General features: G+C 40.9%; 2 protein-coding genes across 2 annotated transcripts; one reads left to right on the top strand and one right to left on the bottom strand.

Moving 5' to 3' along the window:
- The first annotated feature begins 27,286 nt into the window (after positions 1-27,286).
- On the top strand, positions 27,287-33,455 carry LSM8 (LSM8 homolog, U6 small nuclear RNA associated). The gene is made up of 4 exons (XM_082498575.1): positions 27,287-27,409; positions 28,771-28,811; positions 30,267-30,394; positions 33,207-33,455. The coding sequence occupies exons 1-4, from the start codon at positions 27,379-27,381 to the stop codon at positions 33,295-33,297; spliced, it is 291 nt and encodes a 96-aa protein (XP_082354701.1). The 5' UTR covers positions 27,287-27,378; the 3' UTR covers positions 33,298-33,455.
- Positions 33,456-44,878: 11,423 nt separating this feature from the next.
- ANKRD26 (ankyrin repeat domain containing 26) lies at positions 44,879-107,373 on the bottom strand. Its single transcript, XM_082498613.1, has 35 exons — positions 107,134-107,373; positions 103,038-103,152; positions 102,601-102,774; positions 102,383-102,489; positions 101,676-101,813; positions 100,766-100,914; positions 94,711-94,744; positions 94,559-94,631; positions 93,230-93,290; positions 91,825-92,861; positions 90,972-91,122; positions 89,283-89,367; positions 86,433-86,461; positions 80,838-80,923; positions 78,165-79,160; positions 77,063-77,301; positions 76,067-76,216; positions 73,593-73,626; positions 73,226-73,364; positions 71,591-71,804; positions 69,243-69,426; positions 68,620-68,766; positions 66,483-67,436; positions 64,403-64,555; positions 63,251-63,426; positions 62,966-63,059; positions 61,302-61,379; positions 60,491-60,625; positions 59,336-59,448; positions 58,781-58,922; positions 56,688-56,969; positions 55,763-55,998; positions 54,752-54,998; positions 46,926-46,971; positions 44,879-46,477 (listed from the first exon to the last, which is right to left on the bottom strand). The coding sequence occupies exons 1-35, from the start codon at positions 107,334-107,336 to the stop codon at positions 46,329-46,331; spliced, it is 7,350 nt and encodes a 2,449-aa protein (XP_082354739.1). The 5' UTR covers positions 107,337-107,373; the 3' UTR covers positions 44,879-46,328.
- Between the last annotated feature and the right edge of the window lie 36,806 nt (positions 107,374-144,179).

Below are 144,179 nucleotides of genomic sequence, written 5' to 3'. Positions count from 1 at the left end.
AAATTAAAATATACCAAACCTATAAGGATGTACTGTTCATTAGTATCAGTGTCCTGGGCAATATTCAGAGAAATCAAAATACTTTGCTCCAGAATATTCAGAAAGTACCAAGGGGTTCCTCTGTAGAGGTGTTTCAGGAGCTGGAACTGGAAAAGTGTATTCTCAAGAGCAGCTTTATCCATCCAACTCTTCTCTTGTACAGATGTTTTCTGGGGAGAGAACTGGAGCCTTGTGGGTTCAGGAGGATGCCTAAAAGTAATCCACTTCCAGGGCTTGTAGGGAGATTGGTGGGATGAGCTGCAAGTCTGTTGTAGGGACACTCAACCTTTGGCAACTTGATGGGGACTGAGGAGTGACATTAGAGATTTGCAGCACCTAACTTTAGCTCACTTTAGGTGATTTGTCATTCCAATAGAGGATTTCAGCATTTAGACGCACTGCAGAATTGTTACTGCTTTTCAGTATAAAGTCATTAAGGCTCTCTCTCTCTCCTTTTTAAGGGTGGACCTTCTACATCTGCCTGGAATAGATGGCAAAGGAATAATACAAGGCAGCTTGAGCAGTCACTGCTAGCGTTCATAGAATCAGCATGGTTTGGGTTGGAAGGGACCATAAAGATCATCTAGTTCCAATCCCCCTACTGTGGGCAGGGACACTTTCCACCAGACCAGGTTACTCAAGCCCCATCCAGCCTGGCCTTGAACGTTTCCTGGGATGGAATGTTGTACCCATCCAACAGATAAATACAGAGTGACAGTCTCCAGATTGGTCAGTTTGGTAACTTTGAAAAGCATTTCAATCACTGACAAAAATTCCAGTTAAACAGCATTCTTCAGAAATCTTGCATCATGGTGAACAGTTAGTACTAAAATCAGACTCCCTGCTGCCTTCCAATGTAAAAATAACTCAGTACTTCTGAGTACGCTACAGAAGATGAAGCACCCTAACAGTTTTTTAGAGTTAATGAGGCAATTACTGGATGCCAGATAAAGATGTGTTTCTAACAGTGTATTTAAAGGATAAGCCACGGTATGGATGTGTACCTGTTCCACATTTTTTGTTTCACAAGAACTATTTTTAAAAATTACATGGACCTAATTGATATCCATGTAAGTTCCTTCTTGTCTCACAAATTAAACAGATACATCTTAAACAAACAAACCAACCACCATTTAAAATCTACAATTAAATAATCAGAAATATATTTCATTAAGATTTTATAGTGGGTACTGTATTATCACAAAGTCTGAAAGATTTTTTCTATGCTTTCTACCTTCTTACTTGCAAGAGTTTAAGTAAAAAGGGATTGTTCCATCCTGGTTATGTTGGGGAAAACTTTGGAGACCCATTACTGATTCAAATGCAACAAGAAGCATCTTTGAAGAATACTGTCAGGACAGCAGCATTTTGAAGTCATTCTCATGTACAGAGATTGTCCTTGCTCAGAATACTTCCTCTAGATAAACCAGACACAGGAAAAGAGAACAACACTATTTGCACAGAGATTTGCTAAGGTCACTGAGGAAGACCTGGGAACAAGACTTCATTAGTTGTTACACCATCCTTCCTCTCTGATTACAAGTCTCTGCTGATAAATGCTGGCTCTAAATTGAATTATGAGTTAATTAGCTTTCAGAAAGCTGACTCAAAAGGCTCAGAAGCTGTAGCCCACCAATTTGAAATAGAGCTCTTAGACATAGCATATTAATTGTAATAGAGAAAGAAAGAAAAAGAAAAAGCAGATTATTTTAACTCTCATTTTTGAAAGAATAGTCATTTAAAAATCAAGACATGTAACTAGTTTCCAAAGCAACAGTAACCAAGAGAAACCAGTCGTGGTTTTTCTATGCTGTTTGACAACAGGGTTAATAAATGGAGGCAAGAAATACCCTATCCAAACCCATAGCATGATTGTAATGATTGATAATTAACTATTTTATATTACAAAGGGAATTGCAAGAATATAATTAGCATAAGAAAATGTAAAGAACATAATGCAAAACACTTCTGGAAGCAAGTGTTACAAAAAGATAATGTACACTTTACTTTGTAGCAGATGTAAATGGTGAATTTGAGGACAATTATATTTTAATATTGACAGTAGTATCTTGGTAATGAAGTGTAAATAGCTTCTTATTAACTAACAGAGAGATTAGCCAAAAGGAAAATTAAGCGCTTGAAGCAGATCTCCCAGGCATTGCCCGGGGGGAAGAGCTTTCAGTGGAGTTTGAGGGACTGACATCTTGCATAAACACAAACTTCTCCTGGACCTGACTTGTATCTTTAGTATATATGCAAATGTCTAAGAATCCATACTTGTTTTTACAATTTAGAGCAGAGCACTATATTCAATCAGCAGGGGGTTTTATGCTTTTAACAGCTTGCTGAAAATATTCCTAGTGAAGCAGTCTTTTTACAGAAAATTAGGGCTTTGGTTAATTTTCCAAGGTCTGCTTCTCATGCTCCATTTGATTTTTCTGTGAAATATGAGAACCTGAAAGACAAAACATTTTCTCTGAATGTCAAAGTTTGGAAATGCCAGCAGCTGTCCTGTGAGTTTCATTATCTCCCCATCTCCATCATCTTCTTGGGTTGCTTTCTTAATGACATCTTCCCTGGTGCACTGTTGTCAGGATCTCCAGTGATGGTCCTATTTAGCAAGAAGTAGATCATCAGATACAGGATAAATGAAGAAAATGGACCAAAAAGAGAATTAACTATTACTTGTAAAATAAAATAATAAAAAAGTCACTGAAAAGCTTTCACAGAATATTTGTGTGCGTGTGTCTGCGTATAGGTATTGGTCTTCATCTTTTTTTGAAAAATGCAACTGGCTATACTTTTCCCAACTAGCTATAATATTCATCATTAGTTACTACTATCTTACATAGCCACCTACTGTACCGGGCACGTAGCTATTAAAATATGCATGATTAATAGTGCTAATCAAAACTTTTATACAGAATAAAAGTCGAGGTGGGCACATGCAAACCTTGTGAAATTCAACAAGGCTAAGTGAAAGGTCCTGCAGGTGGGCCGGGGCAATCCCAAGCACAAATACAGGCTGGGCAGAGAATGGATTAATAAGAGCCCTGAGGAGAAGGACTTGGGGGTGTTGGTTGATGAGAAGCTCAACATGAGCCAACAATGTGTACTCACAGCCCAGAAAGCCAACCGCATCCTGGACTGCATCAAAAGAAGTGTGGGTAGCAAGTCAAGGGAGGTGGGGTGCTCTCGTGAGACTCCACCTGGAGTACTGCGCCCAGCTCAGGGGCCCGCAGCATAACAAGGACATGGACCTGTTGGAGTGGGTCCAGAGGAGGACCACAAAGATGGTCAGAGGGCTGGAGCACCTCTCCTATGAGGAGAGGCTGAGAGAATTGGGGTTGTTCACCCTGGAGAAGAGAAGGCTCCAGGGAGACCTTATAGCAGTCTTTCAGCACTTAAAAAGGGCCTATAGAAAAGGTGGAAGGAGAGTCTTTATCAGGGAATGTAGTGATAGGACAAGGGGTAACAGTTTTAAACTGAAAGAGGATAGATTTACATTAGCTATTAGGAAGAAATTTTTTACAATGAGGGGGGTGAGACACCGGAACAGGTTGCCCAGAGAAGTTGTGGATGCCCCATCTCTGGAGGTGTTCAAGGCCAGGTTGGATTGGGCTTTGAGCAACCTGGTCTAGTAGAAGGTGTCCCTGCCCATGGCAGGGGGGTTGGAACTAGACGATCTTTAAGGTCTCTTCCAAGTCTAACCATTCTATGATTCTATGATAATACTTCAAAATCACAGAAACTAAAGAAACGTTTTTCCCCAAATCACTTGGGAAATTTCATTAGCTACAGAGTCAAGCCATATAACTGCACCATACCCTGCCCATTACAGATCTGGCTCCTTAGAAAAATATTAGCTGAGCAACTATCCATCAAATAAATGACTCGGTCCTGCAGAAGCCTACCAAAATCAATGAGCTCATCTGTGTTTTGTGCTAGCTTATAAGAGCTGTCTGGTCTCAAACACCAGCATTAACCCATGGGGCACTGCAACCACCACAGGCAGGATTTCATCAGTAACTGAGGGTCTCTCATTATTTCACAAACAGGAGTCTCTTGAGTGGGAATCCCCCTTCTCCCTCTTGGACCACAAGCACGATGCTCCCCTCTGCATCCCTTACCTGTGCCTCTGATGGCTCCACTGTTACCAGCAGATGGATTAGCTCAGGGACCGACAGCAAGAGAAAAGACAAACAGGACAAATAACATCTCCACAGCCCACCTTATCCTAAAAGAAAGTGTCTGACTTTTCACCCCCACTTAAACCGCCCATCATTACATTTTTCCCAAGCCCCTGGGATGTCACTTCAATATAAATGGGGCCTCACGAAACCCCCCTGGGAGGTGGTGTCACTATGTCTGTGCTGTGCAGGAGCTGGCTGGCCCTGAAGGCTCAGTCCTGGAGCTCCTCTGAGACCTAAATCATGCAGAGGAGGGACAGCCCTCTTAGCTGGGTTTGTGGCCAACAGGATCTGCCCCCAAGGACCTGTCAGACACAAAACTCTACAGCTTTTGGGTCTGACACAGCAGGCTGGGGATTTGAAAGTGTTGGTGTAGGGAAAGGCATGACTTACAGGTGTGCCCTGCCATGCAAGAAGAGCTCAAAGCTTTAGGATGTTTCACTGAGATGAAGCCTCTAAGACTTGTGTTAAAAATCAGATTTCCTCTCCATGGACATCTTTAGTAATATATGTTAATGTTGATCTGATCCGGGAGAGTATACCAGGACCTCACCAGTCTCGGAAAGTACATGCTTGGACTTGCTCCAAGGTGCAAGTTGAGCTGCATTTTTCCTCCAGGCCCAAGAGTTGGCTCCCCCTTGTCCTGGTGTTCCCAGGTCAATCCTGAAGCACATTCATGTGAAGACATGGCAAACCTGCACTCTCAACAGGCTGGATAAGTTCAGCTTGATTTCAACAGCCAACACACTGGGGCCTTTCCCCTTCGCTGTGTTAACAGGGTCCTATTTTTCCAAGGCTTAATGCCCCCTTCTTGCAGGCAGAAAACTCTTTAACGTATCAACATGCTGTGTGCCTGATGAAGTGTGTTTAGGGACTTGCAAAGCAAAGAATACTGAAAATGCAACAAAAAGTGCTATCACAGCTATGTGCACTTGTGGGACAAAATTAAAGGGAAACGGTTCCAGGTTGAGGCTGCAGTAACTTGGTAATTGAAATGTTATCCACAGCATCCTTTAAACAATGAGCCAAATGCTGAAGACCTTATTTCAAAAACTGCTTATTATTTCCTTTGAAGCCTTATGCAAGTAATGTTTAGAATAAAAAATGAGCTGGTAATTTAGGATCTTTCCCACTGTTTGTATACAATTTTCTTTTTAAAATATAAGGACAAAAGGAAACAAAGGTTTCACGATGAGAACAAACTGAAATACAAGAACTTCTGTGGGAGACTGAAATAGCAGCAGGATTAAAAGCAGAAAATACACGCATCCCACAGGCTCCTTTCTTGCCTCTGAGGCCTCTCATTCAAGTACTGACCAGGACCACTGTAGCTTTGTTTATGGCATCTGACAAGCTCAAAGCCTCTGGCTGTAGCACTGCATTAGGTATTTTTTAAAGCACTTTTTTTTAAGCTCTAGGGAACAATAAAACAGTATGAGGAATCAAATTCAGCTCTTCCACATTTGCTCAGCACTCCATCTATATTGTTAATGCAGAGGTAAATCTGTGTGTATGTGTAGGCGTGGACATATGTGTATATGTATGTTGAAATATTTCATTTAACTGTCACAGAATTTGTAAGATCTGTTGTTTATATTGGGGAACTCCAGACAATTTCAGAAAGACATGTGATGTGATACTTGTATCTTCTAGTTTTATAAAAATGATTTACAACATATATATATTGTTAATTATATTTAACAATTATTCATAGCATGTTACCTTAAATTAATTAGCTTCTTTTTCATATTAAGGATTTGGGGGAATTTTTTAAGTATTTGTGGAAGAGAGGATTTTTAAAGCATGTTTCAACACCACTGGTGTCAAAAATTTCTCATCAACCCCAACATCTCCAAGACTGAAGTCCCAAAATTCAAATAGCTTGCAGCTGTCATCTTGCCCTCTAGTGGTATTTCTTTAAAGCCACGACTGCATAAAAACCAGATGGACTAGAGTATTTTAAATTTATGAAAAATATAAATTGACTTATGTTGCAGCTGGAGAAGCAAATAGGTTTTAAAAATGCCCAATTATTCTAATTTACCCTAGCACAGCAGACAACATAAGGCTATTGCGAAAGTTCTGAAAAATTCACAGGAAGGTTTGCAATTGAAGGTCAGACAACTCATGTAGCTTGATCTATTTTGTTGGTAAAAGATACCCCATTTTTTTTCAATTTCTTCTCCAGCATTTCAACGTCCTTCATCCCTGATAAGAATATACTAATGTTTTGACATTCCATGCCTGTGCAGGGGCTAAACTTGATGGATCACCAAATATCACCCAGTTGTGCAAGGACTGGGACCAAAGATTAAAAAGCCATCATGACTGCAGGAATTGCTGCCTGTGATTTTCTGCAGTTGTCTGTCTTGTTTATAGGATGCAGAGAGACAATGCTGAGATTCAAAACTTCCAGGAGAGTGAAAATGACAGAAGTCTTCTCATGATCATAGGGTAAACAAGGTCAGATACTGTCAAAGCAGTTCTAGGCAGGCTGTGTTGAAGCAGACTAAAGGGATGCTGCCTTAATCTCATCCATTTCATATTCCATATTCTCATCCATTTCATATGACACTTGTGCAGTATGTTACATGCTTCTTATCTTACAAAATATTTCGGTATCTACTTGCACTGTTCTGTGGGTAAAAACTAAAGAGGCTGGGGGCAAGTCAAAGGAAAGACAAGTTATTCTTCTTAGGCAGAAAAGACACTGAAAATTAAGGGAAAAACCCTATAGCAACCTAGGACTTAAGTCTCTTTCTTAATCCTTGTCACTTGTTTCTAACTAATTTTTTACTGGAATAGCACCATCAGGCAGAAGTTTGGGGAGCTGATCTAGCTGAAACCCAACGCAGCACAAGAGGAGGTGATCTATTTTCATCTAGATCAGCTCTCCTATCCAGTTCACCAGGTAAATCCCAAGACTGGATCAGGAGAGGGAAGAGCTTCCCAGGAAACCTGGACTTTGATCAGCTTCCTCTGCAAAGGTGGTGACTAATAAATCCGGCTGAGATTCGGGGCAGAAACAAAGAGAAGGCACAAGAGCACCGCTGTACAGGAGCTCTGTGTGGGTCATCCAAGTCTTTTATGCATCACAGAGATTCATGGAGAAGAATTGCCTAATCTCTTAAGAGTCAAAACCAGTATTCTCCATGGAATCATTTTTGGCCAATTCTGTTTGCGAGAAAATTCAAGGTGTAGCCTCCACCAGTTTTCCACCCACTTATATCCACAGGAGAGGCAATCTGAGGCTCAGGCTTTTATGTTTCAGCATTTTTAAGCAGTCCATGGAAGAAGACTCTGTCAGAGGTACCTCACAGAAAATGCATGATGAGGAACACACTGCTTCCCTGGCAAAGTAAATGATATCAGACCTGGGGCTACATTTGTCCCAAAGTTTTTCACTTCTACATAGCACAAGCAGGACTGCAACATTCACACTTAAGAAACTTCATAAAGACAATTCATGCTATCACTATTATGGTCTGGGAGGAAGTTACATTGGCTCTTATCTTAAGGATCACGGCCACTGGAAAAGCCTGTTTGCAAACATTTCTAAAAGCAATTTAAAAAGTACCTTTTCAATAAGGTTTTTCTTTTTGTTTTGTTGCAAAAGAGTTTCTATTTCATTCTGGAGAAGTTACACTATTATGATAAGTATCTTTCTAAGTTTTCTTCTGGGCCTAATCCTGAAGTCCTTAGTTGATATTTAATCACTCTTGAGTCTGGTAAGAGCTCTTTTGCTTTGAGGGAACAAGTACAAAGTTTCATAGCAGTAAGAACATTTATTGCTTCACTAGGAATTTTGCTGTGCCATGCTTTCTTTGATCATCCATAACAAAGAAAAAACTTTACTAGAGATGATCATGAGCCACAGAATCTTGATCTGTAAGTAAAATTGGTTTTAAATACATATTTTGGTTCATTCTGCTGTGGAGATGGTCTGGCTAAGAGTTCATAACCTGAAGAAATGCAAAGCAACTTTAAAGTATACTGATCACTACACAGAGGTTTGGGTTCAGGCTCCTCTCCAGTCCTTCACTGTGACATCATAATTTACCTGAGTTGACTTCCTTCGTAGTGACTCCACCACTGATGTCAGCATTGTCTTGCATACTAAAATTCATACGCTCTTTTTCTGAAAGCAAACTGTTATTTTGTTTTTATATAAAATAAAAATAATTCTAAATGCAAGCTTTCAGAGAAACATTTGAAACATTCAAAATGTTCAAACTTCAAGCACCTAGATTAAACAGCTTGTCTTCTTTATTTCCCTTTATAGTTCATTGACATTGGTTATTTATTCTGAAGGTTTCTTGGATCAAATACCTTTGACTCTCACCTGGACTCAATCTTTGGCAAAGTCTATTGCTTTATAGGCAATAGATTATATGCCCATAAAGCTCTGATGAAGCTCAGCGAGATAAGCCTTCTCATAAACCACCTTCATCAGATGTTCTTTTTACCAAGCAGTAGCTGTAAAGGTAGAGATACTGAATACAAAAACCTACAATGCTTTGGTCAGTACATTAACGCACCTAATTGTCTTTAAAAGCCAGGTGAAACAAATCAGTGACTGCATTTTCAGCCTGAATCTTGATTGTGATTATTATTGTAAAGATAGTGTATGAATCTAGAAAGGTGCATTTGGACAGTTTGGGTATTGGAACATCTATTCTGCCCTGACCCTACTAAGAAAAATCCCACTGATGCTGGACAGTTACATGCAGGGCAGACTGGACAGAAAAACTTTCCTTTAAGTGAGAAATAAGTTATTTGGTTGGTTAAGTTGTTCAAAGGTTAATAAAAGCAGATGGGAATCAGTCAAGCTGCTGAACTGGTAGATGATTTATTCAATGTGAAACTTAACCACTGTTTATCTGTCCCTGACTCAGGAAATAAAAGCTTTGATATAATATTTGATCAAACAGATAATATTCTTAAAATTTCCAATGAACTTGCTATGTCCTACCTAACTTAACAGATATTCACTTCAGAATGCAAGTTTAAATAGCTTATGTTTTCAGAATTAAAATCTGAGACCAAAACTTGCTAGGATATTTCCATTTTTACAGACTGAACTCAAGAGAGTTAAACAGTCTGATCTTTACAGTGTACTACGCATGCATGCATAACATGTATAAAGGCTTGCAACTTAAATCATGAACCACTCCTTAAAATCTTTTGAAAATTTTGTTCCAGACCACAACTGAAGTACATTATTATTGGAGGCAATGCTGGTGTATGCAGTTTATATATGTGTATGTGTATATATATATACTTATTTTATATAAAAGTCATATATGTACATATTATATATGAACTTTTTTATATATAAATTAAAATTTCTCCATTCAAAGACATGTCCAAATACCACTCCTGCAGGAAGTTGGGACTAGTAGTATAAAAGGAGAAAAATAATAGTCCCGAGCATAAGCATTTTACCCCTAGCACTCTAGCCATTGACTTGACCACAAGGTTTCTTGCTCATACTCTGATATAACCTATGCAGCACTAGTACTAATCACAGGAAGCTATTATGCAGTTATCCATAGGCTCCGGATAATAAATATTCTTGGACAAACGAGTGTGGACACAATTTTATATGAACATAGAGAGAAAAGAAAGGAATAGGAGTGCTATGCCTAACATGGGAGAGGCAAAAAGGGGATCTTTAAAAGGCTGTGGTTATGCACAATTGACTTCAAGAGGCACCTTCCTGATGGATGTGTCTTCTAAAAGCTCTGCAATTAGATGAGTTTCATTGAAAGCACTTAACATGTTTCCTTTACCCTGCACTGGTTCTTTAGGACTACCTCAATTCCAGTATGACCCTGGCAAAGTCCCTGCGGTCAGATGGAGCTAAAAGCTCCATGGTGAGTCCTGTGGCTCTAAAGTTGAAAGCCTACACAAAAAGGAAGTAACGGTCTTGCTTAGCCTGAGCTGTAGGACAGAAAGGGCAGCTGACTTTCTTGCTTACCACCAGCCTTTGGCTTTGTTTAAAGCTGAGAAGACACCACCAGTCAGTCTCTCATGTCCTGGCCTGAGAGGAGGAGACAGACTTAACCTTTGGCAAATCGAAGCCTTTAGGGACCTTTGTTTCAGTTTTGTGGGCTGTGTTTCTATGAGCAGAGGAAGCCACTACATAGCACAGAAATATAGGACAAGTGATTACCGTGTGCCAGATCTGTGGAGAGAGGGTGGGAAGTGTTCATCTGCATATGCTATAACAGTTCATTAAACACAGTAAACTGCCTGCAAAATCTGCATAGTGGAAAGAGGGCATTTCATTTTTCCTTCTCTGACTGAGAGAGACAAAGATCACTGAATATATCTCAGTAGTCATCATCTTAAGAAGATTCTCTTCACTACAGGGGAAGTACCTGGTAACACTTCAGTGGGGCTAGGCTTTTGCCTTGTGCTCATCAGCTGCCCTCAGGCTCTTAATTCCAGAGATCAAAAAAATATATACCTAGAATAGAAGAAAATTTCCTTCAACATTTTGTGCAGCAAATCTTCACTGCTATGTTGGCTCAATAAAAGTTAAACATCTGTAGAGTCATGTAAGTGCAAGAGAAAAATATCAGAACAGAGACCTTCAACGTAGCTATGAAAGAAATGTTTTAATTCAATTGTCAAGATGCAGGATTTCATTGTCAGACAGTATCATACAACAAAGCTTTGCCATCTAGTTTGGGTGATCCTAGGTTATCCGTCATTTAACATTTAAACTATGTCAGAAAACTGTCAGACATTCATATTTCCACTAAGTTACTTCTTCCAAGAGAGTCCTTAAGTGACTTGCCTTCCCTTGCAAGTATTTGCAGTATATAGTTATTTTAAAGCAGAAAGAACACTATGCCTCTGTACATCTCCTTTTGACAGTAGTCGTCTTGGATTTCAGTAGAAATTACTCAGATTGAAAGGGATTTGTTCTTGTAATTGACTCCTATTTATATGCCCCAAAATACCATTCGCTGTGGGTGGCGGGGGAACCTCCACCAACATGCTGATTTGTTCTGTTACTACATGTTCTTTGAGATTATCAACAGCCTGAAAAAATGAATCTGCCATATGTCTATACTCAGCCATTCTCCATTTGGTTGAATGTGCGATTCCTATTTTATAGAGCTCTGGATTTTACTCTCTTGAATCATGCTGAATGGAGAGACTTAGCACCCAGGTAAATCCAATGTTCTAAAGCCAAGCAGGACAGTTACGATCATCCATCTGACCTTCTGCACCACACATAATTCTATCTAGTCAAATCCCAATCAATTTGTGGTTGAAGCAGGCTATCTATTTTAGGAAGATATCCACTGTTTTAGTCAGCTGCAGAGAGACTGAAAGCATGGTGCAGAGCATCAAACATTTATCTAAAGAAAATGGAATCAAGCGGCAGACAGAGCTGTGCAATCTCACCCATAGAAAATTACACTTTTGGGAATGATGAGATAAATCAGTTTTTGCAGTGGTGCACTGGGTTTGGACTATATCCTTAGATACTGTGCAACATTGTTGGAGAATTTCAGGTTCTCTGTGTATCCTTTTCTCTCCCCTGTAGTCACACGAAGACATAACATTTTCTATAATGTAAAGAAAATTACGAGTACAAGGAAAGTGTGGCACGTCAACTAGTGTGGCATGTCAACTGAGGGCAGTGAGATCAGCTGCCTGCAGGAATATTTCTGGTCCATTCACTAATTTGTTGGCTAGCAGAATCCCTATAGTCAGGGCAAACACCTTTTCCGGTTTGATATATTACATCAAAGCACAAATACAAATGTGACTTTGTTATCAACAACTACAGGATACATCCCATTAAGTCTATTTCCTACCAGATAAGAAAAGCTGTAGCCAAGGACAATTTGACCGGATCTTAAACACCATCATGGTGGGAAGTCCAGGTTCTGGTACTATTTCTCAAGTTCTGGTGCTGTTCTTTGATGACATGAGCTAGGAACCTCCTTTTCCATTGTTTTTTCTGTTTTCTTGTACCCCATCACTACATGCTATGCAGAATTAGTTTCTTCTATCAAATCAGGACTTTATCACTGTCTGCCACAGACAACTGTTGTCACTTTGCAATCCCTGCTGCTTGCTATGGTGTTCAGAACTGCCTCCCTCCATATTATAACTAGACCGTTTTGAAGGCAAATAATATTTTTTGTTACATCACCTGCTCTTCGGTTCCCCGCTCATGAACTTCCTTAGCCTTCAATACTACCCGAACAACAATGCCTGCCCTTGATCCTATAAAGTGCTTTTGTAACACACAATGTGCTGCAAAACCTTTCATGAATCTCCACCTACAGCAACAGACACGTGGACCAAAGGCTGCACCTTGATATGGGCCATGGTCTACGAGAACAGTGTCTGCTATTTACTGGTGCAAACCCTACCTTCAATTTTCTCCTTGCTCACTCTACAAGAGTGAGCCAACTAGAAGACACAAAGCAGCTTACACCAGCCCCACCAGCAGAGCTTCCACTTCACTGCCCAGTAATGAGGTGAGGGGAGCCAGGAGCAGGGGAAGAGAGAGGTGACTCCCCTGGGGAATGCCAATGTGCACACCCAGCACAGAGCAGGGCTCTGCAGGGGGGCAATGGCACCTGGAGGACAGGGAACCTGTGGGAGGAGGACTGCGGGTGCAAAGAGCCTGTCAGGCAGTGACAGACATAAGCAAGTGAAAGCCGGATATAGGATTTTGGAGGGGAAAAGTTAGACATTCCACACCTGGATTGACTAGAATGGAAGTAATTTTTGAGGGGCAGAGGGAGAGGAGGCATTTTGGCAGAGAGGTGGAAGACAGAGAATGAAGGCTTAGTGCAGGCCAAGGCATATGTCCGTCTAAACTATCACAGCAAGGCAGGAGTGAGCCCAATCTAAGGACACTTGGGAACAGCTAGATTAGTGAAATGACCACAGAGTAAAGACTGAGCTCTAATCTTGGCTTAAATATTGATTCAACATATTGCCTTGGGCAAAGAATCAGTTAGATGGGATTAATTATGTCTATCTACCTATTTCAGAGGGCTGCTGCAAGGATTAATTAGTCATTGTTTGTAGATTTCTTTGAAGATGAAAATGTAGAACTGTATAATTAAATGAAGTCATTAGACATAAGGTTATGGGACTTTGATGTTTTAAAAAAAATGCATAAATTAATACTGTAACATCTACTTCCATTTTATTCTTAGGCATATTTGTAACCCTGGATAAGGAATTAAGAGTGCCTGTAAAACATTCCTACACGGTGGTTACATGAATTAAATCCATTTTATAAATAAAGGTATATTAAAAATATAAAGATTAAAGCAATAAAACTTAGGTTTATATATCAAGCTTTCTTGTTGAAATTCAAAGACTTAGTGAATCTGAGATAGACCACTGCTGTTTTAAAGTATCGCTTTATCTACAGAAACCAAATTTCTGGTTGCTTTCCAACACTTAGGAATTATAGTCGATGTTCCTCACAGCAGCAGTGAAACTCCACTAGAGGGAAAGGAATTACCAATGTACACCTGATAAGGATTGCACTAGAGCTGTGCCTGCTGGGGCGATGTGGTAGCCAATGTGCATGCATTTTGCTGTCTTCTCCAGGACAGGCTTGGGCCAGAATACATGGGAAGGGTGATGGATCTTACCCATCTCCTGTTTAAATGAACTGAAAGACAGTGATATTTTAGTTGGCACACATTTCAGAAAACATAAACTGTCAAAGGCACACTAAATCAAAAGACAATATACAATTTTATGTTATCATTCAGGCCAAATGGCTTAACATCTAGGACAGAATCAGACCTTTGAAGTTCAGTGTTTTTTTGTTTCTGCACACATAGTCACACGAGTGTAACAGAGGTTCCTGTGTGTTTTTTCACCATGATATACTTGATAACATGAGTTACACTGAGTAACTTTATACCTATGGCAGGAACAGTTTTCTGGTGATAATGTAGACTGTCATCATAAATGACTGAAACCATCACGGAAAGCTGCTGGGGAAAGTTTCTTGATTAGACTTGCTACCAAAGGGTTTTTTTCTCTTTTTTAAATGGAACGCTATTAAATGTTTCTGAAAGGACACAACAGCTCCACCACCACACAGTTTGGTTCTTTGTAGGTGTTGCTTAACATTCATATAATTACAACACAAATTGAGTTTTGTTTTGAATTGGTTGTTTTCCAAATAGCTTTTGTGCACTTATTTATTGAACTTGGAGGCAAGGGGGGAGTGAGAGGGAATGTTAATATCCTTTAGGGTCCAATCATCCCACTTAATTTTTCTTAGTTCCTAAGATCCATACCACCCCCTGGTCAGACCCATCTGCTGGTAGGAAATAGTGCCCAGGGCACTATATTTCTCACTTAAAGTTCCTGAATAGGAACAGAATGTTAGCAAAATGGCTGAACAGAAATAAAAGTTGAATTTGTTTGTATTTACCTATCTTTAGATCACATGCAGAAAGCTTCCTATACTCTAGTATGTCAAACCAGTGCCTTGACCATGGAGATCAGAATGCGGTCCTTAAGCAAGTCCATCATATCCTGTGGAAACAAACCTAAAGACGACCTCAGCCAGGGAACACACACTTTCTCCCTCCGTTACCATTTGTTTGGGTTAATTCTCCTGTTCCCCATCAAGACTTATTGATTCTTAATTCATTTTGGAGACAATGTCAATACACACTCCCCCAAAATTTTCACTGCTTTCACCTCCTCAAACAGCTGCTACGCCTGTTGAGGCCAGGTGCAGGCATCCCTCTCCTTCCTGCAAGCAGCGCCTGTTAGTAAGGGCCACTCCCCAGATTTCACTAAATGTTAAAAAAATCATTAGCCCACACTAAGGCAAAATGTTCTCTCTCACATGGTAAGTGACTGTTCAAATCTCATCATGAAGCCTTACCATATGTTGAAACTTGTATTATGTACAAGCATATACATCTGCCTGCATGCTTTGCTGCACCTCACATAAATACACCCATGCATTACTGGCTCTTGCTTGAGACTGGACTTGGCAGCAATTAATCATGTGGAAGTGGTAGGGTTTGACATGACAGAACCCTGAAGCAATCTTTGAGGGACACTGTGACAGATGTGTTGCAAGACATGTCAATAGGCAGCACATATTTCACACAACTCTTTACGAAGGGGGTTTTCCTCAAGAGCATGGTGAAGAAACCAGTCAGTACTTCCTTGCCTCATCCAGACTGCTTAATTACCATTCACACACCTGTCTGCCTAACCCAGTGCATTACAGACACTCTCAGTCCAGAGATTTCTTGGGTAAACAACTACACCAAGTGAACTGGATGCAGAACAGAGGTCTGTTTTATGGAAAAGATATAGAAAAGGGGTGCTAAGCATTCCATAAACAAAGGGTCCAGTTTTCTATGACTCTTTACCTGTGTAGAGTGAGAACAAATGGCTGTAAAAAGCAGAAAGATCAAAATTCTCTACCTACTTGCACATCATGTGCAATCTCTGCATCTTGCTCCCTGCACGGTCACTACAAATACAGAGCACAGAAACACGTCTCTATGGAGGCTGAGAAGAAAGGAGTAAATTGAAACATTCTGATTTGGTAAGATGAATAGATGTAAATTGCCAAGAAAAATGTAAAGAATTAGCTTTAGCTGCCTCCAGTACCTGGGCTTAGACACTCAGTCCCTACAGTAGCTGGCCCTGGGTCTTCACTTGCCTCATGCATGGGCACATCCCCACACCCCTGATCTCTCAGTCAGCCCCAGACCTTACAGCCTCTCTGCCACGTGGCTGGGACCCCCACTCCTCCCTCCCACAGCCAGTTGTCTCACTCTAAGACATATGCGCATACCTGGCTCCCAGGTCACTCCAGCTACTTTGGAAGCCCAGGCTGATATTCAGCAGCGGTCACATGCTGACTTACATATCCCCACCCACTCCCGTTGCTAACACCACAGACAGGTGCCCCTGTGATCCCATCATCCCACTCCAGTTGCTGGCCTCTCAGACCTCCATACACACAGAAGAGAGCCGGGCACCCAGGGGAACAAAAATGGAGTTTAATGGGAAGACAGGACAGACTGTGCTGACCAAGCGCAGGGCATGGCCAGCCAAGCCTACTGACCACCCACCTGTTTACATACGACTGCCCCCTTTTAGCCCCTCATCCCTCTGTTTTCCCAAGATTTTTCCTCCCCAACCACCTCTATCCCTCCCCTTCCCTGCTTGTGGTTCCTCCCCTAAATTTCCTATGATAAGTTTGCGCAATCCCCAAATGCTCTTCCCCTGCAACCCATAATGTGTCCCGTACTCCCAGGCAGTGTCCCCCCTCAACCTGCGAGGTGCTACAGAGACACACTCTCATCTTGCAGACAACACTTTCTCTCTGTGTAACACAGCAGACCTGGATCCTGACAAAACTCAGCAGGAAATGGAAGCCTCTGACCCTTGCAGATTCCTCTGCCAGTATAGCATCATTCTGACACCCAAGATGCTGTATCCATGTTTTCAGCTGCTCTAGCGCTCTTAGATCTCGCTTGCATCTGACACACAGTGATAGCTTGATTTGCATTCCTTGGTAACCATGTGGAGGGAAAAAAGGTAAAGACCTGCATGAGAAAAAAGTACCCAATATCAAACAATACACCAGGGTTGTAACCCACCCATCCCCTAAATCCAATGCACTAGCATTGTTCAAAATCTGTTTGTTAGAGCATTAGCTGGCATAATCTTGTTGCCAACTTCCTCCACGCTCTTTTTATTTCTATGTTCAAACATTTGCCTTTGGAATCCTCGCACTGCATAGAGGCCCTTTGCTGGACAATGTCTAAACCCAGAGCAGCAACTGTACCCTTCTGAACCGAGGCTTTGTTCAGCTGGAACATTGCTGATTAATCATCAATTTGGCACAACAATGCTTTAAACTAAAAAATAGACCTGCTTCAGAAAACCTGGCATTATACTTGGCATTGTGTGTTCTGATACATACACACATGGTGCCGTGACGCACAATTTTTAAAGCTGAGCATTTTCCTGGCAAGATTGTAACCCTGTGATGTGAGGGATGCATGTTTCAGGTGTCTTTCCTACCTGGAGACAACTTTCAGCTAGATATGTATATCCTGGACACAATACCTTCTGTAAAAACAACTTCTCTCTGTGCAAGAGTGGTGCAGTTGATAAAACCAGCCTGCATTCAATAAGTGTCTAAACAAATTTGCTAGCAGTGACTGGAGATAAGTTACCAGCTCTGCTTCATCTGGAAACTGAAGATAATTATGTGTCCCTCACCAAACACATTTTCATAATACAACCATGTCACGCTTGTATTTCAAGATTTTCAGAAAGTATTGAAATGTATTTCAAAAATCACTACCAGGCAAACTCTTTGAAAGGAATTTTCTTCACCAAGGGCAATGTGCTGCTTTATCATAATAAATGCATTTTGGATATTAACAATATGATGAATTTGTATAAAAAGATCTCCATTATTTACAATAGTTGCTATTCAAGTGACATTGCTCATTTCGTCTAAGTAATCACAGCTCTTAGGCTGAAATTGGGGAGCAATAGTATACAGCAGCTAAAAAAGAAATAGATGAGACTATATATATGTAAGAGCTTTCCAATTTAACATTGCACTTGCATTTCTAACACAATGATAATGGTCCCTAGGTACAGACTGAAAATCAGACTTAAATCACCATGGGTTTGTACATGAACATAATGAACACTGGGTATATTCTTTGAAAAATAATCATAACACCCTCTTGCCAAAAAATAGCAACACTTTTTAAAATTATTTCCGCTACAGCACAGCCCCTTTTCCATGTGCAGAACAGATCACCTCCTGTTTAAATACCACAATCGTGACTACAAAATGCCAGAGTCAGCCAATACTAAAAACATTTCTGTGCTGTATATGTTCATAATAAAGAACAAAAATATGAAAGCACTTGCGAAAACAGATTGTGCACATTAGCTTCAGGGCAGCAGAGACTTGCACAATGACAGTCTTACCTTGATACTGTGCTTCAATTTGCAGTGGCCTGTTTTGCCCAGGAGACATAATACCTGCCTCATCACTTATCTGACATAAAAGAAGACAGACCATTTTTTTAAAGATAAATAAACATGTCATGTCAGTGTCATCAGGAATGGCAATGAATATTATTTCCATTCTAATGATCTTTTTTCAGATGTATTTAATTCTCTATTTTTCTCTCTCTCTTTTTTTTTTTTTTTTAATTAAAAGACAGACAAGCAGGTGAGGCAGATGATAATAGTACTTTACCTCATGTGTAGCAATACTGCAGTCCATATCCCACTCTGGAACTTCTCCTCCTGAGGCTGAAAGAGAATTAAGGTGATCAGCAAAGTACTGGAATCTCTGGAAGGGGGAAGAGAAGGGGCAAGATGGGGAGTGCTCATTCATGCTCTGTATCAAACTACATGCTGAGGTGGGAAGCAGAGGAACCTTCCTCAAGAACCAAAAGGGTGTTGTAAAATAATCTATGAAAAATTGCCTAGAATATAGTTCAGAAATCTGAATTTGTTTTCTACTGGTGGTACACAGCAGTCTTAGGCAAAGCACTTTTCTTTGCATCCTGTCTGTAAGATGGAGACTTTAATACCTCTTTCCTTCTGCACTTGGCTATTCACTGTGTAAATTCCTTGTAGCCAAGACATTTCGTCTCTCTTCACATGCTTATGTAGAGAGTTTAGCACAATTGGGCCCTAATATTGACTGATGCCTTCTGGTGTCATTGTAATACCAATATTTAAAAATTAACTAACTTCTATTTACAGTTCTACCACTGACTTCAAAAGAGATTCTGCTATTTCAGTGAATGTCTATGTGATTCAACTTACAGATTTAGTAAGTAATTAGAATAATATTTACCAATAATTCTGAGATATGGTAATGCTTAACCAAGACGTACAGAATACTTTTAGTCCCTACAATGAGTGAAGCATGCAAGTCTCCAGAACATAAGTAGTAGCAGCAGCATATCTAACACAAGTTGAGTAAAATATATAAATATAGCATTATATTAGGAAACTTGATGCCTTCAGGATGGTTTCAATATTCAACGACATACATCCTTTTGCCAATGACTGTAAAGTGCTCATGAATGACATTTCACTCATTCCCCTTGCAATTCAATTAGATGTGGCTGATATGTTAAGTGGTTTTCAGTAAGAACATAAGGGACCAGCAGGAATGGCTTTCAACAGCATTAATCAATAAAGCAATAGCACAGGGGTTGATAATGAAAAGGCAGTAGTTGCTAATGGTTAGCACTGAGCTCTCTGAGACACTGCTCTTTCTCATGTGAGACATTGTGGAGTGGTGGTAACCCTTCCACACCATAGCCAGGTAAGCACACGCTCCAATAGAAGGACATATCTCAAAGCCTTTCATCCTTTCCCTCCCAACTACTAGAGCACTATAGAGTTACAAAACTAACTTGCAATTTTAAGCATTAGATGCACCCACCCAAATAGCCCAGAAATTTCAGGGCTCTGTGTTTCTCTGTGCCGTTGATCACTCCAGAGTGACAACTAGGCCTTGGACACATGGTCTGTTAATCCAAGGAGAATAAATTTTGTCTGAGATTAAAGGGAAAAAAAAAAACCTGTGAGCACAACACAACTTCTTGCTGTGAAGCAGATCTTCCTCAGACAAAAAGCTTTACCCATGGGGATACCTCTTCAAACATGGAATACATCTTGTCATGACCCAAAGCTCTGTTTTTTTTTTCTTTACAAAGGCATTCCCCAATTTAGACCAACAGTGCCAACAGTAAGTCAACAGAAAGACTTTCTTCTGCTGCCAACCATTCTTACCCCAATTAATCTCTGTAATGGCAATCCCTCCTTTCCCTGCAGACACCCTTGGGCTGGCTGCAGCCCAGACTCCAGGGTGCAGCATACACCGTTGCCTTCTTCATGCCAAAAGCCTCATAACTGAGCCCAGCACTGGTGCCACTGCCTGCCTGAGTGAACCACGAGCTACCACAGCTGGGACAGGCAAGCTCATCAAAGCTATTTCTTCTCTTCATAACTTGACTGACCTCAGTATCAGAACACTGACAGCTAAAAAGGCTCATCGCTAAAAGGAATCTCAAATGCCAGCAGAAACATGAACCAGAAGATGCGAAGGGAGTACCTGAAACTACCAAGTGAAAGAGCTAGCACATACTCTGGCAGCGAACAAAGATGCCAACTGCAATTGCCAAGGAGATTCTGGGGGGTGTAAGAGAAAATATCCAGTTGGAGTGGTAGCTTGCAAAATCCTAGGCTAGAAATAACGACAAAACAGGCAGCCCTCTTCAAGGCTGTGAAGAAAGCATAGCATCTGTCATCCTCACGTGCCCCCTCTCTTCATTGCCATTGGTGCGATTCTGTTTGCTTGTGCTTCAAATTTTGCCTTCCACCGCACAGCCTATTGATAAAACAAATGGCCTCCTCCCTGCTGCCCTTTGGTCTTATGCCTTTTATTAGACAAACACAAATCAGCGCCTGTTAAAGGAAAGGCAGATTCTCCTATTTATCTTCCTCTCCTGTTGATCGTTTTTCATTGACATGTTTCTAACAAGAAGGATTTCGGCACCTGTTCCAGGCAGGACCAAACTTACAGTATATTATTCCTGTGCTTCCATAATTGGTTTAAAGGTCCTGATGCCAAAGGACTGCTCTGTGGTACAATGAATAAGCTACTTCACAAAATAATGATGCCATATAAGTTACAAAGCAGAATTATATTGATTTTTTAGTGCAATCTACATTATTTCTGGCAGCCGGCAGTGTGTAAGTCACCTCTGAACAGAGCCCTTTGACCATGTGCTATTCCTTTTACATGGTGATCGTGTGCTGCAGAGCAAATGAAACAAGAAGGGGAATGGGGTCAAACGGGCATCCCTGCAGAGAGTATTAAGATAAAGGACCTTATATTTAAAACTGGAAGATCTAGTCATCTTAACACAGGCTAAAGATTAGGATCAGTGCTTTTACAGGATGATGAATTATACTTTGAGAAGTAGGGAATCTATCTGAACAAAAAGCCTGCTTCATGAGAGCAATTTAGCAATTGTGATTTCAGCTATTACTGTAAAAAATTATGAACCTGACAAGCTAGTAAATGTCAGTTACTTGAAGCTTATTATTCACTTTATGTACAACAGAAATGTCTTAACACTCTGCTTTGAGCAGCTGAAAACAAGAATCCATTTGCTTTGTAATTCTGTAGTTGTAGGTACACGACCCATTAGCAATGGAATTTTCCTACCAATAGTTCATAACATCCCCTAAAATTATTATCTAAAAGCATAATGGCACTAAACTTCAACAGCTGTTTTCAGTTTCTCCTGGTAAAAAAAAAAAAAAAAAAAAAGAAATGGAAAACAGTTTGTTTTCCTGCAAACAGAAACATGCAGAGTTATTTTTTACACTAACACTTAAAGTAGGGATGTAGTAATTAAGATCACTATCATATTTTGCATATTTTAGCAAAAATTGCTGGAAAAAATACACACTTTCTCATATAAAGGAGCTCTCTGAGTAAATTATTTTTTTTTTGTAATTTTTCCCATGATAGCAGAAGTTGCTATCATAACAAACAAAATTTAGATCAGGTGTTTGTTAACACTGAGTTTCTAAAGATAAATAAAAAGCACTTTGGGACTACTCAAGCTACAGTTTTGTTTCTAATGCATTGTAACTTATATTCAGAGTCTACCAGCAATTTTCAGACTGTTAACCTTTTATAATATTTTCCAGTTGTTTCATTGCAACCCCCTGTCATTTGATATAATAAGATACTACATGAAACACATCTCAACTTAGGTTGCAGGTAGTCATGCATGAGGTGAGCAAGATCTTTCTACTTTTCTCCAGTTACCAGCTAAAATCTGTGTCCTTGCATTGCTGACAATAGATCTCCTAGAGTCTCTACAGACTCAGAGGAACAAAGCAGAGGTGAAGAGATGTTTCTGTTTTTCCTGAACACATAAACAGAAATCAATCATGTTTAGCTAGCTTGGGTGTGTATAAACTAAAGACGAGCTAACATGCCAGGCTCTTTTTATGGAGTGACATTCTGGGAATGTAGGTAAAAATCAGAGAGATCTTTGAGGCCAGAAAGTATGAGAAAGGCTGTTAGAAGGATTAAGTAAATGAAATGTGTAGGATTTGGGGGTGCTTAGTTCTCTTCTGGAGTATGCACTGTCTGATTCTTCTTCTTCATTATGTATCACTCCATTATTCCGTACCTCAGATGCTATTTTTTCTTGAGCAGCAACGAGGGGATGCAATTCTTGTTGAGCTGGCTGACAGATGTTACCAACTTGGGGGATTTTGTTACAAGAAATTTCTTATAGCGCCTGTTCGAACAGTCAGGTGATTATATTAGAGTTTCAGTTTCCAAGGACGCCTGAGGAGTAGGCCTTGCACTTTTCTCCATCTGATCTGACAGGGACATGGCCTGACGTACCATGGCACAGCAGTAGTGGTCAGGCCTCTCTCTCCTCATGCGAGAACTCCACAAAGCCATTTCACCCGTCAGCACGGCTGGGTCTATAAAACCTGGCTACTTCTTAATAACCAAGGAAAGCAAACCCACCAGAAGCTAGCGTGTTTGGGGACATGTAAAACTGATAAGCAATATACAGAGACAGCAGCAACAGACCATTCGCTCATCCTTTCCACCAGCCCTGGGCTAGATAACAAGTTTACACCCAGTAACTCCTTGCACATACACCCGACAACTACCACTGCAGGGTTTCCTTCCTGCCCTGGCAGACAATAAGGAAGCAGGAAAGTGTGCAGAGACACTCCAGGGCAAGATCAGCGGTTATATATTCTGCAGAAAGCATAACATCACTTGCCACAGCAACCTTAATGTATGGAGAATCAATTGCAGAAATAAACGGATTTTAATTACAGGAGTACATGTCATTAGCAAGTAAGCTATCTCTAGACAATGTAAGAGAAAGGGAAAGCCTTTTTACAAAGGTGGTTTTTTTCTTCAATTAATTGAGAGCTTCATGGGCATTATGCTCATATTCAGTTATATAGTGTATGCTCACATTGTTATTTAGTGTGTCCTTGAGCTGCTCTGTGGCAACCGAAGGGAAGAAACAGGCCAAAGGGTACCCAGCTGCAGGTTTCTGATCCTAAAACCAATGTTATATTGGCAACTATGGTCACCAGGAATAAAACTTGTTTGGCCTAATACAAGTGTGAACCCGTGAAATGCCCGTGTATGAGTTAGTCATCCTTAGGCTCACCTTATAGGTCTTGGACAAATGCAAACATCTTTAGAGGAAAATGCATCTCAACCTATGGTAGAAAACTAATTATTTTTCTCTGTGAAGAAGACCAGGGTGACATGCTCAGACTTAGATACTGAATTGAATTTCTACGTCTAAAGTTAGGACTCAAATGATCTTAACCAGCTACAGAGAACAGGTGCTCAAGGATGCTTATTCATTTCATCCAAAATGCCACTGGATTTCTGTACTGAAAGACTGCTTGTAATAGCAACCAGAAGCTAAGATTTCCCCCTACTGGACAAGTAGTTTAACCACAGTTTTAGACTCTTGGTGCTCTCTCTCAAGCCTAAAGAATCCATGTTTTCTCTGCATGTGCTTCAACAAAAGGGCAAATTATGGCCCCAGGTTACAACTTAGTGTACCAAACGTTGCTACTGAGAGGGAGAGGCAAGCAATATCTATATTTTTATTTTTTTCTCAAAAAAATGCAGGGATTAAATTCGAGTTTTCTACTTCCTATGTGGAGGTTTAATAGGTAAGAGGAGAATAATAGGAGTGGTGGCTTCAAACAGAAGCCTGGATTAGAACTGTGAGAATACAGGGACAGCTGCTTGCCTTCAGGAAAATGCAGAGGGAGGATGCGTAGATGAAGCCAGAAATTCTCTTTTCAGTGTTCTGAGAGTGCTAACATCTTTTAAGCACTGAGTTTGGAAAAGCCTGGATGCCCGCCTTCAGGACCCCAGACCTAAGCCTTATCCTTTGGATCTTAGTCCTTCTTTATTAAATAAGAAAAATAGTCCTTTGCTGCTTTTCAGGGACACTGTTAAAATAAACAGGAAGAGCAGAGATTCTCAGGGGATCAGATATTGAGGTAATGTCACCATGCAAGTATTTTAAGATTTTGTCTTACATCCTTGTATCCTAATGATTTCATATTCTTGGCCTTTGAAAATGTCTATCTTTATAAGGAGAAGGAAGAGCATGAAAAGGGAAAGGTCAAACCACCACCCCCCCCCCAAAAAAAAAAAATAATCTTCAGCCTCTTACATGGCATATACAATAATTATTTCCAATCCTGGTAGAAATTTTAGTGGCAGTTAAGCTTTTTATAATAAGATCTAAAGAGGATAGGCATTATGTAATGCCCAATTCTGAAAGTGTATGTTCTCTGATATCTTTTGTCATGTTTTTTATAAAAGCTGAGCCATCAGACAAATTCCCAAGAGACTACTTTACTGTAGTTACTTTCAGAGGTGCCAGGAAATGTCTATCCATTTTTTCTGGCTAATTTGCCTTAAAAAACTTCACTTTGCTTTCTCTGGAGTTGTGATGGCTACAATGTGAAAGGAAACAATTGGCACACTGGAAGGGGATGAAACAGCAGCATTCTGCTGCCCAGAAATGTTATTCCCCGCAGGAATTAAACCATGGGCTGGACACCGAGTTCCAGTTTGCACCTCTTCCCAATTTGTCCCTGGAGTCTTTACTGAAATAAAAGGAAGTTGGATTAGTACTGACAGGGATGATCTTAACTCTTAAGTAGCATCTATATAGTAAAATAAAAAAAAAAAGACCACAAAATATTTTTACAGTTGAAAGGCAGACATGCGGAAGACAGGGAAGGTGGAACTGAGATGTTTTACACATCAGTTTGGCCTCATTCGTGCCTTTATCTTTTGCTACATGATCTGAGACTTCTTTTTACGGGATTCCATCAGTTAAGGAAAAGAAAGGCTGGTACTCATCCGTGTTGAGTTATTCAGTGTTTCTTCTACAAAACTGGGAGTTGACAACTTTGAATTTTCAGTTTTTATTAAACACCTGATTCTACCTTCTAGTTATTAAAAATGCATTCTCTGAAGATTTAAGAAATTTAAAGGTGAAAGCCCTAGAAATCAAGCTAATAAAAAAATATCTCAAAGTTAATTTCCTCACATTTTTTCCAAAGTATTATTTGTGAGAGCTTTCTCCTATGAATGTCTTCTCAGTGCTTCAGCAAACCTTATCTCCTGATTATGCACAGACCTAATTTTATTTCAGACCATTTTATGAAGCCCATCACAACAACTTTTTTTCACTGAGACTGGAAAACTTTCCAGAGATTAGATTTTCTCAGTGCCATCCAAAAACTGTCAGAAAGGAGAATTCCATATTCTAAGTCCTAAGCTAATTTTCTGTCTACTGAAGGTCATGAATTTACAGTATTTTTTAAATCCAGAATTTATGTAACATTTCATTTTACAATATGCTGGACTGGAAGCGCCTGTTTATTTTCATATTTTGAAAGAGTACTTCCCACACAGTGTTACATCTGAAAAGGTTGGCATCCAGTGCAATAAACAGCCAATACTGTAAAAAAAAAGTAGGTGGAAGAAAATTTATTTTAATGTGACTTCATGAAGACTATTTCAGCAGGGGTGCTGAAACAAAAGCATTGAGCCCACGCTTTGAGAAGGTTGGTAGATGGACTGTTGTAAGAGGTCATACGTGTGTTTAGGCATCACCAACAGACTGCTACATGACTAAATACCATTAGAGGGATGCATTTATGACTTTGAATGTATTGCGACGCAGAGGATGCCTGTATGTGCAACATATTGCAGTATGCTTCTGAAAGCCTGTTGCATACTATCTCCCACAAAGATGGCTAAAGCACCAGGCTTAATTTAGTAGCTCAATGTGGTTCTATTACTGAATGTCTGAACTTAATTTCCTCGAGATATTTCTTCTTGTGAGAAGTACATCTGGTGCCCTACATTCCTGAAAATTGGCTTCCAGTGAATCCAGCAGATTTCATACACTCCATCTCACAGGACTCTGAGACTGAGGAACCACTGCGTGCATCACGTGGACTAACCAGAAAGTATGGAAGACAGTAATAATCAGGGATGCATCAGAAGAATTAACGGGCCACCAGAAGGGAAAGGGAAGAATGCTTGTAACAGATAAAGGTATACAAAATTGAAAAGCAGGAGTTCTTCAGGACATCCCTATTTGCCATTCCCACATTTACAGATTATGGCAAAAAGAGATTCCTGCAAACTTAAAATCCAAACTTCTGCTTAAGAATCACCACTTACTTGACACTGCACATCTTTTTAAAAAGGTGAATAGTTTTGCTTGGATTGCATTTCCCTTGAAAGAAGTGGCACAGCTCTCCACTTCTAGACCACAGCCAGGACCCAAGCAGGTGGCTTGGCACTCATCTGTGTGGGATCTGGGTGCAAAAAAAGAACACCCTCCCCCAGCCATACCCAGGCACCCACCATTTCCTACAGAAAGCGCCTCTACATGGGACTTCAATAAAGACTGCAAGTCTGTCCCCGGGTACCCATCCCACAGGCCTGCCGCGAGGCTCTGCGCTTCCAGTCAGTGCGGAGGAGCAGCAGCCAGGCCTCCTTCCTACCCACCTCACACCGGCGGCCCGCCGGGAACCAAAGGAGGTATACACGCCTCCCGTATTAGCAAGAGGTACGCTACGCCCCCCCAACTCCCCTCCAAACACCCGGGGGAGTCCTGTGAAGGACGACGACGGCTCACACTGCGCCTGCGCCTCCTGCCCCCGCCCACCCAGCGGATGGTTCCATGTGCCGCGGGAGAGGGGGAGCAGCGTAACTCCCCCCCGCGGAACCCTCGGCCATCACTACTTGGTACAGCCTACCCGCACCTCCTTGCCGACGCCTGCCTTTCTGCGCATGCGCACATGCTGCCGCGCCCGCGCCGTTCGAAACCTGCCTCCCCCCCCGCCGGACCTGTGCGCCTGCGCGTCGGAGTCGCGCGTCAGCGGCGTGCGCCGGAGGTGGCGGCGGCGGGAGTCTCGTCGCCGCCGTCTCGCGGGAGGTGGCTGCCGGCGCCGGAGTGAGGCGAAGTGAAGCGCGGGAGCCGTCGCCATGACCTCCGCTTTGGAGAACTACATCAACCGTATCCTTCCGGCGGGCGGAAATGTTTCGAGGCGGCCCCAGGGGCGGCGGGAGCGGGCCTTCCCTCTGCTTGGCGCCCGCGGGCGTGAGGGGAGGCCGGGTGCGGGGTGTCCTGCGGCCTGGCGGCGCTGAGGGCCGGGCGGCGCCTGGCCCCGGGGTCTGGTAGCTGCAGCACGGCGCGAGGTTGGGCGCCGGAGCTGCTGCGGGGATCGCGTACCTCCGGGCCCGGCAAGGTGTGGGCTGCCGGGAGATTCCCAGCCCTAGGCAGGGTGCTGAAGGGCCTGTGAAAGCGTGTCGGCCGGGGCCTCTGGCCTCCTGCATCCCGCTCCCGCGGGCGGCCGTGTTGCTTGGGGCCTTCCCTGCTTGGCTGTGTCGGTTTCTCTTTACATATGACTGGCTCGGCAGGTATAACGGAGGTTACAGGAGACCCAAAGAATAGGGTCCCCTGCAGCCTCCGGTGCTGCAAACCTGGTCCTTGCTTGGTCTGTGATGAGATTCACAATGGGCCTGGCCTCTTAAAGGGCTCTTAACACGTGTTACCAGCTTTACGTCATTTGCTCTAAAGCTGTGAGTTAGTGTTCTTAGAATCATAGAATCATCTATTCTAGGTTGGAGAGGACCTTTAAGATCATCAAGTCCAACCATCAACCTAACACTGCCAACACCACAACTAAACCATGTCCCTAAGCACCACATCTACCTGTCTTTTAAATAGTTCCAGGGATGGCAATTCCACCACTTCCCTGGGCAGCCTGTTCCAATGTTTCATAACCCTTTCAGTGAATAAATTTTTCCTAATGTCCAGTTTAAACCTTCCGTGATGTAACTTAAGGCCGTTTCTTCTTGGAATCCTTTTCTTGCTAGTTTTTTGTACCCCTAATAGCCAATAGGCATTTTCAATTTTATTAACAAACAGTAAGATACTAACCCCAAATCATTCAGGATGATGGATATACGATCATAAAATTGGGATAGGATGCCAGATTCGGGATCCCCACTGGTAAGCTGTTTTTACGGACTTACCTTGAAGTATTTATAAACCTGTTTATGCTATTTCAATTTTAAGGTAGTGCAGTTAGTAATAGGAAGAGAGGTGAACTCAAATCTTTGGTCTGCTTTTAATGGTGTTCATGTCTTTTTACTCGATGGTTGGGTAAAGTGAAACTTTAAACAGGTGGTCATAAAAAATACTATGTTGTCAAATGTTGCTATCAGCTGTTGTTTTTATTTTTAAAAAAAAGAAATCCTGATAGGCTTTTCTGGCTCTTAAAGGCTCTTAAAACTTGTATTACACATGGATGTTTCAGAAAATGTTAATGGTTCTATTTCAGATATCTAAACATTTCCTTAATGAACTATCAGGTACTGTTGCAGTAATTACTTCTGATGGAAGAATGATTGTGGTGAGACTTGTTTTTTTTTTTATTTATTTATTTATTTATTTTTTATTTTATTTGCCCCCATGAAGACTTTCCATCATGGCAATAAAGAAACTGTGCTATGATACTATCGCTTATATGTTCACACCTTTACAAACTTTTTATTTTTAAAGCTTTGTGGCCATTATTTTATGCTGTATGATTTAAACACGTGCTGATTCTTGCCTGTCAGCTTTGTCCATTGATAAACTTGTGCGTGCAAATGCTTTGACGTTTTGTCAAATGGCCTTTTCCATAGGAATGCACAGGAAAATGTATTTCTTTTTCTGTTCAGTGATTTGGTTTCCATCTAGAATGTCGTCTTTGTTCTGTAAGCTCTTCAACTTTCATGCTAAAACCATTTCTTCCCTGTGCTTTTAAAAGAACATCAGCTGATAATTGCTGAAGAATTTTTCTGGGGTTCTGTTTAAGCCTGAAAAGCTGAGGATTGGCAAACTTATATATTGAGTGTATAGTGTTCTGGTTTTCTTGCTTCTGTGTTGTTGTTTGTTTTTTTTTTTTTCTTGTATTGCCCCCCATCTCTAATTCTTCTGTGTTTTGAGTTTAACTTAATGGTATGGTCATTGCACAAGGTTTATATCTTTCTGTCTACTTAGCTTTGTGTGGCCTCTGGAAAGAGAAAGCAGTACTTTTAGCAGGAAAATACTAACAGCACCAAGTCTTCTGCCTGGTTGGAGTTAGTCTGGTAAACTTTGTGTTGTGATACAAGATACATTCAAATCTTTTTGGTAGAAAGTAATTGGTATACATGACTCATTGTTACATGGTTAAATGATATAAATGATTATTACCGCTGTTTGAATGATGGTGTTTTACAGGAGTTTAAATTTCTTAATCAATTACTGGTGGTAAACTACACAAATCAATTACATTATCATTTTTCCAAACGCTTATAGAAGTGGCACAGAAATTCTTTTTGTGTGTTTTTTATTTTTTTTTTTAATAATTTTGTGGAACCAAGCTAATCTTCTTCAAAGAGATACCACTTAAAATTGTACATTAAGAATGATTTCAATATCGTTGACTACAAAACTCTATTTTTTCTGTTCTTTGTTTTAATTAATTATTTATTTGATTTCTGGAAACTTCCAATACAAGGAAGACTAAAATAGTGTAGAAATAGTAAAATTAGCTGTCTAGAGGGCCATCATTGGTAAAAGGGAAACTTTACTTCTTTTAATGCTAAAGGTTACTGTAGCTTTTAGCGTGAACACTCTGTAATAAATATAAATACTTTTTAAAATTGATTATTGCTTTTAAAGTTTCATTCTCCAGCTGTTTGTGTTTAACAATAAAACCTAAGTAGAGCATCTGTTCTGTAGTACCTTAGTATTGCTACCTTGTTTAAGATATCCTTGAGAGCAAAGATGATAAATTTAAAAGGTGATTGGAGTCCTTTATTTTTGTGTGTTTTTTCAGGGAACCCTTAAAGGTTTTGATCAGACCATTAACTTGATTTTGGATGAAAGCCATGAACGAGTGTTCAGTTCATCACAAGGAGTTGAGCAAGTAGTGCTAGGATTATACATTGTAAGAGGTGATAACGTGTAAGTATAGCATATTCTTGTTTAAACCAATTAATAAAAAATTTTATGTGTGTGTATATATACAATGTATCTGTATACATCTTGATAGCCCCAGGCATCTTGTGTCATTGTATCTGTGGGTAGCGCTGATAGTACTGTCAAAGCTGAGGCATATGAAATAGCAAATATCTATGCTGCTGTTACAGAATTGGTTACATTGTAATGTGAAGATATTGTTAGTCTAGATTTGCTGAGCTGTAAATTAACCAGCCCATGTACTGATAGCAACCTAGGAAAAGTCAGTCTAAAACTCAGCATTTTCCTTTCTTGAGTTGAGAGGCATTGTGTAGATGTTCTTTATTCTAGTCTGTGAAAGGCAGGATCCATTGACCAACATGTGAGCCTGGATAGCAATTTTAATCTTCTAATTCTAATGGATATTTCTGTACAAAGAAATGTCCAGATGTAGATTTATGTTTAGGTGTGTTTATCTAACATCATTGAGAAAGTGGATCATATTGGAAGGATTTCATCACTTTTGATTCAAGCTTTTAAACAAAAATAAATAAATTGATAAATGTACAAAGCTAGGGCTAAGCATCCTACTCTACCAGTAACTTTTCATTCAAATAGTACGAATGTGTATAAAAAGCCAAATAATTGTTTACTATTTCACTTTTTCACCATACCAGGCTGCCACATTACTCAAATATACTTGAATTATTATTTCATAGAAATTATTCTATTTTTTGTAGCCTCAACAAACTCGGAACTATATTAGAAGGAATAATTCTGTATTAATGCAACTCAACATACTGAAATTCAGCATCCTTATAGGAAGAAGAAAAAAGAAACAACAGTGAAGTAGCGGTAACTTCAAAATAGGCGAATGTCAGAAAATAGAGAAGCTATTGAAAAATAAAATAAAAGAAACAGTCATGGGATAAAATGCTTCCAGGCATTCCATTGTGCATCACTAGAAGCTTGCTGTGAATATGCAGCATCAATCAGAAAAACTCGATATGGTTCAAAAGCAAGTAAAGGTTGTTAGAAGGAAAAAGACAACTTTGGTTTTAGAGGTATATGATGAATTAGGAAAACCAGAAAAGATATGAGTACTAGAAAGTTATGTGTAAAACTGTAATAAAATTATGAAGAAAAGCTCGTTAAAAATCCCAAACCTCTTAAATACACGTGTGTTTGTTTTGTTGTGTGAGAAGCAGAAAGCCTATGAAAGAGACATCAGGAGTAGCAGATATTGTTTGCTCCTTTTACATCGAGGAGAATGAGATCTCTGATGAAAAAGCTGTACTTCTAAATGTGAACTAGAGAGAAAGTTATGTTTTGGTATCTTATAGACAGTTTTTAACCTAATGAAGTGTTTTAAATTGAAGTGTCGCTTTGGAAAAAGCTAATAGCAATGAGCATCCAGGATCAAGTTCTTTTTACGCAAGAATTCTGAAGGCGTTCAAATTTGAAATGAGGTTTCATGCTGGTCAGTACTTGAATATTCAATTGGCATAAGCAGTTTACATTTGTGTTGTCTAAGCTCCTAACACAGTGAAGATCTAGGCAGTGATGGAACTGAACAAGCTACTCAGCTGGCTGGATTTCTGTTTTGAGGCAAGCTGAATTCCTCTTTAGTTTCCACTGACTGTCACGGGAACCTAGACAGCTGTATTGGGATGTCTTACTCTTAAGCTCAGTCTCACCCTGGTCTCTGGCAATTTTTTTTTTTATACCAATTCACTGGGAAGAAAGAATATTAGGAAGAAAACTAAAACGGCAGACATTGTCATGTCATTGCATAAACACGTATGCCACCATCTTTAGAGAGGTGCAGTATGAAAATGCATGAAGAGCGTAAGTGAGAATAACTAGGCCTATGAAATGTTTTCTATCAAGGAAAGGCTGAATAGGCGAGGGCTCTTCAGTTTGGAAAAGGCATAGCTATAGTGGTTATTGGTTGCTGTGAAATCAGGAGTAGTGGAAGGAGATTGGAAGATAATTGCTTTATTTAAATTCCTCTTTTTTTCTGTTGTTGAAAATGGAAGATAATCCAACAAGTTATGTATAAAGGTATTTCATTGCACACAGTAAAACTTAATTGTGGAACTCACTGCTGCAGGATGTAGAAAAAAAACCCGAAATAGAAATGTGTTCAGAAAGCTATTGAACGGATTAATATAGCATAGTCAGTTCATTTTGTGGATACAGCCACTAGCTCATAAATCTCTGAAGTGGTGAATAGAAGGGTATGCCAGAACAATTAGACTCTTTGTTCTTATGCTCCTCTGAGTTAGTTCCCACCCTGAGCTACTATGACTTCTATTATCTTAACCTTCTTTTCTCTTTAAAGCAATTTTACCAGGTCCCCTAGCATTTTAGTCTAGGTAAGTCTTACAATAGCATAGGTTAAATGCTATGTATTTTCCCTTGGATAAATTAATAACATTTTACTAGTCTGTGTTAAAGGAAATTGTCTTGCTTATCTGATGCCATATGTACTTAAAAATTGCTACAGTTAGACATTACTCTTGAAAAGGTCTTTTGTCTGAAAGGTTTCTAGTTCTTGTTTCAGAGGCTAACCTACTGCATAAAACAGATCAGTAGTATTTGGTTCTGATAACCTATATCTTAAAAAAAACAAACAAACAAACAAAAAACCCCAAACCCCACCAAAACTTCCCTTAGACTTTACTTATAGCCATCAAAATTTGAAGTTCAAAGTTCTACAATTAAAAAAAAAAGTTTTCACTAGCAAGTTAATTTTGTAGCTTTCTAGATTTGTACCAAGGAATTTCAACAAATGATAACCTGTTTTTTATTGCAGTGCTGTCATTGGTGAAATTGATGAAGAGACAGATTCAGCTCTTGACTTGGGGAATATTCGAGCAGAACCTTTAAACTCAGTTGTGCATTGAAAAGGTGGAAATGCACAGGGACTTTGTAAATCTTTGGTTGTACAGACCTATTTAACAATGTCGACGATTTTTACAAATTGTGTTTAATTTGTTTAGTCACCAGTTTTTTAATATGAATATGTTGTAGTTTTGCATGTAAATTAAAGTTTCTACATTTTACTAAAGATGCTTTCATTGAATTTCCTTTGGGTTTCATGCTGCATTATGTCACTATAAAATACTTACTGGGAAATGCAAGCAATATCAGTGATAGTCCTGATATTGTGTATATATATATATACACCTCATTTTTAAAATAAGATCTGATTCCTAAAGATAAATCAAAGTTTTCTGTGTTAACTCAGGATTATATGGAGGTAGATTGTGTAATAGTCAATTTAACCATCTCTAAACGTAGTTCTGGCTGTAAGTAGAAAACTGGTTTTTGTGATTTTTGATTTTTTTTTTTTTTTAATGTGTGTGTAGTGTCGAAAGCAGGAATGTTGAAATCTTTCACAGTCAAATTAATAACTTATACATGTATAATAGGGTTTTTTGTTGTTTATCAAACATTGTTCTCTAGTCCCCAAGACTCTACGGGAGGTGCAGGAGTTCTTAGTGCCTTAGCGCTTCCAGACAAATTAAATTGGAGTAAGACTTTTGAGCAGAAACATAGAACCTAAACCAAATATACACATTTATTTGAAGCCCATTAAATTCCAGACCAACTAATTCTCTAGCTTCACCTAGCAGCTGTCGTGTTGCTCAAAATTTGGGTAAGGTCTATAGAAAGAGAATTGTGTGTTTGCTAATACGTTGCCATTGTTTTGCTAGAGTGCCATTTAGAAGATATAGGAGTACTTTAGATATAGAAATTATTTCTTTTGAATGAAATTTGCCTTACTGTTGAATGTAAAGATTACACATAATCATAACTGACCTCCTCTTATACATCAACAGCCAAGTTAAGTGGGACAAACTATGTGCAGTATAGTGTGTTTTAGGCCACGTGCTGTTCACTACCCAGCAGAAATACTGGTGTGGTGGCAGCAAGAGGAAGTCAGTACTGTTGGACAGAGCTGTTTTCCTTGTCCTCTAGTGTGCCAGCAGGCTCCATATATAAGTGTGCTGTTGGGGGGGGGGGAAATAAAGTGCATATTTGGGTTTTTTATATTTAATATTTAGTGGGATTTGGTATTTTTCATTCCAAGTACACTGTTTGTAAACAAAATGCATTGAACTGAAGAAATTTGTTCCCATGAAATCTGGGTCTCAATTCTTGTAGCTTCCAGCTTGTTTTCTGGGACTGTTCTTGGTGGAGCATGTGAAGCCCAGCCAACCTTTTTCACCTTTATCCACCTTGTGACCTAGTAAAATGATCTCTTGGAGTTTTCTGTCCACAATTCTGCAGGGAAGTGCTGAGCAGACATTGAATAAAGCAAATCAGGGCTTTTGTGTGATTACTGAAAGTCAGTCAAGTCTGGCTCTAATTCATTATGTCAAAAGAATCGATCAGTTTCATTAAACAGTCAACAAATTGTGTATAATGGAAATCCTTTTTGCTACTGAAACACTTGATACCGGCGCAAGAGAAGAGAAAATACAGAAAATGAATTGTATTGATAAAAGGCAAATGAAGCAGATAACGTAAATACTTTAGGGCTCAGCAGAAAAAAATGCAGAGGCAAAGAGCAGAATCAAGATGAGATGGTTTTAAATGCACTAGTTAGCCTTGGATGTGTTAGGAGAGTTATGGTTTAAATACATAGGTTGAATACTTGTAGAAGCACTGGAACGATGAAGGAAATCGGTTACTTTATAGCTGACGAATTACATTTGAAGCTGAGTTATGGAATTAACGTTAATGCATATGGAGACCATCTGCTTCGAGCACATCGTTTGCAATGCAGTTCCTTGGTCTTTTGTTTGGTTGAGGTCTTAAAATATTATGAACTACTGATGTTAGTTGAAACTGTTTTCCCTGTCCTTGAAGTGATGATTTCAGATGCAAAGCTGGAACCAAGGTGGTGAAGCTGATCAGTAAAATCCAGGAACTGGCCAGGTGAGAATTCTGAGTAGTCCAGGAATTGCTGAAGCAGGAAAAACATGATCTGGAAAATAGCTTTACACAGGTAGGTGTTTAAAACACAGATTGCAAACCCTCTCGTCTTCCCTTCAGGTGAGTGACCTCTTGCATGCACTTTTTCTGGCCCTGTGAACTCGTGTACAGGGTGTGGGGGGGCTACAGCTTAAAGAAATTGAGAAGTGTCTCCACTCACAGGCCAACCTAAACTTAGGGTGTTTTCCAAGGGATTGAGAAAGAGTGTTTAAACTCCCTTTCAGAAAGGGATCCTAACAAAAATTGGCTGCACAAAGCCCAATTGGGTTGATATGCAGGACATTGCCTATCTCAATGCAGAAGAACGAATTTGACAAAGGATGGCCAGCTCGCAGGTCTGACTGGAACTGCGGGCAGTAATTCAGCACTGCTGAGACAGAGCCTCAGATGCTGAGGAGGTATGAAAGAGAACTGGAATGGAAAAAGAGGACCACGGGTCATTATTTTGTGTTGAGCAGGGCTATGCCGGTTGGTGTGTGCCAGCTGGCTCGGGAAACGTTCTCCCTGCTGTTTTCTCACTGCTTGTAGAGATGTAGCAAAGCAAATGTCTCCTAGGAGATGAGGAGTAGCATTGTCTGCAAAAAGCCTCTGTGTTACTCTTACTGGAGGGAAAAGTACTCTCAACAAAAGAAGATTAATTCCCTTTTCAGACTTGAAGGTGTGCCCAGTGAGTATGACTGTCAGGTGGTTTCTTGGGGTACATGAAGAGCCCTGCTGAGATGATAGGAAAAGGGGGTCGTAGTCCATAGTGTTCTTGGAAACGGTCTTTTCCTGTTAACCACCTAGATTAAAGATCCAATAAATAACAGGTGATGTTTAGTAAAATCCATCGAGTCCTTGCAGAGTAATAAACCAAATTTTACAAAGCTGAGCAGGGCAGAGAAAGGTGATGCTAAGGACAAAAGGAAGTAACGCTGAATTGGAGGTAATCGTCATATTCCATTAAGTTTCCTGCATTGCCCTAGGTTGGTCACTTCCTCCTTTTGTTTGTTGAATAGAGATCTTGGAGTGAAAGGACAAGTCTTGGCTAGTACTGGAAAAGGATGACTCCAGTGAAATCACTGAGCTGGCTTATGAAAAGATTAATTGTATTCATTTGGTGTGCATGAAGCAACGCAGAAGCCATCTTCTGTGATCCAAGGGCAACTTCCCTGGTTGCAATCTACATGAAGTATCTCCGTGTCCACTTCACATATTTGCAATCAAAGTTCTTCAAGTATTACATGGGCCATGGGCAGGTTACTGGATTGAAAGAACAGGGATTCTGTTTTGAGGACTTATTCCGACACTGGAGAATTTCTGTACAACTCAACCTTTGCCATCAACTATAGCCTGTTATCTGTAGTCCCTGGAGTTAGTGTTTATTCTTCAATCCATTTTATAAGTAAAGCAGCTGAGAGACATTTCAAATACACTGTGCTAGAGCTGAAGATAAAATACGGGTGGTTTGTATGATAGATTTATCTCCTGGTCACTGCCATGCGACTTTCATAGCAAACGTACCCGATCTGTCTGCGTGAGTGGGTGCTTTGTGCCTGTGATAGTATAATTCCACCTCTTAGTCTCTGCTGCATGAAGCTGCACTCTGCTAAGAATTTTGTTCTGCAGATTCACGCAGAAATGATCCTAAGTAGCAGCATTGTGTTCTCCATGCATTGGTAATGAAAGGATTTAATTTATTCCATGGTCGACGTGACAAATACCAAGCCATGAGCTGTTGTTCCTTTAGGAATTAAATGACAACGACTGTAAAGGCACTTCTCAAGAAGGTAGAAGCCTCAGTTTGAAGAGACTTGGAAACTACAAACGTGAGTCATGCCAGTGAAACATCAGGATGGTTAGTGCTTGCTAGTTGTATTTGGTCTATGGTACATTTTGGCACCTGTGTATGCAACTCTACTAATTTTTAACAATTGTGTTCTTATTTCTGATTTCCAGAAAGGAAAACTTAAGGGTAAACTGCAGTTTATTGATGAGAATAATGAAAATGAGTCTGTGGATTTTCTTTTTTTTTTTTTTTGAAGTGGAAGCATTCTTCAGTCGCAGTAAAGATCCAGAACAGCTGTGTCATATCAGTCTTTGCCTCATTATTTAAGCAACAGAGAAGCTTACTTCATGTATCAGGTGTTCACAGACAAAAAACCACAAAACCCAGCTTCGCCCAAAGGTGATATCTGTACAGACCAAGCCTTGAGGTCAGGGAGGGAAGACTTGTACCAGGCTTAGGTTAAAAACATATGACAGAAGATAGTCAAGAGCCAAACATTTGTCCTGGCAGTCCTGTTCCCAATAGCCTCTTCCAGTGTGCTATATTCTGTCTTAGGGCCCTTTTCAGGGGCCCTCTTTTATTTTTTTTTTACAGTAATTTTTACAGTAATGGCAGAAATGCTGACATTTCTTCCAGTAGCAGCATCTTCACTGAAGAAAATAAAAGCTCTGCCGACGAAGGTGGAAATCAAAGCTGAAGATACAATAGCATTCAGGCTTTTGCCAAGAGCTACTTGCCAGCACTAAAAGCCTGACCTTATCTAGGCGGTAATATCTTCCTTCCTGGAGCCTTGCAGCACGTTCCAGGAACTCTGGAACTTGCGTTGAACGACGTGCTGCTGCTGTTCAGCCTTACATCAGTAGCGGTGCCACCAAATGCCAAGAAATGTCACTCAATGCTGAACTTCTTGCCTGCTACTTGCACTTTTAGGTAAAAGGTGTTTTGTTACTCAAGGGAGCACAAGGGCACGTGTGTGTGTAGCGACTTTGTCCACAAAAACATCTTGAATTGTCCTGCCAGCTACTTTTTGGTTTATACTCTAGATTTATCTTATCTTTTACTTAGCGTCGATGTTTCCAGCAGTGATGATTACAGTGCTCTGCAGAGAAATGAGTGGAAATTATACAGGAGGAGAAATCGAAGGAGCTGGATTTGAAGTAGTGAAACCCATAAAAAAATAGAAGTAAGCAGGTGAGAAAACTGTTGGACGTGGACAAAGTTAGCTTTCACAGCAGTGCTCATTATAGCAAAGTTCTCTTTAACACAGATATCGTTATTGTGCATATTGTTCATATTATGAGAAATACTGAGAAATTGTGAGAAAACATTCTCTACTCAGAAATACTGTAAGGCACTAGAATTTCATATGGACGCTTCCTATCCTAAAATGTTATTTTTTGATGATGGTTCTTGCTTTGGATTTTTGTGCTGAAGTCTTTGGGAATGCTCACTTGTGTAATTTCAGACTACAGCTCTGCTTATGATGCAGATGGAAAACTGTATGCAGATAACGCTGTGATGTTTCTGCAAACTGGCCGGGGTTGCTGGCGGTGCCTGGCAAGGGTCTGCAGCATTTGCACTGATGGAGCATGCCGGTGACGTAGTGACCTCAGATACAGAATGTCAAAAATTGTATTCAAAGCAACATGCATGCAAAGGACCAGGAAAAAAACCCACAGCAATAAAATCCCTGGCTATTTACAGCCATTTCAAACTCAGTTTATAGCATTTCCAATGAATAAAAACAGTTCTTGCCAACCACCACCTAAATACGCCTTCATCTATACCATTTCGCGTATACAGACTGGGTTTACGGGAGTTCTGTCGTGCAGCGAGTTGCAGTGCTGAAGAGACGCCAAGGCAGGAAGTGATTATAGCGAAGGAGCCGATGCTGATTGAAAACGTGTGATGCTGCGGAGGAAATGTGACACAATAGAACCTCAGTCAGTTTGGAACTAGATTTCAAAACCAGGGCGCATTAAGATGTAAACAGTCAATAGGACCGGGGCCCGCCTCTCTCCTAACAATCAGATCATTAGCAGTGGGAGCGTGCAGGGTGCTTTCCATGATTGAACGGCAAGTGCCGAATGCGCGAAAGTGCGTGCTCATCGACGCCCAACGGAAACGGCCTTCTTGCTTTTTGCTGTGTTTCTTCTACCGCTTGTCCCGACTCATCCTGGATACAGGAGTTGAGCGTAAGTGCAGCTTGAATCTAGGAAGTGCAAGTGCTCAAGGTTTTTGTAAAGGCAGGCTGGAGGGTCTTTTGTCTAACTATAGCGGGGTAGGATTGCTCGCTGGAATTGCACTTCTGATTTTCGAGGCTGCCTCCCTGAAAAGTCATCAGCTCACATTCAATTAAAACTGTCAGGATGCGAGTGGAAACGGTCTCTGATGAAAAACGGAACAGAATTCGAATAGGTAGAGTTAGCTATTGGTTATAATTTAAGTGATGCTTGTTATGTAGGTGAAGGGGGCAGCTCCCTGTTTTATCAAGAGACGTCTCGATTTGGGTAATAACTGTCTATTTATTCTTGCGGCAGGAAAGGTAGCTGTATGCACAGGACTTTGATAATACAACTGGAGATGCAAAGTGACTTGTCCCTGAGGCTGCGGCAATTGGCAGTTCATCAGCAAGAAGGTGACCGGCAGTAGTGTTCATGTAGATGCCGTGGCTGTTTATAAATGTGAAGGAGGCAATTTTTGTTTGTTTATTTACAAAGATGCCTGGAGCTCCATTCTACATAGAGGCACTGCTATAGACGTCTGGGGATGGGCCTGTGAGGTGGGAGCAGAATTTGTGTACTCCGTTTCTACAGTTAAAACAGAAATGGCAAGAGAAGATAAGAAGTGAAAATTGTCCTTGTCATTTGCGATACATGGCTGTGCTCATAAGGCCTAACTAGTATGTGGTCCAAATTAACCCGAATAAAACATGAACTGTGCTCCTTGCCTGTGTAAGAGTCACTGTCCTTGTTGTGCTTATAGCGGTGATTAATTCAGTAGTAATAATTAATAATTCATCATAGTTAATAGGTAGTAGAGTGGTCAGCTATTACAGTAACCTCAGCTAAAGCAGCGCTTAAGCTTAGGGAAAAGTGGTGCTATCGATGAAAAGCAATTTGCATATTCAAGGTTGACAGTGTCAAGAAATACAGTTTTCATCAACTTGATTTGTGGGTGCAGACAGTGAACACCGTCTGCTACGGGCAACGTGTCACCAAAGGGTGAGAGGAGGCATAAGTCAAACTGGCGGTACAGTAAAAACTGGATAACTAGTTGCCAACCCCTTGTCCTGGGGCCTTTTCTAGGTATCCCGATACCTCCCAGCACCCGCACGGTGTGCTGGCGGCCTTCTGGCTGTCACTTAGGTCTATTGTGGTGATGATTTCCATAGTCTTCTCAAACCAGCTCTACTAGGAAAAGGCATGCAAAGGCATTATAATTATGAGCCGATTAAGAAGGTGTCCTTCACACTGCTATTTCTTTAAGCATACTGCATTGTTAATCTGTTTTAAAAGTTAAAAGAAATCAGTGAGCAAACACCAACATAACAGACACTGGTACGAGGAGAGATTGGGAGAGCCGCATAGAGTGTAAATTAGCACCAGCCAAAGGTCTTCTTGCCAATTACTTGGGGGGTTACGGGTAAATAATGGGTACAAGTGACAGCGGTGAGAAACCTGACCCATGTTCATGGTGGAAGGTGTTGAGGCACTGAGGAGTTAAGTGTTGGGTTAGGTGTACAAGCTGTTCTGCTTTGCCCCACAAATGAGGCAGAGAGACTATGGTGGTGGTGGCAGTGGTGGTGGTGGGGGACACTGGAATAATAATACCGTGCTCCAGCTGCACCCAGGCCCACCACAGAGCCATCAGCCTTTCAAAGGCCCACTGCACCAGCCCAGAGGAGCAGAGAGGCCCAAGGGTGGGCAGGAACCCAAATTAGGGACTCAGAGGAAGGGACTTACCCTCCCATGGTGGTCTCAGGAGAGTCTCAGCCCCATGGTTGAGGTGTGAAACCATCAAGATGAGTCGACAGCTCAGCTACAGGGCAGGCTGTCTGTGCTCAGCTGCTGGAGGGATCCACATTGTGCATACCTGTATCTATGTTTACAGACATATCTATATGCCTATATATATCTTAAGCTATACATATCTTTGTACCATCCTGTTCCCATCGAGTTACTGGATTCGGCAAATTGCTCACAGTAAGTACTGAGTAGCCAGATTGCCCTGTTAGGATAAACTGTAAACAAGTGAATGATATTCCATGTTAAGGACGAGAGCTCCTAACAGGGCTGCAGATGCGCTTGATCCTGTTGTAGTATAGTGTACCTAAATCAAGAGCTCAAGGCAATAAGAAATGAGGTTTGTGACAGGAATCCTGGGTGACTGGATGAGTCGGTGTCACTGAGGAAAGAGGCTGATTGACTCACTGTTGGTTCGGCAGTCTATCAATCCTGTGCCTTGTGAGCACTGAGGACCTGCAGGCTGATGTCCCAGGTTGGCCCATTCCCTGTGGCCCTGCCCAGCCATCCTGGTGCTGTGTCCAACCCTGGTCACCCCCACAAGGCCTGATCCTGATGCTGACCCTGGCCTGGGGACAGACTTCCCACCTGACTCATTAACAGAACTTGCCTGGTTGGACCTGGCCACAGTCTTTGGGTTCACCCTGATTGCTTTCCTCTGGAGTGGTGGGACTGGGCTCTGGCTGGCAATGCCCCTGCTCCCACTGCTCCATCACTGGTCATAGCTGCAGCTCAGTGCTTGGCAGCTGCTTCCCAGCAGCTGGCATCCAGTACAACATCTTCCTGGCCTCAGGAGCTAAAGCTGTGGCCTCAGCAGGGTTTCTTTTGCTTCATAAGATTGACTCTACGTGCACAACTGCCCATTCAAAGGAATTGGCATCCATGCCAAGGAGACACGTATGCAGACCTGCATTTCAGCTTTCTGTGCAACACACTACGTCTGCACAGACCCTTTCAGCAGACAGAGGTTGCCTCATGGAGGGACAGCCAGCCTTCTGCAAGGAAGTAAGTAAAATACCCCAAAGATCCCCATGTGTGGCTAGATTTTCAATGGACTTCTGACTCTCGGCTTCCTATTGATAGTGTATCACCACTGCAAACCGGCGAGCAGTTCAGCATGCCCATTAAAATCACAGCTCTCCACTTTGTTTTCAAGTATCCACTTAGTTGATTTCTCCCATGACAAGCCTGAAGACACCAAAGTTGTTGAGACCATACCAGTAGCTGGCTGCAAGGCACGCAAGTATTATTCTGCCCCCGTATAAACTGAAGAACATAGCATGAAAAATAACTTGCTGTAAAAAAATGAAACCGTATGATCTGTTACTGAAACAAGATCCCTAGTTTTAGTAGCGCTGGAGGGCACCAAAGGCTACACGTAGACATGGACTGATGATGAAAGGGTGTTTTTGTTCTGTGTGTCTGGAATAGCCTCAGACTCCAATTTCTCCAACTATCTAATTTGACCTTGCAGGTCTGAGTCAAGACCATTAATATCTTTCTCCTTACTAATGCCATGTAAGACATCAGGCACGTGAATGAAATTGCTTAATTTGGAAGGATGGGAACACAGGAACTATAATATGAATAAAATTATGTAATCTGCTGAAAAGCAGACCATGGCTGGAGCCAAAAGGGTTGGAGAGAAGGGACTGATGACTGCATGTTACAGAGGAGAATGCTGAAAGGAGGAGACACTGCCAACGCACAGGTAGACTGGCATACCATAAACAAGAAGCTGGATGTTATTTCCCAAAGTATGGAAAGTGAAGCTGCAGCTCACGTGGAAAAGGACTGCCTGACACTATGCTCTGGAGCTGAAGGTGTGATGGGTATGGTAGAAACCAAAGCTCATATTGCAGGGAGAGCTCCCTAAATAAGGCAGAGTTGAAGAGATGGGGTTTGGTAGTGGGAAACATCTCTTCACATAGTGTGTTTGCTCATTCAAAGTCTCATACGTTTCAGCCTTAATTAAGGAAGATGTTTTTTGTCTGATGCAGAGCCAAAACTTCCTTGTTCTGGAGTGCAAAGGACAATGGCAGGGGGGTGCAGGAACAAGCTGAAATTCCATTGTTCACTTGCAATTTACCTGTATTGCGTGCATTGTATGAACAAAATGAAAAAAAAAAAACAACCTCAACATGCACCCACTACATGCCAGCAGTACGTGATCAAGCACTGAGGCACGAGGTAACTGGTCCAGATGCTTAGACAGAAAATATGAAAGATAAGACACCTACACAAAAGATCAATTCCCCGTTTTATAGAACAGGATACAGCTCTGTTTCAGGATAAGTAGTGACCTCGTGTATTGTCATGCAATGCGGTAGCAGCACCACTTTCAGGGTAGCTGGGACTGTTTCCAACAAGCAGCAAGAACCAGCCACCCTCTTCACTAGTGAATGAGAAAACAAATGCAGCAACTTTGAAGTTAATGGATTGACTAGACTTTCCTTTGCCCACTACCCTCATGGTAACGGTTATGAACAATTGTTACGCAAGATGTTAACACTGGCTTTCAGTTCGGTTTGTCCAGCAGCCAATAACCTTCACTTCTCACCAGGAGCCAGCAGTAAAGGAGCATTTACCTTTGGCTTTTCTAGGCAAACAGAACTTGTAGCTTGTTTGGTTTTAGTCACAGGTGGTTTATCTCTATATCCAGATGAGGGTGGTGAGAGGTGCCTCTAAGGTAAAGGGAAGATGAAAACAGGACAAAGTTGGTCGGTATGCTTATAGGACACCAGATTTATATTCCCTCTGTAAAGTATCAGTAAAGCAGTTAGAGCTGCAGAGGTCAGCAATGAATTATAAGCCAATGCCTGGGTATTTCAGAAGTCAAGACTCACTGGGTGGACATACTAGCGCTATGGTAGCACTACTCAAGCAGCCTTTAATTGATCTTTCAAGCCACTACTCTGCCAATGAATAAAAATGAAAAAACCTAATGTTTTGTGGCCACTATTCAACTCATTTTGAAGACAGCAAAACTTGCTTTCCCTTACTTACACTGTTTGCTCTTGAGGAAACTTATTACGCTGTTTGCTCTTGAGGAAAAAGCAACTGGCATAATGAGATTTTCTGAAACAGAATTGTACGTTCTGTACAACTGATTTTAAAAATCTAGCAATCCTCTTGCAGCTACTGACCCAGATGGGTTGCTAACCTAGCTTAGCAAAGACATTAAGAAACACACTTGCTTTTTCTTTGGAAAGGGATCAGGAAGTTCCAAAACTGAACTTGATTGTTATGGTGTAAGCCAGAGAAAGCCTTGCTAAAGTCAAGGTAAGCAACACACACTGCTTTCCCTCTGTCCACTGAATTACTCACATCATCGTAGGAGGCTACCGGATTGACATGGCATGATTTCCCACTCTGTAAACCCATGCTGACTCCTCCCTGTCACCCACTACCTTCTGCCCAGACCACAAGAAGGATTGCTCTAAAATAAAGGAAGAATCTGGGAATATTAGCAACACCTCAACTCTAGTTCACGATCTTAACACAATTGTGCTTCAAGCCTCCCCAAAAGAAAAGGACACAGACACATGCTGGCCTTCTGCCTGGCCTCCAGGATAGGCCAAAGATGCAGCCATGAACAGAGCTGAAGTGAGCCAAGGAGACCTTTGGAGAGTTATATGGGCAGGGAAGCAGCTGGAAAGCAAAGTCAAGAAAAACAAAGACATGTACTAGATTACAAACTTTATTAAATATCAAGTTGAACCAGAATATCTGGAATTAAATACAGTGTATTAGCTTCACAAAAATGTATTCATATAAAAAAGAATAGTGTCACAGCAGCATTCATTGCTTTCCTCACTGCCTGTTAACTCAAGTCCTTGAACTAATGGGTAAAATCCCCAAATTTTTCCAGTCATAATTCACCTCAGTGAATTCTTCCTTTTCCAGAATTGGGACTTTGTTCTGTAATCTTCTGATCACTAGTGACTTTTGCAGACAGGAAATGACAACTGCAAATCTTCAGTAACAGCAGGTAACTCCCTGAAATACATAAAACTGCTTGCTTTATGGACACAAATGTCCCACAACACTGGATAACATCTGGGCTACAGCCACCATATCGTCAGCTGCTAGCAGCAACAAAGAGATTTGCTATCCTATCACACAAGTTTTGGAAAGTACCGAGGAGACCGAAGGTTCATATATTAACATTCCTTTTTCCCCCCTGTATGAAGTGTTTCAGGTGCACCATAGTGTTGATGTAGGAACTGCGGATGTCTAAAGCTGCAGCAATTTTTAATACAAAAATCAACATGAATACCATGAGAGGCAACGGGCGCAAACTGAAACACAGAAGGTTCCATCTGAACATCAGGAAACACTTTACTGTGATGGTGAACAAGCACTGGCACAGGTTGCCCAGGGAGGCTGTGGAGTCTCAATCCTTAGAGATACTCAAAAGCCAACATGGTCCTGGGCAACTGGCTCTAGGTGGTCCTCCTTGAACAGGGGACTGGACCAGATGACCTCCAGAGGTCCCTTCCAACCTCACCCATTCTGTGGTTCTGTGATACAAAACAAACATACCAAAAAGACCACATAACAACTGTCTTGGCACTACTATACACTCACAGTAATTTTAAACCTAAGGCGCATAAAGTGACAGCAATGTAAAGTGCCCTATTCTCCAGCTTGAACACTGGTAAAGCTTTCATTTTATCAGCAGAAGTATTCATTGCATAAGGACTTAAGTAGCGGGCTCAAAGCACATAAAAATAATGTCCTAAGCATTATAATAACACTGGAAACATTAAAAACACATGAAGTGAAAAGATTAAACAGAACAAAGGGAATGCTTTTGTTAAAACACAGAACATGAGTGGAGCAAAATAATGCATCTACCTTAATAAGAAACATTTTGACAGTTCTGTCAAGCTCAAGAATCAAGATTAATCAATCTGATAGTCAGAAAAAATAGATATGGTTCTTATTGTGAGTGCAAAATTAAACAACTATGCATCAATAAACAGGTAAGTGCAATGTGCTTGACATCCATTTAATGGAGTTAGAATTTATGTTCAGACTGCAATAAACATGTTTTCACATCTGAACTGTGGGATGGGAAACCATAGATGCACTATGTAAACAAAATGATTTCCAGAGCCTTTCCCTAGCATTTTGTTCAAATCAGATAATTTTTGGTTAAAACATCCCGGTACTCCTGTATTGCCCTGCAAAGAGGATCCTGGTCAACGTGGAAATTTTTTGAAGATCCATCAGTGGATACCATGGGAGAAGCTCCAGCAGACCCAGTTTCAAGTTCAGCAGTGGCTAGGGAGAAAAGAGACAAGATTGCTGGTGTTACTTTAACAGTAGACAGGGCCAGATAAGTCATTGTAAAAACATTATGGGTAACTGGAGAGACTGTAGTCCAGAAAGAGATGTAAAAAAACTTCCACGGGTACATAACAATGAAAGGGCTAGACACAAAGGAAGAAACACGTTTTTTTCCACATTTGCTTATCAGTCAACAGTATTTCTAAAGCTAGTGAAAGAAATTCCAGAGGCTACACACTGAACATCTTCAGTGAATCCACAAATTACTCCTGCTTACACCAGTGCTAAATTTAGCCCCCCTTCACAAATCTCAAGTGCCTGTTTCCCCTAAATGTTCAAAACACTGATTTATTGGAACACTACTCCTAAAAACCATTATTTTAAAGAGTTAAGAACAGTCATCTTTTTCCTTAAAAACATTCCTAACGTAATGACACATTACCCTGTTCAAGTTCTTTAGTGATTTTTTCATCCAGTTCCCGCCGTACCTAGAAGTATACAGAAAACATGCAGTAAATATTTTAACAGTTGAATTTTTGTAGTATTAAACTTCCAAAACATTCTTAAACCACACGCATAACGTCATAAAAACTGAAAATATCAACCCAAATAGGAACACCTTGGTTTGGGGTTTGATTTTTAATGAAGAGAAACTCTTGGTCAGCCAGGCTGTAGCATTCTCATTGCTGAGCAACATTAACTGCAGCACAAAACAATCTGTAACTCACCAGCTGGTTTATAACTGGGCATTTAAAAAAATATACAGGAAGAAAGCACAGTGGAGTTACTACAATGAAGGTATGGTTAAAGCCTATCATCAAATACACGAGCAGAATGTCAACTAAATGCTGAGATATGCACAAAAGCCATCCACAGGGACAAATTCAGTTGAGGCTGGCTTCTGCAGCTTCATAAGAGAAAAGGTGCAAAAGCAGCTGCTGCAGGATTGACATATACCGTTATATAGAAAAAAAGCACGCGCCAATATTCTTCTTTTTTCCAACTTACGATGGAAAATTCAAAGAGCTCCTACAGGTCATGCCAAGATTTTTCTTTATTGTTATTGCAAATACCATGACACATGTATAAAAACACACACAATTTTTTCTTGTGAACTTCATACTAAGAAAAGATAGCAACCGCTACAGCTTCTACACAGCAAGTGCTGTGGATTTTATTATGTAAACAAAATCAGCTTGGATCACCAGAAAGGAGCACTTAACCCTTTCTCCCCTAGAAGGTGGTTATTGCTACTAATTAAGTTATTCTCACTTATGAGTCTGACTTCTAAGTCTTCATAAGAAGAAATCAGATCTTTTGAAGAGTCATAGTCCAAGCGCTGTATGCTGTTGTTTACATTTGATGATACTTTTGACTCTGACATTTTTTCCATCAAGTCTGTGACACATAGAAGCGATTTTCAAACTAGATGCCATACAGCTTCCAGGCCTATGGCCACAAAGATGCTGAAAGGCTTGGACCGCATCAGCCATGTGGACAGGCTGACAGAGCTGTGACTATTCCTTTGCTGGAATAGAGAAAGCTCAGGGGGATCTCATCTATGTGTAAAAATACCTGGGCGGGGGAGTAAAGAAGATAGAGCCAGACTCTTCTCAGTGGTGCCCAGTAAAAGAACAAGAGGAATAGGCACAAATTGAAATAGAGGAAATTTCATTTTAACATAAGATTTTTATTTTTTTTTTTTAAAAAAACCCAAATTCTAAGATTGATCAAACACTGGAACAAATTGCCCAGAAAAGGTTGTGGAGTGTCCATCCTTGAAGATATACAAAACCTGCCTGGACATAACCCTGAGCAGCCTGCTATGGCTGACCCTGCTTTTAGCAGGGGTGGAGTTGGACTAGATGATCTTCAGAGGCCCCTTCTACCCTCAGTCATTCTCTGATTCTAGTACTGAATCCCTTGTGGAATAAGTATTTATCTATGAAATGAACAGGCTCACCTAGCAACACATCAACAAAAAAAAACCCAACACACATAAAACCCCCAAAACCTAAAACATTGCACAATCTACTCAACAGGCCACAGACAGCAAGAGCCTCGGGAAGGGAAGCACTCTGCACAAGAAGAGCAGTAACAGGCAGTAACTCTAAGGGCCAAAGAAGTGGGGCCGTGAATCAGCAAAGTGGAGGGAAGTGCCCTGTCTCCAGGACTACAGGGATAGCTGAGACCAAATTCACCAGCTCCTCCAAGAGGAGGACCACACAGCGGTACTTCACTGGAATAGTCCGTGCCTTCAGAGACCTGTAATTATTTTCAAGCAGGCACACGCAGCAGCAAAATCCTGAGGAGAACAGACCTGCTAACACGTGAAATGAGACACAGATAACAGAAAAAAAGCAGGAAAAACTAATGCCTAGACCAAAAGCTGACCCCAAACCAGGACCGATCCTAAGCAAAGCCATAGTAGTTGAGGTGTTAGAAGAAACCACTTTCCCTGGTTTCTGGAGCCTTCACAATGACCAGAAGGACCACAGGACCCTCCACAACTTGTGTGGATGAATCAAGAAAAGAAAAAGATCTTGTTTTGCTCTTATTCATTCCATGAACATCTTTGTGATTCTCATCCATGCCTAAGGAAAGAGAAATAGGTGGAAATAAAGCCAACACACTGATTCCTGAAAAGGGAGCAAAGAACGAGGCAAAATACACCTTTGAGGACTATAACTTGCCTCCACTGTCCTCTTTCCCCCCAGCCCCCTGGAAAAGGCATCACAGCTGACTACCCCAAACCTCCTGAGCAGGTACTTCTCATCTCACTGCACATCTCTTCAGGTGGTAACATACTGAGTTCCCTTGCAGCAGTCACCTTCTCAATAATTCTTTTTCAGAAAGCAGTGTTGACTTACTACTTACCCACACGGGTTGCTTGAGCACAGAGTAAGTTGGATCCTGTAAGACTCCATGAGATGATACTTAGAGTCTAGGAACTCAACTTCAGAACAGTACTGGTTCTCCAAGCACAACCACTCTTACTACCAAGAACTTGTTGATCATCAGAACTGGCAAGGAGGGTAAGCCAGCCTACTTCTATAGTTTAAAGATGTTCTATTATAACAGATCCAATCCATACATTGTCGTCTTACAGATGGTTAACTACCACAGAAACCATAACATTGCAAATCCATAAAGCATAAAAGTACTCGGCAGCAATCATTCTTTCACTTGGACAAACTAACAAGTTCAAAATATTTGCAGTATTAGGAAAATGTGAATGTATCAGTAAGTTTTAATCAAAATCTAAACGCATAAATAGACAAAGCATTTTGAGTATAAAATACCACCCAACATTAAACAATTCTGGCTACAAACCTTGTCATGTATCTGGCTGCAGAGAAGAGAGAAAAGAACAGATTTTTGATTAAGGAGCTGAAGAAGAAAGAAAAACGGCCTTCAGTTCAAAGGTCTTCAGTGAGAAATAATAACATGGCCTATATGTAAATGAAGCAAGTAAAAAAATCTAACAATACAAAGACTGCTACAATACAAGAGTGCAGATGGAAAATGAAATCAGAAAAGGAATAGAAATTGAGAGATACAGTAGGAAGCAGACATTCCCTTTCTCACATTACGTATGAAAACTGGTTTCATAAAACCACTGACTCTGCTAGCTGCAGCCAGTGTGAGTTCACTATTATTTTCCGTCAAGGCACCCATATTAATTTTCACTAGCCTTTAGCACAACTGTTAGAATTTAAGCTTGACATTTGCTAAACCCAACAACAGGACTCCAGTCCCAAAATCTCCCTGCAGCACTTACAGCAGACATTCCTTGCCTTAGTCTATGGACTAAGGCAGCAGTTCCTAAACTATGATACACAGACCACTAACAGTACCTTATATTTTTGTTTCATCTGCTTGATTCAATTTAGTTCTGGATGGTGACATGCTAATTCATAAGCAGTCTGGGAGTCAGTAGAACAGATCATAAAAAGACAAAAAGGCTGTGTCAAAGATTTCTTTACTCCTGTAAAGGACAAGCAATACACCCGTACATCCTTCTTATGACACAAGTCCTACAATATTTCAGCCAACCTCCTTCCAGAACATAATGAACTGCTAGTTGCTACAGTCACTGTTTGTAATTACATGCCCAGAATTTTTCAAGTATTTGTAATTTATTCCTCACTACTGGACGAATACTACTACTAAAAATAAAAACAACCAAAAACCCCAGAGACATTTGCACATGATTGGGATTTTACTGGTTAAGGAGCTTGTGTCAGTATGAACTTTTTTATATTTTTCAAAATACTTTTGCACTGTCATTTCAAGGTTATTAATTTCTGTAGCTTATATATTTGATAAGGAGGAAGGGGCTATACTGTAGTGGAAAACATTTATTTGGTTTTTTTTCGTTGTTGTTTTTTAAATAAAATGTTCATTTTTTGCTGAGCTTGCAACATGACCATCTTCAAAATATAAGGCTACATGCACCACCACAAACATTCGCCTCTTGTGTTAAGTAGTGGTTTAGGAAAACTGTGAAATCTTTCAAGCCTTTAAACTCCAAGTTCCTTAGTTATGTCTAAAAGCAGCAACCATGTCTGCTTGCCAGAAGAGCACTTCTTCCTCTTGTTTGCAATCAGCACGATTTACCAATGTTTTTTCCAACAGTTGCATGGACAAAGAATTAATACCAGCATTTTTTAATAATAGCAGTGTGAAGTTTTTTCACCTTCTTGCCCCTGAAGCTATTTAAAAGCTTTTGCACAAACCAAGTTTACATAAACATCCTCCTCTTAAGAATGGTGTGTCCTCTACTTCAAGTAGCCTTTCTCACCTTGAGGAAGTGACTGCAAGAGTCACCAAATCTGCACAGACAGCTTTGACTAAAAAAAGAAGTGAAAGAGGACTACCTAAGGCACACTGCAATTTAAGCTCCTTATCTCCCTGTCATTATGAGCTTTAGTGGCAGGAGCATTTGTAATCTCCAGCCAAGGAGGCACTTCTCAGCTTGAATTTAAAGGCAAGACAAATTCTGTAGAAGGGAACCAGGTTGCTGGAAAAAAATCTGAGGCATAATTCAAGCAAATGGTGAAGTGAAGAAAAGGCTTAGAGTCAGAGCAACTCTTCTGTCTTTAAATAATCTGGTGAACAGGCAGAGTGCTACGCAGGACAACCAGCAAAGTACTTCAAAAAAGACTAAAACTGTCATCTCTGAATTCTTTTCTCACGCTCCAAATTGTCTACTGAATGACACAGGACTCTCACAGAAATGACAGCACAGACTGTGCATCTGGCAATTTTGCATTTGGAAACTGATCGAGATTCACCACACACTACTGTATGCAGAAGGACACATGCAGTTTTTCCCTTTTGTTACTTCCTGACTTAAAGCCTTATTTTCCAATTCAATCCTCCTTTTTAGACGCACATGTCAGGAATCCTGTACTTTCAGTTTCTCAGAGATATGGTATGGCTTCAAATACTGTTAATGGCATACTGTACCCAGATGAGGAAACTGAAGCCAGGAGTTCTATGTGAAATACCCACTGAGATGCACGTCCTCTAGCAACTACTGCACCTCTGAGAACCCTGTTCCTTTTTTCTGAAGGACTCCGAAAGAGAAGATCAGGTCTTAAGACTTTCCTGAATACACTGAACAGTGACTTGAGGCCACAGACAGTGCCATTACAATTAGTCTCAGTTGTTCCCTAACTGGCGATTACAGGAAGAAGTATCACGAAAGGACGTGCAGCTGGATTTAGTTAACAGGGAGGATAAATTCACACCAGTGATTCTCAGTCCCAGAGACCAGCCTTCTGCTTTGATTGAGGGAAAACATAGCACCCTGAGATTCCCAGCTTTTTCTTAAGAGAACCTGGCAGAAATGGTAAGAAATGGGTAAGTTCTCTGAGGATTTAGCAATATAGTTTTACTCACACTCATTCAGGGAAGAAAACTGTAGAATACTATATTAGAATTAAAAGCTAATCCTGAGAAGACAAGCAAACTGTGTATAGTAAGAGCCAATTGTTGTCAACAGAGGAGCTGAGGATAAAGTAAATGTCTCTGTAGGTTGAAAAAAAAAATCAGAGAGAACTTCAGGGAACTAATTCCTATTTACAAAACTGACCTAGGAAGGAAACATTTAGGTATATAAGAAAGCCCCCAGGCTAACAAACAGAAAACCCCACCTACAATCAGTAATTGCAGACTGAGGAAATGTCATACATAATTGTTCAACTTCCTTGAGAGTCTGCTCAAGGCCGATGTTGGGGTTTTTTTTTGTTTGTTTGTTTGTTTGTTTTTTGTTCTCTTTTTTAAAGCTCCAAAGTGAGCCCTCAAAAAATAGTACCAAAACCTAAAAGCACTCCCCAGCATGGCAATCCATCACAAAACACGAGAGACACATGCTCAGAAAAGAAACTTTGTGGTTGCTGTTGAAGTCAGGACACTGAGTGAGAACAGGATCACCATTTTCAGATCTAAAGCACACTTTCCTTGGAATTGGCTCAAGTGTTTTTCACAAGTAGATTTGGGAACCATTTTTCACAAAATTTTCAAAGCAGTCTATGTAACTCTTTGAAATACATATCTGCATATGTTAGCAACTTGATAAAAACAACGAGCTATGAAATAGCCTTTTAAAATACTTAATTTTGTAATATACTTAAGGGAAGCTAGTAAACCAGTAAAGGTATCTATCTTGATATTGACAAAACTTTGAGACGCCCAGAGTTCCAATTTCTTCTGGAAAATTAAAATGGAAAGGATTACCTGAAGAATTTTACTGTAATTCAGTTAAGAAGCACAGAGTACTCCCACCTTCTTTCCCTTCATTGTATTTTTTCCTGTTTCTTCTTCTTCAAAAAAAGGCACAACTGTTAATCCTTTTCTTTTAAACTAGGGCAGCTTTTTTTCCTAGAAGTGGGATGGTTTCCTTCTTTGCCTTTTTCTTAACATCTTGGTCCCATCTCTCTATCCTTTCTCTTCCTCGCTTGTTCCCCGCTCCCGACCTGTCTTGTTCCCTTGTACTGGCCTTCTCATTATTCCATTTTTGCAGTGGGCCCCTGAATTTTGCCTCCTTTCCACTGCCTGTATGCAGAACAGCCCTGCAGATGGTACAGTACAAATCGCCTCCTGAGTTCTTTCTATACTGTATGTCCACCTCTCTCACCTGAAAAACACATTCATGGTGATACAGAAAAGTTCACCTCTGTAACTGACACTGCTACACATTACCTAGAATGCTTTGTCTGTTTTTGGTGGGGTTTTATGTTTGGTTTTTTTTTTTTTTTTTTTTTTTTTTTTAAACCCAGGTGCAGTATGTAGACACATTGTTTAAATGGGTGCTTTCCAATGTGGGTGGGACCACTGACCTGAGATGCACTTACAAGTGAACAAATACTTCTCAAATACATTCAACAACAGAATATGCGAGGGATAGAACACTGCCTGACTAGAGAAGCTTGGCCGTGCCTCAATCCTATGCTAGATGGGAAACTGATTACAACTATTGACATCTGGTTTCCAAATCTCATGAGATTTTACCATTCCGTGAGAGATACGCAATCAAACTGACTGCTAATTACAGGGCATACTTTGACCAGAGGTATTGCAGAGGTTGCAGCATTGCTGCAAGATCAGAAAGCCGTGAAGACTTCCCAAGTAGTTAAAGTTAACTTTTCACGTAATAACATAGCAGGAACTCCAAAATCAAATGCCTCCTATGCATAGCATACAACCCACACTGAAATATAAAGTGAAAAGTTATGTGATCCCGTTCATATAATCCTATTTTTGAAGCATCCCTTTGTTGGCATTAATGTACTAAAACAAGTTTGAGCAAAGACATTTCCAGAATGAAGATCAGAGAAGAAGAAAAAGGTGTCTCAAAGATGCCTGAATGGGATTTTGCTCTTGTCAGAGTTAGCTGTTCTAAATGGGTCATACATACTATACATTAAAATTAAATTAAGAGCTTAGCTGGGAACTTCCTATGCCACAGTATTCTTATCACAGTTTCTCTTGTAAAAGAATGTAGTTACACAGTTCATTATTTAGATGTCAGTATTTTTTTGGTCTTTGAGCACTCTTGGAAATTTGTACAATCCTGATAAGCAAAAGTCTTAACCCCTACCACATACAGTTGCGTACTGTTTTGATGATTAGCAGTTGTTTTGGCATATCAGACCACATGGTTTGGAACTACAAATGGCTTCTAACTTTAGGCTGAAAAGCATAACCTTGCTTATGGATACTCTTTAGCAGTAGTTGATAACGGTATTTCAAAATGCTTACCTTAGCCACATAGGCTTCAACCCTGTTCCTTGAGGATAACGCGTTCCCGGTTGAGCTTAGGAAGCTTCCTCCTAGGCTTAGACTTCTGTTCAGTGCCAAATTGTTGCCAAGATGTCCCAGTTCAGCTGAATACAGAACTGGACTTGCAGCCAGACCTCCACTGACAATGCTGCTTGCAATTAAAGATTTGCTTCTATGGCGCTCCTGAAGGAGCTTAGCGTTGGCTTCTGCTAGTCTCTCATTAGCTCTGAAATATTCAGAAGTATACAAAGAATTATCTTTGGTAGTAACACTTTTGCAAAGTTACCCTCCAGGTCTTTGACTATTATTCGACTTCTGACAGTGCAAGGGATTAAAAGCATCCAAAGCAAGAACATAATTTGATCTGAGTTTTTTTGGAGAACCTATTTCTGAGAAGTCGTACCACCTGCATGGAGCAGCAGGAGTTACCAACATTTAGGCCTTCTCAGCATTAGGGTTTCAAAGCAATCTGTGAATGCCATGTGTTTACACAGCTGCTTCTGAAAGGTATGTCACCTGCATAAGAACTCTGGGCTACTCTCCCTTTCCCAAGGAAAGCTCAAAACAGACACACTGCTAAAACGGAAGCCAAAAAAGATATTTTGGTTTTTTCCTTCACAGAATCAAATTCTGTTCTCTGAAGGGCCTATCCTTATTCAATCAGTATAGGACGTGAAATTTATGTTTTCTGCCATACACAGAATAAGAGGAGGAGTGTTAGAGATTGGCAAAAATCCTGCCTGTTAAAACACAATCAAATTAAAAAAATACCCTAGTAATGCCATGATCAGTGGTGTTACTGCTGGAATGCTAAAAAGAAATTAAGACAGTTCTAATGAAGGGGAAGGGTCTTAAGGTACTTTCCTCAAAAATATGCCATCTTATGCTTACATACATAATGCTGACCAGATGCAGAAGCGGGATTTCAGGAGGAAAATGCATGAGGAAAAACTAGTATCTTATTACTGTTCCAGAGAAGCATAGACTTACCTTTCCAGTTTATTTGCTAGGCATCTTCTAATTTTTACTTCCTCCAGATACAGCTCCTTGTACCTTTCCACTTCTGCCTGCGTGGATTCTTTTTGAAAAATACTGTCTTGTTGGGTATTTTTTATCCTGTCCAATTCACATTCCAGATCTCTAATTCTGTGTTTTAGCTGGTTTCTCAGTGAAGCGTGATGACTGGCTCTGATTTGCTCTAATCTGTCCTGGGAGGCTGCCTGCGTCTGAAGCAGATATTGCACTTTCAACCACCTCAAAGAAAAAGAGAACTCTCCCCACCAGTCAATTGCATGTACCCAATTTCAAGGGCCCAGCTTTACTCAGGAGGCAACTATGCCTCCTCACTGCCATCAACAATCAAGGCAGAACCCTGGAACTACCACGTTAAATAATTCTTTTCATTCAGCACTCTTAGCACTATTATTCATCAAAGCTACTAGTGAAAGAACATTGTCTCTGTAGGACAGGGCACATAGAAAAGGATTCCTCAAAGAAATTATGAGGATCCCTAACCTCCACCCTCCCCCACCCCCCAACTTTGGTGACTTCTTTTCTGAGCAACTTCCCTTGTACCATGAAGGACCTGTCTGTCTGGCTATGACAACTGTAAGTTGCAATACCCACTCAAGGATAAACAGCAAGAATAAGACCAGGGGACAGCGATATATTCCCAAAGAACTGCAAAATGGAAATCTACCTTGGGCAAGCTTTTGACTCAGGGACCTGCAGGCACATTATACACACATGAAAGCACTCTTGCCTAACCATATTCCCTTCAGGAAGGACAGAAGTACAGCACTAACACACAGAATCAGGCACCAAAAATAAAATACTAAAAAAAAAAAAAATAAAATCACAGCGACAACAAAAGTATATAATAGAGACTACAGACACATGTGAGAAATTCACTTACCTGCAAAAATAGATTGACTTCTTGTAGTTTTTGTCTTATTTCTTGTCCAGCTCGTTCTTCCATCTCTCTTTTATATTGTTCTATTTGGCTGTGATCCACCATGTTAGTTTCCAAACGGTGTTTGAGGTTAGCCACCTCTTCTTTCAGCTGGCATTTGCTCTTCTCCAATTTTTCATGGTTGCCACGCATGGTGGACAACTCTTCTCGCAAATCCTGATTTTGTGCTTCTAGATGCACGCATTTTTTAGACTCTATCTCCAGCTGCTGGGAAAGTTCACCAACCTGTACACAGAAGGAAAAAAAAAAGGAACACAGAGGGATATAAAATTAGTCAATTCTGTGAAAATCAGTAAAGGGGTTGGCCATCGAGACAGTATTTATCATCTGCTGAGTCAGTATTAAAACCAAAGTGAAACCAGGCTTTTCTTTTACAAAAAGAACAGCTTTCACATAATTTCTGATAGGATTCCTCAAGGTTCCCTTCCTTTCTCAGGTCTTCTGCAGTAGGTCACAGAACAAGAGGTACCAAACCAGCAGCCTTTCACCCATAGGGCTAGGTTGAAAAGCACTAGGGCTATTCTTCCGTGAGATGCTTGTACCCTCATGGGAAAACAAACACACCCATAGCTAGCCACCTTCTGGTTTCATCAGAAACAACATGGTTCATGCTTTAGAGGAATTGTTTACACGGTGTCAATGCAGTCAAAGCTTCATTACAGAACAGACAAGACAAGAAACGGATACTCTTTTTTTTCCATTATACTGAAAGATTTGTAAATAGTGGTTCAGAATACAGTTTTTACAGTAGTGATGGAGGAAAACATATTCTCTTTAGGTCAAAACTGCAGTTTATTTTCAAAAAGTTGCAGGAAATATCAGACTTTCAACAGGTCCCTAAGGTCAACTACAGCTCTGTCCTGTTCCCCCCTCCAGAAACATACCTTTTCTATGCCTACTGAACATAAAACATGATGTCCTGTCTTTTTTTAATAAAAATGTAGAGGAAACTAGCATATTAAACACTTGAAAGAGTCTCTAACAGAAAGTAGAAACTTTGGGCTTATTAGAATCTGCCTAAATGCCTTTCCCTGTCGTTCAAAATAAGTCTTCCAAAAAGAAACACAAAAATGCTACTAACTGTTGGACTAAAAATGAGCAACTGCAAAGGCAGTTGACTCATTCTACAGTACCATCTAAATACAAACATAGCTCTGAAACATGGCTGCCTTATCAACAAATCTGAGTAACGAGTGGAGAAGTAGACAAAAAGTTACGTGCTACTGAACAGCCAGAGCAACGTCAAAAGCACTTCTGGGAACTCTATTTCTGGGTCCCCATGACTAGGGAAAGGTGGGCTGAGACAGCTACTATTGAGTAATACGTACAGGACTTTTATGCATCACTTCACTGCATCATGCCCTGGGAAGCAATGACACCATTTAGAAAAGCAAAACCTGAACTGCCTCCTGCTCAACTTGTGCCTAAGACAGGGCTCAGGGGCTGATCGTGGGCAAAGCCAACTTCATTAGTTGTTCAAAGTATGTCAGTGTTACTCCTGTCTTCCAGAGAAGGAATTAATCTGTCAGACCTAGAAGATGCTGCCATGGTCTCAAGCTGCTCTGAGCCCTGACCCATGGACATGACCGGGTTGGACTGCAGACCTGCCTGCCCCTATGGACTCGCCTGGTGATGTGCACTCCTGGCTCACCCCACTTACTGTCTCCAGGTTTGTTCTGCTCTTCTTGGTGAGGGCCTGTGGGACTGCTCCCTAGTCCGTGAGGTCACAGACCCCGACAGCCTTGCTGTGACTCTTGACTCACCCTTTTTCTACAGAACAGCCTGCCCTTGAAATGGCCTTGCAGATACTGCTTTGCACATAACATATTCATCTTTACCCATAATGATAAATATATCAGTATCAGTTATAGTCTATCCATAGAAGGACCACCAAGAAAAGTCAATCAATTCCAAAACACAGCCAAAAAAAAAAAAAATCAACAACATTAAAAGAAGTATAGGGAAAGAACAGCACAGGTTTCAAAAGAAAAACCACCACCACCAAAAAAAAAAACAACAAACAAACCAGAGCTCACCTTTGTTCTTAATCTACCAACTTCATTGACCATTTCAGAATACCTGTTCTTCATTTCTCCCTGCAAATTAAGCTGGGACTCTCTCTCTTTCTCCTCATACACCCTTAGTTTCTTCATAGCTCTGTTCAGAAGTCTCTTCAACCTACGCAACAAATTAGTGGAGAAAACAATGAAGCAAAGGAACAACTGGTCTATTTCACATACTCTTACGTAAACAGTGCAGACACGGCTTCCTTCATCTTTAATATGCTTGATGCACCAGGAATTTCTGAGAAAAAACACCATTCCCATGCCACAAATCAATTGGAGGGTCCAAATTGCACCTGAAAAGAGGAATAAAAGACCTCCTTCCCTCCCAGGAGAACTGCAGGGCAACCTGTATGTGCAGTTCTTTTGGCAGCTATTGTAAAAACTGTAGGCTTATGCACCTAGCAAGAACTAACACAAGGCTTGAATTTGCTCACAAACAGTTACACACACCTATTTTTATGTTAAAGTTCAATAAAGCTTGACTTATACTCAGGGGTATCTCTTCACCATCCTAAAACACCATACCTCTTACAGTCTTTCTGCAGTTCGATGTTTCTTTTCATTTCTTGGTCCAGACGCAGTTCGACTGGGCGTTTCAACTCTACCAGCTTCTTCACTTTCTTTCTTTCATTCTCACACTTTCAAAATAGAAAAGATACATGACACATACAGCATAGGAACAGTATCTACATGCATTATGTGTATCTAGCATTCTCCAGAGAAGCTGCAGCACATCTCTATCTGTTAGCCAAGTTCCACAGAACACCAAGGGATAGAATTCCTGAGAACATTTAATCATTTCATGTTTCACATCAAACAGGCCAATACCTAACAGAAACAGATGCCCCCACTGAAGCAAAGGCCACCCTCTTCTAATGCTTCAAGGCAAAAAGATGGAAAAGATGCTGGAGAACTCTTTCAGCAGTTCCTGTGCTCATAGAAGGGATTACGTACGTATGCACGTCACAGGAGAACATAGATCAATCTAAAGCTTTCTTGGGATCTTCAACGACCAGCAGGCAGGGGCTTGTGGAGGAATGTGATCTTTTGGAATTCTTCAATGTTTTATTCCCTTCTGCCATTACCTCCATCTCTTTGTGACTATTTACTTATTCACATGTTGTTCTTCCTCTTGGTGTTTTCTCAGCCAAACCAGAAGAGAGCTGGCAGCTGTTTTAACTTTGTACTTCCATTTTTCCTCTACAGAAAAGGAAAGAAGGGAAAAACTGCCCCTTGGAGACTGGCAGCCATTTCTTGTTTCTCAAGCACTAGTCCAGAATTCCTTCAGTACATTCTTCTGCAAGGTTTTTAAGCTGATGTTTCCCCGAAAACACACAGCAGCTTCACCATACATTGCACTGGCAATGTTTTAACCCTGCCCAGAAACCAAGGGGTCAGAAGATGACCAGAAGGAACCCAAAAAAGAACTGGGGAACTGCAGCCGTGCTCAACAGATAGCAAACCACACTGGGAATTCTTCCCAACAGAACCACCCCAGAATTTACACAAAGATACCCAGCTAGCTTTTATTTGCTTCCTGGATGATCCCCAAATCACAAGATACTCAGAGCCTGAATGGCAGGGATAACAGAAAAAGCTGAGTATGTAAGAACGTGACAAAAAGGTGAACACTGTTCTTCTGGGTATTGGCTAAGCATCTGGAGAATCTTCTGGACTCACCTGTTCCATGAGTTCAGCCTTTTCCCTGTCAAGCTGAGCAACACGCTCTTCAAGGTGGAATCTTGACTTCAATTGCTCTTCCCACATGCTGTGCGAGTCCTTTAATGTCAGACCCAGCACATTCTGCTTTTGCATCTGTGAGAGCAACAGTGGCAAAAGAAAATACTAAGGTGACTGGAAAGACAACGCTGCACTAGAAAGCAGTAACTTTAATGGAAACAGGCCTCCTCTCCCCATCCAATATCTATGGTTAAGCTTAACACGGAGTGTAAAACACACCTCAGGAAACATAACCAAGAACAGCAATTGAAGCTGGTGGAAAGAACAAACACTTTAGAAGGGACAAGATGAGGTTTCATCTTTGGGGGATAAGACTGCCGCCCCCCCCAAAATCACCCTACAACTCCCAAGTCCAGTCTCCTCTCTCAGCTTTCAACCACAGATGTCCTCCCTGCCCACAATATCCATCTTACCAATCATCTGCCATGGTTTAACTCCAGTAGGCAACTAAGCATCACACAGCCACTTGCTCACTCCCCCCTGCTGGGCTGGGGGGGAAAATTCATCAGACAAATCATACTGATGAACACAAGTATCTTGCACACTACACCACAGCTACAAAACACAGCAGCAGGGAAATGAGGAAATTTACAGCCTTTTCCCTTGAGGGTACCTTGCCCTAAAACCAGAATGGTATTTGTCAGTTGAACTGTGCCTGCACAGCCCACCTGATCTTTCCATTGATTACCGGCACACAAGAAAAAAAAATATCAAAGACTAAAACAGTCATTCACAGAAGCCGGTCATATACCTGCTGATGGTGGTGGTCCTCTGCAGCTGCTTGTGTTGTCTGTAAGCTAGTTATCAAGTCTTCCAGGCGGTTATGAACCTACAGAAGCATTAAAAGAAGCAAAAAGACACACTATGACTTTCCAGACTGAATTTTATGCCTCATTACCAAACATAAACATTACATACACCTCTTTATTCCTATCGTATTTACACCCAACACCAATGGTCAAAATGGCCTTAGCTTGATGCCATTGTAAAATTGTTAGCAATCATTATCTCCGCTGTTTGCTTTAGGGAGAGAGAACACCATGCGGGATACAAACAATCTTCAGTGAAAACAAGCAGGAGTAGCTTTTACCATCCACAGTACATTTGAAAACCATGTCCTGTTAACCAAAGGGAAAAGACCAGCATCGTGACTGCTTTCCCTCTTCTCTTATCAGTGCTTTCCCTCTTCTCTTCTCAGTATCAGTACATCAGAACATTCAACTTTCACATGTAGTTATTTTCAAAATCTCTTCAGCACTAATTAACGACTACAGTCGTAACAAGAACCATAGCTCACTGGTTACAATTCAAAAATAATTTGCTCCATACAGGCCACACATGAAAGCACCTTATCTGAGTTTAAATTAACCACTGCGTAGAGGCAGAGGGAAATTCCAAGGCTTGCACTTAGTTCTGCAAATGATACCACAGATATTCCTCTTCAAACACACAGAAAGTGGCCAAAGGAAAAACAATTCTGCACATCAAAAGGTCTGGGCAGTATAATTTTTGTTCCAGTCTGATGATGCCCGTCAGGCCTTCAGCACAAAGCGCCTGGCATCAATATCCCCTGTGGAATTTCCATGAGTTAACTCAGTGAATACCTTTAATGATACACATTGCAACAAGTGTCTGAAGCAGCATCTGATGTCACAATGGATCTAAAGCAGACAATAGTTACACCAGTGTATTAGTGTCAAATCCTTACCTTTTAGAGCATTAAGTAGGACCTGCTACAGTAGCATGGGAAAACTTTCAAAACCAGAAACCTTGGGAATGGACCAGGCTGCTTTCCAAGCAGACTTTATTCAGCAGAATGCAGGAACCGAGCTCCCCTAGGCTCTCCAGGAAAACCTTATGTTAAAATTTCCTCACAGTGTCCCGGTTTCAGTCAGGAAAGTTAATTGTCTTTCTAGTGATTGCCGTGACAGGAATGTTAACAATACGTATTGTTTTAGTTGTTGCTAGGTGACCTTTATGATTTTCAAGGACTCTTTTCAGCTTCCCATAGAAGCTAAGAAGGAATATAGACAGAATAATGGAATAGCCAATAGAATATTCCGTACCATAGACATCATTCTCAGTATATAAATGGGGTTGGCCAGGGGAGGGGGAATCCGCGATCGTTCCTCAGGATGGTGACAATTCACTAGGCAGTGAGAATGATTATGTCATCATTATTATTTTTATTTTCCTCTTCTGTTATTGTTCCATTAAAATGTCTTTATCTCAACCAATTTTCTCCCTTTCTCCTCCATTTTTTCCTCTTGTCCCTGTCCTTCTGGGGGGGCGGAAACTGGGGGGTGAGCAAGCAGCTGCTTGGTCCTCATTGCTGGCTGGTGTTAAACCATGACACACAGAAACAGGTAACTAGACTCAGGAGCTCACAAAAAGGGAAGTTTATGACTAGCTTACTGAGGCAGAGGCTTGCAGATCTCTCTGAAGGGCTTCAATCCTATTGCTTTGTTGCTGGACTGTGGCTTCCAATCTGGCATTTTCAATTTCAAGGCTTAAAAAGAAATACAGGTCTTATTATGGAAATCCACCAGAACACCAATTCTGTTATAACAGTGTGAAATAACATAATATAAAATAAAAGCATGCTTCAAAATCATGCATTAACTTGATGCAACAAGGCTACCCTGTTGTTTTCACACAATCCCAGAAAACGACAAACACCTTGCTTCACTATTCTCTTACCGCTGCACATGTTCTTCCAGTTGTTTTATAGTAGTAGTAGTCCCAGAAGATGCCAACAGGAGGTCCTGCAGTTTCTGGGAAGAGGCTATTACTTCTCTTTCCTTATTATCCAAGGCAGTCTTCAAGTCACGAACACAATGCTCAGACTGAAGGTGCTGTTCTTCCGACTCCCGCAGCTGTAAAATCACAGTAAGAATCCACAGTAGTCCGGTGAGCTTTTATATAGAGGAATCAACTGCTGCTGAAGAATTCAAGTACTGCACATATCTGCACATACCCTCTGCTCAAAGAACTGCAATCACTTTAAGTACATTCAAACCTTCACTTCTACTAGCAAATGAATACAAAATGTATTACTTCATCACCTTTTATACTGGCCTCTCCCATCCCTGCATTGATTTCCTATAGCATGGTTCTAAGCATCGACACTGCCCCTCCTACCCTTTTGAGTGACTCATGACACACTTTGTACCCACTTGTTTGCTCCTCTGCTGAAAATATGAATTAAAAAGCTCGTTATTCTCCAAAAATTAATTCCCAACTCCCTCATAAGGACATTGAAGATGATTTCTATTTCAGAAGTCCAGGACCCCTATACCTCAGTTTTCGTAAGACGACTGCAAAAGGTAGTCCCCACCTCAGAAAGTACCTTACAATTCACTCACAAGAAGGCTGCTTAAGGACAGCAAATTATAGCAGGGCCAAACAAGGCCCAAAAAAAAAAAAAAAGAAAAAGAAAAAAAAGCATATGCAGAATAAGTTACAAAAGCGTTCAGAATTGACATGTTACCCAGCAGCGGGGTGTAAGAGGGACAAAGCATAGACAGCACAAAAAAGCCCAAATGCAGCTGTCCAGTATTTCTATTGTTTTTCAGAAACCAGATAACCTGCTTTGCCAAACCAAACACAATAAGCTATAGACACATCAGTTTATTTTGCAAAGCAGATTAGCAAATACAAACCTTTGTCCAACTAAGGACACAGTGTCCTCCTGTCAAAGACATGGACGCTAATTTTATGAAACAGTGCAATTCATTCACACGTCATTAACTACATCCTCTTAAAGTTTTTTCTAGGGTTTTAGGACAACATTCACTCCTACTTTCAGTGGCCACCCTCAGATTTATTCATACAGTTACAGATATTATGTACCTTGGTTTTAACCTTTTCCAATTCCTTTTGTAAGCGTAGCTTGTCTTCCTCCAGGTCACTGCGGTAGCGTGTAGTAACTTCAAGTGAAGCTTCTGACATAGATTGCTTTTTAAGAGCGTCGGCAAGCTCTTGCTGCAGTTGTCTGACCATGCCCTAATGCAACAGTTAAATGAGCATGAAGAAAGTTGTAAGAACATGAAATATACCTTAACATTAACTTGATTATACAATTAGACCTGTATGCGGATTGAACTCAAAGGTATGAAATTTTGCCCGCCACCAGCAGGCACCTGCACGGACCATGACCTCTCTTCATCTTTCTCAGCTGAGCACCTCCAAACTATCAGCAGCTGTTCATGAGGATTTCTGTTTCCTAATACATAAAAAGGGCTCAGGTATTATTCTTCTTGGAAAAATACACAAGCACACACTGCAGTCATGTATTTTTTTTCTAACAAAACCCAAAGAAATCTGTTATGATGTAAGAGCCATAGTTTGACTGCAAATATTACTCTGATGACCAAAGGTAGGACTTTGTATTAGATCGTTCTTTGTTCTATTCCTCCATTATACAAATACAATTAAATGAATACATATATCTGAAAGCTCTTTTGAGATACACTTTAAGTATATGTTGAATCACATCCTCTTGCAGTCTTCTTACCGAGTTCATTTTAGAATAACAACTGCCTTTACACTGACGGATTAGGTTTACAAAAATCTGGATAGTTCATCTCTCTATATATCTCTAGTACCTTGAAAAGGAACCTGTTATTTTGGTAGTAAGAATACAAAGTAATTCACAGATTAAAATGACTGACAGAACTGCCAGAGTTCTCCCCCTGTCCCCTCCCCTCAAAAAAGTAACTGACAAATGAAAAATAAGGTCCTTATCTGTCACATGCAGATACTTACTCAAAGATTCTAGATTTATTATGAAGAAGGAAATGCAATTTTAAATCACTGTTCAAATCATTAAGGGCGACAAACCTCACACCAAAGTGTCTAAACACTGGATGTGATTAGTTCCTATTTTCCAGAAAGTAGAGGAAGATTAAACAACATGTGTAAGGCAACTTTTAAATCATTGCTCTACCTAGAATTGGTAGAATACTCTATCAATAGAGAAGACCCTGCCTACTCCTAGGAACGTATATAATAATGCATTCTCCCATTGCCTATAGCTTTTTCAACTGTCTACCTATTCCTCACTCCTACCCTGCCTTCATTCTCTTCCACCCTTTTTCTTGACAAAAACCATCTACATGCAGAAATGGGAGCAACACTTTGTTCATGCATGTTTGAACAAAATAAATTACGCTAGTGCTCTGCATAGGTGCATGTTTCATACTCATGTACTGTGTGAATCTGCAGAAAGACAGTTTAACCAATGTCCTAATGAGTCTTCCGTCCAGTTAATTAGTCTTTCACAGAGCCACAAAGAAAGAACACATTTGAATATGGCTACACATCATAAAAGAGAAGAGAAAGCTTAAGTCAGTGTCTGAAATGACCTTCTTGAGGAACAGGCAGGCCCCTTAGAACCCCCAAAACACATAAATTAACACCTGGACACTACTAATACTCTTCAGTGTTGATAGCAACTTATGGAGAAGAAATTTTTTTTTAATCTATAGGAGCTTAGCATAAACCCCATCACTTCACCTGTCTGCATCTTCATGCCTCAACGCTCGCATATTGGATAGTTCTTCCTTTTATACCACTCTTATTTGTGTCATCAGTGCAATACATCTATAAAAACCATCGAATAAATAAAACCATTCTATAGGGGATAAAATGGACTAAGGAAAAGAGATGAAAATAGTTCTAGAGAAGAATCACCTTTCTTGATCAAAGCTTAGACTTGGATACCTTTTTTCTGTTCTCTGCACAAATCTGAGCAGTAACATCCTGTTTTAGCTAAAATCTTCCACAATTCCAAGAGAAACAAAACAAACCAGAATAAATCAGCATTATTTGGTCCCATGCACATAACTTACATGTGGTACATTTTAGAAAAAAAAATAAAAAGTCAAGAACTGAAAAAGTTTAAATTGTTCTTTCCAAACATATACTTTACCTCTCTTTCTACTTTGTCAGTCTCATATTTAAAGACTTGTTCTCTTAAATCAGTACACTTGGAATTTAATTCCTTGTTTCTCTCTTCCACTAGGTAAACTTGCTTTTCGGTATCAGCTCTAAGTTTGTTAAAAATATCATTAAATCGATCCTGCACATCATTCACTACTTTTTCTTTGATGATCCCCTTGTTCTGCATATCTTCCAGTTGCTGACGGAGTAAAAGGTTTTCGCTCTGGAGCTGGGCCAACCGCTCCTGCATGGATTCCTGCTTTATCATAAATTTGCTTACTTGATCTTTCTCAAGTTGTCGAGCATGATCGCATTCCTTTGCCTGACACTGGGCTTGACTTAATTCTTTCTGTGTCATTTCTAAAAGCAATGTTTTTTCTCTGAGCGTTTGTTTCAACTGATGAAGCTCATTTTCTAGACTATTTGCTTTGCTTTCAGCTTTACTCAGCTGCTGAGACAAGCTCTTGTTGGTTTCTCGCACATCAGAGAGGTCATGATGGAGCTTGTCTTGCAAGCGAAGCCATTCATCACGTTCTCTCTGAAATGTTCGTTCGACATCACTTTTTGATGACTGATGACGTTCGAGTTCTTGAACAGTAGTGTTCAGGCGGGAACGAAATGATTCGATTTCTGTCTCTAGTCTGTCTTTGCTTTCTTTTGTCTGCTCAAGTTTGGAAGTTAGCACCGCAGATTCTGTCTTTAATAAGTTCAGCTGTCCATTATACTGAAAAACTGTTTGTGTTAAGGCTTCCTCATTCAGTTTAAGTTCCTTTTTGAGATCTTCATTTTTTTCTTTCAAGGTCTCATTTTCCTCTAAATATTTTCCTTCTTCCTCCTGGTGCCTAAGTCTTACTTGATCAAGTTCTAGTCTTAGCATAGCAATCTCATCTTGTAGTAACTGATTTTTGTACAACAGATCCTTTTCTCTCTCTGTGTCGGATTCCTGAATGACAAGGAACATTAATAAATAGCCAGTTGGGAAATGAATCTACAAAACCACCTCAGCATTAAAATGCATTTTAACATTTCTAATACTGAAGCATGACTTCAAAGATAAGAGTGAAATTTCAGGTAATACATAAGCTACTCTATGAACCCATGCCTGTGTACAATGTATGCACACAATGGAAACGTAACGTACCCTTAAGACCTAAATGAACATCCCAGATATACAGTGCCTTTTTTTTTGTTGTTCTTAAACCAGCAAACAAGTAATAAAAATATTTAAAGTATCTCAATTATAAAGCTTTTAAAATGACAGTGCTTTCTTGTGTGTGCATGCCTTTCAGGTTAATTTAGCTGTGTTACAAATCTCGTAAAAACAAGGCTAAAAGGGTATTTTCCTTCTCAAATGTCTTCTTAACACTTAACCCTTTGTTTTCCTGAATGTTAACTATACAACTCAATCATCCGTGGAATGCAAGTCTTGTATATTTCCTGCTCATTATATACGTAACTTTTTTCCAAAACCACATATTCACCCTACATTTATTGGGCAGCACAGCTGAGAACAAATGATTCTTCCAAGCACTGCACATTCTTAGTAAATTCAGTAAACTCTTTTAAAGATGTTTTTTTTGTACAGTGTTTATGATTTCTTTTTCTCTTCTAATTATTCTAACCCCTACAGAGAGTTTAACTCATTGCTGATATTCATTCATAAAATTTTAGTATGTGGATGTGGAAAAGAAAAGCACACTTGAAGAAAGTAAGTTTGATAAGGGAATAAGTAATTAAAAAACCAAATAACAGGAACACCAAGAGTCAGTGGTCCAACAACTTCCTGGTCAACCTTGACATAGGTAGGTAGGTGTTTCACTGCTATAAACCTTAAAAAGTGATGATAAAATGTCTATGAAATGAAAAATAACAGATAACTTAAACAGTGTAAATAGTGTCTCCTATTAGTTTCATACTTCCACATACAATTCAGGTACATACAGGACTGATGATGCTTTCCAGAACTTTTAAAGACAAAAAGGAAAACAGAAAAGATATTTACACAGTTAAGTTACACTGATAAACTGTAAATCTATCAAGAAGCTGAAAAAGTTATATAAGATTTATTATGACTTTAGAACTAACATGGTGAAATTTAATTAATTACAAAAAAAAAATCTGCTTACCTCTGAATTTTTTCCTATAGTTCTCCTTGTCTCTTCTTCTAGTTCCTTTTGTCTCCAAAGGTGGTTGTTCAAAATTCCTTCTTGCAGGGCTCTGGCACTCTTTTCCTGAGAGAGCTGTCTCTGTGTTTCATCACGCTCTTCTTCAACCTACAGTAATACAATTAAATTACTTGCATCCTAAGAAAAATCAGAGCTAGCAATATCTTCCCATTCTCCTTTGTATTCCGGCAAATATTTCTGCTCCCCCACAGTTATCATAATCCATCTATAAATAATATAGTCTAATTTTCTTCTGAAAAAATAAGAAACACAGAATGTTTTGTAGTAATTTAGAAAAATAACTCAAAGTCAGGTTTTGCCTGAAATACAAATGAAACCTAAATTTTGAAAAAGGAGAAAAGGAACTTGCAAAGAAAGGGGAGAAAAAAAAAAAAAAAAAAAAAAAAGAGAAAACCAGACCACTTGTGAACCAACTGTTCTCAACTGTCCTCAAAATTTCGCAATAGTTATCCAATGCCTCTTCCATGAACAAAGTACCTCCTTCTTTAGGCATACTGGAACTCAATGCCAATTAAAGGAAGCAGAAATAAGATGACAAGTGTTTAACTCGTTACTTAATATACCTGTTTCAAGAGCTTTCTCAGTGTTATTAGCTCCATTTCTAAATTCCTTGAGTGTAACTCAAGTTGCTGTTTCTCCTCCATCTCTTTACAATATTGATCTTCTTTCTTGCTGAGTTTTTCTCTTGTTTTCTCATATAGCGTTTCCACTCTGAGCCTCTTTTCCTCTTCTTGTTTCAAAGTAAATCTGAGATTAACAGAATATATGAGAAACTAAAGGACTGATATAAAAAGTAGGTATTCCACATTATCAACTTGCAGACAACTGAGACCATAAAAATGTTAAATCTTTTCAGATTTTGTATTTTTACTGTAATTTTTAACTTAAAAAATCCTAGCTTCCTTCCATTATCTATGGTATCAGTTGTACAAGATACAGAACTAATCTGTTGAGTGATTTATCATTTATTTGTAAGTAAGTTTATATAGGTAACTGTACAATAGTATACACATTTCTGATTTTTTAAAAATCATATTACAGAGACATCATTCAAAAGGAATTTGTTGTCTTATCAGATCAAAGCATCATAAACTTTTACTGTTATTAATATATATTTTCATAATATGCTGAGCATTGCCTACACATTATGGATTCAATGATTGCAAGTAATACCGACGAAGCAGTGCACCACTTATCTGCGACAGACCAAACAATTTTTTAGAAAGTCTTCTGTAAATCTAAAACAACTGCTGACCATAGGAAGAGTAAGCAGTTTCTATTTACTCAAGAATGAGGTCAGTGTTCAAAAACAGATTTAGAAATGCATAGGGTTTATGCTTAATACAATTAAAAATAGTTTTAAACCTCAATGGATCTGCATCTGGGAGAAACAACAGCAATATAATTTTGAAGCTAATTTATAATGAAAGTCTTAGGGAATGTCAACTTCTTTACTCACTGAAAAAAATCAGCAATAAGCACCAACATGGTAAAAAACGGTCCATGGTATGTCCACAGTACCCAAACAGGAAAGCAGGTTTTTGTTTGATAATTATTCTGAATATTTTTCTGATATCCTTGCAATGTTCATCAAGAAAAAAATAATCAAGTATTAAGATAAGGAAAGAGCTGCCAATTGAAAATCTGCTTTAGAAATTCTGCAAAACAAGTACCAGCAATGACTAATAAATTATTCAAAAGACTGACAGTAACATTTGTATTTGAACAGTTTATATTGCAAGGAAAAAGGTTTACAAATAATTTTTAGTGCAATTTCACAAAAAGTATAGCTTTTAAAAGTGTAAAGTTAGCATTGCTTTAAGAACTTATTTAGAATGAAAATATTAATTCTTTGTAATTGATAGATATTTGAGAATTTTGAAAAATAGTTGGAGTCAAATCCAGGGCAAGTTGGGACTGGCTTTGTCTTCCTCACAACCCTCTTCCACATACTGGAAGGCACAACTCCTTGAAGCTCAGTTCCCTCATCCTCTCCCTCACAGGGCTGGTGCTCCTGCTCCCTCACCAGCTTGGTAGCTCTCTGCTGTACTTGCACATACCAATTAAGATCTCTCTTGTACTGGGAGGCCAAAAATTAGACCCAGTGCTCTAGACACAGTTCAGCAAGTGCTGAGTAGAGGTGGATAATCATTCCCCCAATCTCCTGGGTCTGCTGCTCTTAATATAGCTCAGAATGCTGTTGGCTGCCTCAGCTGCCAGCTCATACTGGCTCATGTTGAGCTTTTTCTCTGCCAAGACCGCCAGGGCCTTCTCAGCAAGCTCCCCAGACAGGCCATCTCATGGTACATCATCACAAGGGGATCTTCCTTCCCAAGTGCAGGGCTTTGCATGTGTTCTTGCTGAATTTCATACAGTGCCTGCTAGCTGCTCTTGTCTGAAGTGATGACAACAGCAATGAAAAACCTCACACCACCCAGGTCTAGCTCAGGAGTATGGGGAAGGGAGCAATCCCCAATTTGACCTTCAAATAAAAAAAAAAAAACAAGCAAGCAAGCAAATGCTCTAAGCTCTGTTCTGAGTTGCACTCTGAGGAGTTACCAGAATTCCTAATATTATACACCACCAGAAGCTGCAAAGACAAAATTAAAAAAAAAAAAAAACACAACACATATCTCATAAATCTCTCTTATAATTCTCATTTTCCCATACGTACTCTCTTGTTCTCTTGTATTGCTATTAAAAAAAGAGTTAAAACAACATCCAGAAGATTTTATATCCAAGCCTTTCTCCCCCCTGACATTATGTCCCTTATAGCATAACTTGTCCACAGGATTCAAAAAACTCAAACCCCGAACAAGAGAAACTTCTCATCCTACTGCCTGTACCATCAGCATCTTCTGAACACGAATAGTGACAAGATAACACATTATCAGAATGCAAGGTTACATACTTAAGGCTTTGGATATCACTTTTCCATTCCACTTCTTGGTGAGCCAATATGGATTTCAAATCTTGAGTCTCTTCCGCTATTAATTGTGACGACTCCTTTTCACTTTCCAATTTCCTTACTTCTCTCCAGACAGCTGTATACCGATTTCTTTCACGTTCTATTATCTGTTCATATTCAAGAAGTATGTTTTGAATCTTCAACAAAACAGCAGAACCTGTTTGGAGATAGAAATGGCACAGAGCTGCACATATGCTCAAATACTTTCCAATGTATAAATTATTTAATGCTTTGCTGTACTGGGTGTAGGTGGCAAGGTTTTGGTAGCGGGAAGACTGCAGGTAGCGGGGAGGTCTCTGTGAGAAGAGGTTGGGTGTTGCCCTGTGCAGACACAGCCAGTTCCAATGGACCCACCACAGGGCACAGCTGAGCCTTTCAGCCATGCTGGTGGCACCTCAGGGAAAACATATTTAGGAAAGGGCAAAAACACCACACAGGCAGAGGAGGAAGGGGAAAAGAATGTGAAAAACAGCCCTGTGAACACCCAGGCAGTGAAGAAGTAGGGGGAGGAGGTGCTCCAGGTGCCAGAGCAGAGATTCCCCTGCAGCCCATGGAGACACCATGATGGAGCAGATACCACAATGCAGCACTGTGGAAGACCCCATGCCAGAGCAGGTGGATATTTCCAGAAGGACCTGCAGCCCATGGAGAGCCCAGGCTGGAGCAGATTTTCCCTGAAGGACTGCAGGCCACAGAAGGACTCACACTGGATCAGGGGAAAAGTGTGAGGAAGAAGGAGCAGCAGAGGGAAACTGCAATGTCCTGACTGCAAACCCCTGCCCTCCTGCGCTGCTTGGGCAGGGGTAGGGGAGTCAGGAGTAGAGTGAAGTTGACCTTGAGAAGGGGGTGGTGGGAAGGTGTTCTTTTTTTTTTTTTTTGTCTTTGTTTCTCACTATCCAAATCTATTTTAATTGGCAACAAATTAAGTTAAGTTTCCCCCACATGAAGTCTGTTTTGCCTGTGACAGTAACTGGTTAGTGATAGCCCTGCCTTTGTACTGATCCTTGAGCTTTTTCACCCTATTTCATCCTGTTGAGGAGCGCAGTGAGAGCACAGCTGGGTGGGAGTTTGGTCTTTAGCCAAGTTTAACCCTTGCCTAACAAAATTTTAGCATAGGTTAATAGGCGTCTTAAGTGATGCTTATATTTATAGAGTGCTATGTGTATAAATGCAAGCATCTTACCACAGCTGATTCTATATACATACATATCTAAGCAAAGCTGTTATTTTGCTGCACTGTCTGTCATGAGCTATTGAGACGTTACAAAGAAGAAAAAGAAGCTCTTGCTAACTTTTGATGACAGCATTAGAGAGAGCTAAACTGTACTTTGCAATAACCTTCTTCTCCAGCTCTGAGCAGCCAGAGAACCAATGGTGAAGTAAGGCATGTTTGCTGACAATACAAGCAGACATCTGAGGTTAGGTGAGATAATTTCACACCTTTTGAGGGGGATCTCTAATCATAAAGAAATATTAGACTGAAATATAAAACTAAAATACCTAGGAGTGCATACAAAGAAATCATGTTTTAAAAGAGGAACTTGTAACAGCTGAAGACAAAGTGACTTGAAAACATACCCGTATGATCCACACTAAGCTGTTCTAACAGCAACATTGCCTCCTTATAGGTTGAAGTTGGTAATTCAACATCCTCTGAAGTTGTGTCAGACGAGTGAGTTAAATCAAGGTCATCAGTTACATCCATTTGTATGCTGACCTACAACAACACAGTATTTTCTGATACAATTATATAGTACTACAGGTCATTGCAAATGCATAAATGATTCATTCTCTCATTCACAGTCCATAGATTTGGCTTAAATATGATGAAGCTGCATACTAGCAGCAATTTGTGCATCTTCTTGATTACTACGTAAATGCTCTTTCCATCTAAGTGATTAAAAGCTGATACAAATTCTTTATCAAGAAACTAATTTTACAGTACCTTGTTTTTTTCAATCCCTGTTTTTGCTGCAGGTCTGGAAAACAGAAATATACTTCAGTACCAGAATGCTTATATTGCATTATAAACAATATCTAAAGTCGCTCTAAAAACTTAATTTCGGAAGTGAATTAAACTAAAATTTAATATAAGAATTTTGTTAGATGTAGTTGAAAACTGAAAAAAATTGTGTATTATTATGTCTATTGGAAGGCTATTTTTTCCACAAGCTATTCAGCAAATAGTTGAAATAACTGTTCTCTGCACTTCACTCACAGTGATAGGAATCCTACAGCTACAGATATGTAGATACACAGATACACAGTTATGTGCATTCCCTGTTTAATAGTAGAGGTTTAGCTCTCTTCAGTGTTGAGAATCCTTCTCTTACAGGTCAAAGAACTGTAATTTTGGATTCTCTAGTGTACTGGGTCTGGCTGGGATGGAATTAATTTTCTTCATAGCAGCCCACACTGTGCTGCATGTTACATTTCTGACCAAACCAGTATTGATAACACACCAATGTTATAGTTATTGCTGAACAGTGATTGTATAGTGTCAACACCTTCTGCTTCTCGTTTTGCCTCCCACACAAGTAAGTTCAGGGTGGGCAAGAAGTCAGGAGGGGACACAGCTGGAAAAAAAAAAAAAAAAAAGGCAGAAAAACCTGAAATGCCTGAAGTGAAAGAGCAATTTTGCTCTTTTTATGTCTCTGCCTTTTTAAAAATACAGAATCATTGAATGGTTTAGGTTCGAAAGGACCTTGAAAATCATCGAGTTCCAACCCCCCTGCCATAGGCAGGGACACCTCCCACTAGACCAGGTTGCCCAAGGCCACGTCCAGCCTGGCCTTGAACACCTCCAGGGATGGGGCCTCAATAACATCTCTGGGCAACCTGTTCCAGTGCCTTACCACGCTCAAAGTGATGAACTTCTTCCTACTGTTCAATCTGAACCTGCCCTCTTCCAGTTTAAAGCCATTCCCCCTCGTCCTATCGCTACATGCACTAGTAAAAAGTCCTTCCCCAGCTCTCCTGTAGGCCCCCTTTAGGTACTGGAAGGCCGCAATAAGGTCTCCTCGGAGCCTTCTCTTCTCCAGGCTGAACAGCTCCAACTCTTTCAGCCTCTCCTCATGGGGGGGGTGTTCCAGCCCTTGGATCATCCTCGTGGCCCTCCTCTGGACACGCTCCAGCAGGTCCACGTCCTTCTTATGTTGAGTACTGCATCCAGCTCTGGAGTCCCCCAGGTAGGGTCTCACGAGAGTGGAGTAGACCTTTGATCTGCTGACCACACTTCTTTTGATGCAGCCCAGCATACAGTTGGCCTTCTGGGCTCCAATTGCACATTGCTGGCTCATGTTGAGCTTCTCATCAATCAGCACCCCCAAGTCCTTCTCCTCAGGGCTGCTCTCCAGCCATTCCCTGCCAAGCCTGTATTTGTGCTTGGGATTCCCCCGACCCAGATGCAGTTTAACAAGGCCAAGTTCAAGGTCCTACATGAGCTTGACGCAGGCCCACCTCTCCAGCCTGTCCAGGTCCCTGTGGATGGCATCCCTCCCCTCGAACGTGTCTACCCCGCCAAACAGCTTGGTATCATCGGCAAACTTGCTGAGGGTGCACTCGACCCCACTGTCCATGTCGCCAACAAAGATGTTGAACAGTACAGGTCCCAGTACCGACCCCTGAGGAATGCCACTCATCACTGCTCTCCACTTGGACATCGAGCCGTTAACCGCAACTCTTTGAGTGTGACCATCCAACCAGTTCTTTATCCACCGAGTGGTCCATTTATCAAATCCATGTCTCTTCAATTTAGAGACCAGGATATCGTGTGGGACAGTGTCAAACACTTTGCACAAATCCAAGTAGATGACATCAGTTGGTCTTCCCTTGTCCACTGCCGCTGTAACCCCTTCGTAGAAGGCCACCAAATTTGTCAGGCATGACTTGCCCTTGGTGAAGCCATGCTGGCTGTCACCAATCACCTCCTTGTTTTCTACGTGCCTCAGCAGAGTTTCCAGGAGGATCTGCTCCATGATCTTGCCAGGCATAGAGGTGAGACTGACTGGCCTGTAGTTCCCTGGGTCTTCCTTGTTTCTCTTTTTGAAAATAGGGGTTATGTTTCCCCTTTTCCAGTCAGCAGGAACCTCACCAGACCGCCACGACTTCTCAAATATGATGGCTAGTGGCTTAGCGACCTCATCTGCTAGTTCCCTCATATATATTTATGCACGTGCACACACTCGGGTAGTTATTCAGAATTTGTGCACATCTGACCTTCACATTAACTTCACTAGTATGTTCAAAGCACACTAAGCAAAAAGGAAGTGTTTTTGAATACAAAGGTCATCAGGTAGTGTTGTCACATAAAACAACAAGAATCATTGTTCACATCAGGTGTACAAACTTACCTTTAGCCTTCAGGTCAATTTTTATCATTAAGCAAGTTTTATTTATAACATTGCTTATATTCAGTACCTTCCTTCATCTTGAGATGTTTCACTGAAAGTGCTATCATCCAGTTCTTGAAAATGATCCCCACTGGCAGAGCTCATCTGCTGATTAGCCTTCTGCTTGGAAGTCTGTCTTTTATTTTTCTTTGCAACTTTGGCATTCAGGGCAAATTTACTACATTAAACAGAAAGGAAAAAAAAAAATTTGCCAACTGAGTAGCTTTATAGAAAATATCTCTGTGAAACTGACATACTTAAGAGGATGTCCAGAAATAACTGACATGAAAAATATCTATGATAAAACACAGACTTGACTCCAACGATCGCGGAAGATACCGAAGTATTTAAAAAAAACTTCCTCTAGGAACAAAGAGGAAATGCAGAACCTGAGCTAGATTCAGGTAAGCTGGAACATATCTAATATCCCCATTAGAGGAAGTATATAGAGCAGAGATTCCTTTGAAGGACAGATAGGAAAAAAACTCCTGCTTCGGGTTACATAAAAATATCTGTGCCTTCTTCAAACTCTTGAGATCGGTTTGGTACTATCGTCTTTTATCTTTTCCTAACAAAGAGCATCTGAATTTAATGAAAAGGAAAACACCAACTGCATGGAGATCACTAAAATCACCTAGAGAATGGAGAAAGCAAAGTAAACTGCAAGTTCCTACTTTTCTTTTCTGGATGGCCATTTCCTACAAAAATAACTGGTTTTTGCAGTCTTGAACTCTGGTTTCGAAGACAAGTTTTGCCTTAGGATTGACAAGGAAATCTACAGGAATTTGGTTTCTCTCTCTTTTTTTTTTTTTTTTTTTTTATTTTAAAGCAGGGTATAAATTTGAACCTCCATTATGAGCTTAGTTTTTTCCAAAAATGTTTTGTTTCTTATATGTTTGAAAAGCAGTGCTCAGTATGGCTTTCAACACTGAGGAAACTACTTCAAGTACTATAATAGTAGAAAACCTAAAAGATACTTAAGTAGTACTACAAATAAGAATTAGAGATTATTTCCTTAGTTTACCCTTTCATTGGCATTTTAATCAATTTTGATCTCTCCTCAGATGAAAAATTCTTTTTGTCTTTTTCTTCTATAGTGTTTTCATTTTCCATTTTCAAACAGTCATCCTTCTTTAGAGTAAGCCTTTGTTTCATTTGCTGATCAGTTATGTTGCCTGGTGGTGTATTAAATTTATCAAGATCTTCCTGTTTTGCCACCGCCTGTATTTTGAGACATCTTTCTTTGCTTTTTTCCTTCTCGACCTACAAAAAGAAAGTTAAGCTTCATATATTTCTCAGTATTTCTAGAAGAGAGAAACACCGTATCCAAAATTGAATTCAAGGTTTACCTCTGAAATAATGTAAAGTGAAAAAATGTTTTTAATTCATATAGAGAAGCATTTTTACAAAATTATAGTACAAAGTGTATTAAGTCGTTGAAAGTACTTTGAATTCACTCATGATTACAGAGATGAAAAAAACATAGCCCTTGGAAAGAAAATAATAGTGTATCTTAAAACATGAAAAACAAAAAAGTGAAAGCATTACTGATGGACAAAGAGTTAGAAGGACGGCACAATGTTAGTAGTAAAACCACAGAAAATAAATCAAGTGGAAGTGTGCTGGTATAATACTTCCTGGGGTAGAAGGGGGGATATTTAAAAAAAAAAAAAAAAAAAAAAAAAAAAAAGATTCCAAACACACAAGCAAAAATTGTTTCACAGCAAACAGGAATTTTAGCAAAGGGCAATGAGGACACACCATGCGGAAATCACAGCAAATGAATAGATCAGTCAAGACCCTGTTCAGAAGCTATTTTCATTCTTTGATTCAGAATCAGAACTGATATAGTTGCGTGCATTTCTTTTTATGGCAATGTAGTGATAACTACTTACACTGGAACTGAGTGCCACCTATTGTTAAACTGGAACAATAATGCATTCTGTTTTCCAAAAATGGGGAAAAGGACAACTCTCCACTGCTCTTTACTCATAAGTAATGTATTTCCATTGAAATAAAAAGCAATTTGCACAAAACATCATCCCTTAATGATGAATAGCTAAAATGAACAGGACCATTGATATGGAGAAAGACTAAAGAATAAGGAGTAGCAGGTGAACTTCTACCTCTTTTTGCAGCTGTACCTTCTCTTTCTCCAAAGCCAGGAATACTATTTGCAGCATTCCTACCTTACTCTTAAATCTTTCCATATCTTGTTTTAGCTCTTCATCAAGGTTCCTTTTCAGCATGCCACACGATAGCTGAGCATTTGCAAAAAGACTTTTGATTTCTGTTTCTCCTATTTTATTATCGTCAATAAGGCAGTCCCTGGGAACATCACCATAAAATCCAGAGTCTTTTCCAAGTTTCCTTTCTGTTACAAAAAGTGCATTTTCATCATTGGTAGAAACAGGTCTTATTTTAGGAAGAATATTAGAAACGTCATCCAAAATACTTGTTTTTAAGCTATGTCTCAGGGAGTATTCAGGACTTCCCTCTACATTTCTACTACTCGCATTTTCATTCTCTCCCATTTCCACAGCAGGCATTTTCTTTCCCTCTCCTTTTGCTAGAGGCACCTTTGTAGTATCTGTATCATTTGTGCTATCTTCTTCATCTGTACTCCAGGTATCTTCCGCGTTTGCATTTAAGTTATTTTGATCAGGAAGGACACCGAGATTCGGAAATACAATTTCCATTTTGGGTACTTTTCCACCTAGCATAAGTTTAGTATCTCCAAATTCACCTTTACTTTCTAACTTATTACTTGATTCTGTTGCACGAGATGAAACAATATGGGAACTCTTCAATTCTTCACTGAAGCCATCTTCCAACATTTCTTCCACAAGGGAAGTAGTTTTCCCAGTTTCATTAATTTCACCAAACAGCTGCTTCAGCTCTGCTGTAATGTTTTTAAAATTTGTTTTCAATTCCCTTTTCTCATTTTCAACCCACATTCTTTCATATCTTTCTTCCCAAGGTTTTGGACTTAACTGCTTGGCAGCACTGCGCGATTCCTCGTTTTCTGCTAGGGCTTCCTGATGTGAAATTTCTGCTTTGTCAGTCTGATTTTCACGTGCTGCTTGTTCTATCAAGTTGATAGTTTCTAAAATACATTTATCCTTAAGTAAACAGGTACAGACAGAAAGATTACCAAGAAAAAGGAAGTTACAGTTAATCTAGGTAATTTCTGTTGCAAACTCATCCTATCATATAACACAAATAATAGAAATAAGACATTTTGAAAGCAAGTTTTATAATAAAAATCAAGGGATACTAAATTAAAAGTTCACTGGATCATCCTTTTCTTAAAAATAAAATAACTTACTTTAGAGACAACAGGTTTTTCTTGGCTTAGATTTGTCTGGACATTAGGGTTGCTTTTACCTTTCAGCCTGCCTGCTTTCTGTAACCGGTGACATTTGTCACAAAACATTTTTTTTTTTTTTCCACATTTTATTGCTTTATTTTTGATTATAACTGCCTAAATTTTCTCACCCTCCTCTCTCTATTATTCTTTACTGTTTGGCACTTCACAGTCCCCTACCAGCTAAGCTAATACAATGTGAATAAACACAAGCAGCTTTTTACTGTCCACCACACAAATAATTGGCTAAGTTAGGACTATTTCTTCACCCAAGATACAGAAATATTAAATTCCATTCCAAGCTCCAAAGAAAAGCATTTATTAGGGAAACCTGTCCATTCCTTACCTCATCTCAAAAATCAGGAACCAAAGCTTGTACGAAAATCGTACCATGCCTCAACCACACACAGTCTCCTCACGTTCCTGGCCCCATGCTCTGTTCCTCAACGGTTCTGACTGCTCCTGTTATGTCATATTCCTCCCAACATGCTCCCTCCCCACATGCAACCTTAGCTCGTGGTGCCTTCTAAACAGGGTCTGCAGCCTTGGTGTCCCAATGGGCTACGACCATCCAACCCCTTGCTCTCTTTTCTCATTAGCCAGTCCCTTTTCTCCCTCTGCAAAAATTCCTCTGTTCAGAACAAGGAAGGAGCACCTCAGCCAGCTACCATCTGTCTCAGCCTCTCCATTCCCAAGTTCATTGCCCAATTACTACCACCTTCCAATAGGCTTAAGTTCTGTGCTCTGCCTGTTAAAATTAAGCATGCCCCTCTTTCACGGTGCCTGAGTGTGGGGTGGAAATAGCTCCACTGTCCCTTGAGGTGTTACAGAAGACTCCAGACCCCTCTATCCAGCACTGTCCTCTGTGCCCAACACAAACAAGATGCCTGCCTTATTCTCCTCTAGAATGCCCTCTGAAAAAAAAAAAAAAAACAACCCCTTTTCAAACACTTATTAACATGGCCAAACAAGTGCTTACTTTGCAGAGGCAGAGAAACATCAGAAAGGTCACCAAATGTCAAGCTTTTTGTTTGATCGTTCTCTTACAAAGAGGAAGATCAGGCATGTTTAATCAAACAGTTCAAGCATATTATAGACAAATCTCCCTCTTCATTTGAATGTGCATTTTGCATAAGGGAAAAAATGCATTTGACCGCGCTGTTTCTCAGCACTGTACAAAAGGAAAAAAACTGGTCAAAATTTAAGCAAACCAGCTGGAAACAAATCAGCATAACAGCAAGTATCCAACATAATGACGATTTTACCCCACCATAAGAAGATTGCATCCAACTTTACTGCAGACTATAATACAACCTTCATCTACAGGACTCTACCTTCAACATTATTCACTGCCTGGTAAATCTTCTTTACCTTAATGTATAATACAATTTACCAATTCAGACCCTAATTCAAAATATTTGGTTTTACATACCTGCACCCCATAGGTTTCAATGGTATCCTTGATGTCGTCTTTTTCAGCTGATGATGACATATGAAAAGTAGATCCTGAGGACTCACCTACAGTGAAAACCACGTATTTTTATAACGAGCATGACTTAATGCTACTTATTTACAGCTAGAGCGCATCTTGAATCACATTTGTGAGAAAAATCTTAACAAAAAATAACACATCCTCTCAAATTTGTGAGCTCCTAGAGAGAGAATTATCGTAATACAGATTTAAGATGCATCTGTGTGAATTCCTTTCTCCCAGGGCATTTTACTTCTTAATGCATAAAGGAAATTTGCTGAAAACCACTATAGAAGGTCACAAATAAACCATTCCTGTTTCTTAAAGGTGGGTCATCTCTCTCTCTCATACCTCTCTCTGCCTCTCATGGCACACACTGTGTGCCATGCAGCAACTAGCTACCTACCTCCAGCAATTGGCTACCTTCCTCCAGCAATTTTAATTTCCCTATTTGTAGTGCACAGAAAATCACAAGCAACGAAATCACAGGCTTGAAATCTTTAAGGCCCCAGCTTTAAACCATGTGAGAAACAAATCTGTCTCCAGACCTGGATCTGGACTGAGTATTTCAGTCAAACTGCTGCTTCATCTGCTATAGAAGATATGGATGGGACACTGAACAAGAGAGGCTGGCTTGTGAAATGTTGAGAAACAACCCATGATCTGGACGTTTCACTTCTACTCTTGAAAAATGGATTCCACCCTTTCCTCTCTCAGAATTTCTAAGTAATATTGGACAGGTCACAAACTCCTCAGAAGCAGTCACTAAGTCTGGGCTCCCCATTATGGGGTGCCTACCTTGAATCTCTGCTACATCTGAGAATTGGACTCCACATAGTCCCAGAAACAACTTCGAAACAGCAACTCATTGTCATTTTTTGTGTGGAAGGCGCAATGAACACTTTAAAGTATCAAGTATCCAGAAAGAAACAAGTCCCAGCATCTCAAGTGTGGCATCTAAAAACAGCGATGGAGGCTTTTCACCTTAATCACTCTGCACCTCCTTTTCTGCTCCATAATTCTATAGTTTCTACGCAATAGCCTCCTTATACACAAAACTTCACTGCTAAAGAGGGACACAATATTCTATTCTTCCTACAAAATTGAGCAACACAGGGAGAAAACAGATATCATCATAAAAATATAAAAGGGCCCAGTATTAATGAGCCACAGCCAATGTCACTTCTGGCATTTTCTGCTTTAGGTGACTCTCTTTGCAAGCTTTCATTTCTTGAAAGTGATTACATTAGATACAAGCTTACAACTCATACGTCTGCATTGGAAATCTGGGCTCCTCAGTCATAGAGGTCTCCAGCGGTCAATTCTAACCTTAAGTTACACAGTGTGAAATAATAACCTTCTCTTCCCACCTCAATCTCTGGTGGGTGCAATTTCCTAGATTTTTTTGTAAATTTGTTTTTTGGGTATTTTAGCACAAGGCATTTCCCAACACACATTAGTGGGTTGACTGCACTTATTTCACGGAGTTGTTACGAAGATCTATTGATGACTATGATGCATTTCAGACAGTTTTAGGGGTATTAAAGAAAATAATAACAACACTAATCAATGATTATCTAAGGATAGTTTTCTATAATGAAAACAGGCATTTTTCCCTTTTTCTTGTTTTTCAAGATCACAGAGTAGATTTAGCCTTTACTGATGCTTGTAGATATCCCAATACCAAGCTGTTTGTGCAGATGAAAGTTCCAACCAGCATTAGAAATAGTGGATAGATGTGCTGGAGGTCAAGGAACATTTGTAGATAGCACCACAGAAGGTACTGTAGAGAGTGTCATAAATTATCAATACCAAGATGCTTAGAGTAAGTAAATGCTTAGCTCCTATACAAATAACCTCCATAATTTGGAGATCAACATCTTCCTTTTCTCCAATAGTTATGCATAGCTTTTGTAAATGGGTCCTTATCCCTCTTACTAGAATTGTAATGTGACTGGATAATTTGAACCATCAAGTCCCTCCCTCGTTGAGCATACAGTTCTGGGAGTGCAAACTAAAAGGGGTAGCCAGAAGCATTGGAGCCTGATGAATTCCAAGAAAAGTATCTGCACAGATGGCACACTGATTTGCAACATCCTTTCAGAAAACAAAAGGAAAAGAACTCAAGAGAGCAGAAGTAGGCACAGATGTCAGTAATTTGCACATAAGCCTCTTGGGTGGTAACAATATCTCCTAGAATGACAAGAGTTTAGACACACCAGTGTGCTCAGAGTTTCTACTACTCATAAGAAGCCTCTCCACCCCAAGTACCGCATGGCATGGTCAATCTCTCGGACAGATGGGACGGCTCCTACATCGTCTCCATAAACAAATGCTTACCAGTTTTCTTCTCTCACTTCATCAATGTTCATTCGGGTCACAAACTGCAACACACATGCAGCTTCCTACCATACAACTTGATATGCGTGCTCACTCCCATCATGTAACATGGACACCACAATTCTGCTTAAAAGATAAACTAAGTATTTTGTGGATTCAGGAGAGCTGTGACACCTTTCCTGCAGAATACTGCACAACACAGGACTGAAGCTTTTCTGGTCAACTGTACCTGCCCGAAAGCTGGATAAAAGCAGACCTGCCAGTACCCAGAGTTTTGTACTAGCATGTACATGTAAACATGCAATTCATATTCTCTCTTCAGAGAATGCAGGTGTCTTAATGTTTTGGATCCTGTTTCAGCGCCCAGACTCTTTAAAATTAGGTGCCATACTGCTTAAATCAAAAGCAACCCAAACTACTATTCAGTCTTGCCCATCATGGTAAAGTTTTCCGTAGCAACTGTCTGAGTCTGAAGTCTCAGTCTTTAGATAAGATTTTAGGATCCTCAGAGCCCATAAGATTCCTTTTCCATAGGGTTTAATTAATCTTGAAATTTCTCTACAGTGGGCACAGAACAAGGAAAAAGGCAGGGAAGATGAAGGGCAACAATGTTCCTCCGTCTGCAAAATTCCAGTTCTCATGGTGTCAGTAACTCTAATCAATAATTATTTTTCAGGCCACTGGAAAAATAATTCAAAACCAAAATAATAATAATAAAAAAATACTTCTCCCATTAGCTGTTGCAAGTAAAATTTCTTCACTTCTTGGAGCAGTAATTAATGAACCTATTTTCTGTTTTATTGGCTTCTGTCAACATTGTGAAAGGGGCATAATCCCTCATTGTCAAGACTTTTTCACATTTAGCACAGGGAAAAATTTTTAGTAAAAACATTAGTAGAACCCTAGTCTGAAGCTTCTGAAGAAACTACCATTTAAAAAATGTATATAAAAAATTCACAGAGTAAATTAAATTCCCAGTATTTTGCAAGTCATTTATTACTAGCGTGCATTTTTATTAATGGATACCTGCAGTGGGGTCAGATGAATATGGCTTCGTGCCTAACATAAATACACAGAAATCCCTGTGCATACAAAAGATGCAACCCCCTCCCTCTGCCCCCGCCCCCCTCCCCCCCCCGCCCCTTTTACTCTGCCTGTTCTCTAGCTAGCATCGAAAGATGACTTTTAGTGTTCTTTCCAATTGGCCTTTACCTCTCTTCTCTCCTCCAAGATTTCCCTCCTTATAAATTGTCTTACATAATGACTTTTTACAGATTACAGTGCAAAGCAGCTACTGAAAATATGAGAACACCACTATTTAATTTTGACCCCAAAATAGATCTTAAGATCATAGCTATCACTATGAGTCAGTAACAAAGTAAATAAAATGGGAAATTTAATCTATCATTTAACATTTAATTGTGCAAGATACTGTTCCTGTTTTCCAGATTTATGAAATAAACTTGTGAAGGGTGGCATTCAACCCTTTTAGAGTTAGAAATATTTATGCCGCAGGATTCATGATGCTTTGCTGAAGCAATCTAAATTGCTTAAATCCAAATACAAACAGAAAAGTTTGAAAGAAATTTTCATATATACTTAACACCTGATCTTCAAGATAACACATGGTTAAAAACCAGCATGACATAAATGAATAAGATACACAAGAAAAATAACTAACATGAAACGAGCTATGAAAAGGCACTTTCCTTTCTGTGTTTGTAATATTATAACACACTGGTCCACTATGGGGCTATATTTCACATTACTGTGCAATACAGACAAAACCAAAACTCATGTTTTAACTGAACAACTTTTAACAAACCTCTATGCATCTTACAAAAACACTACCACTGCAAAATAAAGGGCAAAAGAGGACCTCTTGTTGCTTACCCATTGAAAATACATGAGAGAGGAGAAGAAGAGAGATATTTTTCCTAGAGATAAGTTTAATCTATAATATTGTCAAAAGAACAAACGGTGATGTTCTTTGCCCTAAAACAAGGATGCCAAAAAACTTGGAACTATTTGCATTCCATACTTAGAGTTTCTACAATCAGCTATTGAAAATATAAACCAGAGAGAGGTGAACAGATATGCTTGCGATTAAGTAGGTAATTGGAAATATTTTTTTAAATTATTGTAACTTCTAAAACCTGAACGGGGAATTGTTTCTCATCTGATTAACAAATATGAAAATCAATACATGTTGGAACAGAGAAAGTAAAAAAATCATTAGGGTAATTTATCCTCTCTCCAATATATAGCAGACCAGCTAGTTGCTTCACTTTTAGCCTTGTTTCTAAAGAAAAGAGAATGCCTGACAACATGCTGACACTGTCATTTCCTCCCACCTTGTCTCTCTTCCCCACTTCCTTCCCCTAACTCTGAACCTGCCAGTCAGTTTCCATGAAACAAGAGAGGGAAGCCTCAGAGGAACGTATTTGCTACATGTTTCAAAACAACTGCCAGACAGGTGGAGAAAAGCCAGGCAAGTACCAATTCCTGCTAAGTCCAACTATGACATGAACCCAAGAATCACTTTCTGTCTTACCTGCAGCTCCTGGACAGCTTAGCTTTCAGATCCCTAGCCTGGAATCAGCCACAGCACATGCTCAGGGAACCAGGAAGGGTTTTTTTTGAGAAATTGGAAGGAAAGCAAACTTGAGAACTGACTGAAAAAGGGAGATGATGGCAGGTATAGAGGAGGAAGTCTACATCGTGGAAGGGTATTTACAGTGTTGAATGGCAGACTAGGGGAGGGAGTACACACATACACAGAGGAGTATTTCAGTAGACCCTCTGCTCCCAGAACACCTTGCTTAAACCATTGATTTTATATTAGGACAAAATTTGCAAGTACAACGTGTCTGTCTATAAAAGAACACTATAAAAAGACTGCTATGAATACCTTCAATGTCCTCTGCATCTCCTAAACCGAATTCCTCCAATAGATCTGCAAAACAGGTCAGCCACATGCTTTATTAAATACTCCTATCCAGAAAGATTATGAAGCTAAACCCAGAACCACATAAAGTGAACATTACCTGATTTTTGTTGCCTTCTTTTAGGAGAGGTTTCATTCATTTCCAAAACTGATTCAGGAGTCTTTGGCTATGAAAGACACAATCGAATGATATAAAAACAAATTCAAAGTAACTACATACTATTTAATGAGCACAACAAGTAGTCAGTCTGACATGAACAAATACTTACCTGGCAATTGTTGGGTTTCTCCGAAAGGCCTAGAAGTGAAAAATGTTTTGGAAAGTGTTATTTTATTTAATTGAAGGTATCTTTTACTCCATTTGACAGTAGTTTCTACAACTAAGTATTAGTTGCAAGCATTATTTCATTGAGAGTATGATACCTAACATTCAATTTACCTCATCATACAGCATTTGCATCAGTATATGAGAAAAAGTCAATGCATACTTCCCATTGTGCACCTTGGATTTAAAAAAAACACAGTCACAGAACCAGGACAATTCATGTGAAGCAATAAGCTCATGCTCGTTAAAAGAGAAAGATCAAAATATTTAGTCCTTTTGAGGATCTGAATCCTGCTTTCTAAAAGGATTATTTCAAAAGTCAAAGCTGGTCTGCTGTAACGAATGATCATAAACCACTCCAACAGCACTGTGACTGTGATTACCCTACAAGTATTTAATGTTGAGAAGTACTTTCCTTTCCATTGATGGGATAGAGAAAGCACGGGTGCAGACACAGAAATCTCATACACGTCTCATTCAATGAGGTAAAAATCAAGCTAGTTCTCAACAGATTGTTCTGGTTTAACTTGCAAGGAAACAAAAGAAACAAATGTTGTTTGGTTGTAATCTCCATTTGTGGCATAGATAAACTTTTTTTTTTTTTTTAATTTTTGCCCAACGGTAAATAATTTCCAAACCCACACAATCTACTGGTCCATCTATATTTCTCCAATCCTCTGCTTTAGTCATCTTACAGTTTGAGTCCTCTTATGAAAGTAGTACATGAAATGGTACTAAGAAAAGCTTCACAGCAAAATATTTCTATTAAAAAAAAAAAAAAAAAATCAATAAAAACCAAACAGTATTTGATGTCAGTAAACTCGGTGGTGTAGCAGTATGGAAATGCCTTAGAAAGATTACCATAATTACCTTTTACCCCCTTTTCACACTGATTTAAAACTTACTTTAGTAGAATTATACAAAATAGACTTCCACAACAACTACTCAACAAGCAGATATACAAGGTCCCAGGAGCTTGTAAAGTTTTGCTTCCAGCATACTAAACTAAAACTGGATTATCTTCTTCGGCTATCCTATTGTACCTATGCTACAAGCAGGATTGACAAACTATTTGTTAAAGGCGAAATCCTTCAGAAAAGACTTCTACCCCAATAGCAAAACTTTCCTGCCATTCTATGTTCAAGAAGCTCAGGAGATGGTGTCACAATCTACAGGCAGAAACCCTTAGCAACAAAACCTGAACTTTTAGTCACATTTTAGCTCCTAGGCAAAGCACAACAGAAAACTATCAAAAATTAAGCCGGGGGAAAAAAAAATGCTTAGCCAGATCACAGCTTTCTTCTGCTGCATTATCATCCAAGAATGTTTAAATGTTCAGACACGTCAGTCCTAAATCCCATACACTTTCATCACTATGTAACAACAACCTGAATCAAAAAAAAAATACAAACACGTCCCAAAAACACACATAATGCAAACAAGACAACTTCCTTCATAAATTGGCCTGCAAACGCTGTTAATAACTGGTGTTAATTAACAAATACTAAGCGCTTCATTGCTATATCGCACATCCACATCATAACAGCATTCCTTACACAGACACTGATAGAAGTTCACTTTAGCCTACAAATGCTTACAGACAAACATTTAGTCCACCATGAAGTTACCATTGTCGTGTTCCCCTGAAACAATCTGCGGGCATGCTCCATGTCTGTCTGCAGTTGGGAGCAACACACCGGATGATACTTTTCTCAGACTTTCAGAATCCGTCTGTATAATCTAAAACACATGCATGAGAATTGGTACATATGCAATTTCAACTCATTAATATGCAAAAAACTCCTGCTAAGCCAACTTGCATAGCATGGTATCAAGTACATTAGAGATACAAAAACCTTTGATAGGACCCTTGGAAAGGACACATCCAGACATAGCATACTGGAAGATCACAACAGTTGTGTGTGTTTTCAGATCTTAGGCAAAAAATCTCACAACTCATCTAAACCATTCTGTCATGCTGATAAACCTTGACAAACCAGACTGCCACAAAAGAGAATTAACATGGTAATTCCAAATGTGGGTTGTGAACCAATAACTGCAGGTCTGTGGTGATCCAACATTTGTACTGAACTTGCATCTGCCATTCAAGTTTGTGCTTATATTCCCTACACACATATCATACTCCCAATTGCAAGGGCAATTTGGGTTGAACAAAGACTAGTAAGGCAAAAAAAAAAAAAAAAAAAAAAATTTCATCTTGTATTTTTAAGAAGAGGGTGGGGAAGAGCTTGTTTTTCCTCACAAGAAAAGCCAGAGGGGGTTAGCTACAGATCCTGCTCATTTTCTTCTAGCCCATTACCACAGACAGAAAGAACTAAAAGGACAAGCACAGCCAGCATATGTGGTATCTCTGTTGAACATGACTTTCAAAAAGGGCCGAAGTACACCTACAAAAGGTAGAGGATCTATTCAGAAGCAGCTAACTGTCTAGGTTGTAGACCCTAATGGCAACCAGTGACCAGGTCAGCAGAATAGGGCTGTATGGTGAAAAAGCAACAATCCTTCCAGCCCCTGGGAAAGCTCAGAGTATTTTAAGCAGCAAGAAACTTCACCAATACTATACTAGAAACCATACTCAAAGGCCAGACCCAAGTTGTTAGTTTGATCTAGCTTCATCCCAATCCTAACTGAACAGCTGGCCTAGAACAGTAGTATTTCAAGGGCCCCCAGTTACAAACATACTGCAAAAGCAGGAAAAGAGGAAATAAGTCTCATCAACGGTAAGGCCCAAGTCAAAAGCAAGCTCTCAAGTGCTTCCAGATCTTACTCCTACGCTGTGTCCTTCATGGAAAGTACCTCAGAATCCCACGGAGATTCAGCATCTTCCTCTTCTTCTGCTCCCACTGCTGGCAGGGCACCTTCAAATGAGGTAAGAAATGAGATACTGAGTGTTTATATTTCACTCTGGTTTTCCCCATCAGTCAAGCCTGGCATCTGAAGGATGCACAGTGGTTCTGTTGCTGAGGACAAACTAAGAAGCGACTGTTATTCAAGGGTTTCTTCATATCATGGTATTTCCTTTACATTGTCACCTCCTCTTGCCTCCCTTCCAACAGAAGATGGCTATGCACAAGTGACACAGCTACAAGCAATATCCAACACATGTTTGGGTAACGTTCAGGAAGAGCATCCAGCACTCTGCAGTCCTGTGGCATACAGAGTTTAGGTCACCCACTCTCCAGCCTACAGCTCCAGAATTTGGCATTTACTACCGCTTTCCACTGTACAGGAGGTACTGTAGAAACACTATCAAAAACATCCTTACACTAACATCACTAAAATCACCAAGAAACAATGCTCCTTTTGTAGTGCTACCAGGAAAGATGTTCCTTGACAGAGTTGTTACCCCACACCTTCCCAGAAGCTAGACACCTAAGCATTGTCATTTAAAAAATAAAGTAGAGGCTCACAGCTGTCATGGTTTAGGCCGAACCGGCCATCAGGAAAGTGACGCACCAAACACACAAAAGCCTTTTCTACCTCAGGGAGTTAACATCCAAATCTCTTCTTTACCTGATGAACATAAGAGTCAGTCTCAGTGGGTTCCTGACCATATTAGACTACCTTCATTTCTCTGTTTTAAGCTACTCCATTAAGTAAAATTGATTCAGGATTCACTCGTGTGAAGACATGCACACAAAGAAGGGGGAAGGAGCTGCAGATCAGTGAGGGCACCCACCCCAGAAGAGGGTGCTGTTTCCAGCCTGGGGTCTGACTACTTACACTATGCCAAATGCATGCTCACTGTAAAATGCATAGAGATAGAAGAGGATGTATAGACACAACATTTGACTAGAGCAGGCTCTGGCAGACCCCCTGTGTAGCATTTGATCAGCAGCTACACGTGCTCTGGTAACATCTAACACACCAAGCTACTCTCTGGAGACAGACAACAGAAATGGTGCCTTCTCCTTCTCCTCTCAGACCTGAGATAAGTACCAAAATGCTCAACTCTGACCAAGCTGGCGTGTGCTGGAAAGCACACACAAGTGTGGCACTAGAGGGACCTTCTACATTTTAAAACTGGACAAGGTGAGGCACTGGAACAGAAAAAGCTTTGTCAGCTTGACTCAAATCTTTCCCAGGCTTCAGCCAAGAGCAATCACAGTGTTTCAATCTGACAGTACAAGGCAGAAAGGGGAATACTACTGTCTCACCCAAGACACTTTAGGCGTCCTTCTCTTTTTCACCTGCACATTTTGTACAAATTGCTTCAGGGAGAACACAGCAATGAAAGCAAGAATGGCACTTGCTTCATATGGCATCAGTTGGAATCCAATCTTCAAGAATGAATAAAAAGGAACAAAAGCTGCTTTCCTTCTCTGCCAACACCCCCTAGGATTCACAGGCAAGGGAAAAATTTGCTATCTCAAAAGTCAATCACCATTTTAGTTCATTTACTGTGAATTAATATTTATAGAAGACTAATTGGGATCAGTATTTACTAACTCATTTCTCTCACCAGTGTTGTCTTTTGAAGAATTTTGGACTTGACGGCTGTCATTACAGATGGAATTTTTCAGACCCTCAACAACTGCCGTTTGTAGCTCTTCACCGGTTTCTTGCTTCTCCTGCTCCTCCTCCTCCTCTTCTTCCCATTCAGGTGATTCTTCCTAAAGAGATAGACCAAAACAGCTGGGAAGAGCAGAAACAAGCAACAAGCAACTTCTTTGCCACCCATCAACAACTTCAAAAATACTTTTCTTGTGTTAAGACAAAAGGGAAATTTTTTTGAGCTTTGTTTTGTAAAACAGAGGCATTCCATGGGAACCTATGTGAGCAGACAGCAATGTCTAATGTCATAAGTCTCATCCCTGGTTCTGCAAAGCTCCTGAGAAGCACTTCCTCATGTCAGTCTAACTCTAGTTTCATTTAAGTTACATCATTCTGGAACACATTCCCTCTTTTCCCCTACTTTGTGCCCAGGAAAATCAGCTGCTTCCTGCTCTCAACCTTATTCAAACTTCTTTTTGTTTCCTCACTTTCAGACATTACATCTTGAATTTTACTAAATGGCAGTACATCTTCACAGATAAAATCTGTACATAGAATTGAATAAATTTTAATTGATTCCAGAAAAATTCTACTACCTATTCTTTTTCCTGCAAAACCACTGAAGCCAACAGAAAAACATTATTGAAAATACTGCCTGATATTATTCTTACGCCTAAGAAACCGCTTTGTCGAGGAGTACGACATTTTCTAATATCAAAAAAGGATGATCAAAAAATGGATATACGTGAAGAATAAGTATTAACAGAAATCCAGTTTACCATCAAAATACCTTTGCGATTGAATCATCCCTATATACTTACTTTGGTGCTTGAGTGAAATACGGCTCTTAAATTTTCTTCACGCCTGTTTAACTGCAAGTTTTCACTTCCTTGTTTCAGTGCTTCAGAGATTTTGCCTTCTACTTCTTCACATTGCTCTTCTTCAGTATCTTCATCATCCACACATTCAAAAATGACAGCATTCGGTCTTTGACTTTCAAGTGTTGTGTTTTTTGAAGCTGACAAAGAATTATTACCATTTTCAAAGCCACCACCAAAGCTTGACTTTTTCTCCTTAAGACCATAACTATCTGAGAGAGGTTGAGGTATCTCTTTTTTGCAGTCTGTCATTTCAGAGTCTGCAAAACAGGAGTCAGCATTTCTGTGAACCTTCTCCTGAATCAAACTTTTCCTGTTCCAGCTTTCTTGTGTATCTTGCAAATTATTTACATTTTGAAAGACAGCTTGTTTTGGTACCGACTTGTAAGATAATTCATTATTCATTCTCTTTGGAGACATGGCAGTTATATTTTCTTGCAACCTTTCATAACATCCAGCTATAAAAGACACAGGAGTATCAACAGGTTCCTCTGCCTTTTCATCAAGTTCTTTACTTATTTTATCATCATCATCACAGACATCTCCAGTTCCACGCTGAGCTTCCCCTTCATACTTAGTGTTACTAAAATACTCCAATTTCTGATTATTTTCTCCTTTAGGTTCTGTTTTGTCCCCCTGCTCCTCCTCCAGTATGCCATTAGACTGAGTTTCTTCATCTTCCAGATCTTCCTCCTCTTTTTCATCTTGAGTAAGATCTTCATCCTCCTCCTCCTCCTCCTCCTCTTCTTCTTCTTCTTCCTCCTCCTCATATTCTTCATCATCATCTCCATTGTCATTTTCATCATCGTCTTCTTCCTCTTCTTCCAATTCTTCGTCCTCCAGGTTGCTTGCATCTGAGACATCTTGATTCAACAATTCTCCCCTTTCTCCTTTGTTCAGGTTTGCATCTGATGACGTTCTTAGTTTGAGGCTTTTCTTTGGTGACTTAGGACTTTCAATTCTAGATCCATCACCATCATCTTAAAGCACAAAAAAGGGAAAATGCATGTGAACAAAAGGAGTTATGTAAATAGCAACAAGCATGTTACCAGATTAATGCACAGCAGGAGTCATCTGGGAATGTCTGGAAAAGGAGCCAGGTAAAGGATGGGCAGGATGGAGGAAGGACTTGACCAGAGACATAGGCTTAGGAAAGGATTAATATCTTCATTTTAACAATATGACTTAGTCATTTCAGAAAAAAAATTAAATGCTGTGTCTTCAAAATGCTATTTTTCTCATTTACTATAGCAAAAAAAAAAAAAAAACAAAAAACCAAACAAACAACTACTTAGCAAGTCTACTTTTATATATCAGTATACCATGCAATCTTTTCCAAATAGCTTACTGTTTTTCCTGAACTGCTGCGAAGCATTCATCAACAGTGTCAAGTTTGGCTTCTGCAGCTTCTGTAAATAAATTTTTTTTTTTTTGAAACAGCAACAACAACAACAAATCCTTTGTTCACATCAAATATTGAACAATAAATATAATCAGGCTGTCCTTTTGATAGCGCTTGGATGCTGGCTCCATCCTACAGTTCTAACTACACAAACGCTCCTCACATATTCAATTTTATGACTATTTTACCGCAAAACACTGTGCAAGCACCCTTTTGCAAATTGTTTCCAAAATTATGTTTACGTGCATAACAGTTCTAAAAATCTGTTTTTAATATTTGTAATACTTAAGTAAAATTCAGCTATATTTAGGACTGCAGTTTCAGGATGCTTACCTGCAAATGTGCACAATACAAGTAACTGAAGATCCCTAGACTTAATGCATAAACTAGGTCCTGCAATTACATTTACTACAATATCCCTAAATTTCAAAATCATGCTAGAAAAATGCACCTTTTCTATTTAAATCAGTGCAAGAAAATGAAATAATTTTAAAACTAAACATGCTTCTAACTCCAGCATTACAGAGTGGGTTTAACGACCACACTCAGGTTCCTCATCACTGCAGAATACCAGTGCAACAGAACAGATGCTCCAGACATCACTGCAGAAGTTGATAATCCTTCAGAACATTAGTAAAAACAGTCTACACGAGAGCTTGTAGCTGCCAAAGAGATTACTGCCTGAGCATTCAAAAAGGAGGGACAACATGCAGTGTGAGATTACATGCAAGCACAGAATGCCATCTCATAGAAGAAAAAAGACAACCCATTTGAGTAACTCATCCATTGGGCGCTCTTGAGGAACCTGATGAGGAGGAGAACTAGGTGATGAAGGATTTCAGTAGATCTTGATAAAAAAATGCCCTTTTTCTTTATCAGTTCATTTACTGTGTAGCTACTAACTGTAGTTAGGATTCATCACCAAATTTACAGGAAACAATAACAATGTTTGGAGGAGAACAAAACAGGTTATAATAGTAACAAATTTTAGGGCCTGCAAATCTGACTCAAATGAACTAGAACAAATAAAACAAGGTGGTTGTTTATCTCGTCACCTACTGCTCTTTTGCCCCAAACCACAAATCTGCTGCATGCTCTGCCACAGCTACGGGTCTTTTAGGAAAAACTCACAGCAGAAGAAAGCCTGGGAGGCCAGAGACTGCTTCTAAGGAGAAAACAATATTGGCTGGAACTGCAGTTTTTTTCAAACCCAGAGAAAACTTGCCTTCAAATCACTTATTTTTACGGGAAAAATGTCCTGTAAAGGCACCATACCTTGGGGGTAAAATCAAGTTCTTCTTCCTCAGAAGTATGCCAACTGTCATCACTCCCCTCTTTCTCAGAGCTTCTTAAAAAGCAAAGCAAAATGAGTACCGTATCTCTCAAAACATTCTTCAGGTAAGTGTTAGATATTTTTAAAGTCTCACCTTATTGAGTCTCCTTGGGAAAAGTCATCTATTGCTGTTCAAACATTGACATGTTGAAATTAGTTTTGACATGCTAAAAATTAACCAGTACATATAAACATTTAACACGGACAATTCTACAGATCATAACAGAATGAAACTTTGGGTAGTCAACACAAGACAGAATGAATGCATTTCCAAAACAACTGCTCTTTCAAGTCATACTGAATTAAAAAAAAATAAAAAAAGCAAGCAAAAAAGGCCAGTTATATCTCCTTTGGGCTCTTTTCCTCATTTAAGAAACATCTCTAAACTAAAAAAAAGGCATAGCATGATATGCTACGTTAGTGAACAGTTAACAAAAAAGTTTAGCAAGACAGGAAGTAAATGAACATCCAAAGTACTCATATTACACACATGAGTACACATCACATGCAGAGATTTTGCTATTTTATGTGACATTACATATAACATTATGCTATATATTACACTATCTGCTGCAGTTACAGGTTATTCTGAAAGGTATATCAAATCAAAAAGCATAATCAAGACCTAAAGCTTATCCTCAGGTAGAAGAATCACAAGCAGTTCTCTGCACTGCACCAAAAAGGGTATTCGATAGACAAAAGAGGCATAACCAGGGCATTCTGTACTATACTCCAAGCTTTCGTCAGTGTTATGACAGCAACTTACATGTAGGATCATAGGATAAATCAGGTCAGAAGGGACCTCAGGAAGTCTCTTAACCAACCACCACCTCAAAGCAGGCTCAGCTATGAGGTCAGAGAAGGTTGCTCAGGGCTTTACCCAGTCCGGTCTTGAACACCTCCAAGGAGGGAGACTGTATAACCTCTCTGTTTTACCGTCCTTATCAAGGTGAAGCTTCTCACATCCAATTAGAAACTCTCTTGCTTCCATTTATGTCTCTTGTAATTCCACCTCCTGTCATGTACCACTGGGAAGCACCTGGCTTTTTATTCTCATATGTACTGGAAGCCAGTACTAGGTCCTCTTCAAAGCTGCCTCTTCTCTAGGCTGAACAAGCCCAGTTTCCTCAGTCTCTCCTCAAAGGGCAAGTACTCCTGCCCCTGACGAGTTCAATGGCCCTCCACTGAACTTGCTCACTGTTGAATCTCTCTTGCACTGGGGGCTCCAAATTATACCTAGTGAGCTCGACATAATCCAGTGAGTGTCCAGTACGGGTGGACAATCACTTTCCTCAATCTCTTGGCTATGCTGTTCTTAATACAGCCAAGGACACTGTTGACCTTCTCAATTGCCAGGACACCCTGCTGCCTCATTCTCAGCTCACTCTCTGCCAAGACCCTCTGAGCCTTCTCTGCAAAGCAGCTCCCCAACCAAGCAGTCCCAGCATGTTTTGTAGCAAGCGATTGTTCCTTTCCATGTGCAGTATTTGGCATTTGCCCTTGCTGAATTTCGTAAAACAGGCCCCTTGCCAAGGTGCCTTTGAATGGTAGGACTGCCTTGAAGCATATCTACTAATCCTCACAATTTGGGGCCATTTGCAAACTTGATGAGAGTGCACTCCAGCACATCACTGATGTACTAATGAAATCTGAACTCTAGGAATCCAGCCTGAAGAGTGCTAAAACTTCTCAACTATCAACAACCAAGATGAAATAAAATGGCTTTTCAATTCCCAAGACAAAAGGGAAAAAAACAAACAAATATGACCTCCACACAGTAGCTATTTCAGTGTTCCTCAAGTTCTCAATAACTGATTTTTGCTAACTGTCATAACAAAATGAAGTTGCTTATAAATAGGACATTGGTGATCTTCCATAAAGTTGCACATAATATTTTTAAAATATTAATTACTTTTACATACCACAGTTTTTTTGTTAACTCGCTTGGTACCAGCAGTCTAACCTACCTGCTAACCTCCCAAGCTAAATAAAAATCCATCTCTTAGAACTGGGTGGATAGCGTGGCGCTGTCAGTTACAAACTCTTGAAAGGTGACTTCAGTTATATTTTCAATTAGTACAGTTATAATTAATCAAACCGTTTGAGTAAGTTATCTGAACTTTTGTTTTCAATGCATAGTAACTTTAAGCAATGATCAAAACCAGGCCACATTGTCCTTTAAAAGACAAGAGAGGAAGTTCATGAGCCAGCTTTCAGACAGAGCTTGACGCCCTACCACAGAAATGGGATCTAGAAAAGCAGTCACTGGGGATTGCTTGTGTCCACTTTAACTGAAGTCCATTTACATTTTGGAGTAAAAGAAGAACATATTTAAAAAAAAATATTTACTATCACGAATGACACAAAGCAAAAACTCAGTTCTGTAATAAAGGACTCATGCAAAACATGCAAACAAATAAAAAGCTCCCAAAGCCTGCTCTCAAATCTAATTTATAAAACCAAAACTACCAAAGTAGGGGTATCCAGGATAATAAATATCATAGATATGTTAATATTTGTATATCATACATCAAGTTTCATATTTGAAATACTACTATACAGAATACCTTTCCTTGATTTTCCTGTTCTTGATGACTGGTTAGGAGATTGTTGCATTCCTATATCCATTTAGGAAAAGGCATGGAAAGGACAGACGAAACAATGACATCAGAATAAATCTGAATTCCCAGAAATTTGGAAAACATAAGCAGTACATCAACAAAGCTACAGCAATTGGAGAATGTACTGTGATTATCAACCTACTCTACAGTTACAAGTGCTAGAAACAAACCCAGTGACAATCTACAGAACTCTGCTTTTAAGGGACAGTGTAAAACAGTGTAACCTAAATTTACTTGCTCCATATAAGATACACATATGCCAATATTTTGAAATACTGAAACAGATTATCAGAAATTTACTCTACTGCCAACTTTGTATTTCCCTCAACTTGACTAGTCCTTGTCTAGCACAGACTGCAAATGCAATTTCTTCCTATTTGTAGAGTGCTTTATACATGCAGCAGACTTTAAATTCCTCCCTCTAAGCATCCCAAAAATCCCTAGGTACCAACAACTAAACTTTGGAGATACACTATCCAGAAATTTTCATGTAAATATTGGCTTTCAGTACTCACAGGACAATACAACTTCTAGGCCTTATGTTATTTACACTCACACATCTCAAGTTAGTTTTTAGCATGTTTTTTATCCCTCACTAAAAAAGCAACCTCGAAACCTGTTGCTTTAAACCAACCTTAAAAGTTGTACCAGTTGGTACCTGATGCAAACATGGGCCCCTCTTATCTCAGTTGGAAGATGAGAGTTCTGCTTATATTTATTTGACCGTGCTGAACTGTTCACATACAGAAGCTATGCCACCAGCCAGAATGCAGACACAACAAGCAGTCAGAAAGAATATGCTGTTCCCCCAGTGCCATATGGCAGGCCACAAATGGACCAAAATGCGTGCATTGACTAGCGTGAGTGTCATGCATGTGTGTCTGTGTGCATATGCATGTATGTGTGCTGTGGAACAGAAATTTTATAATTTAAGTCACTATCCACCTGCTCTACCCATTCTACTTAGTAAAAGATTACATTTTTAGTCAACAAACTGTGCGGTTCTGTTATTGCAGCTACCCAACACCAAATTTCTTTGTGACAAGGCCATAACATTTGTCTCTGAGCAGAACGGAGTTGTGCTTATATTGATTTTACCACAAAAATAAAAAAAAAAAAAAAAAAAGAGAAGAGAATGGTGTGGCAAAAGGACTCCTATCAAAAACATACACTTAAAGAGTTAAGAAAGGACCTCAGAGATGGTTTCTCATCCCTTCTCTATTTCTCAGTTTTATTAAAAGGTAATACAGGACAACTTTTCCTGACCTCAGGAGATGTAACTCACTCTGAAGCCCTCATTTCTTTTCATCGTTTTTTTATGATGAAAACCCAACAGTTTATGTAGGGACTCGGGGAAACACTGAAGGAACAATGCAGCAATATGCAGTGGAGTAACTAAAAAAAGCTGCCACTGCAGTCATACTAAAAATCTGAATCCTTGCCTTTAGAAAAATTGCATAACTATTATGTTTTGCCAAGGAAATTTCAACTTCAAATCTAAAAAGTCTGTCATTCAATATGTTAGGGCTGGAAGCCATTCATTTGGAGGTTTTTGCAAGCTTGTCTGTGACAAATAGAAAGGTTCCTGTTCTGACAAAAAGTAAACATTCAAATAAGCAGGAGCCAACTTCTTAAATGTGCTAACTTGCACATCATCCCAGCTTCTCCTCTAATGGAGGCTTCAAAGCCTGTTACTGGTGCATATCAAAGGGACTTTTATGATGCAGGACCTGTGCTTCTTGGGTGCAAGACAGAAGCTGAAGAATTAATGCCAATAAATGTTCCCTATATGCTACTAATATCCTTCGCTCAAGGTGCTGGGGTCATCTTTTAAGAGAATGAGCACAAGGAGAAAAGGATTCATATTACTTAGAAGAAAAAAAAGCCCTACTAAAACCAGATTGAGAACAGAGCATGCTCTTTCTCCTCCCAAGTCCTTAACCCACATAACATTCTCTTCACGCTTACTATGCCTCTTCAAATGAAGATAAGAAGTAAAGATTTCCCATAATACTGGGGACTTGTATTAGTAGTAGTATAATTTTCAACGAATGGGGCAAATTATTTGGTTTGAGAACCCACATTTCCCTGAGGGTATGTCAGTTTTGGAATCACACAACAGTATTATTCATCAAGCCACACATTATAAAATAACCCAGGCCTGTCAGCCATTACAATGTGGTACCACAGCAATTATCTACATGCACAGGAGGCAGTAACAGAGAGTGCTGTTTGGGTGAAAGCAACATTTTGCTGAGTAAACTACCTATACGAAGACCTTTCAAAAAACAAAACAAAACAAACCCAAAACAAAACCACCCCACCAAAACCAAAGAAAAAAAATCCTCCTTCAATCTATCAAAAAACTTTACAAATCTCCTACTAGATCAAAGCAACTAGTTTGGCTCTAAATTAAATTCCCATATCTGGGAAAAGTCAATGAGGAAAAATATCCTATGTATTGCTCATATTTCTTGACATATTTAAAAAAGGAGTAATGAACTGTATCCGAACAGTCTGCTACCCATTTGCCATATAATTCTGATATAACACCCTTAAAAAAACAGACAGAATAAAACTTCCAACTGTAGGGCCTGAGATGTAAAGTACAAGACAAACAATTTCATTTATATTAAAACATTAATTGTCTAAGATTTCTCTAGGGCTATGTGAGCTCATAAGCATAGACTGGATTTTAAAAACTCACTGAAGGAGTTAACTTTTTGATCACAAGGCAATTTAGTTATTTTTCTGGATCACAAGATAATATGGATTTTTTTAAAGTTTATTTCATAAAATTACTGGAAATGGAAGAAAAGCATTATTTTTATTGTAGATCAAACTATGTTCAAGAAGATACAGTATACACAGACACTGCATTGTTATTGCTAACAAAGTTACTTTTCTGAGAGAGTTTTTCCTAAATATGCCTCTTCAGCACCTACATGGAAACAATTGTAACTGATGCTGTGAAGTGAAATGACTCACTAAGAGGAGCTTAGCACAGGTGAAACTATTAATATTAAAACAAAGACATACAAACTCAGTGGAAATCAACAAGACGTGTATCTTCCTGCTAACTCATCTGTTGCTTCCCAGCTACAGAAAGATGATCCACTACTCAGCACAATCCTACTGCTTTTGCAATTGGATTTTCACAGTCTGAATGGCCATCTCTAGGTAAAAAGTACACACCTGAAAAAATAACCCACTATCATCTAGTTCCTTCCCTGTGCCCCTTCTCCCTGTATACAGGAAAACCTATATAGACGAGCAATCTGATGGGCAGAAGGCAACAACCCTATAAGTGGACATGTAGCACACAAATCACAACTGCCTTCACAGTCTAACACGAAGCACCTCCAACCAGCAACAAATAAGCACACTCACAAAACTTCTTGTGCTACTCCTATCTGATACCTCTGCTAAAGCCAACGGTTAACACAATAAGCTTTAACAATACAAACTACCTAAAGAAAAGGCCATAGTGGTTTTCCTTGTGAGCTCTTCCATGGTTAAGGATCCTACCTCCTCTGTCCATAGCAGGTGCACCCAACGTAAAGCCAGCAGCTCCCACCCGGAGAGGAGTGCTCAGGACCGCCATGCCTTGTGCACCACCTGCAGAAGCTTCTCCCGTGTTTTCCCAGTCTGCATATTCTGCCAGTTGTTTACTAAGACTATATAGAGAAAGAAATGAAATATATTTAGTAAAAATAACCACACACTTGCAAGCCACTTATTATCCATCCTATACATATTCATAGCCATATGAATTCATATACTCATCTCTATTCACTAAAGGTAATACACACAGCACTTACTGCATGACTGTTATATGCTTTAATATTCACTAGTGTCATGTTCATTCTATAGATGCATAGTCATACCTATGAAGTTACTAACTCCTGCTTGGTACATCTTTTCCAGCCTAGCTTTTAAGCACACCACCTTAAAGAAAAAAAACACTCACAGGTACAAAGCTATGCATATGAAGAGTAAAACTGCTTAAGATTTTAACAAAAGGAGTATCAGTCTGATTTGCTGTGAAACAAAAGGCTGGTAATTCCTGGTCACTGTAGTGGAAGTCCGTAAGGACAACAGTGCTGGTCTGGGGGGAGGGTTTACATGCATTTCAGTTTGTCAAGTTCCATCTCTGGGTAATTGTAGGATACAGACACTTCTTTAATTTAGAGTTTATATTGGGCAGATGTGAACTTAGCAACAAAACTTGAAATCTCACAGAGAATTCTGGGTGTAAATTTTCTTCAATTTCCAAATTAATACTAGACACAGGAATGATACATATTAGAAGACATAGATGAGCACAGCTTCAAGATAGGTCTCAACACACCATTAAACCTCGGTACTGTTACCAAAAAGGTTCAAAAGCCACGCTGATAACTAACAACTTATTCTAACAATAAATTTAAAAATTCACCTAGAATATCCATGAATAACAGCATAATCCTCAGCTGTCCATCCATTAGTGTCTTTATGGGAAACATCAGCACCATATCGAAGAAGAACTTTTATCAAATTAAGTTCCCCACCAGAGGCAGCAGTCATAAGTGGGGTTCTGAAATATACAAAATATGATATGAAATAGATTATTTTATACAGACACCATAATTATTTTTATTCCTATTTGCTCTCAAAAAAAAGTACTTTCTCCTATTACTTTAAAATGAATGAAAGACAAAGCAGTTTTCATTAAGAGCAACAATAAAATGGGAGAGAGAATCAAAACAATTAAATGTTCAATCTTCAGACAAAGCTTCCACATAGACAACACTTACATACGAACTATGCTGCTATGTCGGAGAGGGTTTTTAGAATTGAGGCAATGCTGCTGAGCTAATGGCATGTTTCCTGCCAGAAGGGCCACCACAGACAATGCCTTCTTGCAATCCTTAATGTGAAAAGCATCCACTGAGGTATGACAGCAGTCAAGTGCAGACCTGCTTTCACAAGTCACACAGAAATAGCTCCTTCTGTGTGGCTCCCTGTTTTGTTTGGTTTTTTTTGGTTGGTTTGGGTTTTTTTTTGATTTTTTTTTTTTTTCCCAAAGCTCATTCCCATGCCTCTCATCAATCTAATGTAAATAATACTGGAAACACCCATGCAGAGTTTTGACAAACCCCTCACCTTTCACACTGATCTCGAGCATGCACATCAGCTCCTTTTTTAAGGAGAAACTCTACCATCTCTTCATGACGTTCAGAGACAGCAAGAATAAGCGGGGTATATCCCTCCTGAAAGGACAGGTAATTAAATCAAATTAAAAAGCAAAGTCAAAAAACCCTTCAAGAGAAATATCAATGCAACTTTTTGAAAGAACTTCCTTAACAAATATAAAAATTTACCTTATTCTGGGCATCAATATTGGCATTATGCTCAAGTAACAGCCCTGCTACAGATGTATTAGGAGATATGACAGCAAGGTGAAGGGCATTGTTGCCATCGGCATCTGCCAGATTTGGGTCAGCACCATGTTCTAGCAGAATAGCCACACATTTTTCTTGCTGGCACTGTACTGCCTGGGAACAACACACAAGGAAGGAAAAACTTCCAGCATTTATATTTCACTCTTCTACAATTCCCCCAGCTTCCCAAAGCTAAAAAATAAGAGCACCTTCAAAGATTAGCTAACGTATTCCTATTCCATGCTAATTACAATATGCATGTTTCTGCACAGGTCTATGATATGTATCTTGCAGGATTCTTGACATTTAGTGCATAACCAATAAGCCCCACTTGCAAGAACATAACATATTCCACATACATAATATATTCCACATACCTTCATCAGTGGTGATCTGTTATCATTGTCAAAAAGATTTAGCTTACACTTGTTTTCTACTAGAAATGTAACGACATCCACATGACCATTTGCACAAGCGAGATGCAGAGGTGTCCTAAAAATTAAATATATTAAATTAGCACAGACAGGCAACTAAAGAAAATGTTTCAGGCTGAAATAAATGGATATGGCCACAAGTTTCACTTTGCAAAAAGCAAGTTTAAGAAAAAAATTCTCATTCCGTTACCAGCACACCAGTTGCACACCAAATGCAGTTGCACACCAAATGCTTGAGGCTGGCTAGCAAAAACTCTCCACAGAATCCGCTTAGTAAGGTGACATTTCCTTCACTGTAGAACTGAACCTGCACAGATTGCTATGCCAGGCATTGATCACTGCCTCCAGAAGGGCAACACACGTGCCACAGCAACTGAGTCCAAAGTTTGGGAATCTGAAGACTACGGTGAGTAAACCTCTAAGTTCTTCTATGATCATTCACATGCCAGAAGTATATCAGAGATGGGCTTTATCACAAGAATATTAGTGTTTCCCTGCACTTTGAGAATTTCTGCTTTTTCTCTATCTTGTTTACTACTGCAGCAAGAACACACAAGAACACACTTGCACCAAATTGCCTCTGACAACACGTAGCAAACTAGAGAGCAGAACACTGTAATCCTGACTACAGGAAAGTAATATTTGACCTTCCCGACATGTGTAACTATCATAGTCATAAAAAGTCTACTACAGAGAAAGTCCTCTTCAAGGATGGAATACTGTGTTTCCACAACACATGACCAGCATAAGAAAATGAAACATTTTTCTTCAAATTAAAGCCTTGACAGAAAGAAAAGGGCTCCTTCTAATCACATAATATCTTAGGTCTGATATCAATTAACCAGCTTACTTGTACTCAAAGACAGTCACCCAGAAAGTCCTTGCAAGTGTTTCTCCCTAAATCACAAAGCAGGACAAGACTTGCTCTGTGCAGAAGGCGAAGTGCTTGCTGCTCTGCAGGATGCTAGTCCCAACAGAGCGGAAGACAAGCTACAAAACAGCTGGGACCTTCCTCCCTTGAAGGCAAGTCAATAAAAATCCTGCAGTTCCTCAAGAACTGAGGGGGATGCCAGCACTAGTTTTGAATTGCATCACTGTGGTAGGTCCTTCTTTGTATTTAGGAAAGCTCAACTAACCTTGCAATTGTTTTGGTACCTTGCTGACAGACAGAAGCACAACCATTCACTGGCTAGGTGGGAACAGAAAGGGAGAGGTACACAAATGTGATACAGAAACACAGCCACTCATAATGCAGATAATTCTTGTTACAGGGCAGCTGATGAGCTTCCTCCATGGCAACAAGGATGAGGACAAGAAAAACACATGAAACTTCAAAGAACTTGTAGTGTCTTGCTACAGACAGAGAACACACTGAAGCATCAACAGAAGAGTACCTCAAGAGCAACTACTATCACGTTTTGAGAAGAAATGACTGACTGAGATTATCTGAAAGCTAACCAGAACTGGTTATGACGGAGTCCACAATCATCTAAAAGCTGCTACTACCAAGCACTCAGAAACATGACAAACCTGAAAAAGTCACTATCAGCTTTGCAAATGGAAAAGCCTTCAGAAAACCTGCATGCTCATTGCTGCCCTCCTCAACCAAGCCCCAGTCTGCCAACAGGAAAGGAGATGGTTCTGCTTGGAGCCTGCTGAGCTCCACAAAAGATCCATTTCAGGGAACAAGCTCACAGAGAACATCGGAGCATTCACAGTTGCCTGTATGTGCAACAGGCCTCCAGCAACACCAAAGCTGTTCTGCCACCTAGCCCTGGGGACCCTGCCCAGACTCTGCTTCTCCTGCTGCTGCAATCCTATGCTGATCACCTACAAGGTAGAAAATAACTGGTGATGCCTGAGCAGCTGCAAATCAATCCCACTGGAAGACCACAGGGAAACAGCAGCTTGGTGGCACACACTTCCAATAGCACTTGAGCTGACGACCCAGCAGTTACAAGCTAAGTGATGAAAACCTCTAGAGTTCACTCTGACAGACAGCTGACAAGGTGAATCTCTCTTAGCGATTAGCTTTGACCCAGGATTCATGACTAATCGGCATCGTGCCTTACAGTGCTTCCAACTCTGTGCTAAGTGTTGCCCTTCTCCTTAAGCAAGGCTGAAAGCTTTGCTAGACCACCTCTGAAAAGCTGCCTGCTCCTAACTGAAGCTGTCACAAGTGCATTTTTTTGGAGGTCCTGTTAGCTACAGGACCCACTTTATGGAAGGAGCCTGTAGGTGTGATACTTGCCATGTGCAAGGTTTTGCTTTTGGAAATCCCGAGGAGCAGAACTGAGGTATTCATATGAACAACATAGATATTTTAGCAATTACTACCTACATTTCCTATTCTTTACAGCTATTTCCAACGATGCTAACTCTTCCAGTCCCTGGAGGACACAATGAAGCTCTGAAACACAATTGCATCTGGTGGACAGTGACGACACATATCACATCCCCAAGCACTAAGAGGGTATAGGTGGCCTGCAACCCTCACAGCTGGTGTAGTGTACAGTGGCTGCAGCAAGCAGGCAGGCTCTGTCCACCAAATCCCTCACAGGTAAGCTTTTCAGCAGCTTTTCAGCACTGGGCATTGTCATGCCAAAACCATCACAGTGCTCTATTGTACATATACTGCCTTGTCTCTTGGTTGTTTGTTTTTTTTTTTTGTTTTTTTTTTTTTTTTTACATTGTGTTATTATTATTTGCTCACTGATTTACACTGATAATAGCATGACACACAGAAGGAAACCTTTTCAGAGAAAACAAAGCTTTCTAGACAAGATGAACTTCAAATGCAAAAATGGCCAAATTTCATACAAGGGTCTGCTAAGACCTGATGACTAACTGAATCAGCCACTGTGAAAGAGAAGATAGAAGAAAAAAAGAGAAGCATTCAGCAGCTATTTCCATAAATGTCATTGGCACCTTGACTCAGGCAGCTGGAGTAAGCACAAAACACACTCAGTCCATTTTAGACTGCATCCCCCTTCTCCAGCTGCATAAAAAATACTAACCGGCAACACAACCCACATTACTACAGCACATGCTTACTGTGCTCTTCCTTGCTTCTCCTACAAATCTAGGTGGTTTTAGGTGTTTTCAGGGCAGTAAGCTAGGTGGCTGGCAAAAGTCCAGTCTTCAGGATAGACAGCCTAGGAAGCTGAGCTACTCTGGTAAAACCAGCATCTCTTCAGAATATCATATGAGATCCCAAAACTTCAACTGATTCCCTTATGCTTACAATGGATCACTAGGAGCTATGCTGCAGCCCAGGACTTCCCCTTAAGACGTAATTGCCAACCACTTGCTGTGCTTGACTAAAAAACCCACACAATAACACCTGCCAGAAAAAGCAGCTTCTCCTGCAAGTCACTGCCCAGATCATCCAATCCAAGGTACTGATTAGTTGTACCAAAGCCCCAAAGCAAACAACTAAGTAACTGCCCCCTAAAATCAGACCGTTGCTTTGGCTGCCACATCACAGTCACAAAAGGCACAACTGTGCACACAGTATCAACAAACAACACGTTCATTCCGCGCTGGAACTCTTTTCTAACCGCAGCTCAGAGAACCTCTCCGTAAGTTACTCCCAGCTGAGGCAGTGCAGCCTTCTCAGTTGGACTACTGAACCCCCGGGCTGAGCCCTCAGAGATGCAGAGAGCCGCATGCGACCGCACTTGGGCTTCGAAGCGCGGCCGGAGAACGGCCGTGCGGCCCCTCCCGCAGCCCACCCGTGCCAGGCTGCTGCCAGCTCCCCTCCACTCCCGCGCCCCCAGGACGACTTCGGGAATGAGGGCACTGAGGAGGCCGGGACAAAGCAGAGGAAGGCGACAGTAGCACACTGGGCCCAATTCAAGGGTTTCGGGCAGCACAAGCCTGATTCCCCCACCCAGCCGAGGGCTGAGCTGGGCTGCGGAGCCAGCTCCTCCTTGCCCCCGGCACCGCCGAGCTGCCGAGGGATGCAGCTGCACCCGGGGCCCTGGCGCTGCCGGGACGCCTCCCCGCCGCCTCAGCGCCGTTCTCCCTCCCCTCTTACCGCTCCGCCTTGTCCCGCCCGTCGATGCCGTACTTCTTCAGCCCCTGCCGCACCTGGGCCAGGTCGCCGCTAGCGGCCGCCCGGTGCAGCTTGCTCAGGTCTTTCTGCCGGAGCTCGTAGGCACCGGCGGGGCAGGGCAGGGAGGCGCTGCCGGACGGCGGCTGCTCCTTCCTCTTCCTCCCGAACCCGAAGATCCTCTTCATCCCGCGGCGGGGACGCGGGACCTGTCCCGCCTTAGGGAAGCGACGGCGGGAGGTACCCGTTGGGCTGTGCCAGGCCACGGGCAGGGGAGCGGAGCCCCCAGCAGCGGCCTCGGCCCGGTACGGCTGCTACGGAGCGAACCGATCCTCGGGGTCCCAGTTAGCCCCCCCCCCCCCAGGTGACTGTAGCAGCCCCCGGGGCCACCGCCGCCCACACGACGGCGAACCCCGCGCAGGCGCGGCCGGGCCGGGCCGGGCCGGGCGGGGGAAGGCCGGGAGCACGGGCGGGTCTGCGCATGCGCGGGCTGGGGCGGGGCGCTCAAACAGTAAGCGGGATGGCGGCATACATGTCTTTAAAGTTAATTCCTGGTCTGCCTGTGTGGGTTGTTTGTCGGGGGTGTCAAGCGGTGAGTGATGTTGCTTTCTTCCCCCTCAGGCAGCGACGACGACGACGACGACGACGACGACGACGGGTGCGGGGAAGGAGGCGCCTGGATGCGGCCCTGCCGAGCGCGGCGGGGGCAGCGACGGGCCTGTGGTTCTCTGGCGGGTTCCTGGGGGGAGGTTGTGCACCTCACAGAGCACTCGGAGGCCGCTGGTGGGGGTGTCGATGGGCCTGGCAGCAGCAGTTCGCCGCTGGTCCCCGGCGGGGTCTGTGCTGTCAGCCCACCGGGGCAGCTCGGCCTAGTGGGCTTTAGAAGCAAATTGTGCAAACTGAGAAAGTGCGTTTAGTGCAGAACAAGAAAATCTCACCAAGGAGTTACAGACAAAATAGTTCTGCAATGGAATTCGTGTCCTGGTTTAGATTGCAGTGCTGCTTGAGTGCTGTGATCAGGCTTGGGTGAATGGATGCCAAAGGAACAAACAGCAAGGATTAATATAGTAGGAAATGTGATGGAGGGGGACTTCAGACATCATCTAGTTACGTGCCTTACCCATGACAGAATCAGAAAGTTTCTTTCCAGTAAATGTGGCTGAGTTGGCACCGCCACAAAAGTGTGCGTACAAACATGCACGCACACTGTATGAAAACGTGGTACTGAAATCAAAAGATGGGTCATGCTTTTGGTATAGATACGTTGAGAATCATTCTCAATGTTGTACTCCAACAATGATTCTGCTAGGTAGTTACGAGTGGTGAAGCCAAGATACTATATGATTTTGGGGTAACGTCATAATACAGTATGGCACCAGACAAGCTACTATGGAGAAAATGATCTAGTGTCAAATTCTTACCTTTTAGAGCATTAAGTAGGACTTGCTACAGTAGCATGGGAAAAATCTCAAAACCAAAAAGCTGGGGAATGGACCAGGCTGCTTTCTGAGCAGCCTTTTTTTCAGTAGGATGCAGGAACTGAGTTCCCCTAGGCTCTCCAGGAAAACCTCATCTTAAAATTTCCTCACAGAAATAGGTAAGTAGGCTCAGGAGCTCGCAAAAAGGGAAGTTCATGACCAGCTTACTGAGGCAGAGGCTTACAGGCCTCTCTGAAGGGCTTCAATCCTATTGCTTTGTTGCTGGACTGTGGCTTCCAATCTGGCATTTTCAATTTCAAGGCTTAGAAGAAATGCAGGTCTTATTATGGAAATCCACCAGAGCACCAATTCTGTAACAACAGTGTGAAATAACATAATCTAAAATAAAAGCATCCTTCAAAATCATGTATTAACTTGCTGTGATGCAACAAGGCTACCCTGTTGTTTTCACACAATCCCAGAAAGTGACAAACTCCTTGCTTCACTGTGTTATTGTCTTACCATTGCACGTCGTCTTCCAGTCATTTTATAGTAGTATTAGTCCCAGAAGATGCCAACAGGAGGTCCTGCAGTTTCTGGGAAGAGGTTATTACTTCTCTTTCCTTATTATCCAAGGCAGTCTTCAAGTCACGAACACAATGCTCAGACTGAAGGTGCTGTTCTTCCGACTCCCGCAGCTGTAAAATCACAGTAAGAATCCACAGTAGTCCGGTGAGCTTTTATATAGAGGAATCAACTGCTGCTGAAGAATTCAAGTTACTGCATATATCTGCACATACCCTCTGCTCAAAGAACTGTAATCACTTTAAGTACATTCAAACCTTCACTTCTACTAGCAAATGAACACAAACTGTATTAGTTCATCATTTATACTGGCCTCTCCCATCCCTGCATTGATTTCCTATAGCATGGTTCTAAGCACCAATACTGCCCCTCCTACCCTTTCGAGTGGCTCATGACACACTTTGTACCCACTTGTTTGCTCCTCCGCTGAAAATATTAATTAAAAAGTTCATTATTCTCCACAAATGAATTCCCAACTCCCTCATAAGGACATTGAAGACGATTTCTATTTCAGAAGTCCAGGACCCCTATACCTCAGTTTTCGTAAGATGACTGCAAAAGGTAGTCCCCACCTCAGAAAGCAGCTTACAATTCACTTGCAAGAAAGCTGCTTAAGTTTGGCAAATTACAGCAGAGCCAAAGAAGGCAAGAAAAAAGATGCTGCTTTGCATATACAGTGCAATCACCCCACCTAAAAACAAGCTCTGCTTCTTGCTTAGTTCAATCCACGTGGTTCTGACACCTGTACTATTAAAAAAAGCCCAAAACCCAAAGCCTGACAACTCAAAGTTCCTTCAGCCATGAAGAAGGTTCACACTTACACATTGTGCAGCTAAACAAAGACAACCTCATCACATATTTAACAGCTACAAATAAGAACATGTGTTGTATACAAATAGAAGAATATAAAGAAAGACTATGATATCCTGAACAGGGAAATAGTGTCTCAGAGCAGAAGTGAGTTTTGAGAGAGAACAAACTGCTCTGTTTGTACCTAGCCACCAGAATGTTGCTCCTAACGCACAGCCTTACCCCTCCAGCTTGTGAGGAGCTCCACAAAGGGCCCACTGCTTTTATCACCAGGGGAGGGGAGGAAGAAGGGAGGAGAAAGGACATTGCTTCAATACTACCCCAGAGCCTGAACAAGAGGTTCTGCTGTTGGGTTGAGGAGCAAGATTGTCTCTTACTTGCAACAGAAACCAGTTGGCTTTTTGATGATTCAAGTAATATTATCTTGCACTCTGGAAGAGGGAGAGGAGGCAACCTGGCTGAAGGTTTCACTGGCTTCATGAATTATGACCGGGGATCATTGTTAACTTCCTTAGATCTCTCTCCTACTGGCTGTCAGAATACTCTTTTGACCTTTTTCACGATGTACAGGAAGAGACAGCCACTCACAGGTTTATTCCTGTAGTGACAGGCTTTCCATACCTCAGCTTCAACCCTGTCCAATTCCTATTGCAAGTGCAGCTTGTCTTCCTCCAGGTCACTGTGGCAGCACATAGTAACTTTCAGTGAAGCTTCTGACATAGATTGCTTTTCAAGAGCATCAGCAAGCTTCTGCTGCAGCTGGAGGTGTTTACAAAAAGGGTAGACGTGGTACTTGGGGACATGGTTTAGAAGTGCTTTTGTCAGGTTAGATTAATGGTTGGACTTCATGATCTTAAAGGTCCCTTCCAACCTCAACAATTCTATGATTCTGTGATTCTACGATTCTACAGGCCACGATGATTTTCCTCATCGTCTCTTCCACAGCTAAAGATCCTACCTCCTCTGTCCTGAGCAAGTACAGCCCATGTGAAGTCAGCAGTCCTCACAGGGCAAGGAGCTGCCTTGTCTGCTGTACCACCTGCAAAAGATTATTCTGTGTTTTCACCATCCACATTTTCTGCCAGTAACTTACTAAGGATATACATGGAAAGAGAGGAAATAGAGTTGGTAGAAACAACCACATCTTTGCATGCACACTTGACCAGGACAACAACAGCCATTCCTTACCCAGCCTCTCCATTTTTGTTGCCAGCTGAGAAACAGTAACACAGCCCCCCACACACATACACTTTACTCTTGCACTACTATTACATGATGAAATATTTGCTACAGGCATGTTCATTCTCTTGATGCGTATTTGTATCTGTGAAGCAGATGCTGGCTACAATCTAAACTGATTGTAGCCCTGCTGGCTACAATCTAAACTGATAAACAACCTCTCCATAGGGAGCACTACAAAAATTAACAAGCTCTGTTTCTTATTCACATCTAACTGCAAGGGTGCTATGTCCACAGGATGCTAGATTAATGCTGCAACTATCCAAGTCAAGCCAGCCTATGGTCTCATCAAACGCAGTCCTGACTTGGAAGGACTTCAGAAATCTTTGGCTTGAGAGTTTATACAGCTCTGGAGTGTGATCAAGAGGCCAAAAAAGACTGGGTTGCACTCTGAGCACTGCGTGTGTTAACTAAATTGAACAGGCATTCTCTTCTAACACCCCTGGGAGACAGTAAATTGAGATTCCTGAGAGAGACCTCTTTCAGGTTTGCTTTTTAACTGAAGCTTACACTCCCTTAACCCCGCCACAACAAAAAAGTACTCACTCAGACCCAGGCTTCTTTCAAAAACAGTGTATTAGCGCAGGATTTTTTCTATGCCAGCACACTGGAGTGAGGAATGAAGATCTTTTTTTATTAGAGTAATGGCCATCAAACATGCTTCATTCATGAAGCTGTTTAGATGCTGGAGTTTACCTTTCTCTCTGGCTTCCTATAGATACAGGCTAACAGAATGGGGCAGGGGGAGAAGAAATAAAGTTGGCGTTCATGACAAGTGGTTTTGGGCAGATGTTTATGAGCAAGACAAGGCATGCTCCTAGGGATAATGTAGTGCTTTCAGGTGGCTACCACCATGAGGAAAAAGGGCTATTTTCTGCAGCCTAGCTTTTAAGTATACATAACCGCCTTCAAGAAGGAATGCCCATGGGTGCAAAGCTATGCACCAGTAGAGGAAAGCTGTTTAAGGGTTTAACTAAAGGGTTATCAAGCAGATCCCCACTGAAACAAAAGGCAAGTAGTTACCGGGTAGTAGGGTTGCATAGAGGTTAGCAACACATGCAGGAATTCTAAGAGACTGTTGTGGGTAGAAGTTCTCCTTAATTTCCCCATCCACTCCCTGCATGGGAAGAAGATGTATCAGAAGGCATCACTGAGCCCAGCTTCAACAAAGGTCTCAACATATTGATAAACCTTGATGCCATTACCAAAAAGGTTCATAAATCAGTGCAGACACTCTGACAACTCAGCCTCTCAAATGACAATGTAAACCATCTACTCAACATGTCCAGACGTGAGCATAATCCACAGCCATGAAGCCAGAGTTATTTTAGTAAGAATATCTGGCACCATGCCAAAGAAGCTGGATTGCATTCATATCCCCTGCAAATGTGGCAACTGTAAGAGCAGTCCTAAAGCATCTAAAAGGTGGTATGAAACATATCTGCTTCTGCAGGCATGGCATTGTCATCATTTTGATTCCTGCTCACACCCAAACCAATTCTTTGCCCCTTTCCTACAAACGCAGTGAAAGCAAAGCCAAATACACAGAAGCATTAGAGAATTCAGGTTGGAAGGGACCTCAGGTGGTCTCTAGGTCAACCGCCTCCCCAGAGCAGACTCAGCTATGAGGTCAGACCACACTGCTCAGGGCTTCTTCCACTCTGCTCTTCAAAGCCTCCACAGATGGAGCCTGCACAAACTCTTGGGGCAAGATGTTCAACTGCTTAATTGTCCCCCCACTGAGAAGTTTTCTCCTTATATGCATTTGGAACCCCTTGTATTTCAATTTATATCCCTTGTGCCTCAGACAATGTTGCTTCTTTTCATGGTTTAACTCCAGCTGGCAATTAAGCACCATGCAGCCACTCGCTCACTCTCCCCTGGTGGGATGAGGGAGAGAATCAGAAGAGTAAAAATAAGGAAACTCATGGGTTGAGATAAAGACAGTTTAATAGGTAGAGCAAAAGCCACACATGCAAGCAAAGCAAAACAAGGAATTAATTCACTCTTTCCCATCAGCAGGCAGGTGTTCAGCCATCTCCAGGAAAGCAGGGCTCCATCACACATAACGGTTACTTGGGAAGCCAAATGTCATCACTCCAAACGTGCCCCCTTCCTTCTTCTTTCCCCAGCTTTATATACTGAACAATATGTCATATGGCATGGAATGTCCCTTTGGTCAGTTGGGGTCAGCTGTCCCAGCTGTGTCTCCTCCCAACTCCCAGCCTACTCATTGGTGAGGCAGTGCGAGAAGTAGAAAAGGCCTTCATTGCTTAGCAACAACCAAAACCACCAGTGCGCTATCACTCCATTCTCATCCCAAATCCAAAACATAGCACTATACTAGCTGCTAGTAATAAAGTAATAAAGCCAACTCTATCCCAGCTGAAACCATGACACCTCTCTCTCTCCCAAAGCTTCCATTGACAACACTTGTGTGCCAGCTATGCTTCCACTTAAAAAAACCTCTCATGCAGAGCAGAAGTGCTGCTGAGCTAATGGCAAGGTTCCTGATGAGTCTGTGTTGGTGTATGGGTCTGTATCTGGGACTGGGTCTGGGTCTGTCTTGGCAGCCAAGGTGTCCATCGGTGGCCCACACCCCCATACCGCTTCTCCCTGTCTCATCTGTTAATGCCAACTGTCTTCAGCCACCAGCACCACTGCCTCAGCCAGGCCAGGTCACTGTGTGCAGCCATGTGGTGCAGCCTGCCCAGGTCCTTCTCCTGGAGCTTGTAGGCACTGGTGGCTGTGGTGGCAGTGCAGGGCTGCCCTGAAGTGCTGCCGGAGGGCGACTGCTGCCACTTCTTGCTGAGGAGCTCCATGACCCTCTGCATGCTGTGGTGCATGCTGCGGCGCAGGGCATGGCCCCACTGAGAGCGACCAGCAGCAAGAAGCACCCGGTGCACTCTGTCAGGCCCTGGGAAAGGACGATGATGAGGAGAAGGCCAGGCACAAGGGAGATGAGCTAGCCCCGAGCAGTGGCCAAGGCGGGGGCAGAGCGGCACCCACACTCCCAGCCAGGGACTTGCAGCTGCTCCCACCACGGCAGTGACTGCACTGAGCACCCACTCCCTGCGCTGGCAGAGGGAGCGCCAGCTCTGCGCCTGTGCAGCAATGGCCCACTGATCGCTCCAAGCCTGCCATGCTGGAGCTGTAGGACGGACGATGGGCTTTCCTCCAACAAAAAGGTGGCCTGAACTTCCTGGCAAAAATCAAGGGCTCTGTCTCACTGTGCTGCTGGTGTCTGCTCCCCCCCTGCACAGAATCACAGAATGGTTAAGGTCACCTGGTTCAAGTCCTCTGCTTGAGTAGGGTCACCTAAAGCCAGTTATCCAGGCCTGTGTCCAGCCAGATTTTGACTATCTCCCAGCATGGAGACACCACAACCTCTCTGGGCAACCTGTGCCAGTGCTCTGTCACCCTCACTGTAAAAACATGTTTCCTGATGTTCAGAGCGAACCTCCAGTTCTTCAGTTAGTGCCCATTGCCTCTCATCCTGTCACTGCATACCACTGAAAAGATCCAAGCAGATCTTTGAAAAGGCCAAAGTCTGCTCTCCTGAAGTCCATGGTTGTGTGCTTGCTTTTCACTCTCCTCTGTACCCTCAGGATCCTGAAGATCACCATCTCATGGTCACTGCAGTCAAAGTTGCCTTTGATTTTCACATCCTCGACAAGCCCCTTGTTAGGTAGTAAGAGGTCTGGCAGAGCTCCTCTCCTTGTTGGCTGCTCTATCACTTGTGGGAGGAAGTTATCATCAATGCACTCCAGGAACCTCCTGGGTTGCTTGTGTCTTGTTGAGTTATCCCTCCAACAGATATCAGGGTGGTTGAAGTCTCCCATGAGGACCAGGGCCTGCGAATGTGAGGCTACTCCCATCTGCCTGTAGAGGGCCTGATTTGCTTGTTTTTCCTGCTCAGGTGGCCTATAGCAGACAGACATTACAATGTCACCTTTACCAGTCCTTCCTTTAATCCTAACACATAAACTCTCAGTTGGCTCCTCATCCATCCCCAGGCAGAGCTCCATGCGCTCCAGCTTCTCTCTCCCATTAAGGGCAGCTTGCCCTCCTCACCTGCTCATCCTGTCCTTCCTAAAGAACCTGCATCCCTCCATTGCAACACTCCCATTATGGGAGACATCCCACCATGTCTCTGTGATCCCAACAAGATCGTAGCCCTGCAACAGCACACGGATCTCTAACTCAACATGTTTATTCCCCCCAGACTGTGTGCATTAGCATATAGGCACTTCAGAGAGGCACCACAGCATGTTGAGTCCCTAGAGAGGGTTTAGGGGATTTCTCCATAACGGTGCCTTGCGGGCACTTCCTTGCTTACGTGCTAGTACTGGAGGTTTCCTTACCTAAGCCCCATTTTGTTGATTTTGTAGTCTCTTCCTGTCACATCACCCCATGCCCCTTGTGTAGTCCATTACACCGCACATGACTGCTGTTTACTCTCTCCCTCCCTCATCATTCTTCATTTAAACCCTTCCTTATAAGGTAAGCATTCTGTTGGTGAAAATAGCTTTGCCCTGCATAGTGAGGTGTATCTCATCTCTCTCGAGAAGATGCTGGTCTGTAAACAGGGTCCCACTGTTACAGAACCCAAAACACTTTCACCAACACCAATTCTGCAGCCAGTTATTGACTCGTCCTCACCAGCAGGATTGAGGAGAGCACGACCTGGGCCCTCATGCCCTTGACTACTGCTCCCAGAGCTCTGTAGTCACTTTTGATACTGTTCAGGTTTCCTCTGGCAGTATTCCTTCCTTGGGAACCTGGTGTATCTGCAGGAAATGAGGTCATGGGAGAAGAGCCGGGACAGCTCATTGTCTTCCCAGTGCTCTGTGCTGTGAGGGAGGAGAGCATCTCTCTTCTGTCTTGCCTTCCTGATCGTTCTTCTCTTATTAAAAATGTTTTGTTTAATCCAAACTATTCCCCATGAAGAAGGGAAGAAGACAATGTGGTGTTTTCACATGTTGCTTTCCATGTGTCCTTTAGTGTATGTGTCCAGAGTGGTTTGTCGAAGTTGTAATGCTTATGTATCTCCTTCTCATTTGAAGAGATGGGGGCTGGTTACGTGGACCTCGGTAGCTGGCTGCTGCTACTGCTGCCTGGCCAGACCTGGAACATGTCCAACCGTCTCTACTCCCAGGTATTCAAATACATAGTAGGATACAGAAGGCACCAAGGTATGAAAATGCATCAGCATGTAAAATTACATCATGCTGACCGAGTCTAACTGTAAGCAGACCAGTACAGCTATGAGCAGAGAAAATAGCTAGAGACTGGAACAGTTCCCTAACTGACAGTCGAGGGTTATGGTACAGCTGGTGTTTGTAAAGGGGTGCTGCAAGGGGCTGCCACCTCCAGCAGCTCCTGTGTCCTCCTCCTCAGCCACACAGTGAAAAGCTCAGGACTGAACTTTTGTGTTGGTACAGGGGTCAGCACAAGGAAGGTGCAATTTAGTCCTTGAGTGTTGTGGAGGACAAAAATGTATTAATCAGCAGCTAGATTCATATAAGCTGTCTTATAAGACATAAGAAGTATGAAAAGGGCATTTTGTTGTGAAGAAAGTTAGTAGGTGCAAAAAGAGGATGAAGATGCTCTGTCTGTAGCACTGTGCCAAATGAAACACAGCTTACCAGTAACATGGTCCTTTTTAGCACACCTGCTGGGATGTATAGCGCAAGTCCTCGCTGCCATGTAATTTATGAGCCTTGCAATCATTAAGCCTGCAAAGACAATTTGTGTTCACAGAGATGCAATGACAGTAGGAATCACTGCCCAGCCTGGTGTTCAAATGAAATGGTGCCATATAGATGGGGAAATAGGGTGGGAAATTTATTCCCCAGTATGTTTGGGAAAGAAATCTTGTAACACCGTCACTGTGGTAGTTAGTGTTTGGTGCCAATGTTTTCCCAGGTGACCTCCACAGTGCAGTCTGTTCCCAGGTCTAGGGTGAGTGAGGTGATTTTGTGTTAGTTATGTCTCTGTCCACAGTACGTGGTGTGTCCCATAATCACTCCACAAGGAGTCTTGTGGTGTAAATTCCTCCGAATAGCTAAGGATTTCCCCCTGCCCCCTTCTTTTGCGCTCTCCACAGAGCTTCATAGTCTCTTGCAGCCAGTCTCCCTTGCAGCCAGACTCCTCAAAGCTTCCCCATGTCCCCTGTGGGGGCTCCGGCTGCAGATTATTATTATTATTATTATTATTATTATTATTATTATTATTATTATTATTATTATTATTATTATTATTATTATTATTATTATTTATTTATTTTATTTGGCAGCTAGCTTTACAGCACAGCTCAGTGCAGAGGGAGGTGGTGTCCTGGTCTGAGGTAAAACAGAACAGATAATTAGGCAGTGTTGGGACCCAATGCAGCTGTTCCAAAGGCACAGTGCATGTTTGGACAAGGCTTTTTCCTACCTTGTTGCCTTCCTGCCTGTACTGCCCCAGGAAGGAATGAACCCCCCTGAGTGAAGAGACTAGTAGTCGTCCTCTGAAACGTGTTAGCTGCTTTCCGTGTGCGCTTTTTGCCATCTAGTGGCAGCAACATATTGGTGTACCGTTTGCCTCTGATAATTGCACTTTCTAGGCAGAGTCCAAAATTATCTGTGCTGTAGGACTCCTCCATCAAGCAGCAAGGTGCAACTATCCATCCACGCTACTAACTGTAATGCTGTGATCAAGGGCCAGGAGACTGGCTGTTTCCGGAATGGTCAGGCTGGGGAAGTATCCACTGCCAAGTAAACCCACAAGAATGCTCAAAATTGGTGCTTTTCTGAAGCTTAATGCAGTTTGGAGTTATTTAAGAAAATGCTCATTATGTGATCCTATGGATGCCTTGTTGCTGATTTAGGGGTGAATCCTGAAAGGTAACATTGTGGGACCTCTAAAATGAAAAGTTGTATTTTGATCAGAATGTTTGTTCCGCCGGCACAATTAGGTGTGCTGTATTTCTGAAATGCAGCAGTTGTGTTGGGGATGCAGGTAGATAAGCCAGCTCCAGGACACTGATGCCAAATTGCTTTAGAGGAATTTCTCTCACCGAATGAACTACAGTCCTGCAGATCTGTAGGGATTTCATGTGACCACCTTCCTGAGCTTCCACCCTTTTTTTAATCAGGCTATGTCTTGGAAATTGAAGTTGCCTTTATTGTTGGCTTGTTCTAGCTCCTGACGTGAGGCTATGAAAAGTGTCTTTTCACATCCAGAAATCAGAGGCCTACTTTTGTTCACCCACATCTGAAGGGTGCTGTGTTCCTACCAGTTTGCAAGTATGATAGGAATAATAGCCATCCATATTACTGCTGAGGTACTGAGAACTAAAGCAACCATTAACAATCTTCAGCGTGGTTGGCACGTGCCAAAAGGCCATAATAGTTATGTCCCAGGTGCTTTGGGATAGATGTTGCACACAGGAGTAGACATGACATAAAGTGTAGCTATTCATGGAGGGTTTCAGGCACTGATGTCTCGAAGAGTGACCTTGGAGTGGTCCTTTATCTAAACAGCTTTACTGGGGCAACCCTCAGGAGCAATCTTGCAGAATAACACTGAAATGGCCAGTACTCTCCGGTAGGTTATAATGTCTGAAGAGTACTGTGCAATGTGTACCTTTGGTAAGCAGGCTTTTTTGACAATGCATTTTTCATTGCTTCAAGACAGGCATTATTTCCCAAGATATAGAAACACTGTGCGGAATAGAGTCTAGTCAAAGGCAATATTGAAATTCTAGCTCAAAATAGCATTGCACTGTAGGTGGGGAACTAAGGTAGATTTACATTCCATGGTAGGATGGATTTCTTAGCATAATCAGATTATGTTGCCATAGCTATATTTGCTCCCATAAGCAAGTGAGCTTGTTTAGCAGTATCTTCACCCTGTTCACCAGGCTGTCATGAGGATAGATCCTTAATCCCACTTCATTTGATGTGTGTCTACAGAGCTGTTTGCCCACTGAGCTCTAGTGGCTCACCTTTCCCATGTGTGAAACCTGCTAATTTGCTTTCCCCTATGGAAACTTCACAGATGGCTACTGCACAATTGCTACACAGTTTCCAGATGTCTAGTTGATAGATGTCTATTTAGCAAACATCTGTGGTGATTTAGGGTGATCTTGCCTCCAGCTGCTTGCTATTGCCTTCCACTCAGAAGGAAAGAGGTTGCCTTTCACCTCTGTGGTACACGTAAGCTTTCCCTGATGGGCTTTCCCTTTCAAAATGATTGACTGGATTCTGCCTGAAGCAGTTGAGCAAGTACTCAGAAAAACAATCCACAGGCTCGAGGTAATAGCTTTAGATGGGGATATTTGCTGTTGTTTGCAAAATTGCTCTCTGCTTACTGTGGGACAGCGATTCTGACAGAGGGCCAGTAACCAACAGCTGGAAGTGGAAAAGCCCTTCACCACTCCAGTTGAATCCAGGAGGGGGTGAATAGTCATAGCCCAAATGCTGCATAGTATAGAGTTCATGTCTTTTCCATGCTGCTTCTTGGGACAAGCATTTTATTTCTGAAAATCTATTATTGCACGACAAGAACTTAAGCTGGATTTTAAGAAGGCTAGCAAAGAAAGAAAGAAAAAGAACACCAATAGGAAAGATATCTTGAATGGGTATTTTATTATCGAGATACTAAATTTTTCATAGTCAAAGACTTAATGTGTGAATGCATAGTGAGCCCAACAAACATAAATGATACCTATTTACCCACAGAAATAGTCCCAGTAAGTAAGCCAAATTGCCTGTTCTGCATCACCTGCCTTGTTTTATTGACTGCAGGACATGGTTACATAGTGTGCCAACCTGGGGGCAGAACCTTTTCCTTAGCATTGAGTGGTGTGATGTGATTAAGGAATGGTGTTCTTGCACCTCCACTTTGTGTTTGGAAGTTTTCCTGTCCCACTGAAGCGTTATTCTATTGTGTCAGAGCCTCTATGCTTATAATGTTTAGATTTTGCAGGTGTTTTTTTGCAATTCAGTGTCTTCTCCTGTCCAAGGAAATTGGTTTACAATACTCTTAAAATAATCTCCCCTTACAAATAATTTTCAAGCTGTTTAGTTTAAAATTATGAACTCACAGAATGCAAGTAAAAGACTCATTTAACCATTAAATATTGTTTTGGTTTAAGCCTCAGCCTTCATGTGTTGCCATTGACTGTGATAATAGTCCTTTAAGTATCTGAGAGAAACTGAGAAACTGTCACGTACCTGTAGGAGTGATATAAAGAAGTGGCAAATTCTTTTCTTGAAGTGAGGCTTTTTTATGAAAAATTAAAATGAGTAGCTAGAAATAGTAAAAATAACCTTTCTTCCGTGGCTGGTGCTCAGCTGGCTGTATTTGGTATTCTCAGAGCTAGACAGTTACTCTGTTTGATTGGTGTTTGGGCTTTTTGGTATTGAATAAGGTGCTGAATGCAGTTAGCTCTTTGTTACCACCTTTCCCCATCCTTTCAGTTATTATAGCCACTTAAAATAATTTAGGGTTTTTTCCCTATAAAAGTCTAACCCATAACTAGAGGAAAAATGGACATTTATAATTTAATCGGACTAGCAGTAATTATCAGAAGGACAACTATCTTTTTGGAAACTAAAGAGGTAAATAAGCAGTGAATACTGAAGTGTCTAATAAAAGTGCAACATTTCCCTAAATTGCAGGATTGCAATTGGCCATCACATTTTATCAATGTAATTAAAAGGCAGATAAGAAAAGAATCACCCATGCAGTATGCTAACTGTAAAGTCTATGTTAAATTTATTTTTCAGCATCAGGTTTTTAAAACACTGCTTACTGTATTTGCAGGTAACTCTAAATAATGTTATATTAATGAAAGACAGAAAATACAGGGTCTGAATTTTACAGAAGCTAATGGAAGCATTAATTTTGGTAATGAAAATATTAATTGTCTAAGAAAAATATTTTTTAAATGATGTGAAATAACTGGGTGCATTTCTTTGTTCCATCTCTGGGTACCACAGTTATGCCATGTATATACTTTTTTGTCTGGTTAGTTTCTGCTAACAAGATTTTTAAATGTGTGATCACAAATAAATAATTTTCTTCTTCGTTACAAAGACTGGAGCTTTCATTTCACATTGCTATACATTTGAAATTACAGTGTTCTGTTTTGTACACCTTGCATTTTTTGTGGCTTTCTTTATATAAATAATACATATGCACCATATGCACATATATAGTTGAGTAAGTATGTATGCAAAATACAATTGATAGGCTATTTAAAATGTGTAACTAGCTTTGGAATATTAACCTTGTTTGTTTGCAGAGGAACTGTGGTTGTAGACTACTTGGGAAAAATGCCCCCTCCTTTTTTGTTTATACAGAAAAGAAACAAAAAACCCAAACAAAAAACCAAATTCAGTGTTGTAGTAATGAGTTCAAATTCAGCAAGGATCAAATCCAGAAAAGAATAATTTTTCTCCTTGTTCCAAGTGGGGGGAAAGGAGGAGAAAAAGAAGGATTTTTTCTTATACAAAAGCCAGAGAGAGATAGTTGAAGTGCCTTGTTCACCACAGATAACAACCATCTTAGAGTCATATCCCATGTCAAAAGGCTCTCCTTCGCACCTAGCATCTACGTGTGCCAGAGAGTGGGTCAGCAGTGAATCCTGGTGCTGTTCCCAGGGATCAGAGGGCTATCGTCAGCATCTTCACCAGGCTGCTTGTGTTTGTTCCAAGGAAAGATGTTATGGATATGTTTGTTCTTTTTAAAAAAAAAAATAAAAACAAAACAATAATCTTTTCAGAGAAATGTAACACATTTTACTTTCCTACCTTCAGGCTAGATCCTACTTGATCTCAGTAATATGTCTCCAGGCTTGACCACAGGAAAAAGAAAAATGTCACGGTTATTGTCACTCTCCTCTAGGGACAGTTTGTCCGCTTCATCCAGCACTTTGTCTGCAAGAGGCTTTGCCTTAGTGGCGTCCCACCCTAGCAACAGGAATTCTAGCTAGGTAGCTGAATTCATCCAGTTACCACTGGAGATTTTTGTTTGTATATTGTGTGTTTTTCTGTTTTCAGAAGTTCCAGTGAGCTGCAGCTGTGGGTGAACCCACATGTCTACTGAAGAACCACTAGATTTCCATATTATTTAGTATCAGCTTAGTGCATCTTACTATCTCCTGGGTTTTCACTTGGCTGGCCACTTCTCCTTTCTCACAGAAGTACAATATGTAGGTCTCAGTGGAATATACAAGTTTAATGATTTCTTCCTAAGGCATTTTTTTGCACAGATACCCAGTGACTATGATCCACCACTGAACACTAGTTGTGCTACATCCGTCAAACAGTTCTGAAGTAATTGTGTATGGCTAGATAACTAGCTATACAGCAGATTGTTTAGGACTAATAACACTGGACTCCATCTTATAGTTTACATTATATGTTCAAGTTCAGATGTGGCAACATAAGTGACTTACCAGGTGCACTGGTCTAAAAAGAGCAGACAAAAAAAAAGATATCAAGAAAGAGAGACTGGAAGAGAGGAAATTAGATATGGAGGTACTCAAGAGAAAAATGTTTAAAAAAGACTAATAAATACAGTCTGTAAAATGTTAGTCATTTGGATCAGATTTAATTGTAAAGATGAGGAACAGTAAGTTTGTGTTTCCACCTTGGGCAGAAGTGCTCTGAATTTTAAGGGAACAACAGCCTAACTTCTTCAAGGTTGGCCACTTTTGAAGTAAAACCCCAGGTGCCTCAGACACAAAGCAATTGGGTGCAGGCTGAGTGTAGGCTTTGAAACTCAGTGAGTCGGAGCAAAGGGGAATTAAAATGCCCAGGCCAGTCAATAGCAGACTAAACCCAGTCATTATCCACAGAGGCAGCGGGGGGACCAGTGGGGTTACTCTGGCCCCCACAGTCTCTGGGATGTAGTAGGCAGGCCAGCTGTCCTGTTTTCTTTGGGATGGTTTGAGAAATGGAGCCCTTTTTCCCTTCCTTGGTTTACACGCAACCACACAAGCACATGTACCAAATCCTCCAAATCAGCACTCCCCTTGTCTCTTTCTCCAAGACTACCTTCCTCAGATCTGCAGATGGTACCTCTAATTGATAGACCCGAAGGAAAGCAATGTCCTTGGTCACGTGGTGATGCCTAAAATCTCTTGCCTGCTTGATCGCTCCTCCTGCTTCCCAAAAGCAGTGCCATCCGCAAAAAACGGCAAGGGTTCACTTCCCCCTTCACTTGAGCAGCTTGTCTCTCCTCCTCCAAAAACCCCTCAGTGCTGTCACTGCCTGTAAGATGTGTGACATCACTGAGCAAAACCCCACTGGCATCACAGCAGTCTGTATGACCTCTGATCTCTTCTGGCTTTTCTCTGGCTAAAAAGAGGGGTGGAAGAGTTACAAGAACTCCTATGTCAGCATTGGAAGAATGGAGCTATTGTTCATGTTGGTTTTATAATTATGAGGAAAAGATACAGCAGATCAGCCTGGGGCCTGGCACAGAACTGTCAGGGAAAGAGCATTGACTTTAATATGAAACAGTTACTGTAGAACACTTCCTGACGATTTCCACAGTTAGTTGGTCAAAATCTAAGGAAGATTTGGAACAAAGATACCCATGTCTTTTTTTTTTTTTTTTCATACAGAGGGAATTGTGTTATCTTGAGAGGATTATTTGTAACACAAGTTTGGAACCAGTTCCACACCTGCTTTAATAAATAATGTTAAAAGGTGCTTAGAGGCAGACAGCTGTTCTGGGAGCTGCATCACGCGTCACCTGTGATTATCTATAAAGCTCTGCAGCTGGTTGACTAGAAGGGCAAACTTGCATTTGCTCAAACTGTTTCACTGCAGCATTGCAACCGAATTTCCACGTACAAAATACTTTAATGGCTAAGGTTAAATCCTTCTAGAGTAAACTGTTGCCAGCGGGAGGCTGGGCTCTGTCACTGAGCTGGTTGTTTTCCCTGGACATGTGATAAGGGCTGAGATCTCATCACTGACCCTTTAGCTCAGCTTTTTGAACATCTCAGATAGTTAATTATAAGCTCTTTCTGCATCAGTAGATCTCATAATTTCCCATGCAGTGACCAATGATAAACTATAGAAAAGCTGTTTCACAAACCTGTACCTCCCAGCCAGAAAAAAGGGAGGATGGTCACAGCTGATCAATTGGAATGGCAGAAAGGTTAATTATTTTTGCCTGTTTGCTCAGTACCAGTCTTCTCAGGCCTCTGGAAGGAGAGGCTGTAGAAAAGTTAGTGACACAGAAAGTAATTTCCCTGGCGAATTCATTTATTTACAGTCCGTGCATATGCCCCGTCTAATAAAGAAGAGAGGGGGATGAGGCTCAAGTGCGCTAATTCATCTTTGCTGTGAAGTCCCACCATGTGTAGGAGCTCTTTTCTCAGGCTGGGGAGCACCACTGGGTGAGCTGGGACCCCAGGCAAGGTGCCACAGCTTTTGCTGACATGGTGCTGTCACCCAGCAGAGAAATCCCTGGCAGAAGGTGTAGGCTGAGCAGGGCTGGGGCCCCATTCCTGTCTAGAGTGGCACAGCTGTGTCTGCCCAGCTGCCCACAGCTCTGCATTTTACAGATACAGCTGTTTGGTTCCTGGGGTGAAGCTCTCCATGGCGCAGCACTAGGACATGGGAGAGAGAAGCTGTGGACAGTCCCTGTCCATCTGTGTAGATATCCTTCAGTTATCTTTCTGTTCAGCTTCCACGGGCACAACTTCCACTGTCAATTTCCCTTTTTTTGGTTGTAAATCAGCATAGGTTTATGACAGAGCTGCTAGACGAGCAGGTAGAGTCAGTGGTGCACTTCTACAGAGAGTTACACAGTGATTGCAGCAACTCAACACTTGTATTCAATTATCAGCTTTTGTCTTACTATTTTCATACGCACAGTCTCTATTTTGCCTCTTCACTGTCATGCCAGATTAGCAATTATATCTTGCGAAGAAGTGTTAAAGTGAAATTTTACTAATTTGCACTTTGCATAAATAATAATTTTTACATAAAAGTGATTTTTTTTTTCTAAATTCCTTTCATATTCAAATCTCTCTGGAAGATGTATTTCCAATAATTACCCTGTCTGAAAGGTAACACAGATGCCTTATACCATATGAGAGCTGCTGTGTGCTCCAATAGGTCCTTCACTGTCCAGCTGGTAAAGTTAGGGACACTCCTAAGGGAGCAAGTTCAGACCACAGGCACTTTAAGAAAATCCAGATTTTCTACAATCACAGAATCACAGAATGGTCAGGGTTGGAAGGGACCTCTGGAGGTCATCTAGTCCAACCCCCCTGCCAGAGCAGGGCCACCTACAGCAGGTTGCAAAGGACAGCGTCCAGGTGGGTTTTGAATGTCTCCAGAGTGGGAGACTCCACAACCTCTCTGGGCAGCCTGTTCCAGTGCTCTGCCACCCTCAAAATAAAGAAGTTCTTCCTCATGTTAAGATGGAACTACGTAAGTTCAAGTTGGTGCCCGTTACCTCTTGTCCTATCACTGGGCACCACTGAAAAAAGACTGTTGCCATCCCCCTGGCACCCTCCCTTTAAGTATTTATGAGCATTAATAAAATCCCCCCTCAATCTTCTTTTCTCCAAACTAAAAAGACCCAAGTCCCTCAGTCTTTCCTCCTAAGAGAGATGTTCTATTCCCCTAATCATCTTCGTAGCCCTTTGCTGGACCCTCTCCAGCAGATCCCTGTCTTTCTTGAACTGGGGAGCCCAGAACTGGACGCAGTACTCCAGATGTGGCCTCACCAGGGCAGAGTAGAGGGGGAGGATGACCCCCCTCCACCTGCTGGCCACACTCTTATTGATGCACCCCAGGATGCCATTGGCCTTCTTGGCCACCAGGGCACATTGCCGGCTCATGGTCATCCTCTTGTCCACCAGGTCTCTCAGGTCCCTTTCCACATAGCTGCTCTCCAGGAGGTCAGCCCCCAACCTGTACAGCTGCATGGGGTTATTCCTCCCCAGGTGCAGTACCCTACACTTGCCCTTGTTGAATTTCATAAGGTTTCTCTCTGCCCAACTCTCCAGTCTGTCCAGGTCACACTGTGAGGCAGCACAGCCTTACAATTTAGTTTGAGTTTTAGGGCTTAAGTGTACTGTTATCATTATAACATACCATGCACTGTAATTCTTGAAATTCTGTCATTTCAGTAAGTAAAAAAAACCCCATGGATTTTAAACAGTTGCTATGGAAAAAGAATTATAAACTAAAATTTTTAGTTTAGGAAAAAGGAAGTTAGTTGCTCCACAAATTTTAGAGCAAATGGAGCAGTCCAGATCAGCCTAAGGGACAGTACATGGGGCCAGCATGGAAATGGGTGAATGCTGCCATCACTATACACACATACTTACAGCACGAGGATGCAGAAGGTGCTCTCAGGCCTTCCTGAATCTCTGCTGGAGTCCTGGAAGAGAGCTGCCAGGCTGCTGATTTTCTCTGGGCATGCAACTGTACGGCACACAGCCATTCTCAACCAGCCAGGTTGGGAGCCCAAAGGACTACCAGTACAGCACTCAGCATTGCCTGGGCTAACTCGCACGAGCAGAGGTTTGAGCAAACATGGGGAGGGTACTGCACCTGGGACCCAAGCCAGTATCTGGATAACATTGAATTCTGCTGCATGGGAACGCCAGTTTCTCGGGAGACAGAACCAGTGTATCTGCCTGACACTAGTTTGGGCAGTGTAACCTTTGGTAGGATGCCAAAGAACTAGGGAACTGTATATTTTTTCCTCCATAATTTTTTTTCTTGCATTCACATGTTGCTAGAGGATGTCTCAGTTTTAACAGACTGGCGTTTGCCACTGTGAAAGTATTTTGCCAAAGTAATAAAAAATAATTCTGTTTGACTCTAATCATAAGTCATTGCATAAGAAATGAAACTGTTCTCGACAAATACATTAACAAAAAACTTTTGTGATACATTACCTTGCCTTGTTCATGTATTTGCTCTGTTATTCACTAATCCCTGATCATTAGTGTAAATCAGCGACGTTTGGCTGTTCTGGAATGTCAGTGAGAGATTTTAAATATCTGTAATTGGTTAACTATTACAGGATATTTTCAGCAATACTGAAAATCTACTTTTATAGAATAATATCAGCAGAATATCACAGAATCCAGCATTTATAATAAAGGTAGAATATAATTTCTTCTTTATATGCCAAAACACAATGACACAAGTTATGCAGGCTTTTTACCACAGACGATGTGCGTGGGAGTGGAGTTTTTTTCTGACTGTTAAGTCATTAAGAAGAGCAGTTTTATAACTTGATCACAGGTGATAGATGGGTTTTGAGACACAGAAGGAAAACAGAAGATAAGCATGACATCTTTCTCCATCTCTCTCTCAGGCTGCTTGGATATTAGCTACTAATCTATAATAAGCAAAATTTTATGCTTCCTTTCCCACCTTCCTGGTACCCTCCATTATAGTTTTCAATGGGGTTTTCATTACTTCAGGTAACAAAAAGCAGCTAAATGGAAATGAAGACTCTTGGGTTAGTATTTCTGATGCTGTAAGCAATTTGGGTGCACAAGGAAGACAATACCAAATTCTTTGCTAATGTAGGAGCACCCTTATCAGAACTGAGCTCTTCAGATTTTCAGTCCCTTTTCCAGCAGGTATGTGAGTGGAAGTTCTCAGATTACCCGTTCAACTTCAGTAATGTCCTAAATGCCTCATGAGGGTATTGTAGTGTCTTATACAAACATTTCGGCATCCTACGCTTTCTTACTGTGTGCTGCTTTTTTCTTTTTTTTTTTTTTTTGGGTTTGTTTGTTTACTTGCTGTCTGTGTTACTAAAAATCTACCTATCCATACATTTTATCTGAGCTATGACATTAAAGTGCTCTTGAGACAAAGTCTTCTGTTATTATTGCCTCATTTTTTTTTTCCAGCTTTATTGACCTCCACTACAGATTCATAGATGGTGTGAGATGATCCTGCTTCAGAAGCATATCGTTTTATATCAACTGAGGATCTACTGTAGGGTTGCATGTTTTCAAGAGAGTGAGTGGCTCCATAGGGAATGCTACACCTGGGTTAGAGCCTTGTCTTTAACCTCACAGTCCTGCAAATCTTCAGAGATTTCTTTTGTGCATGAAGGGCGTAGTCATCAATTCTTTGCAGATTTGAATGGGATCAGACCATTGCACAGAAACCTCAGTCAACTGTTTTGAGATGTCCGTGTTTTCCCCCAGGTGGTCCACCCCTTCTCTCTTTCCACTATGAGTTGTTTGGGTTTTTTTCAGCTAACACCCCATTCCTCGACCAGTTCTTTTTTCGTTACTTGAATTATCACATGGAAAGGCATGATTATTTCCTTAGCACTAATTTATAGTGCAGTTCATAGCCCTGGTCTAGCAAAGAAGTTAAGTACTTCCGTATCTTTTCACTTGAAATTAGTTGTTCCAGTCTCATGCTCAAAAATAAATGTGTGATTAAATACCTTGTTGGTTCTAAGCCAAAATAAGCACGGGTATCTTTGCCTTGTATATGGTAATTGCAGATGTCTTCCTGAAAATCCCATTTGGCTAGTAATTTGCATGTTAGTGTAGCATGAGTTTGAGAGATGTGAGAGCACTGTAATAGTGCATGAGTGTTGCAGTACTCCGCAAACTTCCATCCTGCGATAACCCCATTCCAGAAGAGGAGGCAATGTGCTTTCAGGCTGGAGATGCAGGAGTTGCATGCCTCTCCCAAGGCAAAGGGTGTCATCGCACCTCCAGAATACGTGTTGTAATTTTCAATTATGGAACGTGAGTGTTTCAGGATGTATTTTCTTTTACTGTTGAGAAATGAGAAACATACATTAGTAACACTTCATGGCTACACAGAGATAAATATCATAGTAGCTGCAGGTCAAAGTCTTCCTCCCCCTTATGCAGTGTGCCCTTCTTATCTGTCTCAAGTGCCAAATGAAACAATCCTGATGTTATTTTATAAATGCAAAACATTGTGCTCAAGTACAGAATCCACTGACTTAGTGGCTCCATGGCAGGCACTATTTAATGCAAAGGGACAGGCGAAATGCTGAGCTTTTGCTGAACAAGTAGTGTGAACTGCAGCAAAGCCGCTAAGTTAAATAAGGAGGTAAGAATGCAGATATGAGGGACCAGATTTTGAAAAAGGTGAGCTCGTAGTTGCATTCCTAAAAATCTAGCAGCATGTCTAGGGGAAAAATTAGAAAAAGAAAATGGGTTCACCTATTCATGGATTTTCAAACCAAACTGTCCATGTAGAATAAAGTTACCAAGGTACTGTACGTGACAAATCTCTTCACTGCAGAGGCTGAGACCTTGAAGGGCACAGACACTGAACTGGCATTATTCACTTCAGAACAGGATTCACTCTGGTTGCCAGGTACAGTATAAAATGGGGACAGCTGTCACTATAATTGATGGATACAGGACATAAAGCAGACTTTAGCAGAGGTCAGGAAAGTGCACATGGGAAGACAGTAGGGGCCAGGAGATACCAGCATTTGAGAGTTCAGAAAGTTTCCCTTCTGAAGGTGATTTTTTTAAGGTGACAGAGTAATTTAATCAAGAACAGAGACACTTTAAGACTTGCTAATATTGGCATCGATTCATCTTATTCACAATAAATTCTTCTATGCAGACTGCTTCTTACACAGATGCAGTTAAATGTTTTGAATTTTGTTAAATAGCTCTATGCAGTATTAGCTGTCCGTTTTATTTGAAGCTACAGGAGCATAACCTGGCACGTGTGCCCACTAGTGACAGTAAGTAAAACAACACAATTCCCTAAGAGAGAACAAGACTATATTATGTACCTTTCAAAAATATTGTAATTATAGTGACATGATCTATGATACAAATTAGATTATTTCTAGTATTCTAATGACGTGAGTCCTCTTTTTACCCTCTAGTGAGCAACGTGTTTCTTTCTTTACATATAAAATATTCTGCACAGATCAATTTTGTCTGACTTGGCAGACAAATAATATCATTCTGTTCCTTCTTCACTCCTACCGTGCATAAAATATTAACCCTAGCATTACACGGCAGATTTTTTGCATTTAATTATTACTCAGTTGCAGCCTGGAGACAGTATTAATTAAGACAAAGTGTGATACCGCTCCTTCCCAATGTATGCATTTTGTCTGCTAAATTGCTGAGATTAGTATCATACTGGGATAGTGCTTCTCTATTAAATTCTTATTTTACATCATCTTCTATATTTCATGGGGTCATGAAGGAACTCACTGAGGCCAGGGAATCTTAAGAGAACATGGTCCAGGCATGATTGGCTGTGGGTCAGGAAGAATTTTAGCTCTCTTATTAGTCCTTATTTTTTGGTTTTCCTTTGCAGGGCTGACATCTGACCCAACCTTTGCTGCTCCTCAGGGAGCACCTTCTCTCTAGCTCCTCTGATGTGAAGGTGTGTAGGTGAAGGGCACGGCCCTCTTGTGCTGGGGCTGCTTCTATCCCTGCATCCTTGTGAAAATGGCAGCTGGGAAGGGACCATGTGCAGTGAAAGGCATGGGTACTTGGAGCAAGTCGCAGGATCGATGCCCTTGTGTATGAAACAAGGATGAAAAGGGCATTTTTTGTCATTGCCTTGTTCGGGTCCCACGTGCATCTGCAACCTCCAGGGATTTTTTGGAGCCGGCCCAGGGTTGGCACTGATGTGGTGCAGCTGTGCAGCCTTGGAGCACTTTTGGTTGACCCTACTTGCTGTCACCAGACCTACTCTGCTCTTCTTGCTTGGGGCCTGTGGGATTGCATCCTGGCCTGTGAGGCCACTGACCCCGCTGGCCTTGCTATGACTTGCAGCTCCTGTCCGGCCAGCCCCGAGGCTCCCGGTACTTGCTACGTGGGCTTCAGTAGGGGGGTGGTGAGTATTTCCAGCCAGGTTCTCCTAGAGCCAGAGAGCAGAGCTGCTCCTTCAGAGCAAGGGACAGGGGTTTGGATCCCTGGAGGCTGCCAGAGGAGCTGACCCCAGAGTCCTGAGGCACAGAGGCTGAAGACAGGCACTGCTCTGTGGATCCTTAGCAGACATGGCTCCTTCCTCATAAAGAGGCCTGAGGATGTGCATGATTTTGGACGCTGTCTGGTGGCCACCATTTCTTGCTGGTTGCTAAGGCAGCTCTCTAAGCAATGCGCTACCTGGTTTGGGTCCTTCTTTGGAGGTATCTGACCTGCTACGACTACCGTGGTAGGCTCTGAGGTCCCTCCTGCAGCAGACAGTTACATTGCTTTTGCTGGTGAGTGGTACACCAGATGCCAAGGCCAACAAAGGGACATTTAAAAGTGTTCCAGAATGCTACAGGAGAAACACACATAGGAGAAGATACTCTACAGCCAAGTAGACTCCAAGACAATGACACACCAACATGGTGGGAAGGTCTGAACAACTTTCCAGGATTAGGCATATGTGGCATTTGTAGATGAGGAAGGTTGGAAGCAAGTGGAGTAGAGATTTTGGCAAGAACACAGAAAGCAATGATCCATTTAACAAGTCACAGGTATACACTGGAGCCTAAACAGGATCATTGCGTATTTATTTCAAAGTTGTAAAATTGCTTATATCTCTGACATAAGTCTGTATAGAAAACTACTTCCCTGAGAGTGGCTTTGCTGGAAGTGATGCTTTTTCTAAGCACTCTGAATCCTAAATTTATATAAATCCAAAGCAAAGGCTTTCCTTCACGGTGTTTAGATATAAGCTCCAATTTAAGTATAAGCTTTGCCTTGCCTTCTCCAAAACTAACAGTGTGCTATGGCTTAACTCCAATTAGAATTTCTACGTTGAGAGAAATGCAAAATAAAAATGGAAAGGTGTATTTTTCCCTCTTTTGCTTCCAGCATTTTCTCTTCTGTTTGATAAAACTCCCAGAAATTCTCACTGAAACTAGGATTTTAATATACTAGGTTCAGTAAAGGAGCAAGAGGTTAAATTTGGCTCCTAGATTTCTATCTAGGAGCCATGTGTGCGTGGGTAATGTGCGTGAAAGTAAAATTTCCCTCTTCTAGAATGAGATCCCATGGTAGGATCCATCTCACTTGTCTGTATATATAGCTTCATTTCACCTATCCCTTTCAGCTATCCCTTTCTAGTCAAGAAGAAACATAGGCACTTCTAAAGCATGAATCAGCAGACCTGTTTTAAATACCTGCTTTAGGGAGTGATGAATCTCTGCTGACTATCAAAGAAATCTTCAGTGTCGTACTCAGATGTAGCCTAAGATGATTTCCATCCATTGCCCCTTCTCTGGCAGACAGAAATGTCAATGCAGACATTTCTTGAGGCCTATTACGATAGTTATGGTTTAAACTGCAGTTAAAAAAAATTGGTGAGTGCCTAGATTTTGTGTATATTTGCAAAATAAGAGGCTGAGATTCTTGCCAGTTTTCTCAAATCTGCATTTCAATTAGTTTTTATATTGACCTTTAACAAAACTTTTAGTCAAGTTCCTGAATTAGGAAAAAAAAAAAAAAGAGAAAAAAAAGAAGATCGTTTTATTTATTTCCTCAGTCCAAAATGAATCTTTTGGGCAAACAGAATTGCAGAACCTACTAGTGCACCTTGGTGTTTTTATTGTTTTTATGTTAGACTCTTGTTCTTTTCTAGGGAACATACACTTCAGATCTAAGGGACAGGAAAAGCTTTGCTTAAGTGCACCCAAAGGAAGTGTTTCTTTCCCCAGATTTCTGTGTAACGTGCTACCACCAGTTGCTCGGTCATGTCATTTTCCATCATGCGGAGTAATGCATGGTGACTGTGACAGCCAGATGTGACATGTCCCTCAAGGAGACATTGCCTGAGGGAAAATGCTCATTATTTTGAAGCCCATGACATTCTTCAGAAATGAAGTTATAAAAACCCAACCGCAATACCCAACAACAGCTTACCCCTCCTTGTGCAGAGAGATGTTGGCTGATTCTTCCTGCAAAGATCATAAGAAACCAGACACTGGCACACAATTAATCCATTCATCTAATAAATTTTAATGAGAGCAAAAAGGGTGCAGAATCTTTTATCTTTTATCTGTGTGATAAAAAATGTAATGAGAACAAAACCCAGCATTAAGATTACTGTGTGAACAGAAATTATGCAAACTATTTCCATTTGACTAAGGTTAGAATGAGAGTACCAGGACAAGTAAACGGTGTAATTTTAATCAGTTTTTTCGAAAGCATCAATTCAGCAATTTGATTGTTCTCTATAGATGCTGTGCCAGCTCCTGACAGGCACGGTATACTGTAGGCTAGGCTAAGTGAGGAAGACGCAGGTGAAGAAAGACTAAGAACAACATGTAGAGCAGCTTATGTAAGGAGAAGCAGAGCACACAAAGATACTTAGGAAAGAAGGAAAGTAGTCAGTGAGATGAGGTGTGCGATAAAAATACGTATTTCCTTCACTGCCAAGAGTTGTCAGATGCGTTCAGAAGAGTTACTGATGAGAAAAGTTACTTTGTACCTGGTGAGCAAACAAGTAGATAATGAGGGTGAGCACCTAATGTCAACCACTTTTCCTACACGTGATAAGGTATAGCTGAGGCTTTCTACTTGGTGGAAGAAACATGTTTAAATGAGTCATCCTTTTGTTCTGAGTTCAGAGCCAAGATTCAGTCTAGCAAGGAAGAGGATGGTACTGAGATTAACAGCTGTGTTTAATCCCAGAACAGCAGAAAAGTGTCCGCCTTACACAGAACACTTACGTACCATAGCGTCAATCTCATAAATGCCAATGATTTACACAGATCAAATATATGATAATAGCAAGTTAGTGGTTGCATCTGGTGTAGCTGGAGTGAGTTTCTAGTTTTTATCTGGAAACCTAGTCAGTTTAAGATAATATAGAGAAAAAGCCTCAGAACTGCCCCCCTGAGTTCTACCACCCGTCTTTATGAGAATGTGATCACATGGAGGAATAACACAAACGGAGGAACAGGGTGGTCACCATTCCTGATATGTGATCTGTCTTCTGAATTTCATACATCAACAGTGCCATTGCTGAGGGGACCAGTCTTTCTCTGCTCTGACAGACACATAGTAGGTTACAAAATTTCCCAGACACCCCCTGCCACCCCACCAGATGTTACTGCTGGGATCAGACAGTCTGATCTTGTTTTCCTGTCCTGAGTCTGTTAAAGGCCACCTTTATATTCCTTGTAGCCAGCCCGAGGAGTTCAGCACGATGTTTAGGACTCTTTTAACTCCCGGTAGAGGTGAAAAATAGGAGGGTCCTACCAAAACCTAAAGTCCTTGTGAAGGCAGGACCCAATTCAAGGAAAGAACCCCAGGCTTGGTATCATTTAATTCTCTTCTGAAAGTGTTAGATTTGGACCAAGAACTCATCCCTGTAGAGACACTACCAGTAAAATGTTTGCATCTGCCCATTAACAATTACTGTTAAAGATCTGTTTATCACCCAGTTTTTAATGAAAATGTGGTGTTGTGTAATGCAGTGAGGGGTTTTTTTTTGAAGTATCATGTGGTAGTAAGTGGTGCTTATGAAAACCTGGAAAAATATCATCAGCACAGGAGTCTTTATCAGTTACCCCTGTAATTTTCTCCAAGAAAAAAGAAACAGTTTTGTATGACAAGACCTATCTTCTTTAAATCCCCTTTTTGACTCACTGTAATTGCATTTAGAATACTGTAATTACATATTGTAATATTATTAGGTAGTTGAATTTTTTGTTAACTGTTATAATTTTACTTGTGAGTGATGTCACACTAACCAGTTTATGTTTTGCTAGCTCATTGTTTTTAGTCTTTTCAAACAGAGAAACAACATTTGCAGTTCTTCCGTCCTTTCCGTATTTCCCTTTAAAAGGCCCACAAGACTACTCTTAATGTTAGTGGTTCACCCGCTAAGCATCTAACAGGATAAGCGTCATCCCAACTGACTTTAACCATCTAGATGTTACCATTTAGCCTAAACTAAATTAGGCTTGCATAGCCAGTTCTATTGTATAGAAGGAGAAAGGCTTCACCAAATAATAATTAACACCACTTGGAATAGGAGCTGTATTTTAAAGGCTGTCCTTTCCTGAGAGGGAAAAGAGCTTCTATGTGACTAGCTCAAACTTAATAACTAAGTAGTAGAGTGCTAAAATTAGGTGAGATGAATCTCATCCAAACTGAGCAAAAGTATCATAATCATTGCAAAACCAATCCTACTTTCCTGTTCTTTCTTCAAAACGTGTAGTCCCTCTGTTCTAACACTTGAGATACGTACTTAGCAACAGGCAGCCTTACTTTATATCATCTCTTCATAAGGCATCCTGCTGCTGCAGAAAAGTATGATCTTTAAAAATATGGTAGTGGCTCACAGGATTTTGCTAGCAAATCTCGCACAAGTACATAATCCTTCTTATCTCACTGGTAGTATTTAAAGCCTAAGCATAAACCTTAATCAAACTCACTTTTCAAGAGAAATTATCCATCAACTTAGAATAAATTGATTTTGCGAACAAAGAGGATCTTTTTCTTTTTCCCCGTAAATTACACCTGTCTGCTCCTCATTCTCTGTCTCCACAACTACAGCTAAAATAACCAAACTTATGCAGAAATGAAAATGTACAGACAAGGCCAGCCCTGTACTCATTCATATAGGTGTTTTGTTCTCTCTCCAGTGATTCCTGCTGAATTTTTTCCAGTGATTCCTGCTTTCATAAAACGTGAATGATGGATGAGAGCGTGCTTTATTTACTCTTATTCTTTATCACTTAGGTCTCTGGTAGATTCATTTATTGTGATGAAACTGCTAGGAAAACAGCATCCCACTCAAACTGAGTAGGCAACCAGGATCTGGTCATATATTATGCAAGTACAAATAGGCATGAAAGATAAACAGGAGATGATCTAGATATATGGAGGAGTAAGAGTATTGCTCGAATAATATGCCTATTTTCCTCATTCTGTGTAGGAAGAATAAGAATATTGTCTTCTTAGAGCCATGGCAAATCCCAAAGCCTTAAATAGACAACTTCCTACGCAATCGAAGGGGTCAGTATATCAACTGTACATCAACTTTAGAATCTGTGCCTTAACCTAACAACATGCAAAAGATAAATGGAAAGCTTTTTGGTGCTAGTAACAGTTTTGATGTCATTTTCAGTAGCATAACAATCCAATCCCTGTCTGACTCCATGGGACAAACTTTCAGCAAATTAGGAAGAGCGGGGCTTGTGTTTCCTACTCACGCATTTGGAACCACCGAAGCTCAGGACTTACTCATCAGAGTGGCTGAATGCTTAAGTCCAACATACAGAAATAATGCCTGTACACAGAAATACTCATATATATACAAGCAAAAGCTACGTGTAGATCATATTAAAGCAAAACTAGCTTGGAGGTTAAGAAAGTGCAAATAACCATTGTGGAAAAGTCTGTATATTTTAGAAATAATTTGAGTAATAGCAATTGTCTCATTTTGTGACTTCAAATACATGAGATTGTAGCAACTTTTGGAAGATGAGTAATTATCACAAGAGTTTATATCTTTTAGCCCTGACAGGTTAAATGCATGGGACATGTGCAAACTACAGGGCGGATGAATTAGCTGTGTTGATTTTTTTGAGGAAAACCAAATGACAACCAGACTCAGATTTACCAGCAGCGATAAGGAGGTTTTATTCTTTCCATTATCATCAGCTGACACAAAGCATATTTCTACATTGATGTCTGTGCTGTGGAGTTGAATGGCTGCACAGCCCTTCCTCCCCCTTCCTCCCATCTCCCCTGTTTGGACCAGTGCTCTCTCCATCCCCGTTTTGCTGCAGGCTGTCATGGCCTGTGCCGGAGGTAAGTGCAGCCTGGCATGAAATGTGAGAAATAGCTGAGGATACTGTCAGACATATTTAATTTAAGACATTAGTATTCTCCATTGCTGTAATCAATCTGGTGCGTTGTTGTTTTTTATGCTGCAGGTTTTTTTGCTGCTTCTATTGACTGGCCCAGCACTGTGGTGGATTCAGCACCATCGCAGAGTGCCACCGCATCTCCCTCACTGAGCCACTCTGACCTAAAATGATGGATGGCTTGGACGACATTTAAACAGGAATGAAAAGACAAGAGCTATTGCAGTTTAGGAGACATAAATGGGCGACATGGGTCGAAATATGTTATTCTTCTGTGAGAAGGGGGAGGAAAGGAGAAACTGTAAATTTAAAGTAGTCAGAATATCAAAGACTGTGTTATTAGATACAGTATATGTAAGCTGGTAGACTGTTGTTAATGAAGAAACTACCATCGTGGAGGGCATGGGACCATTTAAAAGCTATTATTAAACATTATCTCTCAAAAATGATAGACATGAGGGAAGGCAAATACCTAAATATGCTATCAGAAATCAGTGGCAATTGCTGGGCTCAGCAAAACTCTTGCTGGTTTGCAAATTGAGCCACTGAGAAATTTGACGTCATTGATTTGTATGAACTGGCAATAGATAAATGGTAGATTCACTGAAGTGATTTTTTGTTGTTGTTGACTCTTACAGCTTAGTCAGACAGTGAAATGCACTGAAAAGGCAACGGCAAGAAATTAGATCACCAAGTTATGTACAAATAGGACAGTTCAGAGCTACCAGATTTAGAATAAACTAGTTTTAATATTAAACACTGTCTTTCTTCCAGTAACAGACGAACCAGTTTTGATCCCTTGTAACAGGCTTTGGGGCTAGAAAGTGAGCACATTATCCTTCCACAGATTTTCATCTTATAATTACAGGATCTTCGTACATCTGAAAAGTCATAGACATGCATGGCAAAGTTACTGACTACTCTCTTTTTGTGAAGCTTAAACGAGAGATGAGGGGAAAAAAAATCCCAGCACAATCTATCCACACAAAACAATCAACACAGGTCATTTTATTTCTAAAACTCCCTCTCCTAAATTACAGACACCCACTCTGTTCCTTCACTTGACACTCCACTCTTCCTGGGAAGGTAGGTTAAGCCTCCTGCTAAGCCTGATCTCCTCCTACCCGGGAATGGTTCCCTGAGCTACCTCTGAAAGCCTGTTCTGGGATTTAGCACAAAGCCTCTCTCTGGCTTGATTTATGCTGTCAATGCCTATAGCAGTTTTGGATTTAAGCTGCACTTGGGAAGTTAAGTGGTGTTCTAGGTGATGTATGTAATGGTTGGGAACAAATGCTCTCAAGAGCCAAAAGGAAGAACATTAAATTCCTCAGCTTCTTCATTAGAGACTGTCTGGATCTCAAAGAGAGCCAGAAAGCACATATTTGCATCATTAAAAGGGGATGGGTTTATATCCTCAGGGCAGAGAGAAGCCCTTTATGCAACACAGAGGACTCTGAGGATCCAAGTAAGAAGCCCGTGGCTTCTCCTCCCAGGGCCAATTGCAAATGTCATAATGAGACCTTGTGTCTCGCTGACAAAATGCCTTTTCAATCTGACATCCTTGTTCATATCTAATGACTGGTATTGTTCCCTGTAAGAAGTCCCAGGGAGGCTTCCTGGGGCACAAGAGGCCACTCTTCCCAACCAAAAGCATCAGGCCCAGCACCACACAAGCAAAGCCCAACTGCGGTGCAGCAGCCTTGTCTTTTATGCTGCAGTTTGTTTCCTTTGCCTGTAAGGGCTCTAAGCTGTGTGCTCGCTGCACCAGCAGCAGCAGGATGAAAGCAGTAAAAAGCTCGTGCTGAACCTGCCTTTCCCAGACTGGTTCAGAAAGGTGCCTGTGTAATTCCGGGACACGTACACTTGGTAGGGTGCTTCAGAGTCCTCATAGTCCCGCCTATTTGTTGTGCAACTACTTTGATTTCAGTAGTTGCATGGGTTTTACCCAGTCTGCCCTAGAATTTCTGTCCCCCAGTGAAGCCCTGATGTATATGGCAGGGAGCTGTGCAAGCAGAGAACAGATGTGGTCAGCATGGCCTACTGTGACCTCATTGCCTGTCGTGTGCTCGTTAGGGATGCGTGTGGCCACAATCAGACTGATGCTACCAACACGCTGCCCTGTTATGGGTGTTCATCAACGAGTTTGAGAGTTCAGAAGTCATTAAATTTACTAGAGCTTTTGTAGCTTAGACTTGCACCGTAAAGGAACAAGAACTCCCTCTGTGATTCTGGGCAAATAATTAAAAATCGCTGTGCCTTTTTCCATCCACCTGCGCAAATGGATACAATACTACTTCTCAGACCCAAAGGGTTTTAGAATAAATGCTGCTCAGATTAGAAACTGTATCAGTAGGAGCCAATAAATATGTTGAATAGATGCTGAAAAAGAGTGGACTGCAAAAATACCAATGGGCCCAACACTTATTCTGGCAGCTCAGCAATTTTCTGTCATAAATATCATCTTCCTTCTGCTTAGCTGCCATCAAACACAGCAGTGTATATTCATCAGGGCATATAATCATCCTAACTTTTATTTTTTTTTAATATATATATTAGGACCATTTTTTTTTAATCCAAGTGATTTTCATACATCTATACTGATACATAGCCCTTCCTCCATGTATAAAACAATCAGAAATATAAAATAAGTACTGTAGGTAGGAGTAATCAGCTATAGGGCAAGATTAATTTTGCTGCTTGCCTCTGCATGATTAACGCAAAGCTCAGCAATTGACATTTGTCAAGAAGAGCCTGCCTAGCACTAAACAAGTACACGTCGGGGATTGTAACACTGTGTTCTTGTACCATACAGCTCTGCATGTAACCTTTTGCTATCCCAGTATCACTTTTTAATAAGAAAGCAGAGAACTACCAAGATTGCTGTAGTTTTAGATGCCATGCACGAAAAGCTGCAGTAAAACCAAGAAAAAATAAAAGTGGTCTTAATGAACAACATATTGATGTAGGTGACCTGGATAAAAAGAGGGGCAATACAGGTGTGATCACTGAAAGCCCTGAGACAGCTCCATTACAGGTACTTTCAAGCTCTGCCTCACGGCAGAATCAAAGCTCCCAGGGAAGAGCTACTACAGGGAGCAGCAGGACGATGATGAGCACCCTGTGCAAGCACAAGCTACGGCGGGTGTCACAGCAGCGAGCGGGTCCTTCAAAGTCCTCCTTCAGAGAAGAACCAGCACCTGGAGAGGCAGAAATGAGCCAGACAAAGGAAGGAGCTGGAAACCATTCTTGCTGCCCACCACCCTTTCTCCCTTGGCATCAGGTAGATGGAGGAGTTGAAGAAAATGGGATGAATCTATTGGCTTTCTTCAGTCCTAGCCCATAAAGCTGGGCAATTAGTAAAAGTTCTTTGAATCAGATGTGGACTCAGACCTTTGCAAGATGGATGAAATACCAAAAGGCTTATGATACTGGAGACATTTCTGACCTTTTTCTGGCTATTGAGGGAAAGAGGGAGAGAGGTTGAATGGGAGAAATAGGCCTGAGATCACAGGCAGAGGCAAGGAAAAAATGATTATGACTGAAAAAAAAAACCAACGTGTTGGGAACATTGAAGTCCTGGGTGTGAAATATGAAAAATGGAAGTAAATATACAATCCGATCTTAGGGGCACATGGAATAAATAAAAAGTTATTTAAGATTCAAATAAAATCAGTTAAAATAATCAGCAGAGTAGATGTTTTATTCTGATTAATTTTATTTGGGGTTTTTTTTGCCTGCATTTTCCTTCTAGCCTGACAAGAATGCAGTGTAATGGTTGTAGCAGAACACCAACATACACTTTAATGAACAAATGCTCCTTTTTTTTTTCAATATCTGTGCTTTTTTTTTTGGAAAAACATATTAGTATCATGAGCAGAGGTGATAGAACAGTTGTATGTTTAGTGATATTTTCATGGTTGGTAAAGCCCAGGGCAAACACTGATATCTTTATTGATATAAGTCTATAAATTCCATTATCTGAAATAAGCTTGTTGGGGAACAAGGAATTTTGATTATTTGATGCCTCATATTTCAGTCCAAAGCTGGAACCTTGCCTTTTTTGGTAGGCCTGCAAAAAAAACATTATAAAAGACAATAATGAAAGCAAAAATTTAATAAGTCAAAATAGTAACACTATTGCAGAGTCACTGCTTTATTTCAAGGAGGTAGTATGGAAAAAATATACGTGAGTGGTTTGTAGCCGTTTCTGTACTAGGTCCACTGAATTGAATGGCACAGCTCAGGAGCTGATAACTGCTTTCCCTTTGAACCACAGTGATCTCTGAAAGGAGGCAGTAGGGGAGGGAATAATCTTCGAGATGTTTTCTGTCCTCTTTCATTCTTGTTGTTTTCCCCAGATTAACGTCTGTGGGCACCATTGCGAGAGCAGCCCTGCAGTGCTCAGCCTATGGGCTCCACACTGTAGAAATGCTCTGATAGCACTGCTTGTGGCTGCTGGCCGACGTTCTCTCCCTCCTCCTTCTAACCCGACAAGAACGCGAAAGGAATGTTTATTTTTAAAACATCAAACCCACATTTCAATAAGTGAGTATCCTAAGTGCTTCTTTTTGTCAATTCAGCGCCCTTGCCTGTGCTATTTCTTTAATAACTCTAAGCCCTGTGTTTTTAACAGGTTCTTAAGGAGTTTGTCATGTGCTGCCATTGGGAGTGGGAATGGGTAAATGAGCAATATAAAGTAAAAATATCTAAAAATCAGGAAGACAGAAATTTCAATTTTCCAAAGCCTGTTTAAATTAGCGTCGCCAGTCTCTCCTGCAAGTAGTTGCAGCTTTCTAGCAAGCTTTCTGCTGGGCAGCCAAGAAGAGGTCTGGAGTACAGGCAGGGAACTCACAGTTTCTAGGGAGGAGAAAGGGAAATAAAGAGTTTAGGTACATAGGAAAAGATGCCTTTGTGCTTAGAATTGTCCTTCTGGCTGCATACTAACTAAGCTGGACTGCACACTGGATCAATGAGCAGCTGAAAAAGACAGAAGGGACCTTCCCCTGGGTGTTCTTATTCATGGAGACCTATGTAATCCAAGATATCTTGAGCCTAATACCACATCATATGGGGGTGCAGTCTTTCTTCCAGGATATCCCAGAAAAAATGAGCTTCAAGCCCCCACTGCAACAGGCATACCTCTTGTGAAATCAAGCTGTCCTTGGTCTTCTGCCAGAGAGGTCTCTTTGCTGTGGAAACAGTGTTTTAGCCTGTGGCTATGTGCATGGTAGCATTAATGCAGCCAACCAGCTCTACCCAATTAACCCTAATTATCCAAAGATTTCAGGTGTCCCAAGAGACCTTCAGGTAATTGAGATTCTACCGTCATTTGTTATACAGGACATTTGAGATTCTACCGTCATTTGTTATACTGTTACAACCCCCCTCTCAAATGATTAGCCCTGTTCATTTTATAAGTGTTCTTATTGGAATTGACTCAGGAAAAAGGCTGATCTACTCAACCTGTCAATGGTTAAGTATGTGATACTCAGAGACATAAGCAAATAAACAGCCTACTAAGTAGAGCATATACGGGATGAAAACACACAGAATACATGCAGTATGTTTAACTCTTGTGTAAAAGGAGCTGAGTAGCTGAAGTCGGTTGCTAAAGCTAATTCCAATGCCAATTCTTTTGGAATAAATGAGTAAGAGTGATCAAATGTATTCTTTTTTTTTTTTTTCCACCACACAGCCTCAAGATATGTGTCCTGCCTAAAATACTGAAAACCGTGAACAGAAGAGTTCATTGGCTACAATCAAAGCACTTATATGGTGCACATCAATATTACAAGTTGTAGACTCACCATAGAAGTACATGTTTACATCCAACTGAATGCTGTCTGAATAAGCCATAATTACCCAATCAGCTGTACTGATACGAGTAATGCTGACCTGGGGGTGTACCTTAGTCCTACGCACTTAATCTTGAGTTATCAAACTGCGTTCGCAGAGTACAGCATAAGTGGATGCTTATATCTTATTTTCTGTAGCTGTGTCATCTGTCTCTGATTTCAGTAGGACTAGTTTTGAAAAAAATGGGCTCAGCTGTTGACAAGCACTGTGTGTAGGTCTAGCTAATGGAGTGTTTACTGTAGGAGAACAATGCTTTGGTATAGAGCATTGTGACAGAAGTAGAATGATTTTACAATGTTCTGAATACTGTAAGAACTGTGAAAGTTTAACAAAACAGATATATAATTTATACAAACATTTATCTTAAGTAAAGCCGCACTATCATTATGCAGATCATTAGGATTTCCTGAATGGCTGTATCAGCTTACAAGCCCACTGGAATTAAAAACTGGAAAGCACTGGAGCTATTTTGTATATAACCTGTCACCACCATGCTACCAATACCAGCTCTGAGGGTCTTACAGCCTTTCTCCAACAGGTCACAAGATTAGTTTTGCCAGCTTTTGATCTTAACAGGTCAAAGGTCTGTAAAAACTGAAAGTAACTGGGACTTCAGGTAGCTGTCAGGAGCAAAAACCCCTCAGCTACCTTTTAAATGGCATTTTCCTATATCTGGAAAAATAATTCAGTTCAGAACCAAGAGAAGAATCTTTCACGAGAGTCTGCTGTGGGAAGAGCAGGGTTTTCTAGGAAGCTGAGAGTCACTGAAGCAACAGGACGGATAAAGATATCCTGCCAGCTGTATGAAGATATTGTCTACTCTGTCCAGTCCTGAGTTCCTCAATCCAAGAAAGCTATGACTGAGTCCAGCACAGGGCCATAAATATGACTAAGGGACTGGGGCATCTTTCATATGAGGACAGGCAGAGAGAGCTGGGACTGTTCAGCCTGAGGAAGCGGAGGTTCAGAGGGATCTTATCCATGTCTATAAATAAATAACTGATGGGAGGGAATGAAGGTAAGGGAGCCAGGCTCTTCTCAGTACTGCCCACTGACAGGACAAGAGACAATGGTCATAAATTAAATCATGTGAAATTCTTCTTGAAGACAAGGAAACACTTTCATACTATGAAGGCGGTCAAACACTGGGACAAGGTTCCACTGTGAGGTTGTGGAGTCTCCTTGGAGCTGTTTAAAGCCTAATTGGACACGGTCCTGGACTACCTGCTCCAGGTGACCTTGGTTGAGCAGGAGAGTTGGACAAGATGGATGACCTCCAGAGGT

Source organism: Vanellus vanellus, assembly GCF_965231255.1.
Source record: "Vanellus vanellus genome assembly, chromosome: 1".
NCBI lineage: Eukaryota > Metazoa > Chordata > Aves > Charadriiformes > Charadriidae > Vanellus > Vanellus vanellus.
This window is presented reverse-complemented; position numbering and strand designations above follow the sequence as displayed.

What these genes read in the sequence shown, in the direction of transcription:
- ANKRD26 (XM_082498613.1), bottom strand. Translation starts at nt 107,336, where the DNA reads ATGAAGAGGATCTTCGGGTTCGGGAGGAAGAGGAAGGAGCAGCCGCCG. An exon ending in TCCCAAGGAGACTCAATAAG is followed by an intron (nt 94,632 to 94,710) that starts GTGAGACTTTAA and finishes TTGCTTTTTAAG; the next exon opens with AAGCTCTGAGAAAGAGGGGA. An exon ending in CTGCAGAAAGACTGTAAGAG is followed by an intron (nt 58,923 to 59,335) that starts GTATGGTGTTTT and finishes TTTGTTGCGTAG; the next exon opens with GTTGAAGAGACTTCTGAACA.
- LSM8 (XM_082498575.1), top strand. Translation starts at nt 27,379, where the DNA reads ATGACCTCCGCTTTGGAGAACTACATCAACC. An exon ending in TTTGGAGAACTACATCAACC is followed by an intron (nt 27,410 to 28,770) that starts GTATCCTTCCGG and finishes ATGAACTATCAG; the next exon opens with GTACTGTTGCAGTAATTACT. An exon ending in CTGATGGAAGAATGATTGTG is followed by an intron (nt 28,812 to 30,266) that starts GTGAGACTTGTT and finishes GTGTTTTTTCAG; the next exon opens with GGAACCCTTAAAGGTTTTGA.